This window comes from Falco biarmicus, chromosome 6 (genome assembly GCF_023638135.1).
Source record: "Falco biarmicus isolate bFalBia1 chromosome 6, bFalBia1.pri, whole genome shotgun sequence".
Classification (NCBI taxonomy): domain Eukaryota; kingdom Metazoa; phylum Chordata; class Aves; order Falconiformes; family Falconidae; genus Falco; species Falco biarmicus.
This window is the reverse complement of record NC_079293.1, coordinates 47,348,736-47,454,945: the sequence shown is the minus strand read 5'-3', so window position 1 is coordinate 47,454,945 and position 106,210 is coordinate 47,348,736. Positions and strand designations below refer to the sequence as shown.

Genomic DNA, 106,210 nt, shown 5'->3' with positions numbered 1-106,210 from the left:
TTTCCCAAAGACTGAGAGCCCGTCTCCATACAAAGCTGCCATGCTGTCTCTGTACCGGGAGGAAGGAAGCTCACCCTGAAGGAGCAGTCTGCAGTCCTGTTTCTGAACTCTGCTGGTGGCAAATGCTCTGGCAAACGTGTAGGCCATCACTGTCTTACTGCTGCTACTCAGCCTGTAACCAGTGTGTGCTTCTCTTTTTTGCCTAATTTGTAGTCTGCTCACCTCAAGTTTGTTTATACCTAGCAAGTAGGTTTATCACTTGTTTGTACTTCACTTACAGTTTGTTTGCATCCAGATTACAGTAGGTTCACTGGCAAATTATGCCCAATTTGCAATCTTCATATAATTAACTGATTTGTTAATACCTCGTTTGCTATCTGTTTACAAAATTTGACAGAGAAGTATTTTTTGAGATTATTATGCAGGTCCTGATGAGGAGAGAAGCTTTATACAGGTTCAAAATGTACATGAATTGGGCCTTATTTGGCTAAGTGTTTGAATAGACTGCCATGTTAGTGGAATAAAGAAATGAGCCATATGTTTTAGGTGGGGAGAAAATGAATAATTCAACATTAAGGGTCAAATGATCCTGCCAAGAAAAATCTACTGAAGAGGAAGTACACTGCGTTATAATTATTTGCATTGTAGATAATAATATCAATTATAGTTCCCAGCTGGAATCAAGCCTCCATATTTTGGCTTCTGTACAACCATGGAGTAACAGTTCCAGTCACAACAAGTTTCAGCCAAATAAAGACAAAGCTCAATTAGGAAAACAATGCAAATTTGCGGAAGCATGGGGTTGGACAATTAGAGACTGATGCTTGGATATAGTTACATAGGGCAGTTCAGTGACAATTAGCAGCACAAATCAACGTTTATAATTAATGTCATTTTGCAAACAAAAAGATTTAACCCTTCCCAAAAGCCAGGTTAAAGAAAATATCATGTTGGACCCACTGGGAACCATCTGCATAGGACTAAGTCTATGGTCTAAGTGAAATTGTCAACTCACTAGACTTTGGTGTAAATTTCATGCTTTCAGTTCTTCTAGGAGCCACAGCTTCTGAAATCTAGTTATAATGAGACAATCACACTTTCCTTAAAAAAAAAAAGAAAAGAAAGAAAAATCAGCAGCAAGGAGCGTGCTGGCAGGTGCTGCGGTAAAAGGGGATCAGGTAGGTTTGAGGCAAAGGCAAATGAGGCAGCTGCATTTGCAGACTGCTGGGGTACTGTCCCTGGCACAGAGCCCTGAAAGCCAGGCTGGCACGGCTGTTGTCCAGGCAGAACATCAGAGGGTCTACGGAAGCAATAATTCCAAAAGAGCTAACCCTACTCCAGACCCTTCAAACCTGTGATGGCAGGAGCAACAATCCTGGCTTTCTGAGGTTCTCCCCTAGTTTCCTTTTCTTAGTTTCCCTACGTTTTCTGTGTCTTTCCCCGTGTCTCTTCCAATAAAAGTAGCTTTGTTCCCTCCCACCTGGGGTTGCAAAATTCAGTTTTGCCTACACAACTGAAAAGCTTCATGCAGTTTCTACCCCAGATGAGGGGACTAATTTTTCCATGGGATTAAGCAGTAAGGCCCTTACAAAACATAGCAGACACAGAGCTGGCTGAAAACCACCAGCCTCCTTTCTGTAAATAAAGATGTTGAAGTGGGGGCATCAGCCTCCTTGGGAGACATGTCAAACACTCATGCTTGTCTCTGTTCTCCATGGAGATGGCAAAGATCTTTGTACTTCTTGTACCACTGTTTGAAAGAAACAATCTGCATATACTTCAAGTGGATCTGATGGTCCAACTGTCCTCCACAGATTTCTCAGGTCCCAGGAAAATCCAAGTAGGTGTCACTAATGTCACTATTTTTTTATATCAAGGCAAAGCCAGCAAATTCTAACAGGTGGTAGCAGTGGAGCCAGCCAGAAGCTTCCTTCCTTCTTGTCCTACCTGACCCTGCCCATTGAATTGTGTGTTGTTTCACACCATACTGATTCCTTTTCACACTCCCTGTGTTGCTGACGCTTGCAAAAGCTTCTTTTCTAGGATAATAATCCATGATGTAATTACAATGGATTGTCATTTTAATAGCTGAGTGACAAATGAATAGAGACACCTCTTCATGCCTTCTTTTTCCAGCCGGTAGGAGAAGACATAGCTTTCTCTTCAGCTTCCCACCCTTTAGGAAGAGGAAACATTTTTTTCCTTTTCCTGCCTAAAGGATACAGCAAGAGGTCTCTCCTCTTTTCCTTAGTGCAGCTGTGGTCATCCAGAAAGGTGACCTATTTTTGTCTCCCATTAATGCACCCTTTGGGAGGCAGGTGAGTCTGGCTACCTGGTCCCTTTTGGGGGAACCATGCATGCTCCCACTTTCAGATTACATCTCAATACTTCAGTTTGCTTGTTTACCGGCAGGTTAACTCGACAGGCCTAACTGGATTTGGCACATACACACCCTTTATCTCTGTTGTGACAGCAGTTAATTAAAGTGACTCAGAAAAAGGCTTCTCCAAAACAAAGTCATGTTTATTTGCCAAAGGAGCATCCAAAGAAGTGGCCTAAACAGCAAAAAGCTGTAGCTTAGCTTGACCTGCTTGTAGGTCTGGCTCTGCCCCAGCTTGGAAGGGAAGCCTGCTACCTGCTACGCTGCTGACTGCCCAGAGCTGCTCTCTGCTCACTGGTAGTGGCAGCTTATCCCTCCTCCTTGCCAAGCCAGCATCTTTAATGCATAAATCTACCTTGACCTCAGCTCTTGGCCTGAAGAAGCACCAGTGCTGTCTGCCTGAGCGGAGCAAGCCTGGAGTAGACATCTTTTATTCAGATGCGCTCACATGGCCCCTTCGTTCTTACTCACTTTTTATTTTTACTAATTTTCTGTTTTTAGTAGGGCCTGTAGTGACAGGACAAGGGGCAACGGTTTTAAACTAAAAGGGGGTAGATTTAGATTAGATAGAAGGAAGAAATTCTTTACTGAGGGTAGTGAGGCACTGGAACAGGTTGCCCAGAGAAGCTGTGGATGCCCCATCCCTGGAAGTGTTCAGAGCCAAGTTGGATGGGGCTTTGAGCAATGTGGTCTAGTGGAAGGTGTCCCTGCCTATGGCAGCGGGCTTGGAACTAGACAATGTTTAAGGTCCCTTCCAACCCAAACCATTCTATGATTAATAGTTTCATTGCATTTGAGGTTCTGATGCTCAGCAAGAATAAGATATCACAAACAAAGTGAGACCTACATGATACATGCAAAACAGTACATGTTTTTCTTATTCAACCCAACTACGTAAGAAAAAAGGGGATGCTTCTTTTTCTTACTTTTTAGACAGAAAAGCATATCTTAGTGTAAAAACACCATGTAAACAACAGACACTCTTGAAACTGAGTCTCCTTCCACTTATATCCATTTAAATGCCATGGAGCCAGATGAACTCTGTCTTTGTATAGCCCTTTAGATCTGTGGAAGGTCTGTGTAAGTCTGCTACCACAGCTGTGCCTGGGAAATCCTCAGTGAGTAGTATTTCCACTCATGCAGCAGGGACAACAGTAGGACCACATTGAGAGAAGCAGTACCAAATCACAGTCACCAAGGAGCATGGAATTACTCACAGGTGTTTACAAGATAAAAATCAGCCTTCTATATTTAAGGTTTCTCTAAAGGACACTCACATTAGTAATGGGTGTAGCCTCTAAGTCTGGGTATTTGACTGCCACACTTTTGCGCATCGCTGGTAAGCCCAGAAGGAACATCCATTCTTTGATTAGGAAGATAAGGTGCATAAGATAAGGAAGATAAGTCACTGCACAAATAAAACTTATTGTAGTACAAAAAATGCAGTTTCTAAAAGAAAACATACCATTTTTTCCACATGAAGAAATTAGGTCAGGAAACTCATGCAGGAATTGCTGAAACTGCTTTGATGATTGTTAACTTCCACACTTTGCAAAGCAAGCAGGTCAAAGGCTGGGTCTTAAAATAAACAGGCCTGAGCTGAAGAAAAGCAAGGTTCATTAAGTTCCTCCTGCAATGCCTACCTAATCCTGTGAAGCTTAGGGACAGAAATGTGTAGGACGAAACTTCAGAAATATTCCTGAATTTATAAAAGGCAACAGGAAGACTTGTATTTTCTGCCCTGTTTATTTGGTATGATATCCAAATATAATGTGTGAAGGAAGTGGAAACAGAGAACCAACAGCTAAACGAAGGTACTTCAGGTCACTCAGAAAGAAACACCATAAGCATATAACATGTTACTGGTGTTATACATATAGCATATTACATTTGAGGTCCCAAGACTACTTTTACATTTAACAGATGATTGCTGCACATTAAAGAAATGTTATTAAGGATCTGGTTTTTTGTCCTTCTCTTACAGAGTTGTCTTGGATATTTGGCTCATAAATTTGTGGAGGGAATGCTTCACCTATATTAAAAACCTTACCTCAGTTATTAAAAGGAAAAGCAGGGTTAATTTTTTTCACCGTTTGCCTTTTTTTGTTTTTTGTTTTTTATTGTTCTTGGTGTATTTTCATTGCTTACACTTTTGGTTTTCAAGCATTAATGCTGGGTTATGAAAACAAATATTGTACTTATACTCCAAGTTTATTTACTTTCTTTTCATTATTAATTTTTTTCATTGTTCGGTTTTGGGAACAGAGTATATGAAAAGTTTTATTTGAGTATCTCAGGCATTTTAGTATTCCTTACATAGTTTTTAATTCTGTACGCATACGATTAAAAATCAGTTGGGTTTTGTGACATTTACAGTCACCATTCTCCTTAAGTTGTGACACTGGGAATGCTTGAATCATGATTTTTTTTTGTCATACTTCCATCCCTGGTCCTTTGGAAGTATGAAAACCACTACTTTTTTGAGGTGTTAGGGGATGCTCTCAATCTCCTTGAACCCCAATGGGAATTAAGACCCACTGTGGACATGGCAACACTCTGAGAACAGGTAAATTAAAGAAGAAAAAAAATCAGAATAACTGACTTGTAGACTGCAAGTATCCTACGCCAAGGTTACTGTGAATGATTGGAACCTCAGAGCAGAGTTTGGGCATGGGCGAATGGAGGGTGTAGCAGGACCATGGGCTTATTTCAGCTTCAGTTTCTGAAGCAAGGTCTTAAGTAATTAGTGTCTTTGAGCTGAAGTTTGTAGGTATTTGAATATGATGTTTTAATCTATTTTTTACAGCTTGCTTTCATGCTAAAATGTAACTGAAATTTGTGCCCTAAGGTAACACTGTTGAATATTAGTTCCTGACTGCCCTCTGGTTCTAAAGAAATACCTTTTAATACTACTTTTTCGGTGTTGCTCAGGAATCTGTTGGCATTTCAAATCGTTTATGAGGTGATGTAATTTTTCTGAGAAGAAAATAATTCTTCCCTGAAATGTGACTTGGAAAGCGTTGGTCCTATAAACCCATAATTTTTATGTATGGACTTTATGTTCATGTTGATTTTTTAAAAAAGAAGAAAATAATGACAGAAATAACAAATAAAAGCATTATTTATATTATAGTTTCAAAGAAATAGCTTTTCTAGAAACTGAACACAGTTGAAAGCTACTCTATATGTGATCAGGAAAGGTTGATTCTTAAAGGACCCCTCAAAAAAAAAAAAAAAAGCAGAAGAAGGATTTTTTTAAATGCTGCCAACTAACGTTTTATCTTCAAACCATCAAAATTCAGTTTATCTTGCTGACAGAGATAGAAGACACACTTCCACAGTATCTTGTGATGTGCATATGTTTCATGCCAAGACAGCTTCCCTGTGCAGGTCAGCATACAGCTTATGTATTATGCTCAGCATGTATTTAAGATTCATGTAAGTTAACAGACTTGCTATATTTTAAAAGCATCTAAAAGTAAAATGAGGAATATATTTCTTTAAAAGCTCAGATATCCTGATCTCCATTTTTTGCTTCCCTGCTTCTGAGCAACTACACACTGTCATTGATGCTTTCCGATTGCCCAAACATTAGCTATCAAAGAATCATAGAATCATTTAGGTTGGAAAAGGCTCTTAAGATCATTGAGTACGGCCATAAAACTAACACTGCCAAGTCCACTCCAAACCACATCCTGAAGTGCCGCACCCACATGTCCTCCAAACACCTCCAGGGATGGTGAAGCCACCCCCTGAGAGGAGCAGAGGCTGTTGACCTTTAGTAAAGTGGAGTCTGACACGGAGACCTACTCACGCTAAGCATCTACAAACCTGTAGCAAAGCTGTTGTGATTTTAGCACTTTGGACAAGTCACTTCTATGCAATTCCACTCTAACACAGGGGTCCCACGCTTAGACAAGAACATCTCATGTGGTGTTAAACGGGAGACGTGCAGTAGTGAATCAAGCTCTTTTCAAATATTCTTCCCAGTGATCAGCTGATGAGAGGTACTCAGTGTGTGTACACGTGAATGTGCATGTATGTCCATGCGTCTGTATATATTTATGCATTAGATATTATTTATATGTCAAATATTTCTCACTTTACTATAATATGCAGTCCCAAATCAGTACAGTACAGAATTTTTCTTTCAGAATTTATTGATGCTCTGAGACCATTATTGGTATTTGGAGTAAGGTGCCATTCTGCCATTCCTTACAGATGTCTTTTACAGACTGCAGTGGATTAAATTTGTTATAGTTATGGCCTGATAGCTAAGTTATATACTTAATCATTTAATACTAATTTATATGGCAGACAGTAGCAGTTTTTAAAAGGTTTCTCTCCCTCCTTGTGTCAGGAAATTTCTCTGTCAAGCATTTTAAAAACCATTTCTGAAATAAAATGTAAACAAGATGTGTGTAATAGTAGACCTAACAGTTAATCTGAGCAGATGTTTCTGATGAAAGCTTTCTGTTTTCTGTTTGACAATTTCAGATTGTCTTTCTATGAGATACCGGTGGGACAGCCATCTCAGTGACATTTCCATTATTGCTTTTTTTTATTTATTTATTTCATTTCTCTGTACAGGAAAAATACAGTGATATCTGTTATGCAGAAATATAATTTAAAGCAAATACTTTTTTTCCTTGTCACTTCAGTGGTAAACCAATTTTAATTATTCAGTATTATTTATAATGTACACTAGTAATCAGAAGATAAATCTTCAGGAATTAGTTATTCTATATGAGAAAGTCTCCAGAAAACTGGTTAGATTTACTGGTCTTTCCACAATGGTATGTCAGAAGTGGCATATAAGAGCTGCTGTTCATTGTCTCACAAGGGTTATGAGAAATATTATTTTTCTAGCAACTTAATTTTATTCCTAGTCTAAGGATCATGCCAGCAATAGCTTTTTCCCCCGTGGAAGCTCCCCACCCTAATGCCAGCTAATACTCCAGTGACGTTAGCGCTGGAAGTAGTAACATGGACCAAGTTCAGATGGGTTCCAGTGTTTGTCTTAAAATATTGCCACTGTGTTGTCTAGATGGGCAGGTCATCACTTGAAAACAGTTCTTTCATGACTGTTAAGTAACAGAATTGGATGCTGTAAGTAGATCCATGTTGTAATGATCTGATTAAGCTATGATGTTTTCAGTAACAGAATTTAGAGCATTTTAGATACTGATCCAACTCGGCTGGAAAACAATCCCCTGGAGTAAGATTTTGCATCTTTAGTTTGTGCGTGGCCTGTGCATCTGTCATACAGATGATCTCCAAAGCCTGGCTTATGTCCCTTGCTAATGTGGGAAATTTGACTAGTATGGGAAGAATTTAGGACATACTACAATTATTGCAATATATTAAACCTATTGCTGATCCTGTAGTGTTCTTAAATTTAGGTTAATGAGATTACTGTGTTTTAACTTCAATAATCCTTAACCATAGGATTAGGTAACAGAGACGCAAGAAACCGTTTGCAGGGCAGGGAGAGTGGTTGGCGTGTCTCCTACAGGTTCTAATGAAATCACCTTCCTATCTCCAGCTTTTTCTCCTGGCCTTGAAGTACCTATCACAGAGAAAATATTTCCATTTCCAGGGAACTGACATGCCCCATTCCTTATGTCAACAGATGTGTCATTAGTGGGATTTAGCCATGTGCTACAGGACTGTTTGTTCTATAAATGTTTTGTTTCTAGGGTTCAACCTTAACGCCAAAGTGTGTTTGTGCCCTGCTGTCTTTATAGAAGCTTGAAAATATATTACAAAAGACATATCACAACCTTTACAAAATGCTCGTTTATTATTACTGCAGAAGCACTGTCCCTGTCCTTGCCTGTGCCTGAACTGCACCAGCGTTAGGGATGGTGGGAAGCGCCAAAAGACCGAGATGACTCTGAGTGCTTTCAGCTATTGAGTGGCTTCAAGCTGTCCCCCAGAAGAAGGGAGCCTGGCTTTGCATGACAGTAGGACTTAATTGTGCTGTCTGGAAATTGGTTGCTGAAAGCACTTTTTAATAAAATCTATTGTAATTTGTGACTCCCTGGTTTACCACAGAGATAAGTGCCAATTCAGGGATGGTGCAACGGACCATCAGCCTCACCCTGCAATTTGTGCTGTACTTGCATCTACAAAGACATATCGGGGAGCACACACAGACACCTGCAAATCCCAGAGGGACAGTGCAAACTGAAGTGAGTCAGATGTGCTTGTGCTATAGTGAAATATGCAGACTCCAGGCACTGTGAATTGCCAATTTTATGAAACTCAATGCCGTCTTCCATGTGCCAGTGCACAAAGAAGTATTTCCCATGGTTGAGCAAGATATTAAGTTCTGTGGGGAAGAGCAAGACATTGTGGGAAAATGTGTGTCACCTCACATACCTAATACTTGACAAGTCTGAGGTAATAGTTATGCCTAAGATAACAGCAGCTAGCACAGTGGAAGCAGGTTGGGCATGCAAAATATTCACTATACCCTGAGGTCCTCAAACACTCCTGTGATTAGATGTGCCCACCCTGAGATCAAGTAAGGATTAGAGGAAAGGTGTAGCTGGCACATGTATCAAACAGGAAAAATAAAGAGTCCTTAACGTACCAACTTCACGGACATAGGGAAATAAAAATAGCAAACTGAAACTCTTCCAAAATAGACAGGTGTGCGAATAGTTCCTGCTGAAGGGAGGTATAATGTTGTTTACATTGCCGCTCTTAAGCAAGACTTCACTTCACCACCTCCCAGAGCATAAATATTGAGATTTTAAATGAAAGCAGCTGCAGGATATCTAAGAACAAGGATAGTATCTTTGGATCAGAATATATTGACACAGGCTATGTTAACCCTGTAAGTCAGAAACAATGAGTTAAGTGATTTACTTTTTCTGGTTCTATACTCAATAGCAGAGGTTAGCAAGGCAGAAACATTTTAGACTTTTTTTTTTTCTGATGTGTAATTCCCTCTACATTTTGATAGCTTAAGATAAATGCAAACCTATGTGGTCATTTTGTGGGTCAAAATGCCCAGCTGAATGATTTGGCAAAGCTTGTTTTTAATTAGATCCTCTATTTGTCCAAAAGGAGAAAATTTGGAGGAATCTTCTGGAGAGAATTATGACAACAAACTGGGTGTTGTAAGCCTGATAAGGACTCCAGCTAGTCAAACATGAAGAAATTCTTGAAAAGAAACCTCTTAGGAAAACTGAGTCTGTGGTGAGAAGCTGGAGGTTTTATACAGTGAATGCTACAGGAGATTGCATTTTTAAATGGACAAATACAGTGAACTTGTAAAAGCAGAAAAATGTATCTCTGTGCGTCTTCATCCACTATTTGCAAGATGTAAGATCCAAAATAATAATATAGAAAACAGTTCATATGTGAAGCCATTTGGGATAGTTACCAATACTGCATAGTACATAGGTAAGTTACCAATTCTACCAAATTGCTCACAGAACCTGCTGTTCCATCCAGTCTCAGCTCATCCCCATCCCCAGGGAGGTGCCTGGTGCCCAAGGACGGAGCTGCCCTGATGCCCCTGGATGCTTGCTCCTGACTGGAGCAATGGGATGGGTCCTGGCTGCCAGGTCCTGCCTGGCTGCCCTAATGGGGAAGCCCCACAGTCCTGAAAACCCAGCTCCTGGGAAACCCACTGGTGCTGGAGTAGTGCTAAATTCACTGTGTAAGAAAGGAACAAGCAAAATAACCTCACACAAGGTACCAGGAGTGTTCAAGAGAGATGAAAACCTGGTGGACTCCCAGCCCCATGCCAACTAGACAGCCATCTCCTTTATTCATAGCCTAACAGCCATTCCCTGCTCCAGTGGCAATAACAACGCTATATCAGATGCTTCCAGTTATCCTCTAGTGCTAAATATGGAAATCTTCTAAAAAGAATATACTGCTTGAGAAGGTATGAAAATAAAACCTAACATTTTATTCAATTACCTTTATCAGCCCTTAAAAGAGTAAAATGCTGAAGCTGACTCTTTTGGATCCCAAATCAGTTGTCAGTGATGGACAGGTAATGAGTAATCCCTTGCTTACACACATCACTGCACATCTGGCATTAGCAAGACAGAAAAGGAAACTTGACTTCACCTAAACCAGATCACACTAGAGATTGAAAAATGCAAATTATTAGGCAAGAAGGACCAGTGACTGCACCCACTAGAGCATGACACATTTTTTTATTTAATGTGCATACCTACCTCAGAAAAAAATAGACTACATAAGTTAAACTAACTTGGAAATAAAACAACACTACTGCTCGGTTATGTATCCTGAAGGCATGGCATAGGCACTGTGTTGTGCTGTAGCTGCCTGGGACACTTGAAGTGCATGAACTACATTTTAATAACATGAGGTAATTTAATTTTGTTTTTCTTAAGAACAACATGTTAATATATTTTTTGAACTAAGAACATGAACCAGGTGGGAAATTTAAACTCAAGGCTTCCAAATTCAAGACAACTACTACCTTTTTCTTTTTTTTGCTGTATTTGTCAATGGCCTTCTAAAACTTTGAACCGTTTCAGCTTCTTTGAAAAAAGGCATAAAGACCTTAAAGGTATGAAGGTCCTGTACAATTAAGAAAAATCAGTGCCTGGAGGCTGGAATAAGACCCAGAGGGGGTGTCCCTGCTGAGGAAAAACCTGCAGCATAAGGGTGTCCATTAGCTAAAGGCAAGGTGGTAGAGGCTGGCTAGCCAGTGCAGAGCCAGCTCAGAGCCAGCTATGGTACCTCCTGCCCCTTCACAGTTACTAGTGGGAGAACACAGCATGGAACCAGATGTCTTTTTGGGGTTGGTGTAAGTTAAGTGCGGAAGGAAAGGCTAAGCTGTTAAGAGATGCCTGGGGGAAAAATGCAAATTCCAAAGGAAAACAATGATTCAGCAGTTTTCTCTTTATGGAATAGCTCATTTTTACTTCTTTTTTTTTTTGGGGGGGGGGAGATATTTTAAAACATCACAGTACAGGAATTATTAAAAATTTCTCTATCTGATAGTGTAGCACATTATCATGCTAAATTATCAAGTTGCCTAGGTGAGTAAAAAAGTATTTTTCAAATGACTGGAGGTTTCAGAGAACTATAATTCACAGTGCCTGAAATACAGCTCAATTTCTTTTTGAAAGGAGCCTTTCTCACAAGATTCCTGGCACCTCTTGGGTCCAGCTGGATCAGAAATAAAATACAAACAGCCTCTATTTGAATACAGTGTTTCTTCTCTGGCCACAACATCAATTAGGAAGTCAGCAAGGGTGTGTACGTGTGTGGGTAGATAAATGAATAAGTGAGATTACTCTAGTTATCCCCAGAGATTTAGCTACCACCTTTGTGATGATAAGTCTAAAAATCTATTTCCAGCCACTCCCACTTTCATATATAATACTAGACATGTCATTGATGTCTTCCTCAATCAAGTCTTCTCTATCTCAGTTCTTCCCTCACCCCGCCTGGGCTCCTGCCAGGTCACATAGCTTCATAAAAGCCTTGGAATCCATTCCCACAGCCACCAATCTGATTCATCCTATGACTCGTTTTTATCTTAGCTATTGCAGGTTCTTTGTTTCTATTTGCACAGTCTGTAAAGCCTGCACTTGCACAAGTAATCATGTTAGTTATAGGCACTAGTGACATCCTGTCCTTTCACCAGCAGATGAGAAGGGAATTAAGTGCAATGAAATTGCCAGTTTATTGTTTGTTTACTCTTGAAAATCTAGTCAGTTTTATTTACTCTGATTTTCTTAATTAATGTAGCTTAGAGGGTCAGAACATGAACAAGCTGAGGGATCCTCTTTGTATTTTCATAATATTGGGTCGATTGTGGGAGGCTCCAATTGACTTCCCATCTGGTGGCAGTGGCCTGTGTGGCTCTTTGAGTGACAGAGGTTGGAAGACAGGATTCAAGGGTGCTACTCCTGATGTTGTATAGAAAGATATATAAGGAAAATATAAGGAAGAAAATAATTTTCTTTTATTCCCACTCTCCAGCTATCTAATAACTCTCTGTTTTTCTTTGCTAGACCCCTGGAAAAGGAAAGCAAGAAGCATATTCCCTCAGCTCATCCCAACTGAAGTGATACACCCTCATATCCGGTAGAAAGTCTTCTGTCTGTTTCTTTAGGTGGGATTTGGGAACTGCTATCAAATTAATAACTATACACTACACAGTATTTCCTGAAGATCCTAGTGAAGACCCTATTATGTTCAGTGGTGTTCATACTGACAATATCTCCAACAAATATGCTATCTGCAAGAAGCAGAAGGGCACTGCTGAGTCAGATACACTCCACAGTTGGCAGTTCTGATAAGGAAAACCATGATCATTGAAATCTCAGTTCCTGGCTTTTTCCACTGGCCCATTATCATTGACAGATGATATGGTTTACAAATCCCTTCTAAAAAAGGAGAGAGAGAGATGGAAATTGCATTTAAGAACAAGCCCATAATAGCATTTCCCAAGCTGATCCTTCTAATTGTCCTGTGACACTTGCAGGGCTGAAAGACAAGAAAAAGTAATTAATATAGAAAGGGGAAAATCCTAGTATTTACATTCAGCTGAGAATTTTGGGTAGGGCTGAGGAAATAGGCCTTGACTGCCAGGCTGTGAATGGACTTTTTTTTCACCTGTTCCCTGACGCAGAACACAGGGAGTGGGACAACAAACTGTGCAGGGTGTGCAGAGAGCTTGGGCTCAAACACAGCACTCCCAAGTTAAGCTGCTTTCCTTTTTTTTGCCTGGAAGTGTCTCATTGCTTTGAAAGGGTTATAGTGCTCTGCAGTCACTGAACCCAAAGGCTTGGCTTGGCCATGGATCAAGCATGTGAAGAACATGCGACCTTCTCAACACGGAAAACCTTCGTCATGCAATGAACTTGAGTAGCAGCACAGGAAAGTTGTACTGGGAATAAGTAGAGCCTCTCTGCTCCTCCCATGAAGGGCTATGTAGTTCAACCAGTGTTTGGAAGTGAGAAAAGAAGAGTGTATGACAGACAACTGTTACGTTTTTCACCTAAATTTTCCAGGGCTCTTCCTGAGTCTTTGGGGTGAACAGTTATCACTGTGTAAAGAGAGGACACTCAGTTGTTCTCACACACAGAGCCAAGGGAGGAGTTACTTCCGTTTCTTACTGCTTCGTTTGCTTCTATAGTCAGGCTCTCAGTGAATGAGGCAAGAAACAGTTTGTAGCATTACAATTTAAAAGGGTAAGGGCAAAAACCTTGCTGTTTGTGTCATCCTCTCTTACCCCTCCAACGTGACTGCAAACATAGGGATGTCATGTTTTGCCTGGCTACCGATTAGACAGGTTCTGCAAAGGAGAATGACTCAGATGTTGTAATAATATTGACCTGAAAAATTGGTCTGTAGAGCTTCTGTATGAAATTCTAAAACCTTCCTACAAACATTAATAAAAAGCATTTCACAACTTTCTTGTCAGACAGGTAACTGTTATTGTCATCATTTGATGGCTGCAAGAACTGGGACAGAGACGATGTGAGTTGCTCAAAGTGACAGAGCTGAGAACAGCATCCAGCTCCCTGTGCCACGAATATATAGAATGTGGCAGCTTCCCAATCCATTTCATTTCACTAACAAACCAAAATAATGTAATGATGACAAATATAAAAATCAATTTTAATCTGGGTAGTGACACAGATAACATTATTTTCAGTAGGAATCATGTAAGAATGCCTCAGAGAATCTGCAGCAGATACAATGGGTGATGTGTCACTGCAATGCCTCTGTGTAAGAGGGGACATGGAAACACTGGGCTTCTGTTTCTGCGATCTGTGTTGATCCTTTTGTGAAAGCCAGTGCTTATCTGTGCAAGGGTGCACTAGTCTAACTGTTGCTTGATCCTTACAATTGCTGGAAAAGTCTTAAAAAGAGGTCTGTGTTCAGGGTTTGGCTACTGACAAACCTGCTCGAGCTGGCACTGTCCTTTTTGCTGTATGTAAGAAAAGATAGGAAGAGATGGGTGGTTCATCCACGCCTGAATTTTCTTGCAGCATCAGTAAGCCCTGATTCAGTTCCCATGTGACTTTCACCACACTTTGTTTCACCTGGGAAGATATGGGTGAAGTTTCTTCAGACACTAGGCAAGTTGCATCACAGTGGATTAAAATGACAGCTTGTTCTACAAATACTTAAAGATTAAGAATGTTTATTTCTAAACATTAAGTCCTAGCAAAAGGACAGAAGGAGTTTGGTTTTTACTTGGAGCAGTATCACAGCTGATAGCAGAGACACTGAATAAGAATATAGTCATGAAGGTTAGGAAAATGTACAAAAGCAGAATTAGATTTCATTATTTTTACTTTCTTTTGTTCAACAGGTTATTGCATTGCTGTATATTTATAGTAAAGGGTACAAACTAAGGTTATACTTCCATTTTTATTCCCCGAATAGTTTATATTCTCTTTTGAGTTAATAAATTAAAAGTCTATTATAACTGGAAATAATTACCCTCACTCACTGACCATGCATTCTACCTACACCAACTAATTTCCTGCTGAATTTGGCATGCTAACCAGTTTGAGCTATTTCTTGTAAAAACAATGAAAATGCATGTTCCTTCAGTTGCAGTGCTGTAAACTTAAAACCATATGATGGATTATCTTTAAAATAATCTTGTTATAAAGTTCGCTTTATGATCTTGTCTTACTCTAATTCACTGTATACCCCAGAGTCTTCTTTTCCCATTAACTCTTAACAAATACGAGGGAAGTGAGGTATTATATTTGAGGAGGGCAGAATATTGTATTGTCCTCATTAAACTGTATTATCTCAGGAACAAACAGGTGTCAAAGTCTTCCAGGGTTTACAAAGAGGTCAGCTGCACTGAGCAAACACCAGTATGCGCTATTGTGTATCTACATCAGAGGTGTACGTGTGTGAAGCTCCCTTTTTTGATCTAGCTAAACTTTTGGGGACTGAATTTTAAGTTATAATGCATTTGCTCTCTATGTCCTCCAGTATGGTCTACTCGGCCTTCTAATCTTCTGAGAAAGGTGTAATGGCTGGGAACCTTCCAGGTAAGATTTGGGTTTAAAATCCAGCTTGGTTTATATGTAAGGACCCAAATACATACTTTTAAGGAGAAAAACCTCTAATAGTGTGTTATGTTCCTTCCCATCTTTTCTCTTTTTTTGTTTGGTATGTGCTGATGCTGCCTTACACCTTCAGGGCAACTACATTTCCATTGTGTTGTTTTTTGGTTTTTTAAGCCCTTTGGGGTTGAAAAGATATATTCCCCCTAAATGGTATTAATTATGTGTCCTTTCTACTAAATGAGAAAGAATGCCAGTACTTGCTGTGGTCTTCCAATGCACAATAAGATGTTTAGCATCTGTCTAAACATTGTGTCCCCCTGATCTGAATTTTATTCTCATCTGGTACTTGTATTTCAAGAAAATTTGATGTTAAGAAATTACTCAGCAGCCAGGAGAGAAAGAATGATAAAATCTAATTATGGCAACTTTGGGCTGTGCATACACTATCAGTGTCTGTAGCAGAGGTCCTCCTCCATGGCAGTGTTATATGGCTTAGAGATTGCAGCCCCCTCTAAATGTGCAACACTAACCCACAGTGTTTCATCTGGGAGATTGCTCTGATGTGACAGGGAAAGAATTCAAACTGAAAATCTGAAGCTGATGAGCTTTCAGGCAACTGTGTTGCTGCTCCAGCTTATTTGATTTCTTGAGATTTTAATGCAACTCTACAGCCTCTTTTGGGGTAAAATCTTTGACAACACTAGTGTAAAGAATAGGACTGAATCTTCTGTATGCCCCTGTATGGCTGTGACAGCATCAGTAAAACACGGAAGCAGATATTCAGCATTTAGCAGCTACTGTAAGAACCACCTGTTGGCAGGGCAGACATTACAACATCGATGAATATTCCTGAAAACCGTATGTATCCCACAACCTGCCCTGACACCTTTCTGGGGTTCTTACAATTGTCCTTCTATGTTTTACGTGGACAGGGGTGGCAGGAGGTGAGAGCTTGGTAGTGACTGATTTGCCAGTGTGGTTGCTCTGGGTATTGAAGAATTCTCGCTCTCTCCCTTTGAGCGTCAACGCTGAAGTACGTTAACAAGATTACTGAACTTTGACAGTTTGCTTCTGAGATTCAAAGCTTTTCCAAATTATCAAGATTATTGAGAAAGATGCATTCAGGGCACCCCAGCAAGGTGGTTTTTGACTGTCCTGATTCTCCATCACTCTGTTTTGGTGTTCATACCGTGATGATTACTATTACAGACACAGGTCAGTTGTAAATATGGTGAAATAGTCCATTGGATTAAAGTTTATATTCACACTCTACACAGTCAGACATCTCTGTATCAGATGGATCCAGAGGGGTACAATCCCTCTGACCATGCTTGTGCCTGTCCTGTGCAGTTGCTGCTCTGCAGCTGTATCACTCCTACTTTAAACAGATTAGCTGGTCCTCGCAGAAATAATACTTCATCATCAAATTATCTTTGTTAAATGATCCGTGCTTTGGTATTTCCTATGGAGAATATTGAAAATCTCCAAGAACATATGAAGGCATAACAGGGAGGAAGGCTGCAGAATGCTGTAACTCAGTCTGATTCTGTGACAGAAGGTACTAAGGAAATGTAAACTTTGAGGAGGAAGAATTAATATTTTATTTGTCATATATAATTAGCATGTAGATCTATTGTATATGTCTAACATAGGTCACACAGATGGGTTGCACTGAATTTCCCTGGTGCATAAAATATACTTTTAATAATAGAGATATCATTCCTGCTAAATATTATGCAGCTCTTCTATGATGACTTCTTCCAGGTGGAAGTATCATTCATGGTAGTAATATTAGGTGTAAAATTTCTACTTTTTAGGCTGGAGGAAGCTTTTATTTGAAGGCTTAGCCCCATGAAGTGTTGTATGCCTTGGACTGCCACTGACTTCAGAGACAATCTGAGCATCTAAAATAAATGCTTGGCACTTTTTAGAACTGAACTCTGCTTCCCTTAATGGGGTTTGGGCTAAGGAGTAGGCAATAGTGTTGCAAGCCTCACACACCAACCGTGCAGTTAAAAATTGGGGACTCTGCTCCTTGGTTATCTAATTTTAATGTCCGACTACCAGATGATAGCTGAAGCTGAATTTTTGCTCTGCTTGGTGTGTCACACACTGAAACAGAGAAATTCCTTTTCCATTCACTTTTTTGGGTTTAGCATCCCTGTGTCTAGATCCTCAGGAACATTTGTCCCAAAACCTAGTTTCTTTGTGTTGGGATCTGGAATAAGTGTTCTCCCTTCAAATACAGTCTTGGGAACTCAGACGATTAATACAACCATAATGTTGTTACGCAAAAGCGAGCTTTCAGTGACTCAAATCCACGCAGAATGTGTAAATGCTGTACAGCTGATGCAAAAAGAATTGGACTGTATATTTACCATTATTTCTATATCCTTTCTGTATCAAAACTGGCCAATGTTAGAAAAAGCATCTTACTGCAAATTGCTTGCCTTTTCTAAGAGCTTACAATTTCTTTTTTTTTTTTTTCCTTTTTTTTTCTGTAAAATAGAGGTAGAACCTCTCTGCTGCACAGACGTACCTTTCTGGCTTTCAAATGCAAAGAAACATCACATGACAATTACTGACTGGATGTTCCTCTCTGTCTTCCTGTACATCAGCATGTTGACATTTCGTCAGTGACATGAATTTTCCGTGTGACTTCTATTTAGTTATTAAAATATGCCTGCATATAACTGCTTCAAAGTTATCTACTCTCTCAATCATTATTATGTTTTAAAATGCTTGCAACTCTGAAAACCCATAGACAGATGTTTCCTAATGACCAGTGTGTGCCACAGCCAGTTGCATATGAGCAGCAAAAATACAAACTTTTCAAAACAATACACATTTTGTCATAGAGTTTCTCCAAACTAGTGAATGTCCCCACCAAAACCAGTTTCCTGGCAGAATGTAAGGGTACAGCAGCTGTTTGAGGAAAAAAAAACAACCCACCCCTGTTGCTGGGGTAGTTCTGTATATCCTCAATATATTTGTTGTTTTTAAAAACCACCCAAATTCACACTGGGAATTCACAAAATAACATGCAAAAAAGGATCCTTCATATGTGCTAGGTACGGGACACTGTTGCATTTGTGGCGTCTTTCATTCTGTATGCCAGGCTCCTTGTTTGGGAAGTTGTTGAGTGGAAGGTTACTTGTCTAGAAGTCAGGCACATTTATCAGGAGGGAAAGATGCTTTTCTGAGTCCATGCTTCCTTAGCAGAGTAAGCCTGACTTTCAGAGGGCTACGTATATTTAGATCTCATTAAATCAACTAGAAATACTCTTATTCAGCACTTCAGCTAATTCTTTCTATAAAAGCAAAACAACCAGAAGTGGTAATTTCAGTTTAAGAGGTATATTTTTCTAAGAAACAATTTGTGTTTGGGTGCTTTTAGGTGCATAGATTACTATTACAGAAAAGAACTTTAAAATCCATTTCACCCATCATTAATTACAGCCTTTGTTTATGTGTTTGTCTTAGCTTCTCTATTTATCACAGAAGATTGACAAACTCAGTGTATTACATGGGATACTTCATGATCATCACTATTTTCCTGTTATTCATTATTTTTTCTTATGGGAAGGAAGAGAAGGCATACACCATGTTGGTACTGTGATGTTCTAAAATGCTCTGAAATGCTGGCTGAAGGCATGGTATACCAGAACTTTGTATATTTCTTTGGGTTCTGCCCAGAACAAGGAGGCTTTGGAAGTATTTTTTCTTCTTTCCCAGAAGAAATGAAAGATGTATTTGTTTGTCTTCTTTATTCTAGGCAGGACATAATAAGGAAAAGAGATTTAAAAAATAATCATTATGCTTCCAAGCATGTTTAATGTGTATGTATTTGGATACATATTATTTAATTTTGTATTTTGTTTTATTACTTGCTTCCCAGAACAAAGAAGGCAAAGAAACTCATGAAAATACAAGCCAAAGAAATAGCGTGTAAGAGCGTGTGTGTCTGTATGCAATAATTTATAAACTAACTTCATTACATAGTAATACAAACCATCTAGCCAGCAATGTTCCCCTGCTTCATTACACTGTGCACAGAAAAATTGTGCTTTATACCAGAGACCTTGTTGTATTCATTGCCATCTGAATCTTTTGCCTCTTTCATTGTTCTGCTCATCTCAATTTAAAACACAGTTCCGATTTTGATCTCTGAGTAGTATAAATTCAAAGTAAGTCTAACAACTTCAAAGAAGTTTATTTCTGCTTTACATAGTTATAACTAAGATACAAATCTGGCCCATAGGCACATTCATTTTACAGCGAGTTAAAACATGTACTCTTACTATTGGCAAATCCTTAAGGTTAACAGACATACATGTAGTGTTAGAATAGAAGCTATGGTACTGCTTTTTTTTTTTTTTTTTTTTGGCATCCAGGGCTATTTTTGGTTCCTTCCCCTTTTACACACATTCCTGCTAACAATTAAAAATGGCTCAGTACAAAATTAAATCTGATAGCTGAGCACTTCATGTATCAAATACATTTTCTGTTTAGATTATGTTTATCATACATGGAATAGAAATGTGAGGTCTGATTGTCCTTTTACCTACAGTGGCGTCACCAGTAGAGATGGGGTGAAAGATGGACAGGAAAATGATTCTGGGGATCTATTCATGTTTGATGCTTAGCTGTCAAAAGAAGAAAGTGGTGCAGAAACAGTGTCTGCTTGTGCCTTTGTGAGCTCTGAATGATCCCTGTCCTTGCTTTTGGAAATGCTGCTTGGAAGGAAAAGCAATGCACAAGGTCATTCACAGCTTTCCCCTCTCTAAGGAGCCAGAGCTGGCACTGCAGCACATTGCACTAATGGGGTTTGCCTTAACCTAGGTGGGTATGTAAGACTTGCTGGAAAGGCCTGCTACCACTGTCCTTGAAGACTGTCACCCTGGAGTTACAGGTTCCACCTCTCCTTTGTTGCCCTAGCATGTTGAGAAGGACCTGATGTCTGTGCTCAGTCTGTGGACAGACTCTACCCCAAAGGTGAAAAGAGAAATAGATGGCCTTGTCCATCCAAATTCCTACAGCAGGCCTTTAATCTGCCTTAATCCCCTGGTACTCTTACCGATGTAAAGTACTGAGTGCCCTGCATGTAACAGATTTCCTCCAAGAACTCAGAGAAGGTGTTCCAACCTTTTTCAGGGTCAGCTTCAGGGTCTCATGTGTCTCCTCTTTTCAACTGACCTGGGCTAACCGGTAATATTTCCTGGGATGATTTTAGGTTTACTCCCCAGATTTGAATTTTCAGATGCCTCCAACAGAAGGTTCTTAGTGGAAAGTTCCTGGGATGTTGACTCATTTCCTCTTTTTTTCCATTAGGGTCTAGATTTTCTGACTTTTAGTGTGCACAGCTAAAGGAATACTTATTTAATTTAGCATTCTTGAGTCTAGGCAAAATGCCAGGGATTTATTTTATCAGTAGGTGGAGTGGGCAGATGGCTTTGGGCATTTGCCAGTGGTTGGCGATTTAATTTGTTTCTTTTTCTGTAACTGTGCTCTCTGCCTACACATGGCATGATAACGGAGACAAATAGCCGTGAACAATGATGAAGGAGATCAGCTTCTAAGAAGATCTCCATTATGGTGAAAGGGTGTTAAACTCACAGCCTACAGTCATCTGTATGGACTCCATGCAGCCTATTAACCCAGTTCAACAATGTAAGTTGGTTAAAGTATCAAACCCCTGCTCAGGAAAAGTTTCCCTTCAAGGGTAGTATGAAGTTTAAGGCAGTGAGATTTAAGCACATGCCTGTTTCCTGAAGTAGGGCTTTGCTAAGTTTCATTCCTTCTAGCTAAGCCACAGCATTACTGTCTATTCTACAGAAAGAAAATGGAAACAGAGTGTATGTTTTCACTGCGATTAGCTCTTACACCTGGAGTCATTGGGTTTCCAAGCAGACTGCAATTACATTTGGCCAAAAAAAAGGTGGAAAAATGTCCTGTTTCCAGGGTGGTTGCTGGAATAAATGCTGACAGTGTGGTCACCAGTGGATGAAGCCTTTCTGTCATCTTGTCATGTTTTGCCAAACCCATACTTCAATGTAAAAACAGAGGTACTGTACAGTAAAGAATATAAGAATAATGAATATGTTCCTATAATAAAGACTAGACTAGTTGTAGGCAGGGTACGATATGCAAAGGAAAGTCTCATTCAGTGTCAGTAAAGATCATACAGTTGGGCCTTAAAAGCAGTATCTGGAAGACGGGAAATGCCATCTGTATCACACACTCTGTGTTACTTATCCTGTTGTGACATTGCCTGAAATCAGTTCAGTGCTTGCAAGCTTATGGCACTCCAGGAATCCAGGGTGCATACAGCAGCACTTCTGGGACCCAGCATTTCCCAGAGCGTGGCATGGCAGTTGCCTGGGATGCAAAAGGCTCCAACTGATGTTCATTAAAATGCCATCAATGCTTCTATCAGGGCCACAGAGAAGTGGTTACTGCTTCTGTGTGCCTTTTCAGGATAACACTTTCTTGTGTAAAGTTGATTACTAGAAAAACTTGCAAGGGATAAACTGCAACCCAGCCTTAAAAGGGCAGGCTTATGTGAGCATTACTGTCACATGTGACAGCCTGCATTTGAATTTCAGAAACTTTACTTGGCTTTTTTCTGAGTGTTGCATGCTCTGATCGTAACTCCTGTAATACTCCAGTCCATAAACACTCAGTACAGTACATAATCAATACTGTCTGGTGCAGCCGAACCTTGTGTTTGCCTCATGGTAGTCAATATTCATTCTATTTTAAGGACCAAGCTCTCTGGTTAAGTTATACCTCTCATTACAAACTCTGTTCAAATGAATCCTGTGATGCACCATGTCATACAGTCAGGTGATGGCTATTTTGCATCACTGGAGATGTTGTAAAACTGCAGTAACCAGTACAGCCCTAAGACAGCAAGGTGCTTGGTCTAGAGATCATATGAGGCAATTTGCCATAGGAAGGAAAAAACGTTTATCTAATTGACCTAAAGTGAAACATCTCAAGTTAATTCAACAACTCAAAATACTGTTTTTCCAAGAAAATGGTATTTAAGTGCAATTTTCCTCTGAAAAGCAACAGCTTTATGGGAACTGTATTTTCTGTTGGAAAGGCATTACAATAAGTGATCCTTGATCAGGTCTAATAATTTAAGCACTGTAGCTTTATGTGATGGTATTATTATTATTGACTCTGGCAAGTAAACAAATGTGTCCTTTGCTTCTTTTTTTTAACCTGCAGTGCCCTCCTTTCCCTTTCTCTGCTTCCATTGCATTGGCCCTAAAACGCTGACTAGACAAACAGATCATCTGACCTCACCCATCTAGTAATTTTTCAGCTAATTACTTTGTGCTCCCAACTCCCAAACAATTTTCATGTAAACATGTTTCAGGAATCATGTTTCATTGTGGATAATTCCCTTGCCACCCTCAAGTTCAGGCAGGTGTTTTGTTTAGTTTTGTACAGGTTCTGATTCTCTATCATTAGCCTTTGTAAGTAATAATTTTTAACCGCTTTGATCTATTCACTAACTTCGAACTTTCCTAAGTAAAAGTTGATTCCTGTATGTTTTCCATGATGGATTTTCATGTTACATTAATGTTCCTAAACACAGCTTAGCTGCTTAGCTTTGTTCAGCTGTTCATCTGCGCTCAAGTAAATGAGATTTCTCCCACAAATAGGACCCACAGACCTTTTGCTTCCCTCAAAAAGAAAAACAGATCATCACACAGCAACAGCTGTCACGTAAAACCCCAGCCTGTATCTCACTGGGGATGCATGTACTGCATGGTGATCCATGGGAGAGCTCATGTAGCTCCACAGGATGCTCAGCTGCAGCAGGTCATGCTGCAGAGGTCCAGGTGTTTTAGAAGAACACCAAAGATATCCAAAGGGACAGCCCCACTCCCAGTGGCAACCTTCACCTTACACAAGGTGGAGAAATGAGCTCAGGTGAAGCAAATGTATTTGGCTTACCTTTAAAACAGATGATGTTGCTTGATGATTATATTGATGTATGTAATTATCATTCAGTATTCTCCAGCAGATGCAGTAGGCTATGCTCCTGTTTTCTTAGTAGTAGTTCAAAAATTTGCACAATTGTAGAGGAAAGGCAGGGCCTCTTGGTATACAAATCTTATGAAGAAGAGAAGGTAAATATGCTGCCTGAAAATGGGAGCTTTCTGAGATCAAACCACATGACAAAATAGCCTACAGGGCAGTAGTTTGTTGAGGTGGCCAGTGAACATCAAGTCTTCTCCCTCGACGTGTTGAAAGCTGAGATGACATGTCAGACCACTTCTAAATTAATTAGAATATTGTGTTTGATTTACCAAAGTTCCCTTTAAAAACAGGGGGAAAAAAGTCTTTGTTTATTTAAAACTGCTGAAGGGAAGGTGTCAAGCTAAAGTATTACCAAGTTTTATTGTATTTAGTGAAGAACATACAGAAAGGATGCAAAATCACTGAGGGAAATGATAGCATCTATCGAAAGCCCTTCATCTCTACACCTGGTCTGGTCCCAGGTATACATGAACCTGTATCAATGCCACTATGCTCTTTCTTCCTGAAATGAGCTAGGTGGGGTTTTTTTCCTGTTTGTAGAAGAGAAACAAAGGAGAATGTTTAGGATAAGCATTCTCCACCATAACTTGTATTAGTAACATCTTTATTGGCCCCCAGTGGGAAATCCATTTAATCCTTTGTAGAAATCTTGTTGACCTCATGCGGGTGAGCGGCAGAGACACTGCAAATTTCCAAGATGCAGCTGCCAAATACAGTGTGTAGAATGCTATGATTTAGAATTTCCTCCCTAGGGTTTCCCGGTAGAGAGTCTAAATGCAGAATGTGGCTTAGGGAACCCACATTCTCCCCAGGGAGATAAAACAAACACACCCAACAGTCAGAAGGGAATCTGTTCTCATAATATTTCCAGCTTGCTTTCAAACCAGCTGGGATTTCCATGCTGTGAAACTTGGATCCATGTGGGAACAACTGTGTACTACTCTGACACTAATTTTATATTCAAGCTTTAGAGTTTTGGCCACCTCAGGGAATTATGCAAAATGGAATCGGGAGGGACCTGGAGGAATAAACATATTTGTGCAACATATTTAGCTTAATGGTTAGGCATTCTTGCTACTAAACTCAGTCAGCAAGTCATTCATGGTTTTCATGGGAACTTTTGTCTCTTAGTGCAAAGATAAATAAACTCAAATATTTCTTCCTTCCCAGAAACAGAAGCTATGTGGGCATGATTTGGCTTGTCAGTAAAAACAGTGCTGACCTGGCTGTACCACCAGGGTCTAATGGGCTAAAGCTTTAATTCACTAAACTAACATATTAGCTTGGCTTTCTTTTTCCAGCTGTTGTAAGAGAGAACTACTCTTCTCCTAATGCCTCATGCAAGCCTGGTCGATTTGCCCTTCGTATGAATGCAGCAGACCCCAAGGTAGATCAGTACATATTTTGTTACCACTGTCTTCAGGTTAGTTCGGAGATGGATGCATTTACTTTCTGTTCTATTCCCCTATCTTGATGCTTTGTACAGTGTGTTGGGCTATGTTCTGAATTTCTTGCATATATAGGGTGCAGGCAGGTCTTCTCCAGGTAAGCATAACAACTGCCTTTTCAAGGCATAACAGAATGTAATGCCAACACTGTTAGTCCAGGAGTAATAGCAATGACTTTACTACAGCTATGATGATTGCAGATGTGAGAAGGTACTTTCCTGAGCACTTGGAAGCTTTCCTGTGTCTTCTACCTACATCACAGAAATGAATCTTCTGCAATGTTTACTCCTGTTTGTAAGTAACCTTAGAGAAAATGTCCACATAAATTCATTCTTAGCTAGGCTTTTAGTTTATTCCCTTCCCTAGGCTTCTGAAACTGAGTAGGACTTAACTAATTATTAAATAAAGGATCCTTTTACTTTCCCTCAACTGGCAGATCTGGAAGCAGGGTGGAAACAGACCTGGTTCAGCATAATCTGTAATACTACTTACTTTCATTATCTTTCTTTTTTCCCTTGAAAACTAGTTCCCTAGAGCTTACAAATCTGAGGCAAATTGGCTGATGATATTTTTCAATTATTTGTTGATGGAAAAGGGTGCAAACTGATCCATGTATCCAAATAAGTGTTAAAATAAGTCTTCTATGGCGTGCAAAGCCCTGCTTTGTCTTCGCGAAGTTATCTTGTTCTTGTAAATAGGCAGTGATTAACGGAACAGAGAAAAAAAAATTTAGTGTGTTTTATGAGTGTTATAGTGTAGTGTTGTAAGGTCACAGCAGCACAGAGTTGCTTGAATTTACTCCAGATGTTGCTTAAAAAAACCCGAACATTTTTGGCAGATGTTTGAAAATAACATATAGACCAAGACAACTAAAGAACTTTTGAAAACGCATTTTTATGTTATAAATGTCTCATCAAGGTGCAAAGGCTTATTGAAGTTATTTGGTGCAGTAGAGGAAAATTTGTGCCACTGCTGAGGGTAGTTTCTATAACTGATTTCAATTGTAATGCCAGCCACTAGAAAATGCAACATGGGAGACAGATGATGGCAATTTGGACATGCTTTGATCAGACACCGCACTTTGTTACAGAAAGAAATAAATCATGTCATACAGAGACATAAGAAACTGATCTTCACAGCTCCCGCTGCCAGCTAGTCTCTTTGATTTAAAATAACTGTGTTGCATACATCACTGTTGAAAAATTATTTTGATAAAAACAGAATAAAAGTAGGTTTAGACTGTAGTTTAAAACAAGACAGTTGTATACTATGCTAGAAAACTAGAATACTACTTATTCCATCTTTTATTGATTTTTTTTAAGTGTATGAAACCTGTAGAACACCTTGTGCCGGGAACTTCTGGGATTGACACTATCACTAGATTCCAAGTTATGATTCTTCATGAAGGTCTGACAGATGCTTTGCCCTGAACTAAGCTATTTCTCCTCTGTGTCCCCCACCAGCTGTCCACTGCACCCTTCTGCTGGAGCTTATCTTCTCTGCTGCCAGGCTGCTGTGCAGCCTGAGTGCTTGTGCCTGGGCTGTTCCAGTGCACACAAATAAAGAAGGCTTGAGCTAGGGCTGAGGTGCCTTTCAACATCCTGATTTAAACGATCTTACCTATATCCATCAGTGGATGGTGGCCACTCCCATGAAACAAAAATGGTTTCTCTTTGCTTTCTTGCATTGATGGCTGTGTTTGGATAAAGCAAGCCGGAGCCTGAAGCTTTTCTGTTTGCTGACTGAATGGCTACAGAAGTCAGATGCGGTGCAAATGTCACCAAGGTCCTTAGCAAACACAGTTAGATCATGATTCAGCAACAAGCTTATGTATCTCCTCTGCTTTGAGCACCTGAGTAGCGCTCAGATGTTCAAAATGAACCTGCATGCTTCAGCCAGGCATGAGCTTAAGTATGCTACTGAATCAACAGCATGGCTGTTGCTGCAGCCAGAAGATGTGAGCTCTGTGTCTTTCTCTGCTATCGCTTTTTGGATGGCTGTGTACAAATCAGCCAACATTTATCACTTTCTCTGCTCTCTGAGACCGAGTTGTTTGTGAACTTCTTTGAGCTCCTTGCATGAAAGACTATGCTAGGACAAATCAAAATACAGTATCATGATGTAATTCAGTGAAAGGAAAATATTCCTTCTGCTTAGCTTTGCCTGATAAGGTCAACATTATATTTTTTCCTTTCTTTTTGAAGCCAGACCTTCATTAATGTCAGTGAGACCTCAAAGTGCCTTTTGCAATAATGCTTTTAAAAGATCTTTTAGTAACAAACCTAGAGTTGCTGTTCTGCTAAAATGATTGGTTTCAGCAGATGCTCTTCATGTTTGTAACTTCATGATAAAACAGATGAACAAGAGCCCTCTTTCTTCTCTGCTAAAATACATTTGACACTGTGATATACATGCGTTGTCTTTCTTCTCCACTAATATACACGTGATACAGAAGTCCATCTCAGCTCATGCATTAGAATCTGGCTGCTTAGTTTCCACTAGCATGAGGAATTCCATGTATTTGTTTAGCAGCGTAGATTTTGATCTATGACAACACTGATGAAGCATTTTTTGAGAAAAAAATGGAAAAAAGCCATTATCATTCTACTTAAACTTGGACCGCATTCTATTTTACATCAAGCAACAGAATTAATTACATTTCACAGGATTTCTGAGCCCGGTATGACAAAATGAACTTTGAGAAAGAACTGAATATAGACAAATGGCCAAAGATCATGACAAATACCTAATTTGTATTAACTGCTTCATCAAAAAGCAAATCCTCCTTTTGATTCTTCTCCTTTCTCTGTAGAATGATTTTTTTCCACACATTTCCAGAAATATGGGATGTAATTCAAATGGCTGTTTTGCTCAGTCCTTATATACATGAGTCTTTTATACATGAGTGGGGTCTTTCTGGGGACTAGCTTTTACGTTATCTCATTCCTTTGGATTTGGGGGACAAAGAGTAGCTATTAGGCGACAGGGAAGTTTAAGTTACCAAAAAGTAGGCATTGCAGGCTAACTGTCCAGTACCCTGTTATGTATTATTACTTTCCTCTGTAGTATCTGTGGTTTTATTTGCACTCTGCTTTTCTACTCTTCAATGTGATGGGGCTGCCAGCTCCTTTCCCTGAAGTCTCCACTCCTCTACCACGCTGTACCTGGCAGTCAGAATACTCTCCTACAGTGAGCGGCATCCCCACGAGCCTTCAGTTCCTTCTCTAAAACACACAAATGTTGCAAGGCCAGTACCAGCTCCAGTGTACTGCTAACTAAAACTAAACAATCCTGCCTTCTTCTTTGGACATGTTCACCACCAGGAAAATGTGATTTCTCCACCACAGTGCTAGGCAGGTGCTTGCAGTTTGGTGGTTATCTTGGTCTGGCTAGAAGACATTGAGGCACAGGTTAACCTTAAGCTATTGGCTGTATCAGCCCAAGTACACCACTGGCACATAGCTCCAAGTAATAAACATAACACCATCCCACAAAAATCAGGAACTGTTAATCTGTTAAAATTTTTCCAAGCTGTAGGTTTCACAAGTAAAGTGCTTAAGGAACTGTGAATCATACTGAAGGCAGAGGAATAAGTCAAGTTTAAGGAATTATTAACATGTGTGGAGAAAATATTTTAAAAATTAAAATAAGTCCATCTGGCTTCTCAAGCCCGAGTACAGATTGAATATATATTGCTTGCCCTGATTGACTCATTGGAACACTTTGGCTGCTTCAAGTTCCTTCTTTTTCCTTCCCCCAAGTGTAAATAGGCAGATATTTGGACAAATAAAAACAGATCAATGGTTTTGCAGACTTGTGGATAAGCTGAATGTACCAGGACTGCACAAGAACTGGTTAGAGATGTTGTCACTTATATAAACCTCCTAAGAAAGATCTACCATGTCACTGCTGAAGCCACCAAGAAGACTGAGGTAATTATTGCCACCCACTGTTTTAAGCAAACTCTGTAGCACAGTTAAAACCATAACAGCAATACATCACTTGCAAAATGAAACCAAAATCTCAACAGATTTGCAAGCTTTTAATAGCAGCTATTATCAGAATAGGGGGGAGTTAAATGGGGAAGATAAATAGGTGGAAACTCTGTAAAGATAATTAACCAATGATAGGTAAAGAGGGATGTTTCCCAAAAGTTTCAGAGGCTCCACTTAATTCAAATGATAAACTCTTGATTACTTGGTTACTTACCTATAACTATCTTTTGAAGTGCAGAATGCTGAATCTAATTTTACTGGTATTGAAGTCAGTGAGAGATCATTCACTGATTTCTTGCACAAAACATTCTTCTGTGCCAACAGAGACTACTATGAAATACCCTTACTTCAGCATTTGAAAAATGGAGATGTACACAATGTCACAAATTGTGACAGCAAATGTCACAGTCAGTACTTAACAACTTTGACTAAGTTTCAACACAGTTTGGCAAAGACCAAAATCAACATGGGATATCAGAGATTAGCACCAAATGTGGCTTAGTTAATTTTAAAAGATCCAAATAAGTCCATTGGTCTTTAGAAGCAGTAGTTGCTTAGTATCTTGACAAGGGTCTGTATACCCAGGAGAGTCTTAACAGGGGTTTGTATACACCAAAAGGTCTGCACAGAAATTGCCATAAACCATGTATGTGACATCTCAAAATTGTCTGTATAAGCACAAGAACAAAGCATGTTTTAAAAGACTATTGGAAAATTGAATGCAGTGGTACATACCCAGGGAAAGATTCATCTGAGGCCTGATCTTGTTTCTGTTGGGTTGAACAGTTAAATATGTCAACAAGAAGTCATTCAAAGGTTCCAAATATCCTACAGACTTCATTCCTTCATTTATAAGCAAGTCTTCTGAGAATGATTTAAAAAGGTAAAAAACTCATGATGACAGAAAAAGAAACAAAATCTTATTGGTCTGCTGCCATAAAAAATACATAAATGAAATGAAAAATCCCACTAGATCCATGAATGCATTTCACAGAAATCTGTGAAAAATTGCCCTAAACTACAGCCATTTTTGTTTACTTGGCAGAGGAAGACAATATTACTTAAACATGGAACTTTTTTTTGTTTTGTTTTTTGTGATTGTTGTTGTTCATCTGCACTTTTTGTTCCTCCAGCTACGATGTTTGGAAGAGCTACCTGCTGTAAATGGTGTTCATAGAAAAAAAAAATGGAATCAGAAAGAGCTGAGAATTCACTACCTGTTTTTGTTTCTGAGATATTTTGTGTAGAAAAAAAAATACTGAAAGTAAAATGTCCACTTGAGCCTTACCAGTTTTGTAGACATTCTCAAATGCAGTGCTAAGAATTGTTGACACAAGTTGTGCCAGATGCTTAACAGTTAAATGCTTCACCTTTCTTCACATTGAAGCAGCAGGGAAGAAGACATATAGAGGAAGAATTTGCAATTAGAAGCAACATAATTGATCATCCAAAGACCATCTGGAAAATCTGTCTGCGATGGACAAACTGCTGATGAAGGTTTCAGGATGTTTAACACTTAACACCCAACACTACACTATGCTCACAGAATGTATGGACTTACAGGCAAACTATCTGCCACCAGTACGATTTGCTTGGCCTTCTGCATTACTTAAAACCATGAACCTCCATTTTCAGAATTGTTTCTTCAGCACAAGTTAGCTAAATGCATTTTTCAGCTATGTTTTGCATTAGAGAGATTTTCCTTAAGAAGCTAAAAAGGTGTCTTATTTACATTGCCTATTTTGTATTGCTGATTATGGGGTTGAATACTCTTAAGTCACATATTAATGATATTACTGAGGTTTGTGCTTCCTGACTCACAATGGTATAGTTAACTAAGAAACTCATCTTTGGAATTTTAATAAAAGCTGCCACTCGATTTATCAGGAAGCCGGAATATTTTTTCACATATGATTTTTCCCTTAAATGAACCATCTCAGCTTAGCCCACAGCATTAAGATTTGATTCCACAAAGTACTTAACCACAACTTTATGTTTTTTATGCAACTTGAAACATATGACTAGTGGTACTGTTTGAAAAATAGTCCCATCGGTCATGTCCCTAAATTTAGAAATGCTGAAAGACCTTGTTGAATCAGTAGCCTCAGAAAAATTGGCAAACTTGCATTGCTCTGGGTCACATGTAGTTGCCTTTTTTTTTTTGGTTGTTTGTTTTTTTGGGGTTTTTTTTAAGCATAGGTCTTTGAAACAAGAAAAACATTGGGAAAATTCCATAATTCAACTGACAGTAAACAGAGGACATAGCAGTGATAACAGCCAAATATACAGTGCTGTGAAACTGTGCCTGTTAGTAGAGAATTACACACAAAGACACAAAGGCTCAAGCCTCACCAGGCAAGTAGTCCATTTCTAAACTTACTTTTTGTTCAAACATATACCACCAGCCTTAATTACAGATTGAATTACCAAACATATAGTAGTGCAATAAAACCCCAGCGACTGATCACAATAAAGCTAGATTTTTGTCAAAAGATAGTAAAATTTAGCCATATAAAGAAATGTTCCAGTATAGTAACGCTGAATGAAAAGGGAGCTGTGAAGCCTTTGGGATATATATTTTATTTTTCCATTGAATTTGGCTCCTTTCAGAACATATACAAAGGGTGCACAGTGCTGCCTGGCTCTCCCCTACTTTTTCAGGAAAAAAAGGTTTCTGTTGATCATTTTCATGTGCAGTATATATATTCACCTTTTTCTTTCAGAAGACTTTTGTGTTTTGACACAAACACTAGAGAAGAAATTGTGAGGAATCCGAAGGCTTCATATAAAGCTGCTGTAATAAACGAAGAAATGAAGAATTTAATTCACGTTAGTGTTGATTTGGCCTTTATAGGGCAAAGCGACACCACAGGTCAGTGAGTGGAGCATCTGCTCCCAGCCTCCAGAGCTAGAATTCACCCCAGAAATCTGCTGTGAGTCTTGCATGGAAGTATGCCCTTTCCACTTCTGGTGTTAAAATCTTGTAGCAATTGGTCATGGTTAAAATTACATCCCATGAGATCTGAAGGTGTTCAGCTTTGAGATATCTGGCTACTCTTTCCATCTGCAGCCATGCAGACAGTGCAAAATAAACAACATAAGCCTAGAGGAACCTCAGTTTCTCTTTCTTCTTGAAGACATTTGAGCAAAACCTCTTTAGCCTTCCCTTGAAAATGTCCCAAATCAAGCTGTAAATTAAAGAGAAGTATTTCAAGGTTGCTGGAAGGACATAAGTGATCAAATCTTGCTAATAGTTCACAGGAACTTTGCATATAAATTGGTGGAGGAGGCATTCATCCCGCCCCTTTCCCAAAAGAACACATTTGCCCTCTGGTGATCTCTCCCTGTGCCTACAGAAAGGGAGGGGACTCACTAAGCAAGGCTGACCATAGGTGACATCAGTCTTTCTCTTGGACTTGTTCTGAATACCGACGTGCGGGATGTTCACACAGGACTTGGTATTAAAACAAGCATCTCCCACTGACTGAGTCAGTTCCCCTCTGCCTTCTTGAAAAGGTAAGTCAGTCTGGGAAAACACAAGCAGAGGCCCTTACAAACGATTGTCTCTATATGGCAGGGCTGCGGTGCTTTGGCAAGGCTGTGTGGGGAAAACGGCATTGCTGCGAGCGTGATCCGAAGGCCGCTGCTGCTGTTGTGTTCAGCACACTGTGCCTTTCTGTGTCTTCTTACTCTATTAGAGCTTTTGGTCTCTGTGTCCTCCCATGACCATGAAAATGACTTTAAAATCGAGGAACAAATGCCAAAAGTATATAGCGCCATAAACTAAACCAAAACCACAATAAAAAAAGTAGGCCCCAAACTAATAAGGTGCAAACACCGCTCTGTCTGTGTGGGAGGGACAGATAATTGAGGGCCAAATGAGGATTTTGAACTCATGCTGGATTTTGTGGTGCTGTTTCCCTTTCAAGGAGCATGTGAGAGGTGCCAGCCGTCCAACAAAACACTAAATATTTAAAACCAACAACTCCACTCATCTGGTGGCTGGATTTGAAAGAACAAACATCAGTCCATTGTCTGGCTTCTGCCGTCATCTTGTACACACAGAAAGCCAAAGACTCCAAATAATTTTGTGGCCTCAGGCATCAGCAATAAACAATGTATATTTGATGTGCTGGCTTAATTTCTGTCCACTGAATCTGCTGTGTTAAAGCTGTTTCCATGCCTTTTTTCTGTTATGTTCAAATCTTTATATGCCCTACGATCTTTTTTTGTACCTTTCTCAAGTCTTCCAGTTTCATGTTTAGGATGCTGTTACTATGGAAGAGGTGACCAAAGTGCTCTTTTATACTAAAAGACCACTGTAGACATGATTGTTGCAGAAACTTGTAATTCCAGTCTGCTGAACTCCTTGCCTGTCACTGCAATTTCTAATTAAATTATCAAATCTGGGGGGAAAAGTCCTGAAAGGAGGGAAAAGGAAACACAATTATTCTTGCAGTGGAAATAAAGAATACTTACTGAATGTGGTTTCCAAAGTTTTTTGCCAGACTTCTGCTACGAAAATTATTGTCCAGAAGGGAGGCTGTAAACCTATTTTTGAAGATCGGTATGTTTCAAGAAGGACTATTGTGCTTCAGGTAATTGCTTTAACCTTTCTCATATAATTTATAAGGTCTTCCAACACTTGGGCTACCAACATTTGTTTGTGACTTTTATTGCTTGCAGAGCAGTCACTGATTCAAACGACAGACCTTCTCTTTGGTGTCTGCAAAGCCGTGTGTTCAGAGGATTAAATGGCCCCTTTTTTCTCTCCATTCCTCCAAGCTCCTCTCCCTGGGGATTCACTTTGCATCCCGGGCTTAGCACAGCCAATGAGTCAACTCTTTGCAGAAGTAAGAGTAATATACAGTCTAAGGAAGCATTATACATAATGTAGTAATTTATTAGAGGAAAAAGCTTGTGATGAATGTACGGGAAATATTTGGGTGCTGCTCCTCAGTGAAGGAATGGGAGGTATAAACTTCTCAGCAATGATGATAAAAGCCCTGTAATGTACAAAGCAAACTGTTGAGCATGATTTACCATTTCATTTTCAAGCAGTTTGGAATAGTGGTACTTTGCTAGTACCAACAGCACTTGCTGCAAGGGCAAATGCTACAGAAAACATTTGCTTTCTCCTGAGATTACATAGGCAACACGTGAGGAGAGCTGGCCACATAAAGGGTATAAGCCATGAAATCTGAAAAGCTTTGAAAGAACTAGCTGAGCCAGTCCACTAAGAAACACTGCTAGGGCTAGACCAGGGAGGTGAAACCTATAGCTAGAAACGGCCCCAGGAAGCAAACTGAAATCCTGTGGGGCAGAGGGAGGAGCTGAACTGAGACGCCCCACAGCCTGGGCGAGGCTGCACCTCACCCAGCTGGTGGTTGGGGCCCCGGTGTTTTCACCCAACTGGTTTGATCAGACCTGCTCTGAATATGCTTATTAATTCAGGATCCCCACGTGCCACTGGGAAGTGAACAAGGTTAGCACCTGAACCCAGAAAAGGCCTCAATCAAAAGAGAGTCATCGCTTGGCCAAGCCTGGACTGAGGGCCTGGGAAGACATGTGCCAAGACAGCTGCAGCATTAGTTAAACAGTTCTAGTTTAAAATGTTATTGCTCTCCCTCCTACCCTCGCTCTGCTCCTTCCAGCAGACCCTCTGCTACAGATCCTCCCTCCACAGAGGAGTATGTGGAATTTCTTTTGGAAGCTCCTCAGGTGTTCCAATGGATGGTCAGAGGTAAGGCTGTTAGCAGCTGCAGGAGGATTGTCTGGGCTTTGAACCTACCCTACATCACCTTAATCTGAAAACATTTAAGCATGCTCTTCCCACTGAATTTAACAGAATTACTCTCGTGCCTAAGTTTAAAGCACTTCAGGATCAGAGTCTTTCTTAGTCTTGCATGAGCTGGCTGTGACAGAGTAAGGCTTTGAACCTCTTTCTTTTGAATTTAGTTGGGCTGTCTTAACCACAAGACCACAGGTATTTTGTGAGACTGCTTATTAATGTTTGCAGCATGTTTAAAGATTTGAAGATTCGAGAATGCTATAGAAGATAGTACAACAATAGCTTGCTTTCCAGCTTTCTAGAGAAAATGTTGCTAAAGTTAATGGGGTCTTTAATTCCTGATGAAGTTGATTTTCTTGGCTGCAGTAACCAGTTATGATACTGCTGCCAATTCTACTTAAAACATTTAAATAAATGACTAGTGGAAAAAAAAACCCAAAACAACAGAAAAAAAAAATTCAAATCTTCTGCTCAGATTTTAGGTATTATTTTTAAAGCTAAGCAAGTATTAAAATAATTTGTTTATTTCCTATTATTCTTTTCCCCTTCCAAAAACTAACTTATATTTGCAAGTAAAACTCTAGCAGGTACAGTTAATGCACGTTTCTTACATTTCAGAGCCTGCAGATAAATTTAGGCTATTAAGAAAAAAGGGTGAATTAAAATATTTGCATATCTACCATCCTTTAAAAGGAAGCAGCAAGAGGAAGACTGCAAAAGAGAGCAAGAAATATTGCTTTTCAGAAAGACTGTTTCTAGCTCACAGTTCCACTGTTGCATGTGCACATTCAGCCAGTCTAGTTTTAAATCCCTTTGGCTGTTTTTTTTCCTGATGCCTGAAGACTTCAGTAAGAGGGGGAGGAGTTAAGAGTGATTTAGGCAGAACACAGGCTTCTCGAATCATGGTCTTTAAATACAATATAAAAAGGAGTATCAGCGTGCTCTGTGCAGGAATAGTTCTGGCTTTCCATCAGTACATTTGTATCTCTTAGACCTTATTTTGATCAAGTTCCCAGACAAACATGGGACAGGGTGTCCTGGCGCCGTCTCTGATATATGAAAGATGGTCTTCCTTGCTTTGGCCCTCATGTCTCCTCCTGACAGCAGGAGAAGGAGAAGGTTTCCACCCTCTGTGTGTGGCTTCAGGGGTGGTGGGGACATCCTGTCTGTTCCGATGAGCCTTCTCTGCCGCACTGCCTGCCATCACAACCTCACCCCCCATGCTTCCTCAGCCCAGAGCAGCGTGGTCTTGCAGCGTGGTGCTTGAAAGGAGCCAGACGTTACCCCTGCCTCCTCCTCTGCCTTTGCACCAGGGACTCAACCATGCCATGTCTGCTCCACCTGCCAAGGGTACAGTAGTGCGTCACTTCTCACCCTCTCCAGCCCTCCAGGCACCAGGCAGGAATGGGTCTGAGTCTGCTTCTGTGTGCCTTTGATAAATGACTGCTGGACAAACATCCGCAGCAGATGGGGCAGATGCTGTTCCTGCTAATTTTGCAAAATGCTTCCCGTGCTCTACCAGTATGAGCTTCTCCTTGCTAATGTTAAACTCCCAGCAGTTTTTTCCAGTTGGGAACATAATTCTTCTGTATCTGATCAAACTGACTGATGGGGTGCGTTCAAGAAAAATCTTCCTTCTTGTGTACCCTTTGGGCAGGGAAATGAGGACTGGGTAAAATCATCTCTCTGTTTCTGTATAAAAAAATGCTGCCATTTGACTTCAAGTTTCTTTTTAAGCATTGATATGGGTGAGTATTGTAATTTTACACAGATCACTTCTTGTGCACTCGGTTTACCTGAGAGTCAGATAGTTTCATAGTCAGGTAAAGGGACCTGAGGTAGGCCCAAATAAATTTATAATCCAATTTCTATTTACTATAAAATATATTTATAATAAATCTAGATTTTGCAAAACAGGTTTGCGATCCTCTTCTAAAACATGCTACCTTGGTACAAGGTGCAGTGGAGGAAATTATTTCTGTGCAGTGATTTGAGAATCACCTAATAAAATCACCTGGTGGATTAAAAATGTCAATGTATGGCAATTCAGATCCTATTTCTGCACTCCTGAAGGAAAAAAACTCCAAAGCCTTGGTATAGTTTAGAGGATCTTGCTTCAAGTTAAAACTTCAGAAGACCTTTCCTTTTACTGCTTAGCTCAGTTCAGCACAGTGTCGTCAGTGTACATACATACACACGTCTTTATATGTAGACATAACTTATACATCTGTATCAGCAAGCAGTGGCGACTTTTACTTCACTAGGAACTTTGTGTAGGTTGTTTTAAAGCTGAATGGATTAAAAAAAAAGGGACAATACAAGTACAGGATCCAGTACAGCTCTGTCCTTAGGAAATAAGTAGTGCCGGAACCTTATCATGGGGAAAAAGTAATAGATCTACAAGAAATCTGATAGAGCCATTGATATATGTAGGTCCTCCTAACTTAACTTTGGTTGCTGATAAACCAGCCATACCCCTCTTTATTCATTATGTGTTGTACTATGGCCAACTACAGATACACATAAAATTAAATAAATTTAGCAAAATCATTACAATCACTTTGCATCTGTCTCTTTATTTAACTATTTATTTCTTACTCCTTTGTACCTAGAAATATTTCAGGGCATAGAAAACTTTCCATTCACTGGAGCTAGCAGTTTATTTTTATTTTCTATAGATATTTCAATTATTTAGAGAGGAAATAATATACTGGATAAAGAAAAATAGGGTGTTTCTCACCACTGTGAGATTATTGACCTTTGAGTGGTGAGGAGACAGAAATACAGAGATGAAATGATTTGATCCAGGTCACCAAGGGAAGTGGTGCAACCACTGGGGCCAGAATTCATACCTTTCTGATGTTTCCTTTTCTTAGGAACCACTATTTCATTTAAGGCAAGATTTTTTTATATACTTTGCCTGATCTGAAATGACTATTTTTGTTTTACTGAAGGGAAAATTTAATTGCTTTATCAAAATCTTTCTGAATTCATAAGAGCATTACATGGAATGACAGTACACCTTAGTCAGTCTGTTCTCTCTAGGGCACAGGGAAGGCATGGCCAGGACATTGTTTTTCCAAAGTAAATGCTCAAGCCAGGAAGACCTCCAGGCTATCCTCCTTACCCCATTCAGCTGAAAAAGACTCTCTTTGCATACATTGTATTCAAAAAAGGACCAGGCAGACCTATTTCTCTCAACAGGCATCACCTGTTGAGATACACTATCATGTGTAGAGGATACCCATCACTAACAATTCCAGTATCAAGGTGAGAAGTAGGATGTTGATTCTTATGCAACAACAGTTTCCCATTAGTGTGAATTTTTTTAATTATACGCTTATAGAACCAAACCCAGTTCTGAATTGACTCAGTCTGACTCAGTTAATTTACCTGTTGCAATTTCCAAATGAACTTCAAATACTCACTGACCTTACCAGGAAGCTCTCAATTCTAGTTAGGTAGGGTAAAATTCTCTTGCTATTGTGCAGAATGCCCTGGTAACTTCTGTGGACCATGTGTATGATTAAGGTAGTGCTTGGAAAATCATATGTAAATCCTAATTTTTTTATAGTGACAGTAGTAGTGATGGACTCTGAAGCATTATGAGTAACAAAAGGTCAGGGAATGACTTTTCCCTAATGATCACCTGTGGATTGCAAATAGAGACAAACAGTGCATTGTCTACCCATACCCTGGCTTTTGTTCCTGATACTTTAAATTTGGAAATTTTCACAGCTTTCAACAGTGAATATTAAAAAAATAAATCTCTAAGCCTTTAATGAATGATGTACTGAAATACAGCAAAACTTTCTTAGACAATGTTTTGCCAAACAGCATAAACAACCCTTCCACTCAAAAGATATAAATTGCAATACGCTGAGCCCTCCAAAAAATTTGAAACAGTAAGAAAAAAACCTTTTTGTGGCCCTGAACAAAACCCACACTTTTTAAACTTGGTATGTGACCTTTGGCTAAACGCTTGTTTATTCATCCCTCTAGAGATGTGTAGCAGCATTTACCTCTCTTAGCGAAAGAGGCTTAAAACTCAAACCTGCACCCCCGCAGGCTGGGAGCTCTGCAGCTGTGCAGAGCTGCTGCTGCCTGTGCAAATCTGCACTATGGGAAAGGACCTGCTGCATAGCTCTGGTAGCCGGTAATAAGTCTGGTAATAGGCAGACTGCGATGCAGTGGTCAGGGGACACAAGCAGCCATGTGATGTGTAGTGATAACCTGGTCCAAACCCACTAAACTCTAAACTGTTCAATGAATTTTGATGTGTTCTCTCTGTACCAGCAGGTTTTGCTGCTAAATCAACCATTGTCTGTCATCCTGATGCCAGTCCAAATTTGAATACAATCTTTGTCATACACTTCAGTTACTTTGTCAAGAATTATGATTGGCTACCTGCCACATGTGACTCAGATCCAAGCTGGTAACCTGGTAGCACACAGATTTGGTAGCGAAAACCGTGGCCCAAGAAGCAGGGTCAATCAGACTGCATTTAGATAGAATGGTAAATCCAGTGTTAAGACAGACTAGGGCCAGCATAGCTGCTGAAATGATGCCAAACCTTTCCAGTGATTCAAATACACTTTTTTTTTTTTAAAGGATAATTTATTCCAGCAGACTTTTTGCTATAAAGAATCACCTGCCTTCCTTCTGCTGACCAGCTGCCAGGATAGAAACCTGAAGTTAACAAACACTGCGCAGCTTCCTCTGCCAACTTGACAGGGGTGTGGCTGTGGGTTTATGACTATTTTGTAAGTCCTTGCTGTGGGGTGATAGGAGAGGGCATGGTGCCGTGCCCATGACTGTGAAACTGTGATCCTGGTCCACACTGTGCTGTGTGCTGACAGACTGCCCATAACAAATGAAAAAGTGTTCTTCCGTAGAACTGGCAGTCTTGTTCTTGCCACAGCAATGAACTCCACACAAGGCTGCAAGCAGGGAAAAGGAACTGACATCTTTCCTAATACTCCATACTGGCACAAAACTCATAAACTAACCCACAGAGCATCTGAAGACATGCAAAGGGGCAGTGTTACTTTTTGACTTGACATTCCTGAAAATCAGACAGAGATTTGTTTTTTTTTTAATTTCTTTTGGCAATGAGTATTTTTTTCTAACAAAACCACCTTATTCTATGAATAGAACTTCTAATTGCATCATGCCAGTTGACAACTAGTTAATCTCGTCTCAAATAAAGACAAGATTGGGATGATGCAATCATGAGAAAAACCTACTAAAAGAACAGTTACAATCTGGGCTTGAAAAGAGCAGTACAGGTAAGCAAAGTGGCTATAAATCCCTTTGAGAAAACCCCATTTCATTTGTCCAAAGCAGGCTGTAAAGCAGCTGGTGTTGGGGGACATCATGTAACAAAAGAACAGTGACCGCAATATCACCCTGCTTAAAAAAGAAATAGATTTGTCATTTTGAAAATTAAGAAAAATACTAAGAATGAATAATGGATTTATTAGATTGGCAATCTGCTTAGCAAGTGAGCAGCTCTACGTGCCTTACAAAACATGGTGCTCATTTTATCCAAATCAGACTGAAGGACTGGCCCAAGATGTGTGACAGAGAAGGATGACAGCAGGTGAGTGCTCTAAACACCAACCGCGAGAGACATTTGCTTTCCTGCCTGAAACCTTGGGAAGTAGTTAAGACAGAAGCACTGTTACATTAACCCTTGTGAAACCATTAGCAGGGCACATAACAAGGCCCATCTGTTTACCGAGGCCCCTGAGAGGGGGCAGAGCTGCTGTTCTGTTGTTCTTTAAGCATGGGTCACACATGATTCAATGGGGAATCAGGAAACCTTTGGTGGTTGCACCAGTATTAAAGCCATGGTGAACTGCATTTTAATCTTTCAAATAGGCAGAGACGTTAACTGACCGACTTAATATCTCACAAACTAAAAAGCAAATACATAAATAAGCTAGAACATATTGACTTTATAATCAAGAACTAAAAATACTACTTCAACCACTATGTAACAAAAAGAATGAACGCATTACTAATTTTTAGGTATACATGCAAAAAGACCATTTTTAACTACTAATTCCTGAAACTAGAACTCGTGAAGTATTTCTTTTTGACTCTGTGGCAGGGGTCTGCAGCAGTGTGTACAAGAAGACAGCTGTTCGTGCCGTGTTGGGAAAGCTGGGCACTGCTCAGCTGGGTGCTGCACAGCCACGCACAGAACTGACAGCCCCTGTCCCAAAGAGCCTACATTTCAAGTACACGACTAGGGGTAACAGATGGATAAAGGTGGGAGATGATGAAAACAGTGGGATACTGGTCAGTCTGAAATCCCAGCTGTTTACCTGCTCTTCAATATCGCCAAGTTAAAATTTCACAGTTGTGTTGTCACAACAGAGTTCGCTCTGCTTTTCCTCCCTGAGGAAGAGAAGCAGTGAGACTTTTGTGGGTGTTACAGAAGGACTTTGGGCTGGAATTTGCTGCTGAACCAGATTCCCTAAGTGATGCACACCATAAAGATACCTGGTTTCTCCATGCCTCCTTGCTGCTTTGTTAATGGCAAAGTGGTTGTAGGCTGAGTTATATGTTTGGTAGCAAGGAACGGTGGAGGCTGGTACACTGGGCACACAGTTTTGGAGGTTAGCACTCTACACTCTGTGTAGAGGCTGACACACTCACTGAAGGTTTACATGGGCTTCAGGAGGTGGCCAGGACACAAGCGACACGTTTCCTCCAAGGAAGGCAAGCCTGAGGGACAGCTGATGGCTTAATGTAACTCCTAAGCAGGAGCAGCAAAACAGAAGTAATCTATTATGGTGAAATGGCCTCCACACCCAAGGACGCTTTTAAGTGCCAGATTCAGAAATTAAAACCCCAAATGGCAATACTGGGACAAGCGCGGTTGAAGTCAGTCTGGAGTTGCTGCTAAAATAGCCATGGGGCCGTGACTCACACAAAGCCACCACTGAAGCAGGGTGAAGAGCCCGGCCGCTGCTCCACCCCATGGGCTGGTCGCCATTCCCGGGGCAGGATGCCGGGCAGCTCCTCGTGCTGGATGGCCACCGCTCCTTCCCTTTCCTCACCGCGGCACCCCCAGGCACGGCCACCTCAGCGGTGGGCCTTCCCTCCTTGGGCTCGTGAAAACCCCCAGACTCCAAAATACGCTCTTTTTTTAAAAAAAAAATAATTGCATTTTATCACCGAGTTTAAATTAAGCAATGTTAGTATGGCAGTAGGGGTGATGTGATTAGCAGCAGTTCCCGTTTATAGTAATAATTACTGTTTCTGTTCACTCGCTCTCTGCCTGGATTCTCTACGTTTTCCAGGCCAGCCTTCACACCTAGTGCTAAAACTGTGCCTTGCTTTAAAAAAGCGCGACATTTGTGTCCCCGTAGGGTCCCAAGAGCCCTGGCTTTCAGACACGACACGCTCAGGGGGTCTCGCAGAGCGGCCTCCGCTGCCGTGCCGCTTCAGCGCGTCCTTTGTGCCCGGATCTCTGCCCTGCCAAGCCGAAGCTGGACGCGGCTTGCAGACAGCAACGACATTACATTGTTAGGTGACGTGTCGGGGTGCTCCATGCTTTGGGACTTTGCTACTTTGTGGGCCGCCGGTCCGCGGGGCGCGCGGGCAGAGCGTGAAAGGTGACAGGCGTTTAAAAGCGCTGTCCCCACGCACCTTCCCTTTCCCGGGAGGAGCCGCAGCGGCCCGGGAAGTGTCTCCTCAGCGCTCTCCCAAGCGCAGGCCCGGGCGCGGCCGTTACGGCCGGTCCCGCCCCGCGGCGGGGCTGCGCGCGCTCCGGCCCGGCCCGGCGGGGGACAGCACCTGGGGGCGGAGCGGCAGCGGGGCGGGCCCGGCCGCGGCCGGCGGGAGGAGCCAGCCCGGGGAGGGGGCGGCCCGGAGCGGCGCTGCCGGGATGGGAGCTTGAGAAGGAGCCAGTCCGCGTCCGGGGGAGCGCGGCGGTGGTCTTCTGCGGGGGCTGGTGCTGGCGGGGTTGAGCCCGCCATGGAGCCGGTGACCAGGTGGAGCCCGAAGCAAGTGGTGGACTGGACTAAGGGTGAGAGAGCACCGGTCGGGCGGGTTTGCGCCGCCGGGCTGCGGGGAGTGCCCCAGCGGCTGCTCCCCGGAGCCGGGCTGCCCGGCGGCGTGGCCGCATGGCCCGCGGGGCCTTCGCCGGTGCCGGCCCTGGCCGGCTGAGCCCCGGGGCTGCCCCGCCGCGCTGCGCGGGAGCTGGCGGCTCGCCGCTGCCCCTTGCCTCCCTTCCGCGCCGGCTGGCGCACTTGTGCCCGCTTCGCGCGGTGGGCTGCGGCGTTTGGGAAGCGGGGAGAGGGGGAGGTGGGTTTTGCACCGAGCTGCGTGAGGGTGCCTGGCTGGGGGTACGTTATACGCGATGGGGTCTCTCCGGGGCTCGCTCCCCTTCTTCTGTGGTGGTGCTGGCCAGTCTGCACTGAGATAGTAACTGTTCTCCTTCAGGCAGGTATGTAAGTTAACTTCCAGCTTCTCAAGCAAAACCCGCGCGCTGGCCGAAAAACTCTAAAATTTTGTGAGTTAAGCAAAAACTTTATGAATCTAGCTCAAGTAAGCAAGGACGCTTAATCCTATTTAACGGTGATGGGATTAAAAGACGGGGCTCCCGCTCGGAGAGTTAAATAGCGGCCCCTTCGTCCGCCCGTCCCTCCCTCCCACCCCTCCTCTCCCCGGTGCGTCCCTATGTGTTTTCCCCCCGCTCCCGCCGATCCGAGCTCCCTGCGCTGCTCCCGGGGCCGTTCCGATGCTGACCTGGCCGCGGCGAGCGCCGGCGGGACGGGGTGTGAGGGAGGCGCTGGGGCGGCCCGGCCCGGCCCCGGGGGGCGCTCGTGGCGCGGGGGGGGGGGGCGCTCTGCGGTGCTGGGCGGCCTCGGGTTGGTCTTTGAAGGCGGGTTAAACCTCCGTTTTGTCAGCTCGGGTTGGGGTCCTGGGAGGGCTTTCTGAACGGCGATCGGGATGTCGCGCTCGCAGTTCCCGCTCCGCAGGGAATAATCAAAAGGGAAGCAGCTGTGCGTTAGGCGAGGGGTTTATGACTTACGAAGCGTACCTCTGCTTTCCCGTAGGACAGCGCTTTAGCGTGATCGCCTTTTGTTACCTGGAGTATTTTCACAGGCTTTGCTGGAGTTGATGTCAAGTGAGGAATGTTTCCAGAGGTGGAAGCTTCCCGGGATTACGAGTGGCATGTACATGTAGCAGCCATTACCCCTCTGCCGGGACCGCGGTGCCGCTCAGCCTGCCTGCTGCGGTCAGCGCCTGGCAGCGGCGCGGTCCCGGCGAGGCGGGTCTGGGAACCCGGCTCGTGTTTTCCTGCGGGGCGAGGTGGGCGCTGCCGGCGTGTGCGGGGGGGCTGGAGCCAGCGAGGGGCTGGCCCCGCGGCCCCGCTGAGAGGAGGGCTCCACACAGACGTGCGGTGAAGTTAGGCGTTAACAGATCAATTAACTTCCACAGAAAGACTTTTTCCCTTTTTACCCCCCCCCCCCTTTTTTTTTTTTGATTGGTGTTGGTTTAAAGCAGGAGTGCGTGGTTGCAATGAAATAAGCTTTCTGCTTTGGCATGTGGAATATTTATATCATGCTTTTCTCTCATTGTATTTTTTTCTCTTGGGCGCTGAAAGTTTGTTACCTTGCCAGATTAAAGAGTAAACCTGCTAATCGTTTTAAAAGGCTTTATTATACTTAAGCATGCTTGGCTTGCTTTCCTGCATAATTTATTTTACTCTCGGGTTCCTTGAGCAGGTAACTCTTTAGCTGGACCCTCAGTGTTATGCAGAACAATTTGAGGGCTGGCTGTAGTGGGGAGGTGGATCTTCTGACTAATGAAAACACGTGTCCTTTGAAATGCAAAGGAATAAATTAAAGACCGCCGGTGACTTTTGTTTCTGCTGTTGTTTTTCAGTTTCTAGGTAAGCTTTCGACCTCTTTGGTGCACAGCGTCATTTTATGTCACTCCCTGCATGACAAGGCTGTAATAAAGAAATGAGATGTGGAGAATTTTTCTTTATCGTTGCGCTTTCATCTCTGTAACGTTCAAATCGACCCTTTAATAGCAAGCTAACAGCCTTATTAGCACAATGTTTCATAGTTTATTTACTGCGTAGTTCACAACCACTGGATTTTGTTTCACCGAAGACCAGTATTCTGTATTTTACCTTACAAATATTAAATTAGTTCTAAAAGTTCGTTTTGTAAAAAAAGCAATTGGAGGAGAGCTTATGCCATTTGTTTTCTTACACGTGCTATCTAGGAAGGGTGATATCATGATCTTTATTGAACTGGTCAAGCTTCAGGAGGAAGTATTTGGCTGGTGGTATCTGCTGCCTGTAGTTAGTGCTGTGATGGCATGGGGATGTATTCTAGAGGAATGACATAAATAACTGTGGTGAGAGATGCCAGCTCTCAGTGGGGAGATTGGTTTTGCAGATAATTAATCATGCTTATCATACAACAATAAAAACATCTTGGAAAAAATAGAGGGCACCACAAATAAGTGGTCTGATTCAATCCATTTTGATGCGTAATGTAAAACTGAGAATATTTCTCCAGGAACCTTTTCTTCCGTCCAAGTCTTGTTACAATCGAACACCTATAAATTGATTTTTTTTTTTAAAATGACTTTTCCAAACCAGAAGCAGCATGAAAATTCCGCCCACCCTCCCCTAGTTCCATGAAACAAACCCCAGAAATCAAAGTCCAAATGTAAGCTGTGACACCACTGTTGGACGGTTAGCTTAAGTGCAAGTTCACCAAGAGCAAATCTTTTTTTAAAGAGGCTTTTGAACTAACTTTATTTAACAAGATAACTCTTATCCTGAACAGTTTTGTTCTGTGATTGAGTTGTTCACTCCTAGATAAATACTGTGAATAGCATTTAATAGAATAGAACTTAAAACAGAATCTATCAAGAATTAGTAAGCTGAACATGAATATTTTTAGTTTTTTGTAGTCAGGTTTTAAATAAAAAGTTTTACCAACAACAGCTGATGCAAAATGCAGTTGCTTGTCTTTTGCTAATTCAGACAAGAAGGCTGCTGTTTTTTGCAAACAAGGGTGTGTTTTTCTGGTATAGTACACTGTACTGACAGTAGCAGCCTATGGTAGCTAACAAGAGTTGGTCTAGTTAAACCAAAGCTGCTGAGGAAGAGTTGTACTTTTACTCACTAGCAGTTGTCTGTGTAGGTGACACTTTTCTCAAGCTTTGACCAAGGATATGACAACTTTTTAGCTACAGCATAGTGTTTTGAAAGTTATATCTAATATTTCCATAAGCACCTCCTTGATTTCTGTCAGGAAAGAGTTATGGTGTAGTTAGAGGTATCTCCTGCAGCCTGACACAAATTCAGATGGTACTTGGGGGCTGTATTTGGCCATGACAAGGTGAGACTTTGCTAGCATGCTGTGTTGATTTGACTTGTGGCTAGATTGATGTGGAGTTTATGCTCTTTGGATGATACAGCTGGCGCTGTTTTCCTGACTATACTTAGAAATGTGGGTGTGTTTTGGGTTTTCTTTTGTTTGTTTCTTAGTTGATCCTTGTTGGGGTATAAACTAATATGTGGATGGTGTTGTGGTTGACCTGTGGTTTTGCTTCCTGTATCTTGCAGCACTCCCTTGAGTGCTTGTGAAACTGAATTCCCCCCGAGCTACTCAAGAGGGATTCCTAGAGTTTTTCAGGTTATTGTGGGACAGCTGTATGACTGTGGAAGCTGTAACACATCTACAGCACACTGCTTGTATATGATTGTGGGCTTGCAGTTTTCTGGGCTATCCTGGGTGCAGAAACCAGCAAGAACCTGTGTAGTTCCATAGGGCTGTACACATGGAGAAGTATCCGGCACAAAAGTAACTTAATTTTACTGGCATAACAACAATTTGAAGGACATGAAGTGGTCTGATGTGGAGGAACTTTCTCTGGTCACAGAAGCCCCTGGCTACTGAAAACCCTGCAGCTAAGGTCGTTCCTCAAAAGATGCAAGGGGGAGGAAAGCTCCGTACGGGGTAGAGCCTCCTGTGTGAGAAATGTCACTGCCTTACTGGAGAACATCAATGTGCCTCCTCTGTTAGCTGTAGCCTGATCTGTCTCTTCCCCCTGCCCTCAGGCCTTGCATACTTATTTGAGTTGTGACTTCAAGCCAAATTTTACGTGGTACAGACAGTTTGACGTGCTTGTGGTTAGAAGCCTCTGTTGTTGCGAGGCTCTGCTACAATTTGGCCTTTGTCGCTGTAGCTGTAGACTCAGTGAGCTGGGGATCACGTGTCTGCTTTGGTCTCTTTATTGCACTCCAGGTTTGGTTATTCCCTTCCTCAGTAGTTCATGGATATCACTTATTCCTGCGCCTGTTCTGTCATGAAATACTCAGATTTCCATTTCTGGTAAAGCTTTTTAGCAACTATATTTATAGGTATGCCTGGGAGAAGAGGGAGAAATATGTTAATTTATTAATGGTTAGCAATTAATTGTGAGGGCCTGGTGTTCTTTTTTTAGAGCCATCTTGCTTACCCAGAGAGATTCCAACAAGGTCAGTCACATTAGCTGTGTGTGCTGGGAGCTGCAAACCATAGCTGGATTTTAGAAGCAATTATGGGTAATGTATAGCACTGGAGTTATTTTTTTGGCCTTTCTTTTCTTTTTTAGGTACTGGCAAATGAATGCAATTGTATTCAAATTGTTTGGGGAAAATCTAACACTAGGAAACCCTTAGTTATTTTTTTAAGACAGAGTATTTTTGCTTTTAGTGAAGAAAAGAGCTGCCCATAACTGGGGCTGCAGAAGAGTATCCTTCCCATGCTTACTCAGTTACTTAAATACTCTATACATGTATTTTTTTTAATAGATCAGAAAATTACATTGAATAACCACTCTTTGGAGATCTCAACTGAAATTCTGAGTGTGGCTGGACCATAATGTTTTACTAGTGAAAGGTGACTATACTGAAAACATCTATATATATTTGCTTGTGGGCTGAAGCAGAGTAAAAAGTTGCACAACAAATTTGTACTGTTGCAGTCTTAGAATCATTCATTCATTGTTGTGAAGATCAGTGAGTGTGTAAAAAAAAAAAAAAAAACCAAAAAAAAACCACCCAAACCAAAAAACCAAACAAAAAAAAAACCAAACCAAAAAACCCCAACCAAAAACAAACACACAAAAAACCCCCACCAAAAAACCAAAATAAAACACAAAAAACAAACCAACACACCAAAGTTGGCCTCTGTTGTGATTCCCCCCCATCTTTCCATGTTCACAGTTAGCTCTGTGTACTTGCCATTAATTTGCTGTTCAAACTATTTTAACCAAATATCAGAAAGTCTAAAAGCTGAATGCTGTCAGCATGATGTTTGGAAAAGCAACACTTTAAATGATAAAATCACAATGGGCATTAGTGGAAAGTTGACTGTAACCTTTGTAGAGGAATGTGGTGAGGCTCTTACAATGAATTTTAGGCATGCAAGATATATTTAGGTAGTACCTGAACATACGTAGTAGTGTTAAGTGCAAAGATGCTTGCTCAGTATTGACCAACTAGAGGTGTAAGGTGGTATACTTAAAAGAAATTTCTTCTAACTACTCAACAGAAAGTGCAGAGATTGGTCAGTGGGTTGGCTGCTTTTTTCTTTCTTTAAAGCTTTTCCTTGAGTGACACGAAGTAATTTGTATCTGTTGTTGTAGACTTCTATAACAAAAACCTCATTTTGGACAAAATGTGTGTGTGTCAGATTTTCATAATTCTTGTTATGTGTTCGTTCCTTGCACTTCTGCCTGGGACCCATGTTTTCAGCATGTAAATCTTCTTGGTTGAGGATCATGCCTCTCTCTGTATGCTGTATAGCATCCTACAAGAGCTAAGGGAAGACAAAATACACGGCACTGGATAAAATGCATGTTGAAACTTGTCATCTTTTATTTTCTTAAGTAAAAGACCCTGACAAAAGGCGGGTTTTCCAATATGCGCTACTAGAGCAGGGGTCCTCAAACTCAAACGTTTTAACCAGGGGGCCGGCGCACGGATGAAGTGGCAGGCAGTCATCTGCGGCTGCTTGGTTTTCCACCCCCAACCCCTGGTGTGTGTGTGTGCGGGGGTGGGGGCGAGTGGGTTCTGCAAATACGGGGGGCCGGATTGAGGACCCTGGGGGGCTGTATCTGGCCCGTGGGCCATAGTTTGAGGACCCCTGTATTAGATGGATTGCAGTTATGAGTTATGAGTGCGTACAGCCTGTTACCAGGTATTCAAAAGAATGTGGGTTTCTTTTCAAGTGGTGGTTGTTCTTTCCTTTTGATTTCTTAAATCTAAATTTCTGAATTGCCTGGTTTAAGTCATGATCTAACAGATGACCTCCCTCCAGGAATGTCAAACAGATGATGACTATTGACAGGGATTGCAGAAGAGGTGACGAGACTGCTCAGTTTTCAGTTTGCTGCATAATTTTAGGACAAGATTTTCACTTACAGGGAAATGTCACACAGAAGATATGTTAATGAATAAACCGTGCCTCTGGTTTTAAGTGGAAGAAGTTGATTACTATTGCCTTTTTTCTGTCAAAGTGATGACATTGTTCTTAATTTGTACTGTGCATTTCTCTGACAATGTCGCACAGTCAGGTGTCCCTTCCCTAGAGGGATGATGTTTCTGTAACGTCTCCTTGCTTTATCCTCCATGTACCCCAAATATATGTCCTGTCAACAGGAGGAGGTAGGGAAGTATTGATGTTTTCAAGGCTGGCTTGAGGAAAGGAAGGGTGGATGAGGAGTTAACGGAGCTGGGGCCTCTATAGCAACCTCTCATGTACTTATGGTAGTTCTTCAGGACCCAACTTCTTGTGGTCATGGGATTGCTCACAGATAGTGTGTTTGTCCACAGGACTGCAGTAAGAGATAGGAAGTTGAAATAAAAATGCTGTTTGACTGTGGATCTGTCTGATGTTAGGCAGGGTATACAGTCCTTCTGTCATTTGGGCACTCATTACCAGAGTGAGATGACTGGAGTCTGAGGCTATCATTCAGATTCCTGAGCCACGCTTCCTTTGCACGAGGAAATGGCCTGTGGGTTTCCATATGCCTGACCACGTCCTTTCAGAGTGCAAGCAATAATGTTTCACAGCTTGGAGGATCTGCAGGAGGTACACTGAATCAGCCCAATCTGTTTCACTGGCTTTAAAACATTCATTACCTATTAAAATAGATATTTACGGTATTATGAAATGTAGCTAATTTTCATCAGATGTCATGTGTGCTGGACAAAACCAAGCATTTGTGTGTGATTTGGTGAGATTAAATTACTGACCTCTAACTTTGGCCTACTGACATACATTCAGTATCTGGCTAAATTAAGTTATAATATTGCATCAGGGCTGAGTTCATGTCATTTCTTGTACATGCTTCTCTGATACCCTTTTACATGAAGACTGTTCTTTGTCACTGTAATGACAAAATCTCTTTAGTGTTTTGGACTGTTTCTTATACTAGTAGTTAGGTGTAGGTAAACAAAGCATCTGGTGTACTGTTGCAATCAAAGCTTTGTGGCATAAACGTGATCTTATCTTGTTCCTTGATCAAAGGGAAGAACTCCATTTAAAACTTAATTGGTGCTCATCAAGGGCTGAGGCTTCTGCTAAACCAAGTGTTGGTACAGGTTTCTAGGCTAATGATCCTGATGTCTCTGTCTTGTGTGTGCAAAATGAACATTGCTTAGGTTGCCATCCCTTTATCATTATCTTTCCTTATCTCAGAGTCTTGTATTACGGGAATGAAGTTTTCTGGGTTTATGAAAAGCTCTATAATATGCCCATTTTGTCACTAAATAAAAGATATCTTGTCTGGTACAGATGCTTTCCTAACCAGAAGGGAAGGGATGAAGGTATTGCCTCCTTTGGATACATTAAGAGTCTAGGGGGCCAGTGAGGCAGACTGGTTAAGGGCTTCTGTTGGGCTTTCTAGCTTCTGTAGCTTGTAGAAGACCTATATCTTGTAAGAGAGGATTTCTGCCATATGTTATGATATTTCTGCTATTGCCTATTCCAAACATGCTTTTTTCTGAGCTGCAGGTCTTGGCAGTACTTTTTTCTTCCTCTTGAACCAGCATTGTGGAAGGGCTGTGTCCTTGCTGTGATGGCCAAAAGGCAACTCTTTGGTGACAGGTGGACATGTAAACAAAAGAGTGAAAATCTACCGGTCTGTTTCATTGGGACAGGAATATCAGAACTTCAGTGCCCTGAAAATTTAATTTTAAGTTGACTGCTATCCCACTGCCGTAGGGGGCAGAATGCTGTACCTGAGCAGGTATCTTAGCACTGCACTGCTGAGAAGAGGAGGGCTTGGATATAGGGATGGGGAGGGACAAGCTAACAATAAGGGGTGAATACACGGGGAACAATACCGCTGTGTAGGACTTCCCGTGAGGAAGGAGGGCTATAAGAACAAGTTCAGACATGCCTGAAGAATGTGAACTAAAAAACATGTTCAGCAACCATGGGATGGAGCTGTGCCTGGAGAGTATTGTAGAGGGAAAAGAGGTAACAATGAAATGCAGGTATCTACTCTGACGTGAGTGTTTTAGGGTTTGTTTTTTTTCTCCCACCCCCCCAGTAGTTCTAGTGGTGATGTGTATTCACTGTTTCACTTGCTCACCCTTCACAAAGTGCAGGATTCTTGCTGTTCGTATTCTGATAGCTTCACCAAACAGAATTTTAAAGGGATTGTGGCAAAACATAAAACTCAATAATTATTAGTGTTCTCAATGCAAGCTGTATGGAAACTTTGGAAGAAAGAGGAGACAAAAGATATATATGCTATAAATTCTGTGTGTTTGGGTTTTTTTCCTTCTTGAAAATTTGTAGTATTCCATGTAGTATTTGGACTTAGGCTGTACTCACCAGAGGATGTAATATTATAGATCTTGTGAAATATCATCCCTGTGTAAACATAAAAGCATCATAGCTATTTCCTTGTATTTTTAAAAAATCCTTCATAACTATACATACTTCACACTATTTCAGACAGTAACGCTAGATAAATAAATCCGTGATCAAGACAAGAACTTGGAAATCAAACCTGCCAATAATTTTTTTCTTGTGTTTTTTTGTTGTATCTCACTATAACACGTTAGACATCACCACATTAAAAAAAAGTTAACACAGTCTGCCCTTAATTATGATTAGGATTTAACAGTAATCTTGGAGGAACATGTAATATTCCTGCTTGACTGAGAATGAGATTCCTTGCTTATCTGGGAGGGTAGGTGTGGGCTTGATGCAGCAGTGCTGAAGCTAGAGCATTATAATGGACTGAGGTGGCTGCTGTGCTTCCACAGCAGGTACTTGCAGGCAGCGGGGGATCTATTTTTATTGTTACTTCTGTGATAGTTTCATGTTTCTATAATGTTTTGCTGCTTACTATTAGAGTATTTGTGTCAGACTGATGCTGACTGGTAGGATGCTGGCTAGTTTTATTCAGATTTTAGAAGTACCAAGAGGAGATGATTGGAGTAGAGCCTTGAGAGACAAAGTCTCTGGGGGCTGGTGAAGTGTCCTTTTGGTGCCTTACACAATTCTTAGCTTGATGTAACCTTAATGCACCATTATTGCAGTGTCCCTGGTGCTTTGTAGTCTTTATTTTTTCAGCAGGCCTCTCAGTAGGAATTTGCTGTTATTTTCATTTTAAAGATAAGAAATTAACATTGTGGGGAATTTGGGTGTGCCTGCCTTACATGGTGTAGGTCCAAGTAACCTGAAGTAGATTATCTATGTAGTAGAAACAGTATTAGTGTGGTTGTCTTGGCTGTTTTAATTCCCTAATGCAATTGTATTGCTTATAAACTCCTGAAACATCTGTTTGTGCTACTTCAAGTGTCCATTCATTTATCGCTGTGTGTTGTGGAGTGTATGGTGAAAGTGGCTTGCCTCTGGTCATACAGTGGGTGGCATTGAAATCAGAATTAAGACATGAGTGTAGACATCTAAATTAGCCAGAGAGAGATACCTAGTATAACATATACTATGTTATAGTCACTGGAGCCTAGAGGGTAGCTCAGCAGATCTTGTGCTTGGTGTCTGCTCCAGGGTGAGCTGAATCATGCTGTGGGCTCTATTGACTACTGAGTAGGTCTCTGAGTATCCTGGGCATTAAAGCATGTCAATGTCCAACTGGGTCCAACCCATGATACCTGGAGCAGCAGAAGAAAACTTGCAGGCCCTGGTTCAGTGCTGTAGTTACTGGATCCTCCTTTCTCCATCAGGTGCAGGAAGTCATAACAACAAATGAGGGGGTGTGCTAATTTAAAAACTATGCTTCCTTAAGAAAATAGAGCATGGCTGCATTTAAGGCTGTTGGAATATTTTGGGAAGCTGTTTCGTATTTTGTTGCCTTAAACCGCTTCATGGTGCCTAGGTTCCAAGCTAGTGAGCATCCTTGGTGTATAAAATTGTCTCTTGAAACAAGGCAATTGACAACTGGACACTGGGGTGTGACCAGAGTACCACTAGCAACACTGTGTCAGCTTTCAGTGTAGTGAGGTTGCTAGCTTCTCAGGGCAGCATATATGGAGAAGAATTCCAGAGTCCAGTAGAGTCAATCCTGTGCTAGGCATGCCTGGAGACTTTTGTTGAGCTGTCATTCACAGAAGTACTGATTTCTCAGATTGTCAGCTTGTGTGCACGCTTTCAGGTTTTACTCAATGTGGCTTGGTTGCTGCAGAATACTGAATGGACTGTGTGGTTTTTTACCCATGTATAATTGAGCATAATGCATGTAACTATATTGTCCAGTATCATTCTCAACTTCCTAAGGCTTAAAAGTATGTTGAAATGGTAGTTGGGAACTTAATTATCTCTTTTGGCTTTACTGAAATAATTTTGCTCTTTAGTATTCTCTTCTTGTCATTGGGTGTTCTCAAAAATCTGTTAACTTTTGAGGACTAGTTTTCTATTAAGACTTAAACTATATTTTCATTCTGCCTGCAGCATTCCCCTAGCTAGCTCTGTTAGCCATATATGCAAGGGCCCTCCCTAGAGATGCTTCTGGCACCTAGGAATTACATGCTCCCTGGAAGCTGTGCTACTAAAGTTGTACTCTGTAACAGATCTTTCAAAAAATCCACCAAACCAAACAAAACAAAACCCAATTTGGCTGAAATCTTGCAAGAAAGAAGCAAGTTGCTATAAACTGAATGGCAAGTAGTCGAACCAAATACCCACAAGTATCTAATAGTGATTTACTGTGCCTTAAAAGTATCAGGAAGACTTGTTTGGAACTCCCGCAGAGTCAGAAATACCTTGTTGCCACTGTACTAAGGGGTGGAATATCTGACCATGCTCCTGCCTCTCCACAATCACAAAAAATACTGTGTGGGGATGTGAGATGGAGTGGATGAAAAAACAAGGGGCTCTTTGCTGCCCTCCGCTGCCCTACCTTACATCTGGGAAGGAGGTAGGGCTCCTGATCAGGTTGGTGGTGGTCTTTTGGACTTGTGTATGATTCAGACAGAGCCCTCAGTCAGCTTTGCCACCATTGATCTCAGATGCCTTTGGCTTTCTTACAATTGGATGTTGCATTTGAATGAACTCTGAGGTTCAGTGTTGTAAGATGATGTGGAATACTGAAAATGTGTCAGGCAGCTAATTCTGTGAAGCAATTGCTTTAGATGTTTAAAGCAATTGTAAAAATATGAAGAAGCTGAGTGATGTGGTTTGTCAACTGAGCAGTCAATCACCTTGATTTTTTTGACAGTCTTTTCAAAGGAAGCTCAGATGCTTCAGTGGTATGCTTTAAAATGCCTGTTGTATTGGGTACCTCAATGCAGGTCTGTCCTGTCACTGGGACAACATTATCAGGGGTTTTTTGGGGGTTTTTTGGGGGTTTTTTGGGGGTTTTTGGGGGTTTTTGGGGGTTTTTGGGGGTTTTTGGGGGTTTTTGGGGGTTTTTGGGGGTTTTTGGGGGTTTTTGGGGGTTTTTGGGGGTTTTTGGTTTAGCTAGGTGTGCTGACTGTATCAGCCTTTTCTCCCCCTCCCACCCCTCCCCGCTTGCCTTTATTGGTTCCAATATATGCTGGCTGCTCTTGCTCTGAGACCTTTGTGGCCAGGCCTTCCAGCTTTGCTCTGCTCATCTTCTCTCAGCTGTTGGTGGGAACACAATGGCTACTTTGTGAATACCTTTAAGCTTTCTAATCCTTGTCACATTGCTGTGAAGCTCTCCTCAAAAAAGCTGTCGGCTGTGATGGCATCAACCTTCCCAGCCCTTTGGAGTTGAAGGGCCATGGCTGGTTCAGTGAAATGGTTGCTTGTCCCAGCAGGGTGGAGTGTCATTTCTTGTCTTATGTTCTTCCACCTGTTTCACATCCCTTTGGGCAGGGGTTGGGATTTTTGCTCTTTGGTCTTGAGGCTCCTTGTGTGTCCTGGCTCATGGAAGGGACTCTGATGTGCTATATAAATTAATGCAAACAAAGTTCTAAGAAACCAGAATTTCTCCTGTAAACGTTGTGGGGATTTTTAACATGATATAATGCATGCATCCGAATAATGACAGTGTCTCCTAGGAGAATCCAGTAGTGACTTCTGAGGATCTGTCTGTGATGGAAAGAGGTATTGCACCATCAGCAGTTCTCTGTTAGTGTCATTCAGCTTGCTACGACATATTTATGTGGTTAGCAGCTGCTGATGGCTGGTGATTCTCATGTGCCTGTACTTATGGCTTCCTGGTGGCTGTGAGACTGTAAGGTGCTAGGCACAAATGTTTCATAACAGTGTAGGAGGTTGTCATCTGAAAGGCTGGCTATCTGGCAACTAAGTCAGCTGTTGCCTTACAGCAAACTGCTCCCTGACTAGCTCATGGGTGTAACAGTAATCACAGTGTTCACAAGGGTGCATACACAAAGGAGAGGCAGGTGTGTGTAATGGACCTTGCTGCAATCAGCCAAAACAGTTCCACATGGTGGTGTGAGGAGGCAGCCAAACCAAATTAAAGGGATCACCCCATTTTTTCCTGGGAGCCAAGAGGCAGGCAGTTTTGCAATGTTCCTTCTTGTTTCCATTGTGGGAACAGGCATCAGAGTGTTAATTACTAGAGTTCAAGAAAAGGAGCTCTTGTGACTAATGAACTATTCCTTCAACCACAAAACCCTTGAAACTTTTAAAAGGCAAGCTCTTAATTGCATGTTTGAGATGAAGGCCCTAGGGCGGGGGGTTATTGCACCATATTAACCACATAAAGTGATCAGGCACAGAGGCTTCATGTGCTAGACACACAAACAATTAATATAGAGTGTACTGTTACTGCTTTTAGAAAATGTAGAAATTTATGCTTGACCTGTTGCAGGATAGTATTTATTTTTAGGGCCAGCAACACCCCCCACCCCCCACCCCTTTTTTTCCCCCCCACTTGATAGGGACGATAAAAAATTACTCTTACTGCAAAGGTGTTGACCTGATTTCCCCATGGAAGAGGCCTGACATATTAAAGTTGACAAGCTGTGGAGGCAGCCACCTTGGGAAGTATGCTTCAAAAGGGATAGTGCTTTTGTGTTGCTTGTAGTCAGTGTGTAATTACTGTAATTAATACTAATATTGCCTGTGAATGAATTCTGTGCTTCCACTTTGTTCCTGTGGAAGAGTATTTATCCATGCTGTTGTGAAGAACTTGTCAGCAACAGTAAACCAGATGGGCAGAAGCTTGATGATGGGATGTATGGGCTGGTAGAAGTCTGGCTCTGGATAAAGTGGGATGAAGTTCTGATTTTTGTCTCTGAGTGGGGTGGGTTGATTCTTTTTCAAGTTGGGCTGTTCCTTTGCCAGGGACTTCTGCTACGTAAGCAGTCATCTCCAAAGGCTTTCCTTGCTGGAGGTTTTGGTGTGGAGATGGAGAGTGCAGCTGGGTGGGGGGTCTGGTCTGTCCCCTCTGTCCCAAAGCGTCTCAGGGCTGGCCAGTTCCCCCTCTAGGAAGAGGGTGTGAGCTGCTGCTGTTAGATTTGGTCTGCAAGTAAATGCGTGTTTCTGTGGCTCTTATTCCAGCATCTTTCAGCCGGATTAGTGTGTGTGCATGAGAGGGGGAAACAGTAGCTGGAAGTTTAGTGTCTCAGACCAAGAGATTGATGATAGTTTTATATCTATTAAATTGAAAATGTTGAGGGTAAAATAAATGTCTTATTTCATGTGAGTGGGATGGGATATCTAGAGGGAGTAACTTGGGCATAAGAAGACTTTGGTGTCACCCTGTTTGTTATGTGGCCATAATACTCTTAAATGGATTGCTTGCTTTTGAGACAATGCTACTTATGTCAATTTGAAATAAACACTGATAGGAAAATAATGCAAAGTATTTGTGTGCTTACTATAGTTAATGCAGTGTGACTGTTTAAAGGTCAGTTACATGGTCTCTGCTGGGTCAATATCTCAAATGGAAATTTTCAACTAATTTCTCATCTTTCCTCTTGTGGCTGTATTTCCCTTTATTCCCTGTAATATCCTGTTACATGATCTTCTTTCCCAGGTATTTTGTCATGTTGGTCTTACTTGGGTAGGAGCAGCCTTGCTGTCTCCTGGCTGTTTCATAACAGTTTTCAGAGGAGTTTGTGCTCACCTCCTCAGTAAAGAATATACTTAAAGAAGTGTCGAAGAGCAGCAAATGTTTTGATGAATTGCGTTAGTCCTTGGGTGGGAAGCCCTCATTCTTTTCCAGCTAATGGTAGGCAGTGGACAGAAGTGTCTGGTAGCCTGTGTGGTGACAGTTTGGAAATAAATTGGTACTTCACAGCTTTCTGCTTACAGGCCTCCATTACTTGTGCAGAGGGCACCACTGGAGGTGGTGAGTTTTTCTAGACGCTCTGGTAGAGAGCACATGGCGATGGTGCCATCCTCTTAGCAGCAGTCTCAGTTTGGGGGCATGAAGCCAAGTCTCCATGAAGAGAGAGTATTTGTGTGACACTGTTTCTTTGCTGCTGTTTTGATAACTTTTAAAAGTCACTAATGCTTTCAATTTAGGAAAGAAACTCCTCATCAATTACCTTTCCCTGCTGTTCCACACCTTCTGTAAGATGTAATGAATAACTTGAGTGTAAATAAGGTCACTACAGTGCCTGCAAGCGAACAAAGATGAACAGCCATCAAATGGGCTTCTGTAAAACACTGTTCTAAAAGTCCATTGCTACCTAGTTAACAAATAGGAGTACTCTCAGGGGTTGCAAAGTGTTGACCTGGTTGCATGTTCTCTCTCCCCTTACAAAGTAGTACACAGAAGTATTACTTCTGAACTTCCATTTCCAAATAGATCCTTGGGCACAGTGAGCAGCAATTTCTTATGATTTGGAAGTTTGAAAATTTGATCACTAACTGGAGCTTACTACATGGTACTAACCATGTGGCAGATTCACTTGCAGAAAGAAGTCCAAGCTGTGGAAATAAGCTCTGGCCTGAAGGTATTAGATCTGTTTAGGTAGCTTGGAAATAAGGCTCTGTAATACTTAAGATAAAGTGTGCATCCAGGAGAGAGACTGCTCAGGCAGCTTTAAGTTGATCAAACCAAACAAATAATTGTATCTAAATAAAACATTCAATCTAGAAGTATCCTAAGTAATATCTTTTTATTGGTGGCCAAACTGCTGCTTCTGGGTTTCCATGCCTTTCAGTTTCATACAGCCTTTATACCCATCAGATGGCACTTTTACAAAAATGATACAACTTTTAAAGATGGGAAAGGGATAGGGGGAGAGAGAGAAAAAAAAGTTTTGGTTTTTTTTTTTTAAGGAATTTTGTAACCTTTTACACGTTTGGAATTAATGGCTGTAGTAAGTCCATTCTGTGATGAAGGTAATTATAACTTGCTTGAAGGATCAGAAGAGGAGAACATACCATGTGTCAGTTTTGTTCTGGAAAGTTATGTTGAAAGTAAGACTTGTTAAAATGGAGTGGCTAGGCTTCTTCCAAATCTGTATTTCAAGGACCAGCAAAGCTTTGAGAATTTTCAGAGCTTGTGAAATATCTTAGTTGTTCTTTCTACCCTGTTCTTCAAGTATAACGTTAGTCACAGAGCCGCATAGGGGTCTCTATTTATATCTATATATCTGAAACCTCACATTTACCATTTCTCATTATTTCTGCTTTTCATACTGATCTGCAAACCACACTGTAGTTTTTAATAGTTGATAGCGGACTGTATAAAACCCCGAGTACCATCAGAATGCTTGGTTAATTTTTTTAGCGCTATTTGAAAGGTAACTAGAGGAGCAGTAAATAGAAGAAAAATAAGAAATTAATGTCTAAGGGACTCTAGAAATATAAATTGGAGTGAAACTATTTGCTTTAAAAAAGCAGGTGCAAAAATGATTGCACCTGCTGTTTTTGGGATGATATTCTAGTCTGTTTCTAGCCTTTCACCTGTTTCAGACACTTTTTGTGATTTACTCATATGTAAATAGTAAGTGCAGTCATCCCTCCCCTGCTCTTGCACTTTGTGGTGTGTCTTAATAACCCAGGCTAGGGACATTAGATGGAAGAGTTTTGGCTATGATTTTATTGTTAACAGACACATCGTGTTGTTAGTGTCCAACTAAATAGTCATATCCTTGTGATAATGTGCTTGGGGTAGCTAAAGCAGGATCTACATTCAGGATGCTGCAATATGCTCTGAATCATCAACATAAGTGTACAAGAAGTATGTGGGGTTTACTTATAAAAAAAGCAACCAAGAAGAGTGAGGAAGAACAACTATTTGCTGGGAAGCAGGAACACAAACCGATCAGTAATGCAGAAGTTAATAGGTGACGTCTTGATCGTTGCTCTTAATACAGCAACAGAACTGGGTTATTTTTGGTAGCTAAAGTAATGTTACAGGTTCAGGATTAGGGCCTCGTTGTAAAGAGCCTGCATGCGATCTCCCACATACACGTGCACTCCCTAAGGACTACATTGTGTCAGACATTAAGAATGCAAACCATTTATGGGATTTTCATCCCTTGATGCATCTGTTTTGCAAATACAGAACTCAGTCTTAAGGGGAGATTGTCCGCTTAGTACTCTTACAAATAGGACTGTTAAATGGTTAGTTTATCACTTCAACAAATGTTAACTATTTAGCCTTATTTAAAATTCAATTTGGATAGTCCTCACCCTTGGTTACTGTATAGCTGTAACGTGGCTAATGTGAAGTTTGATATAAATGAAATTGGGAGTTAGTAGTATCCAGGATGAGGGAGAAATATGGTCCTTACAAAGTGGATCAGCAGACCAATTTTCTCCATGTCCTTTCAGCTGCTGAATTTGTGCTTAACTGAGATAAGCATAGGAATGATATTTTTTAAAATTATTGATTTGCTTTGTATGAAAAAGCTAACATACAAAGAAAAAGGTATTTTGCTAAAACAAGCTTTGAAAGTAACATTTTTTTCTTTAGAAAAAAACTCTAGAAAACAAAGGGATAATGGCACAGAAAAAAACCCCAACCCCTTAGTATGAGGAAAAACTGACTATATGTAAGAAATCAGTGTTGCCATGTAGACAAAGAATTGTGAAATGCATGAGAACAATGAACTGAAGAAGCACTGCTTAGAAGTGTCAGTAGGCAAAAGATAACACAGATGGAAATACAGGTGGCTCTATTTTACTGAGGTTAACTTGCTGTGAAGCAGAAACATTTCCTCATTCAGACAGCTTTGAATTTTTGACACCTTGAAGTTTCCTTTTGTGGTGACGCTGATGTGAACTATCTGTTACTGTGAATGCATTAACATTACAACTGAAATTATGAAACTGTGAGGGAAATGGCTCATTAAATTGTCCAGGAGTGCTCCCGTGTCTGTTGCTTTGTGAAAATTGTTTTTAAATTTGATTGTGAATTACTTTAAAGTACAGTAATATGGAATTAGGTGTACAGTGATGGGGAGCTGCCTCTTGCTAAGTTTAACTTCATATGTCTGCATCTTGGAAGTCAACAGTGCCAAATACAGTCCTGCAACATCTCTCTCAACATTCTTCCTGTGTGTCACCTATAATAGTATATTTCCCCAAGTCTGTGCCTTGCATGGTGTCATTTGCTGCTAGGCTGTGCACTGGTGTCTCAGGGATGGTTGGTGTATGTTGGTCCACAACACAGAGCTTGTCCAGCCTGCTTTTTGCAGTGTTTCTCTTGGTGCACTGCTGTGCTTTCGAGAAGGTGCTCAGATGCAGCCAGAACACTTGGTGGGGCCCCTCATCACCTCTGTTTTGGCTTTCTGTCACCACTTTTCCTATGGATAGGACATAGAAGGTTTTCTGGCAAGGGGGTGGTAGTATTGTGCAGGTGGGAAAGGAGGAGATCAGGATGTTGGAGAGAGGAGTGGGATGGACGACGGGAAGAATGAGACTAGAGAGGTGATCTTCAGCCATACAGCATGATCTGTGGACTGTGGCCTAATTCCATAATTTCCATAGTTTCTGGAGTTTTTGCCTTTGGGGACTTAAATGATTACATATTCCTGCTATGGATTAAGCTACAATATGTATTTAACTACAACAGCAACACAAAATTAAATTGCTTCCATTAAAAAAAAACACCAAAAACAAAAAACAAAAAACCCAAACCAAAAAAAACCCCAAACTGGTTCCTGTAATCTTGTGGATGACTCCACAGCAAGCATTTTAGGTTCAGTGCTATTATATTTCTGTAAGTGAAATGGTAAAGTGGTTTTAAAAGCTTTTATAAGTAAAAGTTCTGTAAAAAGTGTGTGTTAGAATAATGGTATAAAAAAGAAACCACCCAACAAATTCAGCATGGTTGTGTGAGTTGGAAAATTCTGGGAAATGTATTTTTCTGTGGTTGCATTGATTTAGTGAGAACATCTGTATCTGCTAGTAGCAGAAACAAGATTTGTTTTGAGCTTCTCTTTGAGCTGTTAATGAGTGTGAGAAAATAGACCTCTTTAAGTGGGGTCTGCAGCTGTTCCAGTGAGGGGCAGCATAGGGGGTCTCGCAAGGTACAAGTCAGGTCCCTGACATAGGCTTTGTTGGCCACGGTTGTACCACTTTTGGCTGTTTATTCCCCACCCCCCTGCAACTTTCTGCCCTTGTTCTCTGCAGTGATTCCACAGCAAAGGTGGCAGACCAGGTTGTGTCGTCCTACATCCTTTGGCAGTTTACAGCTCATTGTACTACTGAAGCTGTTGCTGATGATGAGCTTATAAAGGTCCTACTGCAGTGGTTGAGGCGCAGGCATCTGTGCAGCTTGCCTTCAGCTGTCAAGATGTTGATGTTAAGTGGCTGGGACAAATCAGTCTCTGGTGGTGCAGAGGAGCTTTACACTGCTTTTGGGTCAAAGTGAGTTGGCAGTAACCATTTAGGCATCTTTGTGCCATCTGGGAACGGATGAAGGAAATGTTCTGGAGTCATGTTGTTCTCCTGTGTGTGGCCTCCTGAGGGAGTGAGTCAGGGTGTTGGACAGCCTGAAGATGAAATGGCAACCTACCTTGTTGATTACAGTGGCCATGAGTTCTTGTTGCCACCTAGTTGCAGGAGCAACAAATGCTGTGGTACGCCCATGGGTGGTTTGTTTGCGGTAGTCATCCCATATGCTCTGTACAGGAGAGGCTGTTTTCTAGGGTGTAGGAAGGAGCTGGCAGTGATTTTTAGATCTTGTAAAAATCCTGTTGCATCTCTCTCTCACTGCAGCCATTTAATTGCCTTTTTTGCCTCCCCTCATGCAAGCGTGTGACTTTAAAGTCACATTGATGATTACCATGCTGAAAGCTCTGTATTTGCTGACACTGTCAGTCATGTTTTCACCAGCAAAATGATTTTATTAGGTTGTGGCAAACACTAGGGTATGTTCACTTGGACCTGATGGCTGTCAACAGGGCTTGAATGAATTAGTTTGAGAACAATCTCTTTTAGTAACTAATGAGAATTTTTTCTGCCATTGCAGTAGTCTACTAGAGCATGCAGTGCCAAGCTCTGTGGGTTTAAAACAACTTTTTGGTGGAGGATAAGTCATTTGCTAGATATAATCGTAAAAATTTAAGGTGAAAAAGAATAACAAGATCTGGGTCATACTTGCTGGCAGTGCTTCTGTGTCAGTGGAGAGCCATTCTGAACCCATTTAATTAGTTATTTTAAATGCAACCAACAGACAAATAAGCACACCTTTGGATGTATCAGTGTATTGGGCAAAGAGATGTTTTTCTTGTTTCAGTTTGGAGTTCATAGTAGTTCTTAGGTGCTACTTGAGCAATAAACGTTGATTAAAGTGGCTCATTACAGCTAAGATATACTGCCATTTTATTTGGTTTGTGTTGCCTTGCTCATGCTGCAGTATATTCAGCGGATGAATGCGAGCTGCATCATGCAACAAGTAGGATGTTGTTTTTACTGTGAAGTCTGGGTTGGGGTGGGTGGATGTTGTCAGCAGTGTCCCTGAAGACGTGTTGTGGTATTGGCTAGGAAGCTACTTGGGCTTGTCTGCCCAGGACAGGTGTGATCTCTGTTTTAATGTTTTTCATGCATTTTCTGAATGTTGGCTTTCATCACATGTTCTCTTGAAATTTAGAGTGCCAAGTCTGTCTGCAGAGAACATATGGATATGCTCTGCTTCCATCTCGTGTTTTTTTCTAGTTTGCCAAACAAAATCTGTTAAAGCATGGAAAGATTGTTTTTCTTGTGAAGCATAGCTGGTCAGTGAGTGATGTAGTTGATTCTTAAAAGAAAAATAAAGCATGAATGTTGTATTCTGTGAAGCTACTTCATCACATGGAACTTAAATTTTTGATGCAGACAGAGGATGTACACCAAAATCAGCAGGAAAAAAGTGCATCAGTTTTTTGTGTGTGTGTGTGTTTTTTTTTTTTTTTTTAAATCCTTCATCTTTCTCTGGTCAGCAGTCCTGTTCTGGTGGGGGCTGAGACTAGCAAAGAGTTACAGCTGAATACTGCCAGCAAGATATCATGCTGCCAGGTATTTGAGGTCTTGGAGATGAGCCCTTGTTTGTAGTTACCATTCTTACTTCTTGGAAACCCATTTTCCAAAGATGAGTGTTTGGGGTGGCACTGTGGAGTCTAACTTAGTGGTAAGTCCTGAACAATATCTTATCTTCCCTCTTCCTTCCAGTCAAGTCAAAATTTCAACCCCTATTTATGGCTGAATATTCAGAGGTGAAGTTAATTGTGTTCTCTCAGGGCAGTGGGTGACATTAACAGCAAAGCCCTGTCAGGTTATAGGCTTGTATCTGCAGTAGGGGCTCACAGGTGTGCACACATGTCCAGTCCAGCTCTGCAGGTGAAAACACGATGGAGTATGTATTCTGACTCACCTGCCTTCAAATCAGTGGGAATGTAATACAAAAGATTTTTTGTTTGTTTGCTTCCTGATAAACTCTACTTTATCATGTCTAGGGAGAATGCCCTGTCAAATTGAAAAAGGCTTTAATTTCTGTCTCTCTGTGGTTGTGGCATAGGGATCTATTTTTCAGTGTAGTAGGGTATGATTGGGCTGTGTCCTTATGCTTGTATCTCTTTTATAAAGAGAGATTTTTCTTGTTAAACCTGTATGTCATTATGCTGTGTCTTTTTTTTTTTAATGTGGCATGCCAGCACAATTCACTTTTCAATTTCCATAGCATTACACTTTAATTTTGCCTTTAATTTGAAACCTTAAAGCTATGTCATAATAAGAAACTCCCTATAAAAAGTAGAAATAAGTTTCTCTTCTTCTACCTCCATTTTTTCATGAGTTCCCTGAAAAAGAGCTATTAAAAAGAAAGAAAACTGAACTTTGGGTTCTACTGAAATGCTTTTGGAATTAAATACCATTAACTTTTCATTTGTTAGAGAATTGCTTTTATGTCAGTTTATTGTATGTTACATTCACTCATGTAAAATACATTTTTGCAGTCCTGATGCAAGTTTACTCATTTTCAACTGAAGGTACAATTTATGAAATAATTCACTCTTGCAAATTCCCACTTGCTGATAGTATCTCAAGCTGGATTACAACCCAGAAAAGCAGTTCTGTGATTCACTGTGATCTATTTTCTAGTATTACTAGGGCCTATTTTTGTTGTGCTTGTTTTTGTCAGTCCCAAAAAGCTTAGATTATACCTTTTGGCTTTTAATACTGAATGGTGATACCAATTTGTGTTTAGCTTTTGTTCCCCCTGCCTGCCCCTGGTGTGCGCCCCCCCCCCCCCCCCCCCCCCCCTTTGCATTTTTGGTGAAACCTTGTGTCACTATTACAGTGAACATTAACACCAGTAGTAGCTTTCATTAGCAAAGAGATAATTTGCTTAAGTCTTATGGCAAAAGTGGAAGGAAGCTGCCATCTACATTTTGGTGCAGTGTATGGCACAGCTGTGGAAGTCCTGTGCTGTCTGTCTAGCTCAGTGTCCCATCCTGAATGTTTGACAAAAAGGAATGTGTTAGGGAGGATCACAGGAAAAACAATTTATCATCTGTTTCCTTCTGAAGGCTTCCTCAGATCTTCAGCTCTGAGTCTTTCAGTGTCACCATGACTGACTTCTGCAGCATTTTCTTTCATGAACCTGTTCACCTTCTGAACCCTTATGGATGTTGAACATTTGCTGCTTACTGCTGTGTGAAGAATCACTGTTTTGTTTGGACCCGTTACATGCTAGCTTCACTGGCTCTCAAACTCCTGTTTTGGAAGAGATGATGTACAATCACTGCTCTTTGGGTTTTGGTTGTTTGTTTGTTTTTTTTTTTTGTACAACTTCTGGCTTTATAGGCCTTTATCCCATCCTCCCTACAAACTTTTCTTCTGTAAGGACTCTACTCTTACTTACTCAGTGTCTGCTTAGTTTCCTGAAAATATTTTGTGAGGGGAATCTGAGTGCGTTTTTCTGGTTTTTGTAGAGAGGTCTGGCTTCGCGAACTTGCTGGAGTTCTTGGAAGGGTGCGGCAAGCATGTGGACAAAAGCTATTTTGACTCTTCCTTAACATCCTTGATGATTTACCCTGTGAAGTGTTGAGACTTACAGTTGTCCTCAAATTTACAGTCTTGGAGCACGATAATGGGTACTGCTGGAATGCTCTCAATCAGTGGCTTTGTAGGGAGGACTGGTAAAAGGTATAACACGGTGGAAGGCCTGTCCATCTGAGATTGCATTCTTACGGAGTGACTAAAATATAAACACAGACTCCATAGCCCTTCTGGTCAGGATGGCTTACAACCGAAATTTACCCACCAATTCTTTTATTACAAGTCAAAGCTTTCAGTTTTGTATTCAAAAGAAGGGAAGGGATTTATGGATGGATTTGAATGGAACGAATGGATTTATTTTGAGGTAGTGTGAATGCGTGTGTGTGTAGTCTGTTTTTCCAGGCTAAATATGTTAGTTGGAAATACTGAAAATAGGAACATGTTGCAAAAGGCTTTCTGTGCAACTGCCAGTCATAGGGGATTACCAAGGGGACAGTAAAGCAGTCATTATCAAAGTCGAAGGCTTCGCCCTTTCCCTCTGTCCTTCTGTGACCCTCATGAGAGCTGCCCTTTGCATCACTGCTGGCGGGCAAGGCCAGCCTTGTCTGGTTCCATCCCAGTATGGAGTGGAGGACAGACAAACTTCTGTACTGTTCTGGCTGTCCTCAGCAAAGCCAGACCTAATGCCTGGTGAGGCGACTGACAGTGCCTGCTTGGTTAAGATGCAGATGGTTAAGCAACTCTTCCACATTTCTGTTTACAACTGACTGCATGAGGAGGAATTATTTCATGACCAGGCTGTTTTATGCAGAATGCATTTTGTGATGCTGATGCTAAGCAGCTGTTGCCCTTCAATTCTGTGTTTTAAAAAAAAAAAATGGTTAGTACTTCAGATGATGGTAGTGTTTGTTATAAGTGATTATGAGACTACCTGGATTAAAAAAATGAATGAGGAAGCTTTTTTTACTTTTGTACATTTGACAGTAATTCAAAGATCTCTTGAAGGATTTTATTTTTTTTTGGCAAGCTAAGGCCTTAAAGTGGCTCATACCAACTGGTAACTGAAGTTTTGTTTTGAAAACTTGTGGACAGATAAATGCTAAAATAATAATAGTCAAGGAACAATCAGCCATCTGGGTCATAGAAAGTCAGTTCTTACCTAGGGTCAAATTATTACAGTTTTAGATTTTTCACTGACTGCTCTAGACTTATCATCATCTTTTTAAAGGACCTTACATTCCTTTGTTAAAGTCATCCTTGCCTCTGGTCTGTAATATTGCAGGAGAAGAATGGCATTCTTAGTGTTACAGTGGAATAACCTTCCCACTGTATTCTATATTAAAAGTGTGTTTGTTTTCTCCTTGAACTTATCATTTTTTTCCTTTTTACCCTGTACCTGTCCTACTGAGCTGCTTCAGCTTTTCACAGTTGTCTTGCAGATGCTTTTTTCTCACTTTCATTTGCCTTCTCAGATGTTAACAGGTTCACCTGCTTATGAAGTAGCTCTTTTCTATTTGTAGTGTTCATTTGCTGCCTTGATTCTCTTCTGCTTTTACTAGTTTCTTCCAGTCCTAGAAATACATGGAGGAAATGAAGGGAGGAGGCTATCACTATAAGAGTTATAAAATGAGGTGGAATATAAATGATAGTATAATGGCATGTACTGTGGGGTATGTCAAAGATTTTCCTAGAATTGATGATCTTTCAAGGCTTGGGAGGATGGATTGAAGTTGATGTGTGCAAGGAGTCTTTGGAGACTGAAAGTGACAACTAAATAGACCCTGAAGGGAGACAAGAGTTGAGTGACTTTTTATGTGGGAAGGTCAGATTCTTACAATGTTTTAATGTGTTTAAGGTGATGAGGCATGAAGGCTTCAGCAGTCCCAGCTAAGGTCCAAGGGAGCCCCTCAGTGGGCTGAGGGTTGTAGCTGAACCTTGGCACTACCCTGAGACACCAGGTGCTGCCAGTTTTAGTCACCCAACAGAGATGAGTCCATGTTTATAGTAATAATGTTGTGTTGAGCAATGATCCCTGTGGTGGTGCTATCTGAAAAAGGTCTTGTACTTGTCAGTTCTTCTGTTCAAGTGGTTTGTGCTCTTCTTGCTTCCTCATGCCAGCTTTGGCATTTTATGAGCTGTCCTGAGAATCTGTTCAAGTTCCTGAAACTGGTGGAAAATGATCCCTGTCACCTTCCAGTTCCTCTTCCCTGTTCCTTCCTCAGTTCCTTCCCTTGTCTGTCCCCCCAGCCCCTGCTGTGTTGGAATATGTAGACTTTGGGGTCTCACAAGAGAAAAGAGTGAGGAAGAGTGGGGTTCGTGGGAGGAAAGAAGAGGTGGTGAGTCAGCTGGTTTTGGACCTGTGGCCATAATGTTACTTACATGTTTTTATTGCTTTATGGTAGGTAAATTATTTGGTAGTGTCCAGCACAGAAGTCGACCAAAAAGCATGAAACTACATAATGACTTTACTTGTAAAACACGTCTGTAGTGCTCTGGGAGTCGGATATGTCATTGCTGAATGGCTGACATCTATCAACAGTTGAAATGTTCATTGTCTTTGAATAGTAAACTGATAGTTATGGATTAAACCCAGGCCACCCTCTTAACACCCTCAAAGTTGTGACGCCACCAACCCCCCTCCCCCCTCCAATTCTTATTCAAAATAACTTTCTTAATCTTGGAAACAGAGCAAATCTGTAAGTGTAAGCCCTGTCCTAATGTTTTTGTATGAATGTAAGGTATTGAATGTCTTCTGAGGTGCTTTAGATGGTGGTGGAAGGTTATTTTAGACCCAAAAGTCTAGACAGTTCTTAGGATCTATTGCACATCTCTACACCTGCCAAAATCTTGGTGGGAGTTTTGTTCAAGTTACACTGCAGTTTCTCAGAAGGGTTTTCACGATACAAATAATGCTAACCAGACTAGTCTCTCTCCCTCTCTTCCTCCTCCCTAAATCACCACTACTATTGTTGTAAAAATTGGGTAAGTTTCTGCAATTGCTATTTCTATCTTCCCTCATTCTTTAACAATTCTGTAAGTAGGAAGGATGTTACCTTTTGTGCATAGTTTTGATGTATGTGCAAGGAGTAACATAAAAATTTCTCACATGCAATTGAGACAAATGCTTTTTAAACACAATTTGAGTGTAAAATTAATAGATTAGTATTCAGAAGGGCTTTTCAGAGGCTAAAGGAGATAAATACAGATATCTCTTCGAATGTCAGTCTTCACTGTATTTTTTTGGAAATAGAGAAAACTATTTTCTGGCTTGAACCTGCTAATAATGCACTACTGAAAATGACCTGGCATGTAAGAAAGCATCTTTCTGAGTAATGCAGGCTGATTTTTATAGATTTTAATTCATCTAAATTTCTCAGAAATATCCAGGCTTTCCTAATGGGCAATACCAAGTATATGTGAGGCTCTGAAGTTGAGAGAAAAATGCATGGAAAGAACTGAGATGTTTGGAAGAAGGAAGAAATGAGCACTTAATTTAGATTACCCAGTGGCATTTGAGTGCTAACTTTTTAAACTTAACTTTAAATATTATTTAATTTATTGAACTTTTTTCCTCCCTTTTCCTATTTCTCCCAGAGGGAAAGGAATTTTTTGGTTTGCATATGATGATCAAACATTTCATTTCTACGATGGAAAATTAAACAATAGTCTATAAATGTGATTGCAATCTCAATTAAAATGTTTAAGATTTTCCCATATGTTTCTTAGTAAAAAGAATAACACTAATGTTAGTAAGCTCATCTTAAACCATTAGTGAATGCTTGCCATGAGTGTGTGGGTCTGTCTTCACTTCCTGCTTTGCATACTTTTGGTCATTTAATTTTAAATACATTTCTAGCTGAGCGGCTGTGCCTCTGTGTTGGCTGTTTTGAATTAACATTTGTGTGACTTTGTAATATTTTATAAAATACAGTCTTGCAGCGTGATGGTAGAGTTATTGTTTTTAAGGACCCTTATGGAAAAAAAATATTTGTTGAGGTAGCTGTTCAAATTGTAAGAGACTTTCAAGAACAGGCAAGCATGAATTAAAAAAGCAACAACAAAAAAAACAACCCAAAAAACAACCACAGGCAAGCTAAAAGTCATAGTTGTATTTATTTGTTGGGGGGGGTTATATTTGTGAATCTCATGTCTTAGCATGGAATGAGAATCTAGGAAGTTGAGGCAAAACAAAAAGTTTTGACAGTAGGTGAAAGCAACACTGCATCAAAAAAATAACAACCCCCCCAAAAAACCTTCAATGCATGCTGAATAAAGTGTTTTATTTTAGGTGGTTGTGTAATTTTTAATGGAAACTATGGGCTTACAATGGTAAATGATGGGAAACAGTGGTCTGCAAGACAGCATTAAAAATTGGGAATGCCAAATATGTGTACTGCATGTCAGCCTTGGTTGAGAACTTGTTTTGAAAAAATAAATTGTTAAACAATGAAGGCCAGGCTTTTTATTATTTTTCCTGGGAAAAGAGTTTGTATAGCCTAAGGGAGAATTTGGTGCCTGTGGGAAAGAGAACACTGGGCTCAATTTTCAAAATTTATGTGGCCTTGCCAAGACAGATGGGAAGAAACAAGAGTGTACCCCAAACAACTGTAGCCCTGGGAGACTCTGCTCATCTTGCATGGGGGTTTTCTCATTCATAATTATGCTTGAAAATCAAGCTGTGCACACTGTTAGCTCTGCACGTGGAGGAGTCAAGCTTGTTCAGCCAGATTTTGATGTACTGCAACAATTAAGCTTGCCAGAGTCATGTAAAGGGGTGACTGTTAAGTTCCAGAGTGCCTGTCCTTATTAATTTCTGAGCGAGCGTTATAAAGGCAAGTGATGTGTGTTAAGTAAGCCTGTGCCTTTGGGAGTCTGTAATCTACAGATCTGCTGTGACCAGACACTGCAAGGCAGCAGTGACTGCCTGTGTCACTGTTATGAAAGGAATATGTTTCATGTGATTCCTAGAACCCCCCTTGTGATTAGTCTCAAATGTTTTCTTGGCAGTGGAGTGTGCTGGGAGTGCTTGTTTTCTGGGCTGCTACTGCAGCTTCATGAGTGGAACTGAGTGCTGGTCTTCTGGCTCTCGTTTCCTTGTAGTTCAGGATGCTGTTCGTATTTCTCATCTGCAGCATTCGACATCCTGTCCATCTCAATGGCTTCCTTTTGAGCCAGGGTAGTGAATAAACATCCTTTATACAGCTAAAGGTTCAATTTTTTTACAACTGAATCGTCAAACAATGTAGCTATTGTGGATGCTACAAAGTAAATGTGGAATGTGTAACCTGAGTTTTTGCTGTTGTCAACTATTTTTAGTGAATGTGGGTATCACTACAAAACAGATCTATTAGGATCTCTTTTGCTCTAGCTAGTAAGTTGAAGTGGAACAGGGCATCAAGAGTACTGCATCATCTTTGAAGTACCACATCCATCCAACTTTTTCCCCAGACTGTTGCTGCTCACAGAATCTTTAAGAACAGAGGAAATTAGTAGAATACAGAAGAAAACAGGATTAACACCTGAATTTTAGTTAAATAAAGCAAAATGAAAACCAGAAATCCTTTCTGTAATCACTGGGAAAAAGATACTGTAGAGAACTGGATCATAGAATCACACAATTTAAAGTGAGGGTTTTGGGGATATTGCCTGGATAAAACAAAACTGTTTTAAAAATACTTTGTAGATACAAAAGTGAATTAGATTTCTTATAGGTATGTGCCATTAATCCTTAGCAAGGGGAAGGAATGGCTGATTCAGGAAGCTGCAGGGTCTCGTAAATCAAGGGAATAATACTTGAGCCAAACATAATTTTGATTGCTTTGCCTTTGATTGTTCCATCTTCCTCTCATAATTAATTCAGCCCTTTTATAAAAGTGGATGGGGAACTATCTGGTTTTGTACCTTTGTTCATTTAACTAGACTTTGGGCAAGATCTTTGTTCTTGTCTTGGGTTTTTTTTTGTTTTTGGTGTGGGTTTTTGTGTGTGTTTGTGTGGTGTGGGTTTTTTTTTTTTTTTTTTTTTTCTTTTCTGTCTGTAGTGGTGGTGGTTGTTTGGTTGCCCTTCAGGATTTTGGGTTACTGTGACAGCTGAGTCTATACATACTGCCTGATAGCTTTGCCTAAGTCGATACCAAAGGGATGTTCTTCATTGCTGAGCTTGATCCACAAAGTGCAGGTGGGTTGTGCATTGACTTAGATGACCCAGCGATGCACATAAACCTGCATGATCTGTTTGTATGCCCCTGTAGTACAACTTCAGTCACATTGCAAGTTTTCTTTCCTAATTTGGCATTGTATGTTGTATGAACTTGCAATTTGTGCCTTTCACAGGGTGGTTTTTTTTTGTTTTTTTGGTTTTTTTTTTTTTGCTTGTTTAGTTGGGGGGGAAGGGGAAGAAAAGACAGAAACTTGTAATCACATCCCCTTATCTTTTTGTGTTTTGGTAGGCCTGGATGATTGCCTGCAGCAGTATGTCCATAAATTTGAACGGGAGAAGATAAATGGTGAACAGCTGTTACAGATTTCTCACCAGGACCTTGAAGACTTGGGTATCTCACGGATTGGACACCAGGAACTAGTTCTAGAGGCTGTGGATCTCCTGTGTGCACTGGTTAGTTAAGTGGTAAAAAGACACACAAAGAATTTCATAAAGTGCTCTTCTGGGTGAATTGCTGAGGCGAGTCTCATAAAACCAGAATATCTGTGTCTCTTGCTTTCTGTTACATATAGTTGTCAAAGAAACAGTAAGAATTTGTTTAATTTTTGCAAGCTTTATGCTAATAGCACTCAAGTTTTTCCTGATAAGAGGCAACACTAATTCACTAGCACTTCTAAAGAAAGAAGTACAAGTAGCATTGTTATCACTCTGTTCACCAACAGGAGTCTTAAAATTGCTATTGAGTAAATTTGCCGTAGAAGATAGAAGATGCACTGTTGAAATGACAGCTGCTAACAGTTCCTCACATCAGTTGAAATGGGTTTAGGGCAATTCTGTAGCCTTCTAAAAAGTGAAGAAAATCTTCCTCAAATGAGGAATGTTTTACAAACTCAGTGACAGTTGAGTTAAATTGTCATTGGATTTGGAGCTTAAGCTGTTCCTCTGTCTTACTCCTGATATATAACTGCACAGATACTTTTAAGACAAACACGCTCAAAAGAATAAATATATTTTGTGTTGCTTTGCTAGTGCAGGCTTTATTTAAAAGATGTAGTTTGGACGCAGTCTTGAAGATGTGTTTGGTGTAACGCAGTGAATGAGTGACAGAGATATGACTACATTGAGGGCAAAGGTGGGGAAAGGCTGCCTGATGGTTTGTTGGCCAGCACTGGCCCACCATCCCCTCATTAGGTGAGACTTGCAGCACCGAGCTTACTCCTTTTAAAATGGAGAGTCTTTACTGTCTGTGTGCTATGTGCTTTATTTGCTGCAGACAGTTGCTACAGGGATCATTCATACTCCATAACCGGGAATAAATTGGATAGTCTGTACTAAAAGAAGTGTATTTAATGAAATCACTTCATACAATCTGAACTGTTTCCCAAAGAGTGGCTCTTATATTTAAAAAAGTTTTATTTCCTCTTCAGTATTTGATATAGCAGAAATTTTTAACATTTAGCTGGAAAATCTAATAGAAGAATGTAATTAGCCTAAAATGCAGTTCATGTTGAGGGGATGGATAATCTGCTGGGCAAGCGAAGGGGTCTGGTGGGTTAGTAAATGTACAGTGTGCTGTATACAGTCCTGACTGAAGTAATGGATGTGGCAGCCCCCAAAGGCACTTTTTTCTTCTTAAAATGAACAAAGCTGGACAACTGCCAGAACCTAAAGCTGTGTTTTATCTCCTACAATTTCCTTCTAATTTCCTTTGTAGACAAAAGTTTTGACCTCAGATTCGTTTCTGGAAATCCTTTGTAAAATGCAGCTCAAGTTAATGCATTAGACAGTTCACATATTGCAGCTGCAATGTTCTTGTTCCCTTTTAAGAGGTGGAGGAAGAATTCCTGTATTTTAGGTGTGCCCTTTGTCACCTTCTTGATGCCCTTTTCCTTGAGTTTTTGGGGTGGTTGTATAAAATTAGTTGACTTTGTTCCTGAAGGAATACTGTGTTTTGAATTTCTTGTGACAGCCAATTTTTTATTTTGCTGTCTCTTCTTCTTGTGTGAGAGAATAAAGGTTTCCCTATTCCACCTGCATTAGTTCTCTGAAAGTGGGTCTGTGTATTGATACTAGTGGATGGTGTGTGTATACATGGTCACATTTCTCTAACTTTTGGGTCCTTGAAAGCAAAATAACTATTTTGGGGATTTCTTTCTGTTTCTGCTCCTCCTCCCCCCCAGCCCCCCACATGCTTTCAGCACATACTGTGGAAATGTGACATTGGCTGGGCCAGCTTGAGGTCAGGCTTTGAAAGTTGTTTTTGGGATGGGAGTCGAGGGAAGGACTGAGACTGTGTGCTGGCGGTTCCTCAGTCCTGGAGTTCTCAAGACTAATTTCCCTTTCTTATCTAGTTTTGCCTTGGCAGTATTCCAGCTGAGCTTCCTTCAGATCACTGTTTTGGTTCCCTCACATCGCAAGAACACTTGTGGCTCTAAAGGCAGTGAAGCAGCTGTCCTTGGAACATCTTTCTCCTGCAGTAACTCTTTCCAAGCATTGGTGATACAGACCTCTTTTCAGTGCTTTTTTTTTTTTTTTTTTTTTTTTAAATTTTATAGGGATAAAGCCCTCTTTGGCAGCTACACTGCCAAGCTGGAAATATGTCTGCAAGCTATTGTGTTTGCTGCTGTAAGTGAACTGTAGAACTAGTGTAGCTGAAAGAGAAACGAATGCATCTTTCTCTGCTGCTTTGATGATGAGGCAGTGTTCCCTCATCTCCTGGTAGCAGTGGCCACATGTGATAAAGCTGCAGCTGAAAAGGCAGCAGGAGGAAGTGTGGACAGGGATAAAAAGTGAAGGTTTCATGTGAGCACACATTTCTGTTGCTCTTGAGCTGGTCTAACAGTTTTCTGAACAGGTGTTGAAGATTATTTTTTTAAAATAATCTAGAAGACATATCAAAGAAACTGAATTTCCCGGAGGGGGGAAAAGTCAACTTGGGTGCCTCCATCTTTTGTTGATGACAGTATTTGCTTGGGGGAGGAAAGGGATAGGAGAAAGACATTTCTTAGTTGACTGAGGTATTTGGGGAAGGAGGGGGAACAAGCATACATAAATGGGCTTTTTAAACTCATATAAAGCCAAAAGCAGGGGCAGGGATCAAGAAAATAAGCTTTATTAGCCAAATAATTGGGACAGAGCATCTAGAGTGGTGTTGAAAACTGTATGCATACTTCTCGTTCCCTGATGAGTAGGCTTTGTTTGGGCTTAATAAATATAAAACAATGCAAGCATTAACAAGAAACCGTATGCAAATGTTTTTGCTTTTAATGTGTTTACCTATACTATATCTTTACCTATACTGTATGATGGGAGAGTTTGCAAGAAAAAAAAAAGCTGATTTATCTTGAGGTTAGAATGAAAAGATACTAGTTTCAAGCAATCTGAAAAAAATCAAACCACCAAAACAAAGAAACAAGCAAAACTAAACCACAAAAGAACATAGTTTTTATTGTTGTGCCTTCGATAATTTCACTGCTAGTGATGTTCTGCCAGCATATTTTCAGTGCAAAAAAATAGAACATCATAATGTAAAATTGAACATGCATAAATGAAGACTTAACTTTGGTGGCTAATCCTCGTCAAAGGCACTACATCTATGCACTGCCTCCTAAGATTTCAGTTTTCTAGAGATCTCAGCTTAAATTTAGTGGTGTTTTTAGGAAACCTGGGACTCCAAAGGATTCTTTAGGATGCATTTTTGTTAAAAGAGAGAGGGCAAGAATGGGTGACACTGACAGTACCTATTGTTAACTTTAGTGTTTATACAGGGCATGCATTGAGTTGGCTCTGGTTTTGAGAGGCATTCAGTCTGTGGTTTGTTCCCCCCTCCCCCACCCAGCTGGTTTTCACTTGGATCGGCCAGCAGATCCAGCTCATTGCCCTGTGGCATGTGAAGGGGAAGGCAGAGCTCTGGATCAGCCCAAGTTAGCTCTGACAAACTGCTGTGCTCTTTTGACTTTGGTTAGCCACACTTTTGTTATGTTGGCTGCCTGACCTTGAGCAATTACTTGATCAGTGTACTTTTTCCTCATTAAATATAATGAAGTTTGGAAAGAGTGTGCTCTTAAGCACCTGTGCTCTCCGGTATATGTGTGTGTACTGCTCTCTTTTGCTCCATCCCTGTGTGTGGCTCCCCTGGTTAATGAGTAGCAACCTGGGAATGTTTGACATAGGGTGCTCTTGACTGCTGGCTTCAGCCTGTGTTTTGGTGAAAGCAACTTTGATGTTTTAAATTGGGAGTGATAGGAAAATGTGACATGTTCTTTGGTTCATGAGCACCACCTAAAACCTTTTAGTTGCTTAAATAAGTAAGTATTGTAGCTTGAGTTCTGTAGAAATATTTCAAAAAAGCCTGCTAAGCTTTGCACTTCAACTGTGTGTCACTGTGAAGGCTGTTTGGTGTGCTGCCATGCTATCAACATTTCTATCTGTCCTGAATTGGGGCTACAGCTCTCTGACAAGTTAAATTAATCCAAGTCAGGTGCTGCCTCCACCCCCTCCTGCCCTCTGGTTAGTGATCTTTTGTGCTTGCACTCACCTGACCCTGTGGTGAGCTACTTCAGAGAACTAAACCAGCTGAGAACATGCTACTATTCCCAAGAAGGGAATAGATGATTTTTTTTTTTAAATGGTTTAGTTCCCCAAACCAGCCCTCCCAGTAAACTGCAAGTGAAGGAATGGAAAAATTGCAGGAGTAGGTGGTTATGTGTGAGGTGGTCAAGACAGTGTCAGCTTGGACAGAAGCATTACTATACCTGGTGAAGGGGCATAGTTTTATGTGTATTAGAGCAAACAGGTCAGGACACTGGCTTGCTTCTGGAGCAGAGGTGGTTTGGTTTATGATGATCCTTTGTTCTAGGGAAGTTTGTCCCTCAGGGTTCATCCATAGCTGGAGAATTCAGTCACCTGTACTGAAGAGCTGTGTGCTCCCTGTTGTGCTGCATAGGTGTTGTGCTGCATAGGTGTAGTGCATAGCCAGGACTTTTCCTGGAGCACAAACTGCTAATTTAGATATTTCAGGTATACTCTGTGGAGTCTCTGGGTAAATTGTAGGAAAGCTTTGTGCAGTGACTGAAGAACTTGGCTGTAATGTGCTCTTGATAGGCTGTTGGAGAGACCAGATGCAGTTATAAGTTGGAGGCCCTGCATCTCCAGAGGCAACACCTGTGTTGCTGAAGTCCACCTCAAAACTGAGAACTACTTGACAGAATTACTTAAAAAGTAGCTGAACTGGAAAAGTCACACCAGACTGATCTGCTGTATAAATAAGGTGAAAGAGGTGTGATAAGGAGTATGTAAATGTTTTGGGGCCAAAGCCAAAATCTGACCTGGTGTATGAACATGTGCCCTCTTAAATGCTGGGGCTGTCTCTAATTGCAGACACCCACAGATGGTGGGCACAATTTCTGCATCTGAGTGACAGAAAGAAAGACCTGGAGACACTTAAATATATGAAGACTCTCTCAAGTTCTGACCAGAGTGATTAGGTGGTTATACCACTGTACAGAAAAAGATCTGTTACATTTTCTGTACCTTTATGGAAGGAGGGGGATCAGCATCTTCTAATTCCCCTGTTGAAATGTCCCCTTCTTGGCACGTAGCTACTTTCAAATTCTTGTGGTCCCAGAACTTACCCTGCATCCAGACCTGTTGTGAAAAAGCATTCCTCCAAAAATAGACTAATATGCAATGCCCTTTAAGGAGAAAACTAGTTGCAAGAAATAAATCTGAATGATGCTGTTGTGCATTGGTTTTTTGTTTGGTTTTTTTTTTTTTTAATTAAAAGGTGATAAGTTCACACATGACAGTGTGAAAGTACTTTAATGTTGTTTAGTGATCCAAATCTTTCAGTCTGATCCTGGAAAATTTAAGGATATCCTTTGCTGTTGCAACAGTGGCATTTTTTTAATTGGCTATGTCCTCCTAACCCCTACTCCTGGCTACACTTTAAGGTTACTTCCTTGCCAAGAGCCTTTGGAGGGAGACAGGAGGCACTTGTGTAATTTACACCTACTGGGATCCTATCCATAGGAGGTGGTAGATACTGTAAAGGTAGCTGAGTAGCTGAAACCTCCCCTTACACTGATGGGCTTCTCTGGGGCAAAGGTTCTGTTTCATCTTTTCTAAATGACTTAATCCAAGGTATTCCAGCATTTTTTATGGATGCTTGACTATGGAGAGAACGGATGGAGCCACAAGCCAGCAGTGTAGCCTGGCAGCAGAGTCAACAGCATCCTGGGCTTCATTAATAGGAACATGGCCAGCAGAGGGAGGGAAGTGATTATAGATAGCCTTTTACTTGTCACTCATTAGTCTACATCTGCTCCCAAGGAAAGATGTGGACAAACCAGAGCAGGGTTGATGGAGGGCTACCAGGTTGGGCAGGGCTGGAGTACTGACCCATGAGGAGGAGTTGAGGGACTTCAATCTGGGGAAGAGTCTGCTTCAGGGAGGCCTAACAGCAGATCCCCAGCACTTATTGTGGGGGCAAACACAATCGGCAGAATGATGGAGCTGGGATGTTCATGGTGGTGTGTGGTAGGAGGATGAGACGCTTTGGGCAGAAGTTGAAATGAGGAGGTTCAGGCTGTGTATAAGGAAACACTTTCCAACCTTGAGAACAGTCAGACAGTGGATCATATTGTCCAGAAAGTTTGTGCAGTCTCCATCCTTAGAGGTTTTCAAGACCTGATTTGGATACTGAGTGAGCTGGTATGAGCTCACAGCTGAGCCTGCTGTGGGCAGGGGGTTGGACTGAGACCTTCTGAGCTTCCCTCCAGCCTGGGTGATGCTGTGATCCTGAGTTTGAGGCACTGGGAACCCCAGGCAACTTGTAATTGGATGGAATTAAGATTTGCTTTAGTTGATTTATTGTTTTGAGGGGAAAAGGAGAAAGCAGATAGTGGAGCTGACTAAACTATGGAACTTGGAGGTTGGCAGCAAGAATCTGCAGCAAAAAAAAAAAAATAGAGAAAAGGAGGTTTTTTTATTCTTTTTGGGTAGGTTTTTTTTTATGTGGGGTGTGTAAGGTGTGTGTGTTTATATCTAAGAAAAGTAGGAATTTGCACTTTAAAAGAACTAAATATTGCCTGGGACTTAACTTTGAGAAGATGCCCACAGAGGTTTTGCAAAGAGGAGTAACTCAAAAGTAAAGATACTTAGCAACATGTTGTTGCTTAATTCATACATTTGCACACTGACAGCAAGAAGAAAATCTTTATTGCGAAGTTGTCTTCAGAACAGATACAATATAACATTTCTGACTTGTTTGGAATGAGATTATCAATGTCTTGCTTAAAACAATTGGGTTTTAACCTTACAGAGTGTGGTTTGGTTGTATTTGAATTTATAAAGTTGAAGTTACAGGCAGGACTTACATATTTTCTTAGGGTTCAAAAACTTTTATAAAGATGCTGTTGAATGAAAAATACGATGTCTAAAAATGTTTTTAATTATGACGTATAGTGTTAATGCAGTCCTCAAACTTGCAAATAATACAGCAAACTGCTGTATCAAGGAGCACCATTACTGAAAACTTGTGATATAAATATTTATTCAAGCTTTTGACTGTGAAATTACATTTGCTTCCTGTTGATACTTTTTCTCTTGCCAGATTAAACTTATCCTTAGTTGTGAATGAAATGTTACTTCAGTGTTTATGTACCAGAGTATAGAAAACATTTTAAGAAAAAACAGCATTTACTTTCCTTTAACAAAAAGAAAAACAACACAAGACTTTCACTCCAACTACATTTTTAAAGGTAAATGACATCTGATAGGACATTGGAACTTCACTCTGGTTGAAAAGTGTCCTCAGATCTCATTCCTGTCAGAAACTGAGGGGGTTTGGCACCCAGAAAAGTATTCTTTAGTGGCTGTAGTGTTGAACAAATCTTAAGAATGCATTTTTGCCAAAATCAGATAAAAAATGGGCAAGTCCTCAGGCCTTTCATCCCATATGAATTCGTAACTTGTGGCATAATAAATGGGAAGACTCAACAGGGATATCTATCAAGCTTAATAATATTCCTTGCAGAACTATGGCCTTGAAACAGACAATATGAAGAACCTGGTTCTCAAGCTGCGAGCATCATCCAACAATCTGCAAAATTATATCAGCAGCCGTAGGAAAAGTTCAAATTATGATGGAAATACCTCTCGCAAACCCCCTAATGAATTCCTTACTTCTGTGGTAGAGCTTATTGGTGCTGCTAAAGCCTTGCTGGCATGGTTGGACAGGTAAGAATCAAGTATTTCTATTTTAGTTTACTGCTATAATGAATTGCTTTTCCTTGTAGGGCAGTTTTTAGACACTTGGGTTTAAAGATAATCTTGATCTCTCACTTTTTTTGGTGTTGCCTGAAGGCCTCTGGTGGACAAACATAATCTAGGGTACCTACTCTTGTGCTTCCACTCTTGCTGAAACTAGTGAAACTGTTTACATACCAGTTTGGATACAATGTTTAAAAGCAGGAGTCTTCCTGTCTGGGTCAGTTTCTCACACATGTGACTTCTTCCTCTTCCCTTCTCACTTTCTAAATCATTGTCATTGGCAGGCCTCTTTCCAAATGAATTTTTAATATTCTGCTGAAATTGTGGCCTTAGCTGTACAATTTGAAAACTGAGTAGTGGGAGAGACTGTGCCTCTGCCTGTTTCTTGGTTTGTGTTTTGTTGTTTTTTTTTTTTTTTTTATACTACTTCTATTGATTATTGTTTTTGCTTGGCAAGAGCCATAGCTGTTTTGTGACAGCTGCAGCAGAAACAAACAGGCAACAGAGCCGGTCAGGTGCTGGCAGGGATGCTGTCCGTGATAACAGATGAACATAAATTCTCAAGCCCCTTGCCAGCTTTTCTGAGAAGGAAGGTTAGGAGGAGAGCTGCACAGGGACTGGCAGCAAGGAGCGCTTTTATCCTTCAGTATCCCTGTTCTCCAGCAAGGAGTGTCCAGGCGGTGATGTTAACAGTTTACACCTCTCAGCTGGTCCTTTTATCTCACCTTGTTGCTGGCAACTTGCCCTAAATATCTTTTGGAACTCACTGTTGGCAAGGTGGCTGGTTTGTCCATTTCCAGACTGGCTGGAGTTACTCCTCAACCCTTCTTCTAGCTCTTGCAGCTGTCTGGAGGGTCTGAGGTAAGAGTCTAGGCTCTAAAGCTACCCAAGGGTGTGATTTTAATAACAGTGTGATCTGACCTGAGCATGCAGCTGAGAGAACTATAGTTTGGAAAATCGATCATTTCTTCTGGTTTTGCTCTCTGAACTTGCTTACTGCAGGGCTAGACATTCACCAATTTTGATGCAAGGATGGAGCAAGACTGAGCAGCCAGGAGTGTATATATATTATAAAACTGTATCCTTATGCTTGTGTAGATGTCAGTTACAGCTGTTACTCTTACATGCTATTCCTCACTGATAAGGGAGGATGGGTGAAGACTGGTGCCTTTGATCTAGAGGAATTTTCTTTTGTTGCAGGACACCATTTACAGGTATTGCTGACTTTTCATCAATGAAGAACAGAATCATTCAGCTCTGCTTGGATCTCACTACTACTGTTCAGAAGGTCAGATGGTTTCTTTTCCTCTTTGCTTTCCAAAAAGGAAGGAAGGGGGGTGTTTGGAGAAGCAACATGCTTGCTATGTGCAGAGTGCTAATTAGAAGGTAGATCTGGAAATGAGAGCTTACTTGAAACTTTGAAGGTCATTTTCAGTTGTCCGTTTTTCTGACTTGTTCCCTCCACCACTTTATTTCCAATTTTGCTATTGCTGGCTGTGTCTTAAGTAACTGGTTTAAAGGCTACTCATTTTCTTGAGCTTTAATGGAAAGAGGGTTATATTTAAATAGTTAGTTGGCATTTGAAGATTTGTTTTCAACATTTGAAACAGTTGTCAGTGCTAACTCTAACAAAAATATGACTCCGTTGCTGGTTATGTCTGTGCTTGCAGAATCTGTAGGTCTTGTCCCATACACAATGTTTTGGCCATCAGATGGGAAATGCTGCATGTAATGGAAGGAGCTGCCACCTTGGCGATACAAATCCCACAAGCTAGACAGCTTCTGCCAGGAGTGAGAGACCACAGTGTGTTGCTTCAAAACTTTCTATTTATCAACTGTATGATAAGCATTCTCATTGGTAACAGCTAAAAGGACATGTAGAAACTGTGGTAGCCTTGGCAAATGATATAATTTCACTCTCTGGATGATACTGCCTGTATTAAAAACTGTTCTGACAGCACGCCACTGCTTTGGCTGTGAGGCAGTGCGTGCACACTTCAGTTGCTGCTGAACTTGCTCCTAGCTGTTGGTCTGTGGCTGTATATTGTGCGAACTCTAAAGGACCATGTCCTGTGATACGAGTGATGCTCTCCCTGTTTTGAGGGCATGATGTCAAAGGACAGAAGCATCCTGTGAGTTGTCAAGCTATGATGACACCCAATTATATTGTTGGATCATTGCGAAAGGATGGTGTCTGGATATTGTAAGTTGAAAGGCACACAGCTTTGGCTTGCTGCTGAATGCCCTTGTTTGGGCGCTGTGTGTGCAATTGCAGAAGGTCAGTGATTTACAGCTACAGATTTGCAGATTGTGAAGTAGAACAGTAAGCACTTCTAGCAGCAGATGGTGTTCACCCAAGAGTGCTACAGGAACTGAGATATGAGATTGCTGAACTGTATTAATAAAACTACTAAAAATGGTGTCTAAACTGTCAGTTAAATCTGCCTTTGATGGCAGAGGAATGGAAATTGGTGAATACAACCCTAGCGTTTCAAGTGTCAGAGTACTCTGCCAGTTTGATATGGGCTATAAGAAGTATGGGACTGGTACATATATGAGAAAAAGCATTGATGGGGAAGAAACAACATTATTTTGTGCTGGGACACAGCAGATACATTAAAATGGCCTGAAGGAGTCTACTAATGGGGAAAAGAGAGATACAACTGAAAAATATTTAGGTGAGTTTTTAGACATCAAAAGTATTTTTTATTAGGGAATAAAGTGTAGGAATAAATGGTTGGTTCTCATAGTGAAGAGACCAGTGTGGCTCTTGTGGAACCAGTGCTGCTCTGCATAATCATAAATGATGGGTGAAGGTGGGTGAATAATAAAGCAAGGTGGGACTGCAATAAGTTTCCTGTTGACTTTAATGAGAGCTACATGGGTACAAGGAACAGAGTTTACTCCACTGTTTTTTCAAGTTATATGGCAAACTTTATGGTTAAAATAATAATCAGAGTAAGTAGAAATGAAGAGGAGCATAAGGCATTCATAATGTTGAGCAACTGGGCTGTGTGATGGTAGATGACATTCACTATTGATTCATGCAGATGTATTTAGCAGAGAAATTATGCTGATGCATTGTGATGATGTCTAAACTTTGTAGTAGTGTCTTGAAGCTTTTGACAGACTCTAGAAAGTGTGACCCTCAGTCCTTGGAGGTCATTACAACAGTGAACAGGGTGTTAAGACTTATGTTCTCTATGTTTTCATATCTGAGCTGTTTAATATATATCCCTGGTGTGTCTGTATCTGGAGGACTGGACTGCATGTTTTTTTTTTGATTTCTGTATCTAAAAGCACAGAACAGAGGTAGGAGGGAACAGAAGAAGTGCTGAGGATAATCAGAAGTGTGGAACAGCTTCAATTCACAGCTCCTGAATGCATTTCTTGGGCATTGTGTGGTACCTATGCAGGTCGAGGTGGTGTGGTGGGTTGACCCTGGCTGGACACCAGGTGCTCACCAAAGCTGCTCTGTCACTCCTCAGCTGGACAGGGGAGAGAAAATATAATGAAAGGCTCATGGGTCATGTTAAGAACAGGGAGAGATCACTCAGCAGTTATGGTCACAAGCAAGGCAGACTAGACTTGGGGAAAATTAATTTATTACCAACTAAATTAGAGTAGGATAATGAGAAATAAATCCAAAACATAAAAATACATTCCCCCGCCTCCTTCTTCCCAGGTTTAACATCACTCCTGATTTTCTCTGTCCTCCCCTACGCGCAGCGCCGGGGTATGGGGAATGGGATTTGCAGTCAGTTCATCACACATTCTCTGCTGCTGCTTAATCCTCTGCGGGAGGGCTCCTCAGACTCTTCTGCTCCAGCGTGGGGTCTGTCCCATGGGAGACAGTCTTTCTCGAACTTCCCCAATGTGAGTCCTTCCCACGGGCTGCAGTTCTTCATGAATTGCTCCAGCCTGGGTCCTTCCCATGGGATGCAGTCCTTCAGGAACAGACTGCTCCAGTGTGGGCCCCCTATGGGGTCACAAGCCCTGCCAGAAAACCTGCTTCAGTCTAGGTAGGCTCTTCTCTCTATGGGTCCACAGGGTCACAGCCTCCTTTGGGCATCCACCTACTCCGGTGTGGGGTCCTCCATGGGCTGCAGGTGGATAACTGCTCCACCATGGGCTGCAGGAGAATCTGCTCTAGTGCCTGGAGCACCTCCTCACCCTCCTTTCCTGACCTGGGTGTCTGCAGAGTAGTTGCTCTCAAATATTCTCGCTCCTGTCTTCCACTGCAATTTGTTGTGCAGGATTTTTTTCCCCGTTCTTAAATGTGTTGTCCCAGAGGTGCTACCACAGTCTCGCTGTTGGGCTCGGCCTTGGCTGGCAGCGGGTCCATCTTGGAGCCACCTGGCATTGGCTCCATTGGACATGGGGAAGCTTCTCACAGTAGCCACCTCTGTAGCTCCCCACTACTAACACCTTGCCATGCAAACACAATACAGATGTCAAGGGCAAATATATTGAAATTTAAGCTTGTGTAAATGCTTGGCATTTGAGTTTTTTCTTCTTATAGATACCGTAAATCTTGTTTTGCTATTTACTTGCTGTGTTAAGTTTTTAGTCTGAGAATCTAATGCTATTCTCTAATTTAGCTGTCCTTGCAGAAAACAAGGACAACTTCTGTAGCTTGTTACATGAACTTGTTTCAGATCAAAGACTTTTGTACCTGGGCTGTGTAAATAAAGCTTTGTGTACAGTCCTCTGGCCCTCAGGAATGTCATCAACAGCATATTTTAAAAAAAGTCACTCTTCATTCTACTTCTAACAATATGTTTTAGATCCATTTTGATGCCTGAGTTGGGGTTTATTGGTGTAAGGCAAGCTTGTGTGCCTGGCCTTCTGAGAGGCTAGTTTTATTGTGCAGGGTTCTGCTTTTCTGGAAAAGTCTGCTGCTGTAATTGAATCCCATGTTCTCTTAGTTTTCAAGGTTTATTATTGCTTTCTGCCAGGGCCAGAGAATAGTTGTTTAACAGTACATTTGAGCCCTACTGGGTGAAACTAATCTGATTAATCCCTGCAGCATGAATAACTCTATTTCAGTTCGGGGTTAAAGTGGCAGTTTTGCAGAGTTTTAGAGATGATGTGTTTAGATGTTTATTGGTTAATGTAGGGCTTTTGTTCTTGTTTTGTTTTTAGGACTGCACTGTGGCTGACATGGAAGATAAAGTTCAGACTGTAGTAAGTACATGTTTCTGTTGAAACCCAGCTGCCTGCATTCACATTTATTTTACTGGCTTCTATGCTGACTGTATGAATAACAGCTTTCCAATCCCACACATACAAGCATGTCATGCAAGTAAACCTTATGGGCTATTTTGTGAATTTTCTTTACTGTAGGGAAATCAATGAAATTTAGATCGGTAGTGTGTGTAATAACATGGAATCGAGTATACCTTGATGCTTCATTGTACAACTATTTTTTTCAAGAGAATTTAGACCTTAGATTTTCAAGGGAGAGGTGTTACTGTAGAATGATCGTAGGCTAAATAAGCCAATTATGCCTGTGATATGCATTTAGTGCTTTAATAGGCAGACACTATGCCTTAGCAAGCTTCTTCATGTAAAAACTGCTCTGCCACCGAACTGAAGTTCTGTTTCTGTGTTTGAGATGGAGTTTTCAGGCTTGGTTGAAGCAGCCTTGTGACCAAGTGAGGAGCGTAATGGAATGCTTTTTATATTTTGTAATGGTTAATCATCGCTTCCTGCTTTTGACATGAACCAGGCTGTGCTCTTTGATAAGGCTTTCCGCTAGCTCATAGATGCGTAGGAATTTAGTAGCACAATAACTAAAAATAATTTTGTCCATAAATAATGAGACCACGTAAAAGGGATTTTTTGCATCTTTCTTTTTCCATTTGTGTACACCCACTCTGGAAGTCGGTATTGTTGTTTGGTGTTCCCTTGTTTGAGCAGTTCCTCACATTCACACTTAAGCATTGTTTTGATTTATTTTATTGCTGCTCTATAAATCTGATGTAAAACAAACCAAAAAACTTTGGAACTATTGTTTGGACTATTGTAATCCAAACCAATGTCTTCCTATGAGACTGCTCCCCCATCCTGCAATTACATATGTCTACTTTGACTCAGGGATTCAAACCCCTTGTGAAAGGTGGCTGACCTTGCTGGTTCCCGAACTGTGTGTAACTAACTACTGTGCTGTGTACTAATCCTCTCTCCCCTCTGTTAAACTTTTGTAACCTACTTTGAGTTCCAGCATTGCTTCAGTTAATGTCAAGACCCAAAATGCACTGTGGGGCATTAATGAAATTTGTGAGCGTAGGGAGAGCACGGATTTTTTTGACTGAATTCTGTGTGTCTGTTCTGCCAGCGCTGCTGCCCGCGCCCCCCCCTTAATTAGCCATTCTGCTAGTTAAAAGTTCTTGTAGACAGAGCCATTCTGCCTTTGACTTTACTGACACACAGGCAAGGTCAGAATTTGCCTGTAGTTATAGCATTGGCTTAGGATCAGTTTTGTTTTGGTCAAAATGAAATATGAACTTTGCCTGCAGAAGCATTCCAGAAGAGGTCACTTTAGAGGCACAGTGGAGAGAAGCAATGCTGAAATGCTGAAGTGTTAGATGTCCTACCTTATACTGTAAAACTTTGTGTGGATAAGTCAGCGGCCAGCACCTCGCTTTCTGACACATGACCAATTTTATTCTCATAGCAGAAATGAAGAATAAAATGAAAAACTGTCAGTTGTTCCCACAAGAAATCATAAAAATATTTGTGATTTAATGGGTTATACTTTGGTTAAAACAAACAAAACCCAAACCCAATTTTTTTCTGGATTTTGTGTGTTTATTTTTTTTAATAGAGGATGTGTTGGCATCTGTTAGTGATGGTAAGGTAGCACTAATTGAAATGAGTTGTTTGTATTAGGTTACAGTAAGAAGATAAACATGCTATGGAATAATCTGTACAAATTAATCTTCTATTTCAGTGATTTTTAGCTATGATTTATTAGTAGGCCAAGCCTTAGAACTCATTTCCTTTCTCCTTTTGAGAACTGAAAGAGGAAGAAGCCAGGACAGAAATTTTGTAGCTGTTTTTTGTATGTTCTCATTGTAGGCCAAGACTTTAAATGGCATTTGTGATAAAGCCATCCGATCAACTACAGATCCATTGATGAGCCAATGTGCGTGTCTGGAGGAGGTTCATTTAACTAACATTAAACCTGGGGAAGGCCTGGTAAGAACCAATTCTGGCGTGTCCCAATGTCCCCAGAGTTTAATAGGTAGTTTTGTGTGTATAGCAAGATATTTCAAAACCAGTAATATCCTATGGGGAACAGAAAGAGGCAAGGGGAGGAACTCTGAAGGCTAATTGTCAGATGGTGTGCTGGAGTGGCTACCAGAGATGGGTATGTATTTTAATAGGTTTGATCCCAAGTAGTAATTTTTGATGGTGAGTTGTTGGAGATTTGTCTTAAATAGGATATTGGGGAATTTACAGAAGCTTGTGAAATCAGTTGTCTTATTTTTGCAGGTTATCTTAACCAGCTGTTCTTTCTAGGTGGGGTTGGGGGTGGAAGAAGGTGGTGAGAAATTGTTTTGAAAGACTATTTTATGTGTGTTTCTAGCAAGACTGAGAAGAACATGCGGATTTTTGAGGCTTGCTGTTATTAGAAATGAGAAACCTTTTTAAATGTTTAGTGGTCATGTAACATCACTGAATCTAGTTAGTTCAGTGGATGCTGCTTAGCTGAGTGCTGGTTATGAGAAACTAAGTTTGAAATCTTGGTGGATTTTCTGGCTGGGGAGCAGACATGTTAGAATGAGTTGGAGGGAATTTAAATTCTTAAGTGTATTTGTATTCCTTCCCTGGCCCTGGAGGCAGAAGTGATGAACACTTTTAGAGGAAGCTTTAGTCTTACTGTGCTATATAGTTTTACCTAGCCCACTGGATTTGGCCGAATCAGTCATGCATTCTTGAAATTATGGGGAATTCTATGTTAATGTACAAGCTATAATGAAGCAGAATCATCTTAGCTCGGACTAGAGTAAGAAACAAGGAGGTGGGTGCATACAATTAGATACTGATAGGCAAAGAGGGAAGGGAATTAGCTGGAGAGGAAGGGGGAAACGATCTTGTGTTTTTCCTTATATTTCTAAGCAAGTGTGGTAACTTCAGGCAGGTAAGTTGCCTATGACTCCTGAATAACACCCAGTTCTGTACAGCTCAGTGAGTGCTTCTAACAGACGTAGGTAGGAAACAGATGTATTTGTTCATAAATCATGAAACAATGTACTGATGACCACTTGTGGGGAAATCGATGCAATTATTAGTTAATAATCTATTGGTGATTTTAATTTGGTGTTCATATGGCTGATACCTGGTTCAGTTGAGTTTGTCCTTGTGTTCACACTCAGCAATAACGTTTAGAGCCACAAATACTTAGTTCTGTCAGAGCTTTTATTGCTTATGGCAGTCTGTATATTGACTTGCCAAGAGAAATTGTGAAAAAACAGGTAGGCAGTATTTGTAGCCCACCTGTGTAAGTGTGCTTTTTATGGAGACAGCTGGTGGTCGTCCAGTAAAACCTGTAGTTCTCTAGTGCAGGCTGGGCAGAAAGGCCAGAAAGTTTTGTTCAAGGCCAAAGACCAACAAGGCAGCAAAACCAGCAGTGTTTGGCATTACCAATGAGACAATGTTTCTAAATTGCATTCCATATATTAGGTGTTCTAAGTTGTTATAAATATTATAATTAATTACAGTAAAAGTGATCTGTGAAGAGGTTTAGAATATTGTAATATTAGACCACACACTTTTCTAGGGAAAAATATGTGAATTGTTGGGTGTTTTTAATAATGTTTTGAGTCTGTTGCCAACAGTTGTTTCATCAGATAAGTTATGTGGGTTTTTGCCTTTAAACTTGTTTTGCATTTTCTACTTACATTTAGGGAATGTACATCAAATCGACTTATGATGGATTACATGTAATAACTGGAACTACAGAAAATGTAAGTGAGGTAAATGTAGATTAACTCAGGGTATCTGACAGTAGCTTTGAGTTAGACTTCTTTTTACTACATTTTCCTGTTTTACATATGACTTCAATGATATTACTGCTTTAAATACTGTGTGATGCATCATTTGTTTATCTACAATTTGTAAATATTTTGTGTCTGCATGTTTCAGTGTTAGTCTAATTAAACCAGTTTCTGCAAGTACATGAGTGAGTTCAAATGTTTGGCATGAAAATAATTGCTTTAATAAGTTACTGTATCTGCTTTTCTGAGTGCTTATGGTATCTTGCTTAACAAAGTCTTGAATGTATTTGCTCTTCCCTGGCAAAGGCAGTTTCCCCTAATGGGAATGTTTAGGTGGTAGTGTGCGAAATTCAGTAATGAGTAATGAAATCTATGAGGTGTCCAGTGACAAAAATACCTTACAGAGTAAAAAGACTGTGGAAAAAGACTGAGTGGTTTGTTGGAAGTAAATGGTCAGCATAATAGGCAACTCGGTTTTTTGCTGCAGATGGTTTCTTATTTCATTCTTACACTGTGAGTTCTCTGCAGCTGAGCCTTTACTAAAGGCTTCTGGACAGTCAACGCAGTGGACCTCTGGCCAGCAGATGAGGCTGGTGGGTGATGCTGGGATGTTGTCAGATATGCCACTCTACAGGAGTGGTGGCCGAAAGAGGGGGGGGGCGGGGAAGAGAGATGAGTGGAAGATCTTTGCTTTTGCAGAGGTGCATTTTCTTTCTTTTTCCTCTTTTGTGAATAGGAAAGAACCAATGGTTCTAGTATACCTCTGCCAAGTTCAGGGACCAGGGGAGGAGTAGGTGAAAATCTGTGCTTGCAGTTTCGAGTGAAAACTGAAAGCTTTTATAGCTTTTATGCTATTACCCTGGCATAACTCTGTATAAGATCTGAAACAGAGACCAAGTCCACTTTGACAGCAATTTCAACATTAGCTAAGTGCAAAAGAGTGTAATGCTGGCTGCCAACAAGCTGCCTGTGCATATAGATCTCATTTTGAAGGCGAGAAGTGGGGCTGTATTGCTTCTATAGCTTTCAGTGTTGACCTAAATGCAGTCCTTTTTTATTAACACTGGTTATTTCTTTGGGGAGGCTCTTTCCTTTAGAGCAACAACACTTGACAAGTGATTTGAGATCTGTAAACAGCTGATGTCTTTTGGGTGGTGTAGGATCATTTAGGTGACCCAGGCGGGGGTCTTAGTTCAATTTTTTTGCTAGGTTTCAAATGCTATTTAAATAGCTATCCCCAGAAGCCGGTGTGTTGAGGTGCAATTCCACTGCAATCCAAAATTAACAGTACTCTGCATTGGAAGGATAGGGAAGTCTGTGCATTTCATAGCAGTCAGCCAAGAGGATTCCCAGTTGTGCCATCTTGCTTGTGAATTCGTGTGTCACTTTGGCCTAGATCTAAACTTTGTTTTTTCCTCAGTTCTCAGAATGCAATCATGGTGTTGCGCTAGCTGGCACTTGCTGTAGGAGTCCTCTGTGCAAGGGTCCCCCCACCCTCCCTCAGACAGGCTGTTGATCGCCCAAAGGACAGCTTTGAAATGAGCTTTGTTTTTCACAAACTTGACTTTGGCCCAGCATTTTTTTTATGATATTGGTTGACTCATATATTGAGCCTTCCAGGGAGGCATTTCCTCTCAGAGGAAGCGAGAAGACAAAGAAAATGGGGTTACTCATGATATCTGGAGCCTCCCACAAACTCCCCCATGTTGTCTTCCCTTGTTGCACTGTTTATTCATTGTTTCTTCTAATAAAACAACTTACTTGAGCTCTGAAGGTGTGATGATGAGGAGAAGTACTTAGTCCTGGAGTCACTAGGAAGAGCTGGCCTGCTGCCAAGTGGTTACTCATGGGGTGGGGGGAATGGGAGGAGAAGTTGTACTGTGCCTGGGGTGCAATATAGCAAGGTAGTATGCCTGTGCACTTTGGGTGTTGTCAAGGCTGGTCAGAGTTGGTGTGTTACAGCAGCAAGACTGTTTTTTTTATAACTGCAGTGACAGCTTGTGCATGGTACCACCTGTAGATAAATCTAAATAAATATTGACATGTTTAGCTATTCCTTGCTAATGGTTCCTTAGAGCTTAGGGTTTTTTTTTTTACAGGAAAATTGTATTTTAAGGTGTATTATCATTATTATATAGGTATTTGAAAAATACTTGTCTACACACACTTGATGTGTGCAAGCATATGTTTATATTTGTTGACCTGGATGATGCAGGCAGGTGATTTCACATTGAAGTTAGTAGCTCTTATTTACATTAGGAATCAAAAAGGGAAAGTGCAACGGACCTGTGTTGTGGGTTAGAGGTTTTTTTTTTTTTTTGGTCCTGTGTTCTGTACATTGAGAATCTTAGTGTGTTTTTAAAAAAATCGGTATACAATTTATTTGAAAGCTAAGTTTAAGATGGGTGTTAAGAGAAGACTTCTGTCCTAATATAAGTCCTTTCCCACTGCTGTCTGAAACTTCAGTACAAACTGGAGGAAAAAGGGCAGTGTAGACTGTCCCAGGACTGAAGCACAATTTGGCCTATGACAGATTCAGGTTATGCCTTCTCCCTTTCCCTGTAGTCCCCCAATATAAAAAAATAAATTGTAAGTTGAAGTCATTTGCATTTTTCAAGTCATCAACAGATGTAATGTGTGATCTAGCTGTGTGAAAACTTTCAGTGATGCTTTTCATTATAGGTACAACCTTTGATTTAGCTTGGTGGGGGTGGTTATGGGAAGGAAGAAAACCTGCTGAACCGTGTGCCTCATGTTTTCCTCTTTGTAGTCCCCTGCTGATCGATCTCAGAAGATTCATGCTGGTGATGAAGTGATCCAGGTTAATCGGCAAACTGTGGTTAGTAACAAACAGCCATACCAACTTCCCTTATGCTTGCTCTGCAATGCATGCTCCCAGAGGTTTTAAATGGATGAGGTCAGGAGGTGGTTCTGGTGTTTCCCTGTTAAAATTATTGCGGCTTTTGAACATTCTATTTTCAAGACAAATTTTATTCTTTGCAATATTTTAACAAAATAAATATGCAGTATTTCACGTTCAAATGTTGTATGCATCATTAAAATACCTCTTGTTTTATTTAAGGCCTGTTTTTAAAATGCACTGTTACAATCTACTGAAATGCAAATAAAAACAGCTTTAAAAAAACTTAGGTATTTGTCAAATCATTTGCATCTGGGAACTCAGATAATTTTATTACATTTTTGCTTAGTATAGGTAAGCAATGCCTTTCAGTGTGAGAAACAAACATGACAAAAGTAGTTCACTGTCAATCCCTGTTACTCAATTTGAGCACATCCATGCATCCTTCTGGGACTGGAGCTGAGGTATAAAGCATTGCTTGATATCTTGGTGTTTAATTTACAGCTAAAATCTACATAAGTAGAGATGTTTCTTTGAAACAAAACAAAGGACCACCTTCCAAAAAAAGAACTTCCCAATTTTTTTTCTTAGTTTTGGCTATTTTGGATATCCTTTTCTCTGTTTAGGTTCAGGTTAAAACAGATTGGCTTAGGAGGTTGTTTTTTCTTGTTTGCTCGCTTTCAGAAAAGCAATGCTAAATAAAAGATGTCTTTATTCTCTTTCAGGTTGGATGGCAACTAAAAAATCTGGTGGCAAAGTTGCGAGAGAATCCTGCTGGAGTTAGGCTGCTGCTCAAGAAACGTCCTACTGGCTCCTTCCATTTCACTCCCGCTCCGCTAAAGAACCTGCGCTGGAAACCACCCTTGGTGCAGGTGAGAGGCTGCTGGCTCAACTCTAACGCCAGGATGGGAATGCCTTGGTCGCAACCTGAAAAAGAGAAATACCAGAAATGCTCCCAGGTACTCATGTTTAAATATAGGTCATGGAAGGTTAGGTGATATGGCTGTCCACTTCTGATTCCTAGATAAATGGGAGAATGTTCTTGTCTTGTCTTTTTCTTTTCTTTTTTTTTTTTTTTTTAAAAATAAAAACCCAGATAATGCCCCTCTTGATACACAAAGGGATTCAATGCAAACACAAATGTGATGGGCTTTTTAATCAGTCTGTGGGCTACTGGGAGAGCTTATCTGAGACAAAACTGCTGAAACCACTGATCTGTAGGGAATTCATCAGCATGGAGTAATAAATGCTTCCCCTATTTAGCAGAGTAATGTTTTTGCTGAAATAACTTGGATTATTCCATGTATTTGTCCTCTTTTTAGTCTGGTGAAGGGTGGGAAAGAGTGTTTTTAAGAAGTTGTTTAAACTACTTCTTTAAATAAGATTTGGTTGTTGGGCAATTCACAGATTGGGTAATGAGCAGACAGAAGGTGATGTTGATAACTCTTAAATAACTGTGTTGAGGAACAGATTGTTGTATTAAGAAGCTTAGAGCTCTTAATACTTAACTGGAAGAAATAACCTAATTGAATCTGAACTGATTACCTGAAATAAAGACAACCAGGGAGAGTTTCTGTTCCTGCCTCTGTTCTGACACAGGTCTCCCTACAGCTGTGGGGATAACTTATCAACCCATGAAATGACAGTAGGTATCACAAGTCTTGATGCAGGCAAATTTTTCTCAAGCAGTGTAGAAGACACGTGCACTTGACTCCTTTTTTTATCCTTCCTTTCACCAGTGTGTATGTCTTGTTTTTGTGGCATTATGCCTATCATTTAATCAGAGCCGAAGGAAAAAAAACCACCACCTTGTGAGTTTTCCAGGGTTACCCAAAGCAAGGACTGTTACAGGTGTGAGGAGCTGAGGTGGGCTGGGACATAAACTGTGCCAAGCGGTGTTTCCTTGGGCAATGAGTGATTGGAGAAGCCTGCTGACAGTTACGGGCTCCAGTGTGCTGACTAGTACAATGCAGGCGCTTGTGCACGGGCGCTATTAGCTGAGCAGTCAGAGTGAAAGCCTGGCAGGCCCTTTACAAAAAGGGGAGAGTGCAGTCCTCTTTCCTGACAAAGGTGAAAAGATCCTTCAAGCCTTTTCTCTCCTGGAGGCAGGCAGGAACCTGGCAAAATGCTGGGGACATAGAATTGAGCCACAAAGGGCAAAATGGCAAACATGCTCAGATGAGCAATACCAAATGTATTTTTTCTTTGCTTCCCTTAAGCTACTTATATCCCTTGGCACAATCTGTGGTGAACTTTACTGTATTCCTGCCTGTGCCCCAGGCATCGGGACTGTATGAATAAGGGTAGCATGAGCTGGCTTTGTAAGTGTTGCAGATCATATCTGCATTTAACAAATAGCATTCTTTTAATGCATCTAAAAATAGAAGAAGGGGTTTTGTGTCTGCTTTTTCTGTCTATAGAATTTGCAGGAAAAATAGAACTGGGAAGAGCAAAATATTCTTGAGCAATGCGTTACCCGTGGTTGGATTTCTGTAGGAGGGACTGCAAAGCTAGCCAAAAGTGGGGGTGGAGGAAAATGTAAATGCCAAGAGTTTTTAATGTGTTTATTAAGCATAGAAATAGTAGTTCACCAGGTGATGAAATTGTACTATTGATTATTGAATTATCTTTTTGTGACTGATAAATCGATGCTCAGATGTTTGATAGCTGTATAACGTTTCAGACCAGTCCTCTGCCAACTTCAACCCAGTCACCAGAAAGCACCATGGATACCTCGCTGAAAAAAGAGAAGCCAGCCATTTTGGATCTGTACATACCACCTCCACCAGCTGTTCCATATTCTCCTCGGTATGCAAGTAAACATGCACTACTGAACATAAAACCTCCTTTATTACACTTGTTTCTGAGCTGGGTTGCTGTTAGAGTTCTGAGCAGATTAGCTTGAGGAAATTGCAGATCTCAGACTTTCTTATGATTCCTTGAGTGCATAGGATTGCTTAAGCTTACACTTAAATGTATAAACCACCTGGATCATAATAGATGTTGTTATTAGAAGATTGTGTGCCACACAGATCAGAGTTGTTCCCAAGACATGAAGGGATGGCATCTCTGGTTTTGTTGTGGGGCTATGTTTTTGTTTTTGTTTACATCTGACTGCACATAGTGAGAAGTCATTTTTGACTGTAACTTTTTCCATTTTTTTTTGTTTTTGCAAATTAAGTAACTGTTGTGTGAGTTAAGATCGAAAGAACTTACTTAAATTGTTAAACCTGCAAGTTGTATAAAACAGGAATGTTCCCACTGAAGGGAAGGAGGGAGTCAATTCATTCAACTTTTATTATTTTTTTAATTCTGCAGTGTAACCTATAAAAATGCAGACCTGCATACAGAAAAAGTGGGATAGGGAGTGGGTGCGTGTATGGTATGGCTAGATTTGTTTCTTCCAAGGCCGTGTTGATTCCTGTCAGAACCTGCCAGCTGACCTGGGCACAGGGTGATGGACAAAAGAGTTTTCAGGGAAGGCGTGCTTCCTGGCCTGCCTTGACACTTTAGGTTACATGTAGGTAGCTCATCACAAAAATGCTGACCTTTTGCTGCGGGACTTGTACGGGAGGAGAGCTTGCTTCTTGTCATGTAATAGCTGATACAGAGACAGAGGCTGTATTTCTGCACTCTTTGGGGGAAGTACTGGAGCCAGAGGTCTCTCAAAGGTAGGTCTCTGTACTGAAGCTGGACCCACCTTGATCTGCTCTCTCCCGATTTTCATGTTTACGTGTGCTCAGTTCTTCTAAAAAAAAAAAAAAAATCAAATTGCTTGGCATAAAACCAAGCATATAGATTTAGCAGCTGAGTTTAGAATGCCATGGTCTTTTCTTTAAATTGCTACATTTCAGGCACATTGGTGAATTATGTGCATGTGCTCTGTTTGTTTATCTTTCCTAGACAGTCACAAAATTCTATCTAGATGCTTTTAGGCCTGAATCCCTGTTGACAAGAAAGGAAGTAGCAATGTGAGCTGTAAAACTTGGCCTGAATGATGTGTGGAAATGGGAATGCTTCTTGACGTTGACTTCTGAAGAAAGCAAATGTGGGAAGCAGTGACAGCCAGGAAAAGGAGAAAGGGCAGTTCTTCAGCCTTCTGTTTGGCTATTTAATTTCACCTCTGCATGTTTTGGTCTAGTCTTGAAACTGGTGTATTTATGTTGTCAATTTTTTTTATTATTTCCACACACAAACACCCATCCCCCCCCATCTTCCTGTTCTCCTTTCCTGGCATGCATCTTCTCTGGTCCACACTGTGGACATAGAGCAGTGGCTGATTTCCCTCTCCATGGCACAGTCTCCACACGGTGGTGTTGTATGTATGTGGAGAGCTTTCCTACAGTTGTGATGTAACACCTCTGCAATTCTCAGTCCCTGAATCTTCATAAATAACTCCCATTCATTGAGCTCTAGCATTGTTCTTGATGAAGAGCTGGAAAAAGTGGTATGCGCTAGCCAGGGGCCGATGTGAAAACAGGAATATGTATATGCTTAGTCAGCTGTGTATTTTTATGCCCGACTTGACTGATGGTTGATTCAAGCAATAAGATTGTAGCATGGTAGCATGGGCAGGGAAGAGGATAAAAAAAACCAAAACAGGCAAATCTTAACTTGGAGGGTAGCTTTTCTTCCAAAAGTACTCATGAGGAGTGGTTCTTAAAAACAGCTGTTCCTGGCTTTTGGAATGAGGGATTGCTCTGGGAAGGGGGTTCCTGCAGCAGTTGGTCAAAATCGTACATACATACACTATGAATTTATTACAGAAACTCTGAAGGGTGTCTCACTTTTGGATGGAGAGGGAAGGTGATGAAGGTGCCCAGGTGGCCAAGGCGGCCAGTGGCATCTTGGCTTGTATCAGAAATAGTGTGGCCAGCGGGACAAGGGAAGTGATCGTCCACCTGTACTGGGCACTGATGAGGCTGCATCTCAAACCCTGTGTTCAGTTTTGGGCCCCTCGCTGCAAGAGGGATGTTGAGGTGCTGGAGCATGTCCAGAGAAGGGCAATGAAGCTGGTGAGGGGTCTAGAGAACAAGTCTTATGAGGAGTAGCTGAGGAAACTGGGGTTGTTCGGCCTGGAGAAGAGGAGGAAACTCAGGGGGGACCTTATTGTTCTCTACAACTACCTGAAAGGAGGTTCTGGGCAGGTGGGTGTCTGTCTCTTCTCCCAGACAACAAACGACAGGATGAGAAGAAATGGCTTCAAGTCATGCCAAGGGAGGTTTAGATTGGATATTAGGAAAAATTTCTGCAAGGAAACGGTGGTGAAGCATTTTAGCAGGTTGCCCAGGGAGGTGGTGGAATCACCATCCCTGGAGGTGTTTGTAAAATGCATAGATGCAGTGCTTCAGGACATGATTTAGTGAATGGACTTGACAATCCTGGGTTGATGGTTGGACTCGATGATCTTAAAGGTCTTTTCCAACCTAAATGATTCTATGAATACTCAGTGGCAGTTATTGGGCTCTTATAGTGACTGAAAAGTATAGTCCTACAGGTTGTAGGTATTGCCATTATACAAAGATGGATAAATCTATATATATCATTCCTCTGTCACAACTGTGTACTGAAAAGGAGGTGAATTCGGAGCTTTGATACTCTCAAGGCATAAAGGTCTCATTTCTTAAGCTTTTTCAGGGGTAGTACCTCTAAACTTCTCTGTGTGTTAAATTGCTGGCTCATTAAAAATGAATTGGCATGAGGGCGTAGCTTTCTTTTTTTCCTTGGTAAATATGTTTATAGTTAAGTCTTCTATCGCCTGGCTTGGGTTTTCTTTTTCAGCTTGTTTGCAGCACAATGCCATTTGTCAGGAGCGTGACTGGGTGCCAGAAGTATCTTTCAAACTTACTCTTTGTCTGTAGCATGAAACTCTTTAAGCTACTAACTGAAGTGAAATGTCCTTTCAGAGATAAAAAGGGGAGTTTTGTATATGGAGGAGGCAACAAACCCAGTCAGCCACTACCTGGGTCCAAGGGTGCAGAGTCTCCCAATTCTTTTCTGGATCAGGAGAGTCGAAGACGAAGGTTTACTATTGCTGATTCGGATCAGTTGCCTGGATATCCCTTGGAAGCAAATATGTTACCAGCCAAGATGAGGGAAAAAACACAGTCCTATGGTGAGTTCATTTCTCTTTCATTATTCCTGTTACAATAGACGCTTTGGTCAGGTTAGAATAATTTGTGTTAGAAAACTGCTTGATAGACAGTCTGTGCAAATTATGAATGCAATTCCACATCTGAAATAATTACACTTAAGTGCTGTTATTTCTTTAATGAATGCCATTCAGCTGAGTTCTGCTGCTATGGTTAGCTATTTCCATGTGTATTTTAGTTACACTTTGTGTCATTATGTCCACTACTACTGTAAATGAGCAAGAGTGTGGCTGTTCAATCTCAGCACATTGCTTTCCTGTATTTTACCAGTGGAAATACCTGAAATATTTTTTTTTCCTGCAGTTGTAAACCCTTATTGCTGTATCTCTCCCTTTGCTTAATTGTGAAAAGTATCAATTTAATAATTGGTTTCCTAAACTTAATGTAATTCCTTAACCTTCTATGTTGCCTTTAGGAAAACCTCGTCCTTTGTCAATGCCTGCTGATGGGAGCTGGATAGGAGCTGCAGAACCCTTCTCTAGGCCACGAGCACCAGGGAGAAAAGGCAAGGCTTTAGGTCTTGTTTCTGTTTTTCTTCTCTTCCTCTCCAAAATTTCCTTGGGGTGAACTGGATGGAGGTGTTTAAATTGGGAATGGAGGACTGGTGTTTGCATATCGCTGAACTGATCCAAGATGATAATTGTTGGTTTTAGCAGGATTGCCAGATGGTAGTTGTGAGATTTATAAGGCTGTTCAATGCTGGGGCTCAAACTTTTGTTGTCCCCTCTTTGAATTCTTGTGAGTGTTAAAAGTAGGCTAGAATGACTAGGGCAGATCTGTGCTTACCTCTTTATAGCACAGTTTTACCATTTTGCTCTTACCATATCCCCCTTTCCCTTTCTTCTACACTTAATACTGATCATAAAACTCCTTTTTTGATGTCTTTTGCTCACCGTGGAGGCTGTTGTAGAAGCAAGTTCTCAAAAGTAAAATGTAGGGCCCTTTAAGAGTTGCCGTTTGCTGCAATTGCTGCTAGAAAACAATGTGTTCTGCATGTGCCACAGAATGGGAGAGAGATGGAAGCTCATAATGTTGGGTGTTAGGTTGGGTGGCTTTTTTCCTTCCCCCACTGCCTTTCTCTCCCTCCCCTGCTTTTTTATCTGAAAGGCTATGAGTCCTGTTAGAGTGGGAAATAAGAAAGGATGACTATTTAGTTTATTCTTGAAATAATTTGTGAAAGCTAATGTGTAATTCTAGGCAAAAGAGAAGCTGAATCCCATTATTTTAATGTAAAAATAGAACCTGATAACAAGAAGCATCAACCTGGAGGGAGAGCAGAAACAAGCTAAGTAACCAGTCTAACAGAATGATCACCAGGTGGCAGGGCTGGTTTTAGTTTGGTTTTTTTTTTTTGTTTGGTTTGGTTTTGCTTTTGGTTTTGTGTTGGCTTTTTTTAACACTTGTACTTAAGTGCTGCAGGCTTGTATGCAAGCTGTATTGGGTCAGAACAAAGGCCCGTCTAGGCCGGTAGGATGTTTCCAGCAGCAGCTGCCATGGTCAGGTGTCTAGGGAAGAGAAAACTGGAGAAAGTATCACAAATCAATCAGCAAAACTAGGGAAGTGTTTATATCTTTATCTGCAAAATTAATTTCTGTTGTCCAGAGTAGTATTTTTAACTTTAGTCATGAGTTACGTTCAGATAAACGTGGATTCAAGTATGGTGTATCAGCATCTTGAATGATATGTTACAAGGTTTGGTAGGTCTTGCTCTTGATAAATTGATTTGCATGTAGGTAGTCTGTACTAGCAGTTTTGGTGTGTGTAAATCTGGAATTTAACAGTTCAATGGTATCCTCTCTGTGAATTTATTTTGTTGTTTGTGTCGCTTTAAAAAAATTGAAGGTGGAAAAAACCGTAAATCTATTGACAGCTGCTTATGTCCAGGCGTGTTATGAAAAGTAACCAAAATCTAGGTAATTTGAAACGTAACTAGAATTCTTTTTTATAAAACCAGAAAAGTTGGTGGAGGATTCTGAAGTAAGCAATAATTGGTTTTCCTCCTCCTGTTCATACAGGTGAAGATGTCCTCTGCAGGTACTTCAGTAATGAAAGGATACCCCCAATCATTGAAGAAAGCTCTTCCGCACAACACCCCCTCACAAGGCCTGTGTCTGACAAACAGTTAGTGAGAGGAATGGATTATATTCGAGGTAGCAGGTGTTTTATGAATACAGACCTCCACAACAGCGCAACAATTCCTTTTCAAGAGGAAGGTGCTAAAAAATCCTCTGTTACATCGTCCACAAAATCTTCCTCCGCAGAGCCCTCGCTGCTGGTCAGTTGGATCACAAGACTGAAATTGTTGACTCACTGAGTAATTGTTCACAGGACTGATACCAAGTGCCTTTGCTCATCGGTCAGACTTCTGTACTTTTCAGCTTAACTGACGCATAGCGACTAATGCTGTTTTCTTTTCCTGGAAAAAATCTTACATTTTTGCCTTTTTGTTTATGATTTTTTTTTTGATGGATCAGAGGGTTTCACAGTGCAAAGTGGAAAAGATAAAGATCAAGTATTCCTCCTGGCCAAAAGCTCAAGGCATGTATTCCCTGGAAATGCATAACATTTCAGTGATGCAGAGGCCATACATGACCTGAAACACACATAATGACTCAGAGCAAACCATTGCATTATCACTGAAGTCCAGTAGCACTTCAGTTGTCTGAATGCTCAGAGGCTGGTGTGACTGGCTTGGGTGTCAGAGTATGTAGAGCTCGGCAAAAATTGTGTTACTCTCCTGACCAGGCAAGATAAGCGGGGAAACAGCAGTTTCATGCAACTTAGTGATGCTGTTGCAAGTACTGCATGAGATCAGCCTTGTGAGGAAGAAGTAGTGTCGCCGTTCTTTCTCTGATATCCAGAGATCTTAGGAAGTGTTAGGAAGAGAGTTCTCCTATGCAGAGATCTTAGGAAGTTGGACTAATTTAATTATAAATCAATCCAACCTGATATATAATCCATTTTATTGAAATCACAGTACAAGTAAAGAGTGCTGAACAATTGCAGTGCTTATCCATAAAAGTACATGGATTGCTACAACATGCCAAGGAAATGCATCTGTAGAGGTGGTAAAAGAATGTATATTTTTTTCCTTAATTGTTTAAGAATGATTTGCTGTTAACCAAAGTAAGCTTTTAAAGACAGTCCTGTTGGACTTACAAGAACTTTTACAGTGGTTCAGTTTTTGAATGATGTTGTTTTTATGAAAAATATGTGCTATGATACATTACAATTGTAAGACATCTTGCTATTTTCTATATAGCTCAAATTTTTCCCCCTCCAGAATTCTAAAATAGCATTGGGTATTTTGGGAGGAAAATAAAACTTCTTTAACAAAAGATGATGATATTAAAGAGGTATTGTTTAAAAGTGAATGTACATAAGATTGTTAGAATGCGAACGGTTGTGTTTAAAAGTAATTTAAATGTTAAATATAGTTGTATATATTTTTTACTCTTGCAGATATAGTTTGTACCTTCCTGTCTGCGGAACTGGGCACAGATTAGTCAAATGAAAAGGAAAAGAAAGTCTTTTGTATTCCCTGCTAATTGTAAGACTAACTATTTTTGTAGATTATACATTACCAATAGCCTTTACTCCTTTGGTCTTGCTGAGAGGAATAATTTATATTTAATAACTGGGAAGGAGGGAGTTTAAACACTAATTTGCACTTTGGACTGGGGCAGGAATCATATGTGATAACGTGAAGACATGACTGTTCTGCTGCAGCAAGCTTATGAAGTTCTGCTACAGCCCTGCGGAGATAGGGTGTTATATTCTGTTCTCAATTACATTTGATTGTGACTCACTCATGATTTAGGTGGGGGCTGGTTTGGACCTTTCTTGGTTGAAGCAGATTATAGCATGTCTGTCTTGTGCCACTCTTCTCTGCATCCCGAGGTGGCAGTCAGTACTAGCGATGTGGCCAAACACAGCTGCACTGCAGAGATGAACCTTAGACCAGTTTGGTCCTGCCTCTGAGAAGAGGGCTGAAACTGCCTTGTTGTAGGCACTGTGGTGTAGTATGGTCCAGCCCCAAACTGACTGTTTTAAATGAAGTCACAGTTACTGAACTAGATTAAAGTCAGAGACATTGTCTAAACAAGACTTCAAAATGGAACTTTTGCTCATATTTCATGTCCTGTTTTCCGTGGTTTAAAAAATGAATGGGGAAGCATCATGCATATTAATGTGGAGAAACTATGGATGGTACTTGGTTCCTTTGGGTTGTACCTGGGCACTGTGTTAAGACACTGAAAAGTTTGCTTCCTTTGGTTCGGTTCTTCTGAAGTTTGATCTGAGGGTAGTGAAATAAGCTTGCCTTAACTTAACATGTAGCTTTAAACCACTGCAGCTATAAGGAAAGAGGAATTTGTAAGCATTTAGGCAGAATGAAACTTGCAAGATCTGCCTTGTTGCCTAAATAAAAGCTAATCACCTCCCCCCTCCTTCCCCCTGCCAAAAACCCACCACCACCACCACCACCAAACAAACCACCACCCAACCCAAACAACCACCAACCAACCAATGTTCTCTCCATGTTCATCCTCTCCCTGCTCCAGCATCCGAACTATGCGAAATTAAGGTATTGAATTTGTCTTTTTTCAGTCCATAAGGATTTCTAGTAGCTGATTGTCCAGGGGAAAGAATTGCCTGGCTCTTATGAACAGGGAAACAGAGGTACTTTTCTGGAAATTACCAGGAGTGGTATTGCAGTTTCTCAGAATTACAGAATGGTTGAGCTTAGAAGGGGCTTACGGAGGTTATCTGGTCCAACCCTGCTGCTTAGGCAGGGCCAGTTGCTCAGGAGTTTTTAAATACCTCCAAGGATGGAAACTACACAGCCTCCCTGGGCAGCCCATGCCACTGCTCAGTTATCCTCAAGGTAAAAATCCTGTTTCCTGATGTTCAGAGGGGGAACCTTTTGTGTTTCAGTTTGTGCCCACTGTCTCTGGTCCTGTTACTGGGCACCACTGAAGAAAGCCTGGCCCAGTCGTCTTTGCACCCTCCCTTCAGGTATTAATACACATTGATGAGATGTCCCTGAGCCTTCTTTTCGCCAGGCCAAACAGTCCCAGCTCTCTCAGCCTTTCCTCTCAGGAGAGGTGCCCCAGTCCCTTCATCATCATTGTGTCCCTTTGTTGGACACTCTTCAGTATGTGCATGTTTCTCTACACACAGGGGAGCCCAGAACTGGACACAGCCCTCCACATGTGGCCTCACCAGTGCTGAGTAGAGGGAGAGGATCACCTCTTTCAACCTGCTGGTGATACTTTGTCTAATGCAGCCGAGTTTCCACTGTAAATTAGCCAAGATCATGGAAAACATTCATGCATGTTGCTCAAAAAGCTAAATAATATTGGGGGTTTTTGGCCCTTCTTGAGTTTTGTGCATCATTTGCAGATGGCACCAAGTTGGGTGCGTTGATTTGCTTGAGGGTAGAAAGGCTCTGCAGGGGGATCTGGACAGGCTGGATCAGTGGGCTTGAGCCCAGCTGCGTAAGATTCAGCAAGGCTAAGTGTCAGCTCCTGCACTTGGGTCACAACAACCTGGTGCAATGCTACAGGTTTGGGGAAGAGCGGCTGGAAAGCTGCCTGGCAGAAAAGGACCTGGGGGTGTTGGTCAACAGCTGACTGAATATGAGCCAGCAGTGTGCCCAGGTGCCAAAGGCGGCTAACAACATCCTGGCTTGTATCACAAATAGTGTGGCCAGCAAGACTAAGGAAGCAATCGTCCTCCTGTGCTGGGCACTGGTGAGGCCACACCTGGAACCCTGTGTCCAGGTTGGGGCCCCTCACTGCAAGGCAGACACTGAGGTGCTGGAGCGTGTCCAGAGACGGGCAATGGAGCTGGGGAAGGGTCTGGAGCACAAGTCTGACGGGGAGTGGCTGAGGGAATGGGGGTTGCTCAGCCTGGAGAAAAGGAAGCTCAGGGGAGACCTTACCATTCTATACAACTACCTGAAAGGAGGTTGTAGTGAGATGGGTGTTAGCCTCTTCTAGACAACTAGCGACAGAACAAGAGAAAAAGTCCTTAAGTGGCGTGAGGGGAGGTTTAGATTGAATATTAGGAAAAAAAATTTCAGGGAAAGGGTTGTCAAGCATTGAACAGGCTGCCCAGGGAGGTGGTGGAATCGCCATCCCTGGAGGTATTTCTGTCCCTGGAAGTATTTAAAAGATGTGTAGGTATGGCACTTAAGGACATGGTTTAGTGGTGAGCTTGGCAGTGCTACATTAACTGTTGGACCTGATGATTTTAAAGGTCTTCCCAACTTAAATAAGTCTATGATTATTGATGGACTTCTGACCATTGGAGTATATGAGTGCAGAATAAATACAGCGGAACACAACGTGCCTGCTTTTGCAGCAAAAGCCACAGCCTCACTATTGTGAACTGACCGTGTGCTCGGGTAAGCTGCCTTGACTTCTTGATACACTTGTCTGCAAGTACTGCTTACTGCTCACTATGCTGCAAACCTTATGTAACGTATGGTACGTAAGAGCCTTTCTCTGGGAAGCTGACATTTTAATGGCATCAGTACTGAGTTCTTTTTTCTCCCTTGTTGATTATCAGGTGGAAGAGCTCCAATAGCTGTTCTCGATAGTAATATATAGGTTACTTTGGGCTGTGGTGTGAATTATTGGATGCACGTGCTTTTCCCCCCACCCCTCTACCTCTCATGACTTTTTAGGGCAGCGACTTCACTTACGGGAACAAGAAGTTTAAGACAGTGACCTAAAGCGTGGCCATATTTCTGGTTTTGGGGAATATGAGGATATGAGTGCAGTTGAAAGACTTGCAGGAGCAGACTCTACTCTTTCTAATATCTATACGCTAGAGCTTCTGACTTCCTTTGCTGGTGAGATTGATTACTGAAAATCAAATGCATGAAGAAAACTTAAAAGAACACTAAAATAGATAGCTGTAACTTCCAGCACTTGATAAGCAAATTAAACATCAGACCCCTTTTTCCTTTGCCTGTATAATCTTTAACATATGTAACTTGACCTTCTTCCAAATGTCTACATCTTTTTAAAGACCTGATCTGATGTTGCTACAGAAGAGTAGCTGTTAAAGTATTAGCTGCAAGATTCTCCTCTAATACAAGTTTTTATCAAATGTTGTTGGGCTTTATGCTTATGTGCTCATCATTTGCTCACTCTAGAAATCTTGATTCAAAGTGAAAATGGGTTTTAATTAACCCGCTTTGTCCCTTTTCCTGAGGGAAAGGAAGGAAAACAAGGGGATATCTATGGGGGAGACATGTTCATAAATTATGTCAAGTTCAAGGGGAAGTGACAGTCCCCTCTCCGCATGGAGAGGGGAGGAGGCCTGAAGAACTTGGAGAAGTCTGTAAGTCCATAGCCACCTGCAGCCTAGGTATTTCAAGGGAGGATCACTGCTCCATAGCCCTTGTGATCAACATTATTCTTAAACAGTATGGCCAACCCTAGCAGAAGGAGCCATACTTACATCTTCAAGGACTTTATGGCAGCTGCTTTGCCTATGTATATGTCACACTAAAGCTTCTCTCCTCCGTCCTGTGGAGTTTTTTGCTATGTGAAGTGGTTGTATGTGGCTGTGAGAGATGACCACTAAGTAAGGGTGTTTCTTGGCTCAGGTATGCACAAATAATGTCCGAATGACTCCTTTACCAAGGAGGAAGCATGTAGCTTTATTTCCTTTCCTTCCTATTTGTTATAAATTGCTAATAATACTAGGAAGGTCTTTCCCAGAGAACTGATGGGGCTCTGATCTGGAGAGGGACCATGTAGAGAGCAAGTGTGTTGCCATTGGGTGATAGTGTAATTGGTTGAATAAGCTGCTGCAGATGTGTAGTGACAGCTAATAAATAATAGTCCTACATTTTGTTTCAAAGAACTACTGAAGTCCCTCACTGCGTGAACACCGAATGAGAGGGAAAATATAGGTACCAGTGTAGGAAGAGAAATAAAGTGAAGTTGCAAGGAACTTATAGAAAGCAGATCTTTAAGAGCAGCTTTTACGCTTTTCTATGAAAAGCACTTAGACTTTAGATGGTTTGCTTCCCTACACAACCTCTCTTCCCTAGCAAAGAATAGAGATTTAAACCCCCCGGCTTTCTCTGTCTACGCACAGTGTGCGGTAGTAACCAGCTGATGTTTAGCAAGTAGGAGC

General features: G+C 41.1%; 1 protein-coding gene across 5 annotated transcripts; it reads left to right on the top strand.

The window, feature by feature from the left end:
* Window positions 1-42,596: 42,596 nt before the first annotated feature.
* Window positions 42,597-101,649, top strand: CNKSR3 (CNKSR family member 3). Of its 5 annotated transcripts, XM_056342689.1 has the most exons (14): window positions 42,662-42,762; window positions 47,214-47,313; window positions 72,055-72,218; window positions 79,801-80,003; window positions 81,237-81,324; window positions 85,182-85,223; window positions 87,120-87,239; window positions 88,952-89,011; window positions 91,812-91,880; window positions 92,627-92,860; window positions 94,585-94,709; window positions 97,808-98,016; window positions 98,469-98,570; window positions 100,069-101,649. In XM_056342689.1, the coding sequence occupies exons 2-14, from the start codon at window positions 47,310-47,312 to the stop codon at window positions 100,365-100,367; spliced, it is 1,719 nt and encodes a 572-aa protein (XP_056198664.1). In that variant the 5' UTR covers window positions 42,662-42,762; window positions 47,214-47,309; the 3' UTR covers window positions 100,368-101,649. The 5 variants fall into 5 exon arrangements, with proteins under 5 accessions (XP_056198662.1, XP_056198665.1, XP_056198663.1 ...); XM_056342687.1 differs by lacking the exon at window positions 47,214-47,313 and having other exon boundaries at window positions 42,597-42,762; XM_056342690.1 differs by lacking the exon at window positions 47,214-47,313 and having other exon boundaries at window positions 42,598-42,762; window positions 92,627-92,773.
* The last annotated feature ends 4,561 nt before the right edge of the window (window positions 101,650-106,210 follow it).

What these genes read in the sequence shown, in the direction of transcription:
- CNKSR3 (XM_056342687.1), top strand. Translation starts at nt 42,711, where the DNA reads ATGGAGCCGGTGACCAGGTGGAGCCCGAAGCAAGTGGTGGACTGGACT. An exon ending in TGGATCTCCTGTGTGCACTG is followed by an intron (nt 72,219 to 79,800) that starts GTTAGTTAAGTG and finishes TATTCCTTGCAG; the next exon opens with AACTATGGCCTTGAAACAGA. An exon ending in TAACTGGAACTACAGAAAAT is followed by an intron (nt 89,012 to 91,811) that starts GTAAGTGAGGTA and finishes TCCTCTTTGTAG; the next exon opens with TCCCCTGCTGATCGATCTCA.